At 43.4% G+C, this 105175-nt stretch overlaps 14 protein-coding genes and 1 long non-coding RNA gene across 25 annotated transcripts; 7 read left to right on the forward strand and 8 right to left on the reverse strand.

The window, feature by feature from the left end:
* The first annotated feature begins 2287 nt into the window (after positions 1-2287).
* On the forward strand, positions 2288-5392 carry LOC148322394 (perforin-1-like). The gene is made up of 4 exons (XM_088316681.1): positions 2288-3012; positions 3096-3234; positions 3483-3694; positions 4469-5392. Exons 1-4 carry the CDS (start codon positions 2486-2488, stop codon positions 5358-5360), a joined length of 1770 nt encoding a protein of 589 aa, XP_088172807.1. The 5' UTR covers positions 2288-2485; the 3' UTR covers positions 5361-5392.
* LOC148322393 (uncharacterized) lies at positions 2288-14919 on the reverse strand. 6 transcript variants are annotated; one of them, XM_088316678.1, is made up of 24 exons: positions 14516-14919; positions 11897-12124; positions 11274-11321; positions 11118-11141; positions 10972-11031; positions 10849-10884; positions 10528-10599; positions 10367-10444; positions 10247-10270; positions 10127-10171; positions 9105-9812; positions 8589-8651; positions 8476-8520; positions 8336-8392; positions 8215-8250; positions 8107-8142; positions 7705-7749; positions 7568-7609; positions 7418-7486; positions 7269-7343; positions 6928-6954; positions 6791-6832; positions 6269-6325; positions 2288-2872 (listed from the first exon to the last, which is right to left on the reverse strand). In XM_088316678.1, exons 2-24 carry the CDS (start codon positions 12000-12002, stop codon positions 2838-2840), a joined length of 1830 nt encoding a protein of 609 aa, XP_088172804.1. In that variant the 5' UTR covers positions 12003-12124; positions 14516-14919; the 3' UTR covers positions 2288-2837. The 6 variants fall into 6 exon arrangements, with proteins under 6 accessions (XP_088172804.1, XP_088172800.1, XP_088172801.1 ...); XM_088316674.1 differs by having other exon boundaries at positions 8215-8268; positions 14516-14915; XM_088316675.1 differs by having other exon boundaries at positions 8215-8268; positions 11897-12140; positions 14516-14915.
* cox6a2 (cytochrome c oxidase subunit 6A2) lies at positions 14580-15742 on the forward strand. Of its 2 annotated transcripts, none has more exons than XM_088316683.1 (4): positions 14580-14791; positions 14921-15013; positions 15355-15497; positions 15596-15742. In XM_088316683.1, the coding sequence occupies exons 2-4, from the start codon at positions 14950-14952 to the stop codon at positions 15683-15685; spliced, it is 297 nt and encodes a 98-aa protein (XP_088172809.1). In that variant the 5' UTR covers positions 14580-14791; positions 14921-14949; the 3' UTR covers positions 15686-15742. The 2 variants fall into 2 exon arrangements, with proteins under 2 accessions (XP_088172809.1, XP_088172808.1); XM_088316682.1 differs by having other exon boundaries at positions 14588-14791; positions 14950-15013.
* Positions 15743-16705: 963 nt separating this feature from the next.
* On the reverse strand, positions 16706-23586 carry armc5 (armadillo repeat containing 5). Of its 2 annotated transcripts, XM_088317960.1 has the most exons (8): positions 23269-23586; positions 22733-23069; positions 22291-22321; positions 22089-22199; positions 20918-21800; positions 19901-20604; positions 19573-19705; positions 16706-18876 (listed from the first exon to the last, which is right to left on the reverse strand). In XM_088317960.1, exons 1-8 carry the CDS (start codon positions 23286-23288, stop codon positions 17586-17588), a joined length of 3510 nt encoding a protein of 1169 aa, XP_088174086.1. In that variant the 5' UTR covers positions 23289-23586; the 3' UTR covers positions 16706-17585. The 2 variants fall into 2 exon arrangements, with proteins under 2 accessions (XP_088174086.1, XP_088174085.1); XM_088317959.1 differs by having other exon boundaries at positions 22733-23586.
* A 267-nt stretch (positions 23587-23853) lies between these two features.
* Positions 23854-25730, forward strand: LOC148322397 (uncharacterized). 2 transcript variants are annotated; one of them, XM_088317977.1, is made up of 3 exons: positions 23854-24046; positions 24616-24915; positions 25008-25730. In XM_088317977.1, exons 1-3 carry the CDS (start codon positions 23953-23955, stop codon positions 25130-25132), a joined length of 519 nt encoding a protein of 172 aa, XP_088174103.1. In that variant the 5' UTR covers positions 23854-23952; the 3' UTR covers positions 25133-25730. The 2 variants fall into 2 exon arrangements, with proteins under 2 accessions (XP_088174103.1, XP_088174101.1); XM_088317975.1 differs by having other exon boundaries at positions 24616-25730.
* Positions 25731-27225: 1495 nt separating this feature from the next.
* Positions 27226-33626, reverse strand: LOC148322398 (jupiter microtubule associated homolog 1-like). The gene is made up of 5 exons (XM_088317978.1): positions 33403-33626; positions 31352-31494; positions 28729-28883; positions 28245-28275; positions 27226-27779 (listed from the first exon to the last, which is right to left on the reverse strand). The coding sequence occupies exons 1-5, from the start codon at positions 33456-33458 to the stop codon at positions 27643-27645; spliced, it is 522 nt and encodes a 173-aa protein (XP_088174104.1). The 5' UTR covers positions 33459-33626; the 3' UTR covers positions 27226-27642.
* A 976-nt stretch (positions 33627-34602) lies between these two features.
* Positions 34603-38284, reverse strand: LOC148322399 (small ubiquitin-related modifier 2). Its single transcript, XM_088317979.1, has 4 exons — positions 38133-38284; positions 36809-36940; positions 36522-36593; positions 34603-35337 (listed from the first exon to the last, which is right to left on the reverse strand). Exons 1-4 carry the CDS (start codon positions 38151-38153, stop codon positions 35275-35277), a joined length of 288 nt encoding a protein of 95 aa, XP_088174105.1. The 5' UTR covers positions 38154-38284; the 3' UTR covers positions 34603-35274.
* Positions 38285-38322: 38 nt separating this feature from the next.
* Positions 38323-43091, forward strand: nup85 (nucleoporin 85). The gene is made up of 19 exons (XM_088317974.1): positions 38323-38900; positions 39088-39178; positions 39359-39515; positions 39585-39655; positions 39741-39784; positions 39885-39948; positions 40035-40156; positions 40222-40356; positions 40486-40608; positions 40722-40853; positions 40937-41043; positions 41175-41258; positions 41342-41407; positions 41492-41643; positions 41793-41910; positions 42004-42104; positions 42201-42352; positions 42531-42635; positions 42918-43091. Exons 1-19 carry the CDS (start codon positions 38868-38870, stop codon positions 43014-43016), a joined length of 1956 nt encoding a protein of 651 aa, XP_088174100.1. The 5' UTR covers positions 38323-38867; the 3' UTR covers positions 43017-43091.
* On the reverse strand, positions 42675-49227 carry gga3b (golgi associated, gamma adaptin ear containing, ARF binding protein 3b). The gene is made up of 17 exons (XM_088317973.1): positions 49152-49227; positions 48773-48857; positions 48596-48671; positions 48415-48513; positions 47982-48105; positions 47809-47912; positions 47631-47711; positions 47353-47490; positions 47200-47281; positions 46949-47065; positions 46584-46850; positions 46435-46520; positions 45901-46034; positions 45201-45490; positions 44838-45007; positions 44564-44674; positions 42675-44434 (listed from the first exon to the last, which is right to left on the reverse strand). The coding sequence occupies exons 1-17, from the start codon at positions 49189-49191 to the stop codon at positions 44324-44326; spliced, it is 2115 nt and encodes a 704-aa protein (XP_088174099.1). The 5' UTR covers positions 49192-49227; the 3' UTR covers positions 42675-44323.
* A 174-nt stretch (positions 49228-49401) lies between these two features.
* On the forward strand, positions 49402-51360 carry mrps7 (mitochondrial ribosomal protein S7). Its single transcript, XM_088317675.1, has 5 exons — positions 49402-49500; positions 49643-49834; positions 50053-50116; positions 50235-50402; positions 50558-51360. The coding sequence occupies exons 1-5, from the start codon at positions 49457-49459 to the stop codon at positions 50777-50779; spliced, it is 690 nt and encodes a 229-aa protein (XP_088173801.1). The 5' UTR covers positions 49402-49456; the 3' UTR covers positions 50780-51360.
* Positions 51076-53565, reverse strand: mif4gdb (MIF4G domain containing b). Its single transcript, XM_088317676.1, has 6 exons — positions 53377-53565; positions 52767-52847; positions 52590-52699; positions 52254-52409; positions 52044-52136; positions 51076-51864 (listed from the first exon to the last, which is right to left on the reverse strand). The coding sequence occupies exons 2-6, from the start codon at positions 52843-52845 to the stop codon at positions 51637-51639; spliced, it is 666 nt and encodes a 221-aa protein (XP_088173802.1). The 5' UTR covers positions 52846-52847; positions 53377-53565; the 3' UTR covers positions 51076-51636.
* Positions 53095-56415, forward strand: slc25a19 (solute carrier family 25 member 19). Of its 3 annotated transcripts, none has more exons than XM_088317671.1 (7): positions 53095-53157; positions 54110-54254; positions 54413-54568; positions 54875-55045; positions 55267-55447; positions 55552-55682; positions 56048-56415. In XM_088317671.1, exons 1-7 carry the CDS (start codon positions 53150-53152, stop codon positions 56264-56266), a joined length of 1011 nt encoding a protein of 336 aa, XP_088173797.1. In that variant the 5' UTR covers positions 53095-53149; the 3' UTR covers positions 56267-56415. The 3 variants fall into 3 exon arrangements, with proteins under 3 accessions (XP_088173797.1, XP_088173798.1, XP_088173799.1); XM_088317672.1 differs by lacking the exon at positions 53095-53157 and adding an exon at positions 53745-53907 and having other exon boundaries at positions 54107-54254; XM_088317673.1 differs by lacking the exon at positions 53095-53157 and adding an exon at positions 53767-53907.
* Positions 56416-56803: 388 nt separating this feature from the next.
* On the reverse strand, positions 56804-85860 carry pitpnc1a (phosphatidylinositol transfer protein cytoplasmic 1a). The gene is made up of 9 exons (XM_088317303.1): positions 85477-85860; positions 68198-68346; positions 65310-65398; positions 65036-65043; positions 63726-63797; positions 61429-61524; positions 59724-59879; positions 59430-59493; positions 56804-58666 (listed from the first exon to the last, which is right to left on the reverse strand). The coding sequence occupies exons 1-9, from the start codon at positions 85522-85524 to the stop codon at positions 58353-58355; spliced, it is 996 nt and encodes a 331-aa protein (XP_088173429.1). The 5' UTR covers positions 85525-85860; the 3' UTR covers positions 56804-58352.
* Positions 62362-93607, forward strand: LOC148322406 (uncharacterized). The gene is made up of 3 exons (XR_015846664.1): positions 62362-62602; positions 65960-66076; positions 92742-93607. It is a non-coding gene; the product is annotated as an uncharacterized LOC148322406 (long non-coding RNA).
* A 1460-nt stretch (positions 93608-95067) lies between these two features.
* On the reverse strand, positions 95068-101482 carry cacng1b (calcium voltage-gated channel auxiliary subunit gamma 1b). Its single transcript, XM_088317451.1, has 4 exons — positions 101105-101482; positions 98124-98198; positions 97165-97302; positions 95068-96861 (listed from the first exon to the last, which is right to left on the reverse strand). The coding sequence occupies exons 1-4, from the start codon at positions 101343-101345 to the stop codon at positions 96629-96631; spliced, it is 687 nt and encodes a 228-aa protein (XP_088173577.1). The 5' UTR covers positions 101346-101482; the 3' UTR covers positions 95068-96628.
* Positions 101483-105175: the final 3693 nt, after the last annotated feature.

Consider the following 105175-nt stretch of genomic DNA (forward strand, 5'->3'; position numbering starts at 1 on the left):
TCGCCTTCTACTTGACATAGCTTCAATGAAAAGAGCCATTGTCGTTTCGTTGCCCTTTTGTCACAGCGGGAAGTCTTGCAAGTGCAGCGCGGGTGCGTGTGAATGACAAGAACCAAAAAAAAAAAATCAACAAATGCACGCAGGCACACAAAAATACATGTCAAGTTTGAGAATGCGCAAGAAATCAGCCTTGAAGTAACCTTGGTGAAAAACCATAGCCCATTACAAGATAATAACCAAATACGTTGTAGGGCATAGAGTAAATTCCACAAATTCAAGTTTCTTCCAGTCCAATCATAGTATGATTACAGCAATTAATAAGGTAAGGGAAGCCATGATGCATTATATTTAATATATCTTGAAGGGCAAGCTTGAGGGAAATATTGCTATACTTGCAACGGGTTAATTGAGTGAGGTTGTGTATCAATCACACTTTTAAACTTCCCAGCCCACTTTGCTGCCTTCTCGAGACACTAAACCGACCTGAGAAGGATAAACGAAGTTTGTTGACGTGAGAAGGGAGAGGTGTCATCTGTGTTACCCACATTTGGGCCCCATGGCTGCGGTTGGAAAAACAACACTTTGAAATTGAAACGACACCCACACCAGGAAAAAAAGATAACCGACAATAGTTTTAGTCAGCAATAATAATTTAGAGTTTTTAACTTAAAAAAAATTCTAAATCCTTATTTCAGCACCTCAAAAAGAAATGTTGCATTTCTGTAGCCCTTCGTTTGGAAAACAATCACAATTTTCCCCATTTTCTGACATGATACAGATGGAACCAGAAAGTGAATTATATATAAAACCAATTTCGAGAAAAAAAATTAGTAAATTGTTTACTTGGTGTTGTTTAGCCACTAACCTACATAATTTTTTTTTTACGGTATTAAGAGAAAGAAAAAAAGAAAGAAGAATCCAAAAATATTTTTTCCGATTATTTGATGTTATAATAAACAGTCTCATCAATTCTAAAAATATTTGACAGCTCTAATAAGCAAGCACAGTGACCATGATGATGGCGTTGGAAGAAATGAGGACCGAGGAAACAACCAAGTAGTACACTCAATTTAGGGCCGCAGACGGAACCATGGGGGGCACTTTTAACAAGTTTATGTGTAGTCGGTCACGAGAAAAAAAAGCACATCAACCCGAAGGATGATGTGGGATTCTAATGGGGGTCAAGCATGGACCACAGGTGGGCATAGGACAGAACCCTGGGGGACACCTTTACAGTCTCTATGTGCTTGCACATCAGTCTTAAGAATGACGTTGAGGGTAATGAGGACCAAACATAAACCCCAGGGCAAAGCTTCTTATGGGAAACCGGTGACTAGAACTTCAGAAGAAACTGAACCACAAACTGGTTAAAGGAGAACTATCACCCGCCCCCTCGCCACAAAACTTTGACATAAAAACAAGTGAGGTCAGACGCTGTTGCACAGTTTGACACATCCAACCATCCATCTTCTGAAACTTTTAGCGGCACAAAAAGCAACAAACAAAGGTGAGTCTTATATTGATATTTCATGTGATTTTATTTTTTATGTTTCGTGTCATTAAGTTGCTTAGCATGTGATGAACACCAAGTCTCAATTTTGTAATTATAGTTTCAGAAGGATGACTGAATTTAGAGGAGAATCCTTAATTTTTCATCTTCTCAAAAAAAAACAACACACGCACACAATATTTTTACGTGGAAGACGCAAGCTCACCAATACGTTAGTCTTTATCGGATGCAGGCATGAACTTGCACTCGAAGCTGAAACCGAAACTCACCCTGAAACCTCGGTGATTCAACAAACTCACAGATTATTCGGAAGAAGCCTTCATTTAAAGAGCTGATTCTTTCCGAGGTGTCTCATTTGAAAAAAAAAAACAATTTCCATGCATAACCGAATTGCCCAAATAACTGTGCAGAGATGGCCGGTGTAAAAAATATTCTTACGTTTCACCAAACATTACATGCAACAATAACGAAAAGATCTTTCAACATGTTAAGACAAGTGAGACAAGATAATTGACCAAATAATCTGACCTAAAAAAAAAAAATAATTCAATCGCTTCACCCTTCCAGTCACGTTGAAGCAAGTTTGCTCATTGTCATCAAACGCTAGATGAAGTCACATGCGTGCAAGTCATGATGCTCAATTTTGAAAAAAAAAAAAAAGAAATGACTGTGGGAGTGAAAAATACATAAAAATCAATTCAAGTTGCCACTAAACTTCGAGCAAGTCGAGTCATGTCATTTCTCGGGTCAAGTGATAAAATCTTGCTCAGTCGCAAAAGCAAGACGACTCAACACGCCGCTTTTACAAAAAATTCCTGGAATGCTATGAATAGTCGTTCAGATATTAACTCATTCACTGCCATTGACGGCTAAAGACGTCAAAGTGGACCCTAGTTAAGGTGAACCCAAACAGATGTCCTAATTTGTCTGTTTTCCCGATCAAACGATCCGTGTGCCTTCCAAGACGACCTCGACATGATTCTGTTGAATATTTGCGCCGTGCTTGCGCTGTCCCTGCCTCAGCGCTCACACCAATCCTGCGCAGTGGGCGCCCCCAAGGAGTGTCTCCAGGCAGACATGGCTCCAGGTACCAACCTGGCCGGGGAAGGCTTCGACATCACCGAGATGAAGCGCAAAGGAGCGTTTGTTCTCGACATGAATGGGTGGAAGCGAAAGGACAAAACGTGCATGCTGTGCAGCAATCCCTTCCTGGAGAAGGTGAAGCAGAAGCTTCCCCTTTCTGTGGTGGACTGGAGGCCAATGCAGTCGTGCAGCTTCAAGGTGGCCAGCACCATTCACAGGTCCAGTGAGGCTCTTGTCAACTCCATCACGTCTTCAGTGGAGAACAACTGGAAGTCCAGTCTGGAATTACACGTTAAGAACAACGGGGCAAAAGTCATGCTGGCTGGCACCGCGTCCAAAATGGCCACGTACTCAATGGAGAAATCAAAGAATGACAAGTACAGCTTCACCGGCCAAAAAGTCTCCTGCGAGTACTACAGGTAACAAGGTTCAATCTTATTAAAAATGTCCTCCCAAAGCAAAACTTTGAGACGATTCGTTGTTTGGGTTTTGGTGGATGAAGCTACAGAGTGTCCGGCAAGCCTAAACTGCACGGTGAATTTCGAAAGGCAGTGAAGGAGCTTCCAGAGATCTACAGCCCTCAATACAAGCAACGTTTTTACAGACTGATTGACAACTTTGGCACCCATTACATCAGAAAGGTAGCAAATCCGTAGAAGACGGGTCCTCAATCCTGTTCCTCAAACGCCCGCGTCTTTTCGGTTTCACATCGCTCCCTGCTTCAACACACCCGATTCATACAATCAGATGACGATCCCGATCACTTGAATCAGGTGGAGATGTTAAACAAGCAGGACAGCGGCCCCTCGAGGAACAGGATCGAAGACCACGGCCGTAGAAGACGATCGACAAAACCGAAAGCGAAAGAAAGAATTTTCTTTGAATGTAGGTGAAGCTGGGAGGCTCCGTCCATTCCGTGACAAGCATCAAGCAGTGCCAGGCGAGCCTGCAGGGCCTCAGCGTGGATGAGGTGAATATGTGCCTAGAGGCCGAGGCGTCTGCCACCATTGGAGCAACATTGGACTCTCAGTCCAAACACTGCAAGAACAATGTGGAGAAGACGGAGAGCAAGGCGGCCTTCTCCAGCGTTTTTAACGACAGGTAAGAGGTTTGTGACAAAGGTCGCCTTCCTATGGCCTTCCTTTAAGCATCGATTATGACCTGAGATTGATGCAGTAGATCATTTAATTGCATTTGTACTAATGGTGGGAATGGAAACTGAGCCTGGAGTTCATAAGCTCGAAATTTCAGAACCATCATAAACCGAAAACCACCTGTCATGAAGTGTCCACATGACGACTGTTGTTTAATTTGGAGGATTGATCTTCGCATGCCACACAGCTAGGGGGCAGTGTTACTTGTTCTTGTTATTGGGGTTGCTAAATTGAGTTCAGCCACCCGACAAAACAGCCATGGGCAAACTACGGCCCGGGGGCCACATGCGGCCCGTTCAACGTTTTAATCCGGCCCGCCGAATTTTAAAAAAAATAAATGAATAAACCCTGTTAATGTTTTATTTTCTAAATACTGTGGTTTTACAAAATACAAATATTGTTGTAATGCTTTTGTTCACTTTCGTTTAAAATTAAACAGATTTTTTTTTCTCCGATGAGGTGCGGTTACCAAAACACTCCATCCATCTCCTCCTGGTCCGGCCCCTCTGTCAAATTTTAGAGCCCATTGTGGCCCGCGAATCAAAAAGTTTGCCCACCCCTGCTCCAAAAGAAACTCATTTCAGGTGCTTGCAGGTTGCTATCCAACGCTTGTGACCACTAAGTAGCCTATCAGATAACCTCTTTGATTTGCCTAAACAAATCACATTTGCATATATTTGCACCCATCAGAAAAACCCAAGCTGACTCGTCTTCCCAACAGGATGACAGATATAAACGGCGGTCACACCACAGAGATGGACCTTCTGTTCTCTGCCAACAAAGATCCATCCGCCTACAAGGAATGGCTCAACACGCTGCCTCGCTATCCAGACATCATATCGTATTCCCTGGAGTCCCTGCACGAGCTGCTGCCGACGAACAATCCTGCTCGCAAGAACCTGCGCTCGGCCATAAGCCACTACATCCTGGAGCGCGCTCTGATTAGGAACTGCAGCGATGGCTGTCGTGTCGGCGTCAACAGCGATTCCAAGGACCCGTGCGTCTGCCAGTGCCACAACCAACATGCCGTCACCACCGACTGCTGCCCGACCCGAAGGGGCATGGCCCGGGTCATCATCACCGTCCAACGGGCTTCGGGTCTTTGGGGTGATCGTCACACAGCCACCGACGGCTACGTTAAGGTGATTTTCAACAAGCGGGAACAGCGTTCGCCCGTCATTAACGACAACAACAACCCCCATTGGAACACGGTCATAGACCTCGGCACACAAGACTTGTCAGCGGCGCCTAGAGTCAGGTTTGAGGTTTGGGATAATGACAGCGGTTGGGACGACGACCAGCTGGGACAATGCGAGCAAGTACTGACGGCAGGCGTGAAGACGGACGTGTGCGCCCTGCACAACGGAAAGTTTTTCTACAAGTGGGATGTGGAATGTGCGCCCAGTCTGGGCGGCAGGTCGTGCAGCGACTACAAGGCGTCACCCATGAGCAAAAGCTTGATGAGCTCGTACGTCTCCCGCCATGCTCACCCGGTCCCACGAGCCACCCTGCAAAAGATGGGCGTCTTTGTGAGCAGTTGCAGCACAAAGACAAAGCAGAGTTTCACTGATGCGCTTTCAGCAAGCAACAACAAACCAAGAGCGTCTGAATGAAAGCGACTGTCATTAAAACGGATTTGATTGTGTCACTGGTTCGCTTATTGACTTCAAATCAGTCGAGTAGACATCTAAAAGCTAAATTTCTTTCATCATGAAACAGGAAGTGGTGATATTTCCTGTGAACGAATGAGGCGTCAATGAGCGGTGCGTGCAAGAAAACGCGGCGTGAATTGTTTTTAAGTTTCAAGGCCTTCTTGAAATGGGAGGACGGAATCAATACAAAGTCAATGTGGTCTTTTTTTTTTTCATATTTATTTGAAAATTCATCCACTCTTGGCAACCTTTTTCACGTTCACCAGTCCGTTACGGATAAAGACTACAAAAATATAACACACACACACACACGGACTTAACAAAAAAAAAATACAAATGAGTGAATGGGAAACAATCCTCTTGAAAGCCAGCAGGCCTTTTGAATCAACCTGACAAAGACACAGAAAAACACGGCAAGTATACCATCAAGACTATTTTGAAGGAGACAAACAAAACCTTCCAATGTGTAAATAGGAAACCTGGACACTAAAATTTAGGGGGGTTTATTATGAGGGCAGGGATGGGCAACTGAGCGGCCGTGGGCTGCAATATGGCCGGCATCCACACTCTGGGTGGCCCATTGATTGATTTAAAAAATAAATAAATAAAAAATAAAAAAAAAACACTTTGACATGGTCACAGCAGCGGATTGCACGAGCAACCTCTGGGTTGGGAGAAAAACCACTATAAAATGCAGCTGGATAAATTTTCTGGGTATGCAAATAAATAAAATTGCCAATGCGATTCCCTTATACTTGGATTTTCGCCAGTTGAGAGAGCACAGGAGCGATGATTAAAAATTCTGCGTCTCCTTCATCGTTTACGTTGCCCATCCTTGGATTAGGATTTTGAAAAAGCGTCCTTCTTACCTTTGTATCCACCTCCAAGTGGCCCGGGTCCCGCGCCGTACTTGGCCGCTTTTGCTCCTGCGAAAAGGCCGTGTGAAAGAATGTGAGGAATGTGTAAAAATATATATTGGGAACATCTGAGAAGAAATGATTAAGACCATTCCATTGTTCTTATTTTTTCTATTTCAACTCCAGACTTTGCTTCTTATCAGTTTCTTTTTGATCGTGTAATCACGCTTGATTCTGCTGCGGAAATGATCACTCGATGGTATTGCGATTTAAACAAAACCACCGTGAGATTCTGTCACTCATATTTTGCTTTGCTTCTACATTCAGGTATAGCAAACATTTTTATTACAAACAAAATTGACGAAAAATCAAACTTCCTTTGAGGACTAGAAAAGCAAAGAATCTTGATTTGCATCTATGCTGCTCTCCTCCATTTTTCAACACTATGGCCCATCGGGGTGCTCATGGTGGTATTTTGCAACAATGCCAGGAAGTTGCTTGCGAAGGAGGAAGTCGGGCTGGTGTCTCGCTTACCCAACGCATCTTGATTTGGGCCGAGCTGCTGTGGAAGGTAGCCTTGGTGAACACACACGAAACGCTGAGTGAACTTGATGTTACGATACATGACAACATGCAAGAGACTTTAAGTTCCTCGCTGTGAGAAAAGTCACCTGCTTGTGGAGCTCCAAATGCGGAACCTGAAAACACACAAAACATCATTCTGGTCAAGAAAATCCATTTTTTGGTGACTTTAAATGAATGGGAAAATGTACTCTTTTTTTTTTTTTTACACAATTTATAACAATTCCCAGGTGTTTGTGATGATGTGATTGCAGTGAAATCAGCTGGTTTGCAATAATCGGATGGTGATATTCAGAAAATTTTTTTGAGATGATACTTGCAAAACATTTGAGAACCACGGAGAGGGAGCGCAAATTAGCGGCAGTTGTTGTCGACCGACTGAGTGAAAGTGGATCACGTTTTCCACAATGACAGCATCACTCACTCTCACCGTGTTTGCTGGCGCTTTTGCTGCCATCGCCGCTGAGGCCGATGGGCTGGGCGGCGTACGGGTAGCCGCCATCCCCTAAATGAGTAGACGTGTGCACCGTTATAGGAGGAGTAAAGGAACAAGTTAATTCAAACGTAAGAAGAAATGACCTTCAAGTCTGCCGGGAGCAACCGGAGCGCCGTAAGAGCCCTGAGATGCTGCAACAGGTGGTGCGCCCCCTACAGGACGAAAACAGTCTCATGGTCGTATTTGCACGAGTAGATACAATTCTATGATTGTAACAAGTCCAGTATTCTCACCATACTTCCCAGCAGATGGGTCCAGTCCAGCACCAAGTCCTCCTGGAAAAACAGATAAGGTCCACAACCTAAAAAACTTTATACACATAGAAACTTATATTGCAGGACTGAGATTATTGGACTGCTTAATGTCTTACCATATGGCAACTGAGGTTGACCAGCATAGCTTCCAGTACCCAGAGCTACAACATTGAGGGGAGAGCGAGAAAAAAATAAAAATCACTTTTATCCATGTATATATATATATAATTTTTTTTTTATCTCATAAAAAGTGATGCTTGTGAAGGTACGGGAATTCCACTCAATGGCAGGGGAAATAGCTTACGCTAAATTAATTTGAGGGAAAAACTTCAATGAACTCAAAAAACATAAAAAAAAAAAAAAGAAAAAAAAAATCAAACGTACTATTTTACAACAGCTACACCCAGTGGACAAAAGCACATACTGCACCTTTACCGTTCCAGCAGCATGTGACTTTTTTTACTGATTTAGTTTATTTATATTTACTCCATCAGATCTCTAAGGTGTTTTGAACTCACCAGCTCCATACGGATTGGCGTAACCGTTTCCATAACCTGCCAAATAAATGTGTCAAGTAATAATTTTCATACATTTATGTGTCGATCTTTGGTTTGATGGTTTCTTACCCAAGCCATTGCCTGCCAGAGGACCCCCGTATCCTCCTGCACCGTTACCATAACCTACGATTCAACACAATCTCACGACATTGGCTTTGTAGAAGGAATTTGCATCGAAACAAATCCTGACCTGTTGATCCACCCGCGGGACCTTTGGTGTATCCTCCCTGACCGAGCGCAGCTGGAGCTGACGTTTGACATTAAATAGTAGTTAATTGCAAAATGAAACACAGAAGCGACAAATTAAGCATTATTTGATGATGAGTTTACCTCCAAGTTTCCCAGCTGCTCCCAGATATTCTCCCTGTCCTAAAGCTGTGGACAGTGCATAAACATTCATCATCATCCAAATCCTGATACCGTTGAAAGTTACTTTTAATTACCTGGTCCGTAAACCCCCGAGGGCAGGTTTCCTCCGTGATGGTTCCCTGTGCCAGCAATATAACCTGTGCAAGAAAAGAACACAAGTGGTTCAACACAAGACCACGCCGCGAAATATCGACCAATCTGACGCACGGATGGAGACAAGACAAGAAGCATGAAACTAAATGGAAGCTGGCAGACATTTTGATTGAAATGAAGGATTCCCATCAAATAAATATGATGGAAAGAAGTCGACGATATGATTGTGTTGAAGTGAGGTGACAAGCTTCATGTGGCGCTTTGCCACAATCTTGTGACATCACAAGGCAGCTACAGAATGAGCAGATTTTGCCCCCCCCCCCCTCGCTCTGGAAATAAGTCTGGCGTTTCCCAAAATAAAATATAGCCGTGTTGACTGTTTCAGATCTTCGAAAAGGAGGAGTATAAGAATTAAGTCCTTCATTTGAGGGCCTGGGGAGCGCGATCATTTTCAATGATCTGCTGACACTTCAACTTACTGAAAATTATTTTTTTACCTTCTCGCTCTCCCGACGGGCTAAGACTTAAATCTGTCTCTGGAGACAAGGGTGCATATCTTTGCCGTTCCTGAACTTGAAGTTTTGACACATGGGGTCCATTTGAGCCATCTGGGTTCCTCTGTTCGGGAGCTAAAACATTTCTGGATGCAGGCGCTTGTAAGCGAGCGTCTTGGGATGATAAAAGTTGATACTGATCAGGTTTTGGATCTTGAGCAGGAGGATTAGGCGCTAATCTCTGCACCATCCCAGACCCGGATGGTTCGCGGTGATTGTTTGGCGAAAACGGCGATCCACAGTTTTTGTTTTTCCGGCGTGGCGGACGAGCAGAAGCGTGGTTTCTGTGGTTCTGTGCTGGAGAAGCCACAGCAGCCAGTTTTTGGAGCTTGTCTTTACCGACAGACTGTGCCTGTCTTGCTCCATGATTGAGGACTGAAGGCTCAACAGCCTGACCAAGACTTGAATCCGCTGTGGTGGGTCCGAGACTCGACACCTTTGGTTGTGGGTCAAGGATTTTGAGTCGACTCCCAGTTGACACAACTCCAGGTTCAAAACTGTTGCCACTTCGTGTCCCCATGGTGGACCTTCCGGATTCTTCTGGTCCTCCAAACAAGACACCAAGCTCTCCAAGCTTTCCTGCCTTCGGGTCCTGAACGGCCTGGCCACGGGCGGCCGCGTCCAAGCCTCCCAATTCCGCTGCAGAAAAACCTGACGGGGGACATACCATCAAGGAAAACGTTTTCACCCCACGGCGTCAAAACAACGCCGGTCATCACATCCGCGTTGCCAGAGAGGCTTTTGGGTCGTCTTAAACCCAAAGCGGCCCCTGATGTGAAATAAACGGCATAAAAAGGGATCTATAAACTACCTATATGTTCCATGTTGTTGTGTTAAATGAGCGCAGAACCAAGCAGTTTTGTTTGAAAAAAAAAAAAAAATTCCACAGGAAAAGTATTGCTTTGGACCCAACCCCAAGAAATGTTACACAAAGCCCCAAAAATCAGATTAACTGGTTCTAGTACCTGGTCGGACGGCAGGGTAGACCATTCCGGCATAAGGAGCATATCCTGCAAATAAAATATACTTGTAAATATTAACAGTCGGGCATGACTAAACATGTGTCAAAACCGAACTGAGCTTACCTGGAACGGGGCCGACACCATAAACTGCAAAATGACAAAAACATTTTTGTTACATCAAATGAATTCACATCATTTCCTCAAAGATGAGCCTTGCAAGACCTCCACCGAGGCTCGTCTTACCGCGTTTGCCTCCGTGGCCCAAACCTAGCCCATTTGGAGGTGCCAGACCCAGTGGCAAGCCCGTGCCAAGATTGCCACCTGCGATCCGTATTTGCAGTCATGTCACAAGAACACAATCAGCAGCAGAGTTGAATAGCGCTGAGAATGATTTGCGTAAATACCGTAGGCTCCCGCGTTTCCATAGGCGGGATATCGTCCTGGTACAAGACCTCGTCCAAGAGGTTGGTAGCTGCCTGTGAAAACAAAAATTGGCTTGATGGACTTTCTATTTGTTTCCTTACAATAACAGATAAATATTTTATGTGGTAATTGGTGTAAAAAGTTCTAAGAAAATAACCCCAAAAATGTTTTATTTGTAATCAGAAAAAACTTGAAGTTCAGTTCACCATGCAAATGTTATTTTTACACATCTTGTAAAATCTGAGATCATTTGGGGGCAATTTTTGGTTTATTCCGTTTCACATATGATGAAGATAACTTACCGACACCAAGTGGACTGGGAACAGGATAATGGCCAACTGAACAGAGGAAAAGCTTTTTTTTTTTTTTTTGCAATCACAAAATGCACATTCATCAATCACAAAGAAAATGAAAATGAAACCTACTTCCAGCCTTTAATGGTTTGTTGACATATCTGCCCACCAGTGCTCCGTGGGCACCATTCACTGTGACAAAACATCCGAATATGACAAACATTGCTCATAATTTTCATTGTGTACAGACGAATATGCTAAAAAAAGAAAGCACTGACCTCCTTTGGTTCCCATGCCGACACCTGTCGAGCAGAAGAAAGCGTTTTCATCACTTTTACCCAAATGTCGCTTCACCCGTACAAGAGAAGTAGACGTCTCAATTTTCCCATCAGGAAAAAAGACAAAGAAAGAGAAGATTTCAAGATTTACTGTACCTCGAGCTGGCATGATCCTCCTCCAAGACATGCCCTGAGCTTTAACCCCTGAAATGTGCAAATAATTCATAACAACCACATTAGACACTCGAGACTTAACCACATCCAAAGATGCATCCACTGAAAATAACTATCACCGTAAATAAATGAGGCGACTGTGTGGAGCTGGCAACTTTTTCTAACATGCGGCTGCTAAATTTTACCCCTCCGGTGCCACTCAATCCTTTGATCAAAGCGATATTAAACGATTCAAAGTGCGGTAGAGTGGAGAGATTTTTAACAGGCGGGTGAGAGGCAGCCAATGAAGGCAGCGATTCATGACAGCTTTGGAAGATGCACAAAGAGATATGGCGGATTTGCTGCTGTGGTGACGATTTCATTCAACATTAATATTAATTAAAGCTGATATTTATAAAGCAACTTGGAAGCATGGAAATTGTTTTTTCTAAACTATTGTTAAACGTTATTCATTTAGGAAACTCACTCAGATAAAAAAAAATAAAATAAAAACACTGTTAATAACTAATTATTCAAGGGCCATGAACATTTATGAAAAAAAATAGCAAATATAGAAACCATAAACATTTGTCAAATTTCTTTTTAGTTGAGATTTTTTTGCTTACCGGCTTGCAGAGTTTGCCTGGCGAGGCAGAGGAGCAGCGAGGTGTGAAGAAGAGACGGACACCACATGACGAAGGAGGCCAACCAAAAGATGGATGAATGTGGCATCCTCCGAACGTCTTTTATATCCACGTTCCAGCTCCTCCCACCGAGGGGTACCCGCCCTCTGCGCCGGCGGCGTCGGGTCACGCCGAGGATGGGCGAGCGCCATTTCCATGGCGACGCTTACGCTGAAATACAAAGCGTCTGGATTCCACAATAAAGAATCTGCATGTACACAAAATGTTCGGTAGATTGTATATGTTGCGCAATAGCAGACGTGACATGCTACTAGTAAAGCTACTAGGACTGCTCGTGACACATTAGATGTTTTGCACGAAAAATGTCAGTAGTAGTCTTTGTAGCATTAGTCACTCTACTAGTGCGCAGACGAGCACATGGAATTTAGTGGACTAGTAGAAAATTTACATTATTACGTATATGCTTGTGTGGATTATTTGAAAGTTTGTTGCTTAAAGGGCAATACCTAAAATGACATCAACGCCAGTTTTGTGAAATCACCAAATGGCCTTTTGCAATGTGTTAGCATTAAGAATATTCTTAAAATATCGTTATGTGGTTTGCTTAAATACAAAAAGTAGCAAATGATGTCATCTTCACCAAGAGTACACCAGTAAGCGCAGCATGGATCCTATATTAAAGGTTTGGGTGGTGGGCTCACATCGGTGTGCAAGATGGGAGCGGGACCATGCCAAGACAAATATGTTCAAAAATGATATAGTAAAAGAGTTTCCATAGCAAAAAGAGGTTGCGGCGATCAAGTGTTGAGACTACGAACAAGAAAGCGTAGGCCCGTGATGACTTTTATTTCATTCTTTATGTAACGTTTACGTCGTCTGAGCACATCAGCACATAGGACGGTAATGCCTTAAAAGAGTTCATTGCGTATTCTTTTTTTTTGTGTGTCCAGCTGGCTTTGGACCACCGCATCGTCTTCCTTGGAGGTAGCGAGCACAAGACCAAAACATCACCCCCGTCTGACTCACCAGGCATCGGTTCACCGCTAAACATTTGTCTGGGTGTGCACGTTTGCTTGGCAAAAAAAAAAAAAAAAAAAGCCGAATTGTCCTCCATAAGGGTCGGCTGTCTTCTTCCTGATGCGCGAGAGGGCTCATAGGGACAATGGTGGATTGCGTCGGCTCATTTAGTCACTGAGGAGAAAAATGATAAAATTATGAATGGGCCTGTATGCAAATAGCCCTCAAAGAGCTCAAAGGGCTTCCCAAAATAAAATAAAAAAATCAAACAGAAGAACAAAAAGATTCGAACCTTAGGATCCAAGCTTCACTCTCAAATGGATGAAGTTTAACAAACTAAAGTGCTGATTGTTTTTGAGAAACGTGATCATGTGAAAGCCGTCCAAAAAGTTACAGACCAGAGTCTGGGGGACAGGACTCCAGTTAGAAAAAAAGAAAAAATTCTTTCACATTTTGTTTGTTTCAACAGTCACAGCGGTCTATTTAGGCAGCAAACGAGTTGGGCCTGACACTGAAACGTGAAAAGAAAATCCCCAGCAGGTTGCTTTTTCTTCACCTCAAGGAATTTACAGGCAGTTTTACGCTCTTGTTTATCAGTGTTGACCGCCTGCTGCGCACGATCAATATTAGCGTTGCGCTTATTGTAGCGTAGTCTCACTCGTGGAAATACATCAAGACGTGACATTGCTTCAGGGAGATTTATGACCAGATAAAACCTTGTGGTGAACTCGTTGGTCAGCGAGTTCATAATAAGGACGATGACTCACGAAAATCCATATTTCCTCGAAGGGTTGCATTCAGCAAAAGGGAAAAAAAAAAAAAACACGTGCGAACGACACCCGCAACACATGGAAAGGTGGGCCCGTGCCGAGATGGCAGCTCAGTTGCTTCCCACAATAACACTGTGGAGGAGGTCAGACTGACTGTTTGCATGACATCACTTCTGGCGGACTCGGACGGTCTGAGAGTGGCCAGGTGCAGGCAACAAAAGCAGCGCAATGTTGAGAGCAAACCATGATTAAACACTGAAAACACCCACCATCTGTCTTTTTACTCAACTGGACTGGCACATGTCACGAAGGAAGCGGTTTAAAATGGAATGTGTGGTCTTGTGTGCACGGGAGGCCCTTTTTAATTGTTGGATGAACTGCTTCAATTAAGCCACAGTGATCCACAGGCAAAAGGTTGCCCTGCTTTCTGGGTTTGGTAACGTGATGTCCACAATACAAGACCGAGGCTACTTTGACATCCATTTTAGTCGACAGCAGAGGGCAGTATAAGTACAAAACGGCAACTTCCTGACATGGATGAAAACAAAAAATAAATTCTTATACCCCAGACACTGTATTAATCAGAATACGGTGTGTCGACTAGTGGAGGCACATAGAAGATATTATTGCAGAGTTTGAGTGAGCTTGTGGGTCGTTTCATGTCTTAAAAAGGACATGGAAATGATTAAAAAAAAAAAAAGCGACACAAATGGTACTGAACATTTTTCTACCTAGTTACTTTCTCGCCTACACGTCTGACTTTGCGTCTCTTCAAGGATTTACAGTCACGTGAGAGTTAAAGAAATGGAAATACCGTCGATCTTTTTATGAAGTGTCGCAAGGCAGAGACACGCCTCCTCCATTGCTTCTCGGTCACATATCAGCAGGCCTGTTGCACTCGGTTTAATATAAACTCAACGTCCCCTGGCACGGCGACAGATTGAGAGTAGGGAGGAGCCAGCTGCAGTGAGTTGAGCTCGGGACAGACTGAAGGACAAAACAAGCAGGAAGAAGACGAAAGGTAACGCCAGCAACAGGCGCACTTGAAGGGAAAATAGAGAATATTAATATATCGCCTGCCTGAACAACAGTAAGTTCTGCAAATGACGCATTCCAAACCTCTCTCGACTAATATGCATGTTTAAAACGAGAAAGAAGTGATTGTTCCTCCGAGTCTGCATGACAGAATAGTAAACAAGACCGTGTTATTATGTCTTAGACCGCAAACTGTGGTCTGTCTGTCCACAGATGTCAATGTCGGCCGCTCGGAGGGTGCTCGCCGCAGCGTCGCATTCAAGCCATGACGGAGGAGGTCAAAACGTCTTTACAGTCACAAAATCAAAGTCCCCTGATGGCATAAAAAGCATAAATTGAAGACAACAACGGATTCTTTGACTTAGGCTTTCTGTATTCCAAAATAAAACGCAGCCTCAACAAGGGCCTCTATGGAAATAAAAATAATTTGTTTGTGGCACATGTGCGTTGCGAATCACCAGCCGTTAGCGATAATTGACATTAGTATGATTTCTCAGTATAAAAATGGTCACATTTAGGTTCAAAGGCACCCAGCATGCGATTTATTGCTCCTTGGCACTCATTCATATGGACTCCATCACGAAAACATTTCATTTATTCTGCCATTTTTTTCCACAGCAAGGACCTGGAAGATCCTGACATTTGTGCTGGCCTTGCCAGGCGTGGCCGTGTGCATGGCGAATGTCTACATGAAGATGCAGGCGCACTCACACGAGCAGCCGGAATTTGTGCCCTACGAACATCTCCGCATCCGCACCAAGGTGAGCGGCCCCTTGACACTCCCTCGGCACTATTTGTACTACATCTCTCTGAGATTTATGGCAATACTCAGACATCACTCACCACTGTCTCCCGACAGAAATTCCCATGGAGCGATGGTAACCACTCCCTGTTCCACAATCCTCACACCAACGCACTGCCCGATGGTTATGAGAGCTCCCACCACTGAGGCGCCTTCCAGTAGCATACTGATGTCTTGCACTGGAATAAAGATATCGTGCACAAATTCATGTGTCAACTCATTTTTTTAAATTCAAAAAAATCATAGCGGGAATACCAGGAGAGGGCAGTAAAAGTGACTGAAAAAGAAGCATCTACTTCAAGCAGTTGGGCTGAGGAAATCCAAAGTCGAGATTTTAGAAATGTTTAATGCTTCAAATATGTGCATTAGGATGGATTTGGAACGTTTTCTTACGTAGATTACTTATAATTAGTTGGTTTTAAACACTGTACACACATCACACCAACTATATTGTGCCTCAAAAATAAATACATATATATGACGAACACAGGGTAACACAGGGTATTTTTAATATAAATATTTAAGTAATGTACGCTCTGAATACTATGCCAACATCAGCTACTCAGCTAAAGCTAGTGAGCGCCTGAAATTTGCCTCGGGCGTCATGAAGACACCATTGTCATTGTACTATTCACAAGAAAATATAACATTTGTGCCACCGGAGCAATAAGAACTACCTATACTGAGCTAACAGGACCCTAAATAAGTACTTTATGGGCGAATGTCTTACCTTGGGAGAGGCCGGTCACTTCCTCGGGACAGGTGAAAAAGATGGCGGCCAAGATGACGCGGAAGACCTCCACCAAGATGGCGACAATTTGCGTGCGCTTTTAGAATCACGTTTTAGAACGTCGCCAGTGTGCGGACTTAATAAGCTTAAGAATACTCCACATAGATAGAATTCCTATTAGTTAAATGTGAAACTCTATCAAATGTGTTATTTCATTAATTTTGTCATTGACAAGCACCCCACAAAAAATTTTAAAAAGAGGGCATTTTTATAAATGTTTATGTATTATTAACATCATACGTATGGTTAAGTACCACGTTGTGAGACATAATCTAATAAAAAAAATGTAATTTGTAATAGAGCAGGTTTTCTAATTGAAATGAGCAATTGTGAAGTTTTAGACTAGCCTATGTAAAGAAAACAATGAAAACTGCATAGCATGTGTCATAAGTCTTTATATTTCAGTGGTGTGGAGTTGATATCGTGCAGGTGAACTCTACACCTGCATCTCAATTTCATCTCTATGTACAAAATAAACAAGGCATGACCCTGATTGTCCCAGTACTTCCAGCAATACTACTTGAAAAAAAGGCAACAGAGATTTATGATTTAAAAAAAAAACAAAAACAAAAGAAAAACCCAAAACAAAAGGAAGTACTGTATATCATAGCCAATTATGATATGAGACGGGCTTGAATAAATCAACACGGTGCCCCCATAAAATGTACTGCCACTTGACTGCCTCATATCTTTAGGTGTAAGTAATCCTATTTGAATACAAGATTACAATACAAGATTAACTTCTAATGAAAAAAAAAAGTTTCCTAAAGTGCGGTTAAAATTACAAATGTCTGACAAAATGAAGTTAATTGATTGAGCTAAGAGGTAGTAGCGTTGAATGCACCGCACATTTCCAAAACTTAACCCCAGCGACAGTTGATGAGGTGACAGAAGAAATTAGAAAACAATGTCTCACAATCTGAAATAAAATCATGTCGAAACCACTGGTTATCAACTATTAGCCGCCACCTTGTGGCCTTTATAGGCAATTACAACCCTTTTTAGGATGCTTGCAGAGTTTCGCGATTTGAAGCAGGACTCGGCTCCTAGCTCCATTTTTTCAGTTGTGATGTCTTCTTTCATGTCATTCAATTATCTGAAATGTTTTTAGTTTTTTTTTTGTCAATAAACACCTAACCCAAACCAAAGGCCAGTCCAAGAGCAGGTACATTTTTTGGGCACGGCCTAAACACATGAAAAAAAGAATGCAGTCTCCCAAATTAAATCAAAACATGCATACAAGGCTTGCAACATCACTCAGCTTAGCGCATCCGCAGCCAGACTGAGAAGATCCTTTTTGAGCGTATCAACGCAGTCGGCCTGCCCGGCAGCCTCCTGCAGGCAGTCGGCCGCCTCGCGGGCCGAGAAGCAAGGCCGCCGCCCCGCATCCCGACAGCCCAGCAACAGCATTAGGCAGGCCCGACGCAGCACCGGGTAGTCGTAATGCTGTGTGAAGCAATACACCTGCGGCAGGAGGGCAGTCAGGACCCCTGTCGTACCACCTTCTGGCTCTTCCGCCAGGGGCTTGAGGGAGTCCGGAGGTTCTGCTTTGAGGAGCTGAGCCGAGCTTTTCAACTCTGACTTCTCCTTTTCTGCGCAGGATTTCAACCTTTTAATTTGACAAATACCATCAACTTTCTTTGCTGGGATATTTGCGCTCTCTTTTTTGTTCGAGAAAGTTGTTGTTTGCACGCTCTTCTCAAACAGAGTCTCGATTTGGAGTTGAACGCACGTCAGGTCCAGCTCGGATGTCCTGCTGGCCAGCTGCTCCTCAGTGGTGTCCTGGTCTCCTCCTGAGGTGGGTGCTGCTGCATGATCATCAACAGGCGTCGCCAGAGTCATTTCAGATAGAAGAGAAGCCACGCAGAGCACCTCCAGTTCTCTCTGTAGCTCGGTGGCCAGGAATCGGCACGCTCCGACCATGGTCTCGCCTAACGGAGATTTCAGGAAAGACGGCTCGTCCGACTGGCAGCATGCCAGACCCTCAAGTATCAACGAGTCCAAAAACTGGCACCCCTCCGCGTGGTTTGATGCTGCCAGCCGGCATCCATGCAGGTGGTGCAGCACCGGTACCAACATGCCTTCAGTCATGTCTTTAATGCGGACAGCTTGAGATTTGGCTTCCCCGAAGCCACCTTTTAACAAAGCCCTGAAGTACTCCGAGCCCGACCCGGAAACGGCCTCCCTGTTGGCCGGGACCTCGGCACCGTCATCCAGAAGCAGCAGAAGGTCAAAGTCAGATGTGGCGTACGGGCAGATGTGAGCGTGGCGAGGTTTCTTAGAGGGAGGTGGCGCCGATGAGTCAGTTTGATGAAGTTTAATCCGGCATCCGGCATCAGTCGGCGATTTGATGCTAGACACCAGAGGAGACAAGCAGCCAATCAGGAGGGAGAAGTAGAGCGAGTGGAGCGAGGCGTCCGGCCAGGTGGAAAGCAGACGCCTACAATCGGCGGTGTGGGCGTCCAAGTCGTCGCGGCAACTGAGAGGCTGCAGAGCCAAGAGGAGACCGCCTGAGTCCAGGAGGAGTTTCCGCAACAGAGACTTGTTGCTATGAGAACAAGGAAATGATGATTATTTTAAGAACTAAAACAAGTAAATAAAACCCAGTCCACCATGTTGTTGTAAATATTGGCGTGTTCGCGTGCTTGACCACCCGAGAACTGGGACAAGTGCGTGATTGTCTCAGGATGGCTGTGCATAGGATTGGAATGGCGTGAGTGCTCCCTCGCGTGGACATAGGTTGTAACGACATCATTCTGCGGAACACTTTAACTGCATTTACCATTTCCAGAAATTACGAATATATTGATGGTTCATCAGCAAAATGAAGGCTTGCTATGATTATTTTGAAAATGGTCTTAAAATTGGCAGATGAATTGGTGAGCTCTGTTATTATGGTCGCTTATTTTATTTGGGAAATTCTGTATCCAAAATGTTAGCTTAAAAAAAAAACAACCTTTCCCTACAAATTATTTGCCCAGTCAATGTATCTTCGACCCTTTTACTTACTCTCCTGTATAGGTTCCAGTTCTGATGTATAGTTTGACATAATAATTAAATTGTTTGTTAGTTTAAGTAGTTTATTTAATACATTTTATGCTTCTCAACATGTGCGACAAAAATGGTTAATTTCACATATTGACAAGTTGACATGATATTGGTTGTGTCGGTCTCCATGGCGTATGTCCTGCCAGCGTCCATTTTCGGTCTGTTATGATAACATAACAGTTCCAAGAGGACTCACCTGCTGATTAAAGGTAGCGACAGCGCGCAGTTAACTCGGTCCGACTCGGATCCCGACAGCATGACGTGTGCGAGGACCCCCGCGCCGAACGGCGACTCGCATTGGACGTGCAGATTGTTGAGGAGAGTCACACCTGCACAAAAAAGGGTAAAAACTAATTTTGGCAACTTTCACCTTTGGTAAACACATTTAGACAACCACATATATGTTGTTAAAATAATTAGAACAGAGGGAGAGCAAAGAAAAACAAATTAATGAATTTGTTTGACTTGCATGTCTCCGAACAAAAATTTTTAAAACCTTGAAAATCAAGCTGACAACATCTTACCGAGCTGCTTGACCTTGGCTCTGACCCGGTCTGGCTGCCGCCTGGCGCTGCCATCCCTCTGGCACAAATGGTGGTGGATGAGCGCCACGGCCCCGGTGCGGAGAAGCGCCCGTAGGCAGCTAGGGTTGCAGGTGAGGCGGCACAGCAGGCGGAAACAGCGGCTGCTGGGGTCCTGGTGCTGGCTGAGGTAACGCAGCAGACCCCGCACGGTGCCGGAGGTGACCAGGGCGGGGCTGGGGTCGGCGGCGTGGGAGAAGCGCGACAGCAGCAGCAGGACGGGCGACTCGGGGGTCCAGGGTTCGGGGTGATACGGGTGCTGGTATGCGAAGCGCCGCGGTGCAGACGGGGGTGCGTCGACGGTGAGCTTCGCTGCGGAGAAAAGCGCCGAGTATGCCCGCTGCCGCCTTCTGTGGGGCGATGAGAACTTGGATGGGGAGCCTGGCTGGGTGGCTTTCAAAGACGGGGACATGGCGGGGGAGCTGAAGGGCGGCGGATCGGCAGCTTTCCACGGAGACGCCGAGCAGTTTGGCGCGTCTTTCTTTGAGGTAGCGGCGTTGAAAGGGGAGGAGCTTTTAAGTGGGGTCAGGCAGTCGGGGTTTGAGGAACTTTGAGGGGGCGACGTCGCCCAGTCCCCGTCGGTGCTGCTCGACGAATCCAGCAAGTCTTCTTCGGAGGAGATCATACCCTCGGAGAGCAGCCACGACCTGGACAGCAAGAAGAAGAATTATTTTAATTGTAACTGACATAATCAAATAAGAATGTTTTAAAAAATGTGTTTATTTTGTATAATAATCCAATTAATTTTCATTATTATTCTTTATTATTCATTATTTTTAAAAAAAATAGAAACATGTCATTTGCAATAAATCAATAAAAAATCCAAACATGAGAAAATTCATATTGACCAATTTTAGTTTTAAAATAAAATAAATTATTAAGAATAACGTCTAAAATAAACCAACAAATATCACAGGACTCTTGTAAATGTAAAAGCTTGCTTGGTCGGCTTTGTCGTACCTGAGACTCAAAAAGCTTGACGAGCCTTGTTCCCTGCCGCCCTCCTCCTTCTTGCAGCCCTCGAACGGCGCAAAGTCGAAGGACTCCAAGCACGACGGCGACAGAAGCTCGCCGTGAGACGAACCTGACGAGGCGCCACCGCAGGCCGCATCCGTCTTCTCGCCCGCGGTGAGTGCCACCAGCCGCTCCACCAGCAGGGGGACCAACCCCAACTCCTGCAGCTGCTCCACGGCCAACTCATCGAAGACAAAATCCACGCAGGCCAGGATGGCGAGCCGTGCCAGGGGGTGGCTCGGGTGCGCCGCCAGAACGCCCACCAGCACCTCCAGCCCACCGCTCTCCTTCACCTTAGCACGGTTGACCGCCTCCTTACAGCACAGGCACAGTGCCTTGAGGAAGATCACCGACTTGAGGGGGTCCTTCTTCGCCTCGGCTGTGAACTTGGGGATGACGCCCAGGGAGCCCACCAAGGGCCGCAGGCATCCCTGCGAGCACAGGTTGGCCAGCGTCTTCAGCGCCAGCTCCTCAAACGGCTTCCCGACATCTCCGGACGCCATCGCGCCCAGCTGGGCCGAGACCCCCGAGCGGGACACCTCCCTGGCGCATTCGGGGCCACAGCCTCGGGTGAGCTCGTGAATGGTCCTGAGGGCCGCCCGCCGCAGGCCTTGGGGGTACTCCGGGGCGATGAGAGGGGCCACGGCCGACAGGGCGCCCAGGGTGAGAAGAGAAAGGCGGTTGGCGGGCGTGTCCGAGAGGTAGAGGAGCGCCCGCGAGGCCGACTGGGCGCACTCCAGCTTAGGGCAGCCGTCTTTGGTCGACGTGGCGGTAGGTGAGGACTGGGCGGAGGACACAGACAAGCACAAGAGGAGGAGAGGAACGCCACCTGAGCGGGAAAAAGGACAAGGTGGCGATTCAAACCATTTCTAACTCAAGTGGATTGACGACTGCATTGTGGAAAATTTTAAATACCTTGGCACATTTTTCATCTCACATGAGCTAATTTATGAAAACGGTGTTACCTCAATGCTAACACACAATGCAAAACACCATAGACGGGCTATAAAAACTAGCATCAATGTGGTAGTTGTATTGCGATATATAACACGTTTGATATATTCTTAACAAGAAATAAATTTCCAATTTGCTAAGACAAGTGCACACAGGGACTCACCGGCCGAGTGGATGAGCGCCGAGCTCTCTGAGTCCATAGCCAGATTCCCCAAAGCCCGCGCAGCTCGGTTCTGGATGGTCTCCTGGGCCACGTTTCTCTTCATCACAGCCACTGAGGCAACGAGGGAATTTGTCAAGATGCCGTCAAGCGTGTAGAGTATTGATTTAGGTCACAAAAACATTTCTTCAAAATGGGAACTCACCAACAATATTTATTCCGTCAAGCTTGCAAACCTATATTGGAAATTCATAAAAATTTAATGTTTGAAAAAAAGACAGTTTAAAGAAAAAGAATGCGAACCCTAAGGTATTATGAAACCTTTCAAGTCTCACCCCAAAAAAACAAAACCGCTGATGTTTTAATAAGGAAAACGGCACTGAAAATTTTGGTTCTTCATTTATAAGGAATATGCCTGTGTATCGTTCTATTATCTGTCTACTTGTGTTGTTCCACTGTTTGTGCGGCTTTTCGCGACATGAGCTAAATTCACACCCGCCATACAGCACTCGGTTGGGTAACTTGTATCATAACTCACCAATGTACTGAAAACATAATTTTGATGGTGGATTATTTTATGACCAATTTATTCATAAATTTATGTAACGATAATCACAATTGCAGTGTGGGTGTTTCCTTTCTCTCACCTCCATGCGGGTCTCAGGCTCAGTGCAGCAGTTGGCCAAGATGCTGAGGGCCAGGTCCAAAGTCTTCCTGGAGCACTCGGGGCGGCCGAGCAGGTCGAGCAAGGGCTGTAGACCCCCCTGGGTCCGGAAGCGGGTAATGCCGGCCTTGTCGCCCTTTATGTGCTGTGTTCGGATGGCGACCAGCGCTCGCCACTGGGAAAATTTGGACCTCTTATCCAGTTCGCCCCCCGAGTCACGTGGGGACTTGCTCAAGTGGGTCAGGCACCAGGTCAAGGAGGACTCTGGCGCCGATGGAGATCCTTCCCTGCTGGAAGGTCCCCGAGATGTCTTTCGGCCACTTTGGGTAATGGGTAAAGCAGTCATGGTTCCCTTTACCAGGTAGCCTACCTGGTCACAAGTCTTTAACTTTTGTTTGATGCTTTATTTATAAGCACATTATTCCACTGCATAGAGGCTTTTAATAGCATTTCATTGACTTTTGAAATTCATTGATGTCCTGACTAAGTTCATTCATATAATATTAAAAAAACGTTCACACGGTTTGAATAATACACATTCCGGTAGAGAAAAAAATGCGTGTACCACCTGATGCCGCGGTTGCTCATGGGAAAGTGAGTTCCGGTCGCTTCGGTCCACTCCCCGCAAAACAGGCCTATGTCGTGTCGAAGGCCAGCCAATCGTTTTTCCGGCTCCCTGACGCGTGTTTGTCCAATGTAACATATTTTCACACACCGAGTGACGAGGCAAAGCTATGATTACTCGCTGCTGTGCCGCAACCGTCCAAATAGTTTGTGTGACACAAAAAGCAATCGCCTGTGTTAGCCGCTAACGCCATCTTTAGCCGACAAGAAAACAGGGGCGCTCTGGGATAGAAGCAGGGAGCGCGGGGGAGGACTCGGTTTAATAACTGGTGGGAGTTGTAGTCCAAACTTCACACGCAGTCGCTTTCTGTTGTACATTTCCCGCTCGAGAAAACTACAATCCAAGTACCAATTGGAACATAATACGTTACGTGGCCTTTCGGGATTGTAGTTTTATTGAGGAGCATAGCAGTATTACATTACACTGTGCGTGAGATGAAATAGACGACATTTCCCAGAATCACCGAGTGTTTCATCGTAAACGCGAGTCGTCCAATGCGTGAAGTTCGTTTTAAGGCGTTGTTAATGTCCACGATGGAGACATCGCATTTACCGAAATGCTTATGATTTGATAAGAATATGGAGATTAGCGAAACAGTTGTCATAAAAAGGACGGAAATGGAGGAGAAGGAAACGGCGGTGTCCGGGGTGGACGCCGAAGAAACAAAAGCGGGTTAGTATTTATTGTTGTTTAGAATTCACCAAGACATCGATGAAGGGCAGGGGAACCGCACGATGAGTGAACGAATAGTCAGGCGAGAAAAAAAATATGGATATGAATTATTATTGAAATGATAAAATTTTAGGGCTTACTTTTATCGACTCAACCACCCTCCCCAGCTAATAGAAAAAGAAAATTATTTTTGTTGCTGCCATTAGAGTCAGCTTGACAGTCAGACATTAACTTTTATTATATAATGAATGTAAAGATTATGTGTTTGTCAGAATTTTGTTAAAGTATTAATAACAACTTTATTTAAATCAAGTTTTGTTCAGGATCCCAACCCCCAATCTGGAATTTGGTTTGTTTCTCCTGATACGAAACAAGCTTTTCAACATTTTCCCCCAATGAGAGTGCTTGGCCATCTGTTTAGAATGCCTTCCTGTTGAGCTGTTCCAGTCATGTCTGACAGGGTAAGCATAAAACCCAGGACATGCTGAAGGGCTGAGAACTGAAAGACTGAGACAAAGTGTCTGGGAAAAGTGAAGTCAAACTAATTTTAAACTTTCTGCCCCTTTTAGATTTCATATGGACCCTCCAAGCCACGTGGCACCTGGTCAACACCCGTCTGGAAATGGACCAGGCTTTTGAGCATCCCGTATGCAAGAAGAAGAAACTTTGGGAGACGGTGGCCGAGAGAGTCAACGCTCGCTTGAGGGAGGAGGCACGGGAAGCATCCGACTTGAGCGTCAAGGCCCACGAGTGCGACCTGAAGTGGAGAAACATGCTGACCACCTACAGGAAGAATGCCGATCGAGCGAAGAGGCTGGGGGACGCCGCCGTCCATTGGGAGTTTTTTGGGGCCATGCACTGCGTCTTAGGTAAACAGGCGCAGGCCGGGCGGGGCGCCAAGATGGGCGGGACCAAACCCAACAGTCAGAGGTTCACACCTATTTTGCCGTCGCCTCCTCAGACGGTGTCCTCAACATCGTGTGGCCCAAAGCCACCGCAGGATGTCCTGCAGCTGTACATGGAGCTGCAGGAGAGGAAGTTGAAGATGTGGGCCCAGCAAAAGGCACTAGAGGAGCGGAAGATTGAGGCCATCAACAACCTTGCCCACGCCATCGCCAGTCTGGCGCAGAAGGACAAAGAAAGCCCCTAAACAGACAGATGGACTCATGGGGATATGTTACTGCAGATAACAATGATGTTATAAGTTATATTTGTTTCATACTGAATATATTATGTATATTAATGTTGCATTGGGGGGGGGGGGGTTTCTACATGATGAGCAGAGTTGCAGGTGACTCCACCTTTTCCTTTAAAGACTAGCACATTGCTTTTTCCAATCTAGTAATTAGACTACAATAAATTGCTGTCGACAGTGTTCTCTAGCTTCAATAACACTTAATCAAAAAACCAACATGCATTGCAGCGCAGTATGTATTCAAGCTTTGGTATCTGCTGAATGTAAATATTAATGTAACTTTGTTACTTTTAAAATCAAGTAATCAGTCAAGGAACTCAATTTGAATGTTGACAAACAAATCACACCGCCTTGAAGGCACCATGTACCAAATGCAAAGCCTGCCACTCCCCGTTCAAATTACAAATCCTTTCGAGACCAATTAAAGCGACATTACTTCCTGCTTCCTGTGGGAGTGTACTGGTACCCTTCCCCCGCCCTCCCTGAAAATCATCGACTGCTCTCCAACATCCTGGCATGTTTCCAGGACAGGAAGTGCTTTTCCTGATCTTGAATGACCCCCGCATGCCTCTCAGGCTGGAAACAGCCAACTCGGGTTCCAACTGTATAGTAATTGTAATTCCAGGTCGGGAGGGAAGATCCATCAAAAGTGCTTTTCTGCCAGCCAGGGTTGATCTTTTTGCCGCAAAAGGTACAATGCTAATCACCATCGTGATTAGTAGGGAATGCCCGATTGCTTCCCGACGCAGCCCAAGACTGCAAGATAACTGCGACAAAAGATTAGCATGTTGTCTTCAAAGATATCATCCCACTGTGATGATCTGCTTCCTTCATTTTATCCCTAAAAGGAGATTATCCAGCATCAAATTAACAATCCAGTAAATCGCCATCTAAAGGCGAAGGATTAGAGTAGATCACGCCAGCGACATGCAATCAGACCTTTTACCTGAGCGAGGGGTCGATTTGGAACGGGACGCAAAAAAAAAAAAAAGATAAGGACATTGTAGAACACCGTCAACAAGCTCTGCAACAACTAATGTAGTCCTTTTGTTTCCTGGGGACTACAAAAATGTCTGAGCTGAGTGAAGTTGCAGAAGGCCTGCAAAGTGCATTGGACTCCAGGGCGATTACTTTGAAGAGAACTATTCTCACACCAGTTCTGGAACCTTTCTTTTCACACCTCATAAATCTCAAATGTAAAGTCAATTTTCAGAAAAATATATAGAATGCAACAAAAAAAAACAAAGCAAACAAAAAGGATGCCACTTTTCCACAAACGGTGCAAAAGAATCCAAAGGATTGAGGCCAAGGCGAGCACTTCCAAACCAAGCAAAGTCTGGAAGAGGTTTGTATATTTATTGCATGTCGCACAAAACACATCAGCGCCGCAATAAAAAAACAAACTCGCAGCACATAAATCAGGTCAAGGATATCTACAAGTCTGTCCCTCACATACATACACCCTATTATATGTTATTATTTGCATTAAAAATAAGATTTCTCGATAAAAACACAACATTCCAGAAAAATTACAACTTAAATAGAATTTTATGAGAACAACAACCACAACTTTTTATGTAGTAAAATTGTATCTAGAGAAAATAGCCCAGTATGACATTTGCCCCCGCCCCCCCAAAAAATCTAAATTTATTAAGAAAAAACTGTTTAAAAAAAATTATTATAAATACTAACCTAAACACGATTATCTTGAAAATTTATAGCATTCATTATTTATTGTACCGGCAATTTCAGATTGAAAGTCATTTTTCAATTTGAAAAGTAATATTGATTTAATCGAACAAATTATCCCATTTAATATTTTCTTTGATATAACAGCAATTTAAAGTTCAGGTCATCATTATGTCGATACTATTTAGATAATTTAGTGCATGAAATTGTTAAATTCTGATAAATGGAGTCTATTTGACAAAAAATGTGGAAATAAATATGAATGATGAAATGAACATAAAAGAGCCTCAGCAAATTCATATCAATATTTATTGTATTTAGAAATCCACGCAACAATTCAGTTTTCTTTTCTTTTTTTTTTTTCGCATTTACAACATGGACGAACAGGATTGAGGGGAGCTAAATGTTTTGCCTTCCCCGGCAGGCGAGATGCACTACACAGGATGGGCGCCAACGGGCAGGGAGGAGGGCGCAGAGATACGTAAAGTGCGTTTATCGACAGTTCTTTAATAGAAAAAAAGGATGAAAAGGACATATAGGTGTTAGCGAGGAGGCGGACGTGACCGTGTGGAGGACACGCGTCACAGAGGTGAAAGCTGGACGAAGAGGAAGACAGTAACATGGGGGCATTTATCTTTGGAAAAAAAAAAAAAAAAGTGTTCAAATGGAAGAGGGGGTGGGGAGGATAAAACAAAAAGAGGAGAAGGGTCTCTCAACCCAGGATGAGGCTGGACTTGCCACCGGGTGGGTTTCTTCGGCCGCCCGCGGAGGAGTTGGCACTTCCCGACGGGGCGGAGGGCTGTGGTGCCTCCTGTTCATCTAGCTCCGCCTCCCCGTTGTCGGGACACTCTGGTCAAGAGAAGACAATGCGGTCACAACCAAGCACCCATCGCAGGAAGGAAGTATTAAGAGTTACTTTCCACTTGTGTTTCTAACCAATGCCACCCGTTATCGATCACATCAAAAACAGATTCAAGTGGTGCGACCAACCAGAAGCGTTTGCATCAAATAAAATACCAAGCATCATTCCTCTTGCCTTCTGGCTGCCCTTCTCATTGAGCAACATTCTTACAAGGGCCACCCCTTTAAAAAAAAACAAAAAAAAACATTGAGAGTCTTTTAATTTGAGGGGATGCTTGCCCTTTAATACAGTGATGCTAAACCACTGGACCACGGTCCGGTACTGGTCCGTTGTCCAGCATACAAAAAAAAAAAAAAAAAAAATTCACACAAAAAGGGAAGTACACAAGCGCTCTTCAAAGACAACAGTTGACATCCCAGGAAATATATTTTCACAAATGTCAAGATACTCACCATTGTTTGCTTGTTCTTGGCCATTCTCCCCCTGTCATGAAAACATGAGAAAACATGAGGAAAAAACACAAACGTGAACCAAAGTGACCCGTTTAAGTGCGGCCTGTTCATCCAGACTTGGGACAACACCCTGTCATCATGTGACATAATTAGCAGGACAGCTGAAGCTCTGGCCTTTCAACTCGGGAAAGGGGAAGATAAAAAAAAAACAGAGGAAGAGAGACTGATTGAACCAAGGCAAAGGTCAGCAACATGTACAAACACGTCACCTTCGACAGGCACTATTTGAGGTTTACGCCAAAATATATGTGTCAGAACTGTCGCATTCCCAGCAGTGTGACATTAAACGCCAACACTGGATTGGATGAGATCCGATCCAAAGAACAAAGTCCTCCTTGACTCTCTGAAGCTTTCCCTGAGCTGTCACATCTCATCTGTGGCCAGGCTGATTCGCAGAGACAACGGCGGCCACGGGTGACGTTACCTCTTGCCTTTGGTTCCACACCAAAGCGGCTCCGGAGTTGTGGATGGTGGTGAGCTCCGGCTGAGGGTTCTTGGGGAACAGAATCGGCTGCTGGCACCGTCTCAGTGGGGCCGAAGGCTCACCGCACAAGGTGCCCACGGCGGCATCGCTGGCACCTGGGAATGTGAAACAGAAAGGCTTCAGATAAAACGCCGCCCCACTCTGATGGTTTGCTCAAAATGAGCTTCCAAGAGATGGAATTGGAAGTGTTAGTGGAAGCCAAGCAAATATTAAAGAGATACAGCAATCAAGACTGTGGCCATTTTGGCACGCACAAATGATCGGTAAATCTGACCCGAAGCGTCTCGTTCTCAATCCAAATGTATGTTTTAGGCTATCGGATGACAGAAGGATTAGACAGGAAACCGCTGAGCCAGATGACCCGCCGTGATTCAAGCTTTTGAGCAGATGTCCTCCAATATGCAGCCTAATGCAATTAGTCACACAGTCACCCCCAGACCCGGGCGCTGTAAACCATGAGTGAGCCGAGCTATTTACACTAAAGTTGGTGCGCGGGTGCACCGAGTTCTTTATGATTCACCTTTTTTAAAAGCCCCGAAGGCCCGTTGAATAGCCACCACGGTGTAAAGACTCTCCCGACAACACAAAGATTACGGAAACATCCATACATGCACAAGTGACTCCTGACAGGAAAGGATCGTGACTCAGCAAATATTACGGAATCGCTCCGGGCAGTCGACCTGAAAGCCGGCACAGAGCGTCTTTGTCACGCGGGGCGGGGGGGGGGGGACAATGGACGCTAAAGAATCAGAGGAGTGGCCACTCTGGTTAATGGAGCGAAGAGCTTCCGCGTCGGCCCCTCGACAACAACGCTTCCTTCATTACCGGCGCCGCGTTTATGAGCCTGCAGCATCCTCTGGACGACTCAACGCAAACATCAAATGGAAAGATGAAGAAATTAATCGCAAATAACTCATCATAATGACGCCAATTGCTTTTCCACTTTGACTTATAGATCCCTTGGGTGCGTTAGGTCAAGTGTGCATCATCCGCAAGCTTGGAGACGTGTCGATATCGTAAGACCAACGCTCATGACGCGACAGTTTTCCCAAGAAGTCCCAAGCTAACCTTATAAATCACTACCAATCGTTGCATCCTTCTCAATATCCGGAACTTTTTGTGTGTCGTGTGAAGCGCACGCCTCCTCGGCACGGAGAATATGCATTCCCGCGAACATTTGCCTCAGCGGAGCAGCTGCCCCCAACAGCTGGTCTAAAGTTAGCAACCGTCAACGCGCTCTGCACTCGCAGTGTTTATGAATGCAAGCGCCGACGTGCATCAGCGCCGACGTTCAAGTGCTTCCTTCGTAGCTGGCGGCGCCACGGTGCGTTTGTTTGTTTGGAACATGTAAGCAGTTGACTACAAATGCTTGCCGGACTTTGGCGAAAATGCCACTTCAGCTCTAGAACAAAATGAAATATGTGTGAACCAAGTATGCAGAGTGAAGCCGTTTGACGCGAAAAGTGGTCGCCAGCATCTGGCGCGTTACAGCGATTTACACGCGGAGGAAAGCCAACACGAGCGCTTTCAAACAAATAAACATTTCCCGCTTGTTCTTCTCGATAGGAAGTAGTACAGGAAGGCCGGCCTGAACTTGGCCTTCACCTCGTCTAACAATGGCAGCAGGAAGGCGGACCATTCCATTAGAAGGAAGGGGATGCTTTTGGGAAGCGTATCGGGAAGGTATGGTCAATTTAAGGTTTTTCATGAATACATACTATTGGTCAGTCCCTAAGTCGGCTGATTTTTTATTTTATTTTTTTTAAAGCCAACCAACGTAGAGTTCCGAACACAATTTGAGCATCAATCTTTAAAGTCTCTTCAATGGTTATAAACGCAAAAAACAGCCTCTCATTGCGAAACTCACGTGGTATATTGTCACTGAAAAAAAATGGATGCTTTGTAGACGAGTGAGCATAGGCAAGAGACGTTTGACTAAGCCTGGGACAAACAGTCAAAAACACGAATAAACAGATGCCAGAACAAATTAAAACGCGACGTCAAGCTAACGCTATATCAAAGAAACCGACGCGGCGTGCAGACAGATGCTTTCCTGCAAAATAGGCTGGAGTGAAAACGTGTGATGCGGTGAATTCTCGTGAATGTGCTTTCGGAACATGAAGTGCTTTGGCAGACTGACACAAACGCCGGCAAACTGGAAAAACCACAGCGTTCCACTTGAAAGATCCTGCTAAACAAACAAGAAAGCCCGTCGGGACAAAGCCGTACCTGGATTCTTGGAAGCAAATGGGCGGGCGCCGACTCTCATGGGAGCTCACAACACCTTTGTCGTTGAAGTCTCGCTCATGTCTATACAAGGCCCAAACTTGAACGCAGCGATTTCTTTCCATTGAGGGCTGCTCTAATCTCCCCCCTCAACCTCCTCTCCTCAAAAACGAAGCCCCAGGTCAAATTACGCGTATCCCAGCACTCTTCTGGTATAATAGACCAGTGGAATGTTCTGACGACTTCAACGGAAAACTCTAAAAGTGATACTCGTCGTTTGTAACTTTTCCAACACGGAGTCAAGCGTTTAAAAGTGGAATGTGGAGAGGGAACTGACTGGGTGGGTTGTTCCTCCGATGAGCGTGCGGGTCGTCGGGTTCTGCAAAGATGCTGGAGGCCATCTTGTTCTTGCGCTGCGGCGTGGTGTTTTCGTCGGTGCCGAAGGAGAAGCTGGAGGCGCCGCCTGGCGGTCGTAGCACCCTGAGGAAGAGCAAGTCAGCCATGTTTTATTGCTTCACAACGCAGTTGTTGAATGTTTGATTACATTCCAAACATTCTAACCGTGTGTCGCTTTCAACTCGAAAAGCTTTCTGCCCAACTTCACACTAACTTTCTCTTTGTTTCAAAGCAATCAGCGATGATATGCTTTCTCTATATCGCTGATTTTCACATGTGGGTCTTGAACGTACCCCGCCTCTCACGATAACTGTGGGCTCACTTCACATTAAAATGACGTCTTGGTTCTCTTAAGCTGGCAGTCATTCTGTCTCGGAACGTCTGCTGACTCCAGCTAGCTGCAAGCGTCGGATTCTTTTGCAGTGACAGACACGCGAGGGCAGTTATCGTCATTATTGAATGGCTACATTCAATCCAATGTTCTCTTTCGGGGTTAATATTACTCAACCCAGGTCAAATGTTGACATTATGTATGTCACAGGATGAACAGACTTGGTAAGCAAAGTACATTCACACCACAAGTTGAACAAAAGGAAGAAGGCTTTTTTCTTGTTGAACTAAAGGACAAAAAGGCCGACTGGACCCCTCCCATTTTTTTTTTTCCCTTCTCCCTCCTCGGGAGTCAATGAAGCCACCAGCTGACACACTGAGCAGCTGTCCGAGGCTCTGCTGGTCAATATGGAACGACAGCAAATGTGTGCATCCGTGTCTGTCCTGCTTGGCTTGTGTGGGAAAAGCTAAAGCAGAGCTCACCTACCCGGCCAGAGGATGAGCTCATGCTTTCCACGCAGACACGGAGAGAGCGAGGGGGGAGGCTTTAAGCGGCCTGGCAGTCGACCCCACCCTAGAATCACACTGCAAATGACATCGATGTGAAACGGCTTTTGTTTGCCGGGGCCAAAGACGGAAAGTCAGATAAGACAGCTGCTGCATTTCGGTGGCCTGGTGAGCTCTGAGCCATATTGGGGTCACGCGATTGCGTCTGGAAGGAGCCCTTTCAGACCAACCGGCCGCAAAGATGAGCACTAAATTAGACTTGAAAGGAGCGAGAGCAAAGATGTGAAGGAGAGATTTGGGAGGGCTTAGCGAATGCAAAGCCCCCGCCTGGGCGCCCCCCGCCCTTCTACACATGCCAGATCAAAACGCTTGATGACTGACAGATTTGCTCAGCAAAAAAAACATCAGGTCACCTCTTGCAAAATCTGATTTATATTCCCTGATTCATACCCCCCCCTGTCCTCTCCTCATCCATGCACTGAAACAGCACATTTTCTTTGCATTGTTTTGTGGGCCAAGTGGGAGGTGAGAAGGCGAGGTTCAGGACTTCCAGGCATGATATGACTGCATACCTTTTGGATGAGTAGCCCTGCAGTGAGGGGGACTTACAATTTGGAAGTTTAAAACACATGCTGTTGTCTTTTATTTAAAGTGACCCGGATTAACAATTAAGTAATCTTGCTTTTAAAGGACATTTGACAGTTTTTTTTTTTAAATCACAGCTTTCAAAACACAGCCTAATTCTTAATAAGGTATAGCTGCAACGAAAGAAGGAAGGGAAGAGTAACTCCAACTGTAGAAGAGGAGGAGAGTGACTATTAAGTTATCAGGCCTATTTACTTAAGCACCAAAAAAAAAACTGAATATGATTTTTTTTTTGTTGTCAAGTTATTCCCTCCTTAAGCTCAGCCACGTAAAAAAGCCCAGACAGAATGACCCCATGCGGTGCAGCTAAAGTCTAAACGGCGCATCAGATTAACTTAATTAGCAAGATTGTGTGACAGGAATCCCCCCCCCCCCGACCAGCAGCTCCGGCAAGCTAACGACAGCTAGCGGGTTAGCTGCTCGTGAAGAAAAAGAGGCGTTTTTCTTAGCCGCATCCACTCCTTTTGTTCACCACCGCCGCCGCCGAAAAGACACAAAGCTGCCATTTACCTGGAACTGCTTTTGGCACCGGGTTCCACTCCTTGGAAGGTGGTGGTGGTCGTCATCTTCGACAGCTATTTCGGTGAATTCGAAGCGACGGTTGGGATAAGGAAGAAAAGTCAACAACCAAGGGGGAATCAACAGCGGTAGTCTCCACCCGACGATGTGGAAAGCCTGAAGCCGTCCGTTCACTGAGAAGAGCTGCTTCAGTAACGGAAAAGCCTGACTCCGCCCACTGTTATTTGTCTAGATCTAATTGGACAGAACCTCGTGGAAATCGTCTGTCATTGGATGAAAAACACGGAACTCACCTCTGTTGTTGGTAGAGGCTTCTAAAGCAAGAAAAAAATCAAATAAAAAATCCTGAGGGATATTTCCTCTTAAACATTTTTAAAACAGCAGTATTGAAAAAGGTTCGGCGGCACGGTGGAAGACTGGTTAATTAGCACGTCCGTCTTACAGTACAGAGGTACTCGGTTCCATTCCGGGTTGGGCCTTCCTTTGTAGTTCCATATTCTCCTCGTGCCCGTGTGGGTTTTTTTCGGGTGCTTCGGTTTCCTCCCACATTCCAAGAATGTGATATGCATAGTAGGTTGATTGAATTTGTCTTTGGGTGCCCTGCAAGCAGTCCAAAGGTGTACCCCACCTACTGCGATGGGCTCCAGCACGCCCGCGACCTTTGCAGCTCAGATAATAGATGGATGAATGTTATACAGTATGCTCTTACAGCTTCCAGAGATTGGTGTATTAATACTTGAGTTGTCTGCTTCACAGTTCTGAGGTTGTGGGTTCGAATCAAGCTGCAGCCTTCCTGTGTGGTTTCTGCATGTTCTGCCAATGCTGAAAGAAGTAAATAAACATCTGCTGCTGCAAAAAAATCCTTTCTGGTTTAAATGTACCCCAGGTACTAAATATATTTAATGTATAAACACCTCTATATGGTCAGCCTTTATCCAGAGGTGTTTTATGTCCACATTTATAAATCGACGTATGTTGCGCTTGATGTCTCTCATGATGTAATCCTGAACAGTAGTTCAGCTTAGTCGGCATATATTTTTCATTTTAATAACCCACAAAGCACTTGGTGCCTTTTCATGAGCTGTACGCATATTATAGGGGTTTATTTAACGTAAAATGTTCCATGGACAGGGCATCTGAAACACACAAATGTGATAAACAATCACACCGGAGAGCATCACAAAATAGAAGTACTGGAAAAACAACAATAGCTTTATTTCAACAGGTATTTTTAACAGACAATACAGATTGTTTGCATGACGGCAAAACCTCCTCCTCCCCCTTCCCCAAAAAAAAAAAAAAAAAAAAAAAAGACATTTGGTCTGGTTCACTAATTAATCAATGCAATTGTCCACACATTCGCCACCATCCAAAGGTGAAAAAAAACCCTTTTATTTTCATATAGGCCCATTTCAACAGCTTGACAAAGCCCAGACATTTATTGATGTGCTCCGAGTGGCCAGCTCTCAAGTGGACAACACGCACAGTGACATGATCTCACAAATCAATTTTGCGGGTGGTTAGTTTGGCCCCTTGTGACCACATTCTCTAAGTAGTGTGAACATCACAAACAGTTTCAACATAGCTCACCTTTTGAACCAATTTACTAGCAAAACTCTGGACCTAGCCTGGCGACTGGAAAAGTAGTAAAATAATTCTCATTTGAGAACCAGTACAATTTGACGGCCTAAATCCTAAACATCGATCTGGATTGCTTTATGTACAGAAAGTACACAAGTAACAGGGCCAGGGTTGAAAATACTGTACATCAGAGTCATTTAAACCTCAATAGGACAAGATGTGAATGATTTATATACCAGGCTGCGGTTCGGTTAAATGAGGAATGATATGGGGGGCGGTCGATTAAATCACTCCTCCTGTCTGTTGTTGGAATACGTCAATCGTGTCTTCATCTTCCATTTCCAACTGTGAACAAGAACAATTATAAAAACTATTAAAAAAAGAGCTTTAAATTGTCAAAAACTTATAAAACAAAAAACATTGCAGTTTTTTTTTTGTTGTTGGTCTGCTTTCCAGCCTTGCTGTGCTGCGGACATTCCTTGCTTTTGGTAATTTCACGCACACCTGTCAGGTCACTTGCGAAACAACATGGCATATGTAAAGCATGCGTTTTCATTTACGTTTGAAATCCGTGAAAATAAATGCTATAGAAAGACGATATAAAAAAAAGTATAAATCAGAGGTATTTTGTGTTACTTCAGTTGGTTTACAAGCAGCATTCCATTCAATGAAATTCTGCTATTTAATGCTAACATGTGATTTAAAACGCCACAGACGGCCGAGCAGATGTTGTCATCATTCCAAATCTTTATACAACTGCTACTTTAAAACACAGCGAGCACATAAATATTACTGCAGGATTGTGGGACTTTCTCTGCCTCGTCTTCTTGCATCTCATTCTAAGTAGAGCTCAGTGCTGCCTGGCAGCGTTGTTGTGGCCTAATGTGGTACTACACTGAAGGCCTGCAACTCAAAATTCTGACTTGTCTGTATACTGTTTAAAAAAATCTACTAAAGAACTAGTTCTTAAAAATCTGTCAAACAGAATGGCGCCACAATCATCCATCACTTCACTAAATAACATTATAGAAATAAAAATGCAGCAATAATGACCGCCTGTAATAGGTGGTTTACTCCAAATAAAGCCAAGGTAAATGCTGCAATTTTGTATCGGTAAGCAATTGTTATCTGAGGAGTTTAGCAAGCATGCTGTTTGGGGGGAACAAAAAAAAATCTAAATAATGTCTTGATCTGAACTATAATTACACGACTTATTCTTGTCTCATGCCCTACTACTCAACAGAACCGCTTTTGTCCATTTAAGAATATCTGCAATTCTGCATGTCTGCAAATCATGAGTCTTGGAGAGACACTGGAGACATTTTCTACCAGAGCAAAAAATATCAAATCATGAATGACCCGTCCCTGTGAGGGAACATTGCAAAGAATGCATGAAATTGTGGACAACCCTCCAGCAAGACTTGACGCGAAAGCAGCGAATGCATGCTCAGTAAATCACGTGAAGATGATTCCAAAAGTACAAGAATGATGTTTGCTGGTTTTTTTTTTTTTTTATATCTTAAACTTACTTGCGATGGTGTGTCTGTCTCATTTATTGGCTGTCCATCAAATCTAAACCGGATTTGCCTCATGGACAGTCCCTAGAAAAAAACACACACACACACACATTGTCAGTCCTCATCTTCACTTCAAATATTTTAAGGGACGGTGGTTGACTAAAATGTTGCCGGTGATGTCACGGACTGTTGTCTTTGGATGTTTCTTCACAGCTCTCACAATGTTTCTGTCAACTGCTGTTGAAACCCGTGGCCGACCTGTTGGATGTGTGTCGCTCAGTATTGCGCCGAGCGCTCACCTGTCTGTCGCAGTAGGCCTTCATGAGTTTGCTGAGCGCCGTGTGTCTTTTGATCTTGAACTGCACGACGGATCCATCCTGGCCTGCCACCTTCAGGTTGATGTGTTCACTACCTTCAGTCTTCACTCCTTCCTAAGGGGACACAAGCAGGGGAAAAAAAAAAAACATACATTGTTATATTGCGGCGGTGTGAATTTCAGAGGTACAATGATGCAGCCGAATTTCTGGTTGCATGAAACGTCAACTACATCAACAACGGGACTGTTTCTTTAACCAATCCGAGATCAAATTTGAAGTAACGAGGGCAAGAGAGCTGACGTGTTTCGTATACGTTAGAATTTTCACACCACTGCCTTTGGAAAAGTTGCGGACTGAGCAATAGAAAATGTTGAAGCGGATGGCGAAACTCGCAGCCCGTACTCTTGAGTACCCCCTAGATTAAAAAAAAAAAAATCCATAAAACTAATTTTGGAGATTTATCAGCATGTTTTAATGAATTTGGGGCAGGGGTGGAAAAAAAAGCATAGTAAAGCCACCCCCCCAAGAAAAGATTGGAACATTTAACAATTCTGCAAGTTTGACAATAGTAATGTAATGTCAAGTAACAAGCTCATAATGACAACGTAAGAAATGATGAAGCCCTCTCTAATGATATTGAAACATCTTCTAAGACAACCAGAACAGCTCAGTTGTCATGGACTCAATGACCTGAGAAAGAAATGAGAATCCCCACAAAAATGAGTAGGTAGAGATCGCTCCATTTTCAAATAGAGGAACTAAAAATAAAAGTCAACCTAAAAAGACTCAAGTACAGCCAGCAAAAAAGAGTACAAGTAGCTGAAAAATAAAGAGCAAGAATAAAGTATTCATCACTCGTTACTACAGTAGAAACCTGAAGTGAAAACTATACTTACGTACTGTAATACTTGTACTTCGTTACTTAAGTCCTGAGTCGTTACTAATCTAAGAGTAATGCGGTATTTGTTCTACGTTACAGGGCCTCGTGCAAATATTTGTCCAATTCCAAGTGATCTGATCATTAAAAGGATGGAAACGTTGTCGAACAGAGACACGAAGTGAGGGTGACACCAGCTGGTTGGCTGCGCGGTGTGCTCATGCACAAAATGCTGGCCGCGCGCCCCTCAATGCGCGTGCACAGGCCTTCCGGTGTATCCAAGTCGGTACAACGACTTCAGTTGTCGCTTGCAAACTTAGACACGATAAGACGCAGCACGTGGGAATTCACGCTACATACGAGGCCCTGCGCATCCCACGTTGTGGATTCAAGTCGCATTTGAAGGCGGCGTGGTGTAGTGGCACTCACCTTCGGTTTCTCATCAGCCATGGTCACTCTTGGCGGTTTCTCTTTGCTGCCACACAAAGAACACGGGTGCGCGCACGTGCTCGTTCCCGCTAAAAGTTTCCAAACCCTACGTGCGCGGCCCCGAGACGGTGCGCGCACGGCACGGTGGGCTCCAATTGGCCGTCGCCGGTCACGTGGGTGGACGCCAAGCCGGGCGTGGGCGGGAGAGCCAAGATGCGCGTTACAGAGACTCTCGGCCCCGCGTGAGCGCGCATGTCGTTGTTTTTTCCTTTGTTGGCTTTTAGATTGCGGTAAATGCACCGAATCAAAGAAACAAATGAACACAAAACCGACTGTCTTCGCACGAGTGTCCCGTGTAACGCTCCCTTTGTGCACCGCCTACGTACAAACGGCCATCGTATATTCGTCATTTTTCTATTTCAAGATCCTTTACTTTGGTGTAAAAATAGAATACCACACGATTTCCGATGTGGTCATTGTCGAATAGTTTAATTTCGTAGAGTAATTTCAGTCCTTTATCGGTATAACTGTGGATTACCAACGAAGCGAGGGCAGAACGGAAAATCAGGCACAAGAACCGACAGCCATGCCATGACGTCATCAGACGGCACCACGGGGGCTTTTCACTGTATGGCTGGCGCGCGCTAAACCATCACATTTGTAGTTCATTTATCCGTTTTTATCGCAATATATTTGATTTTTCATATTTCACTGTAGTGTTGATATTATTTAGTGATGGAGGAGGTCGACGTCGACCCGGCAATTACAGTAAGAGACTTCAGTCGCTGCTTCTCACAATTTTCTCGCTAAAAAGTCGGACGTAAAACTCCAACCAAACCTTTCAAACATTCAGCGCAAATTGTATTTTTTTTTTTGGACTGCAGGTTCATGTTGAGTGATGCAAAGTGTCTGTTACTCTGGTGTTCATGTCATGCTTGTGTTTTTTTTCATTCAGAATATTCCAACATCCAGTCATGGGAAGCATTTGGGTTTTGCTTGGGGTCCAGGAGATATCCTCGTTTATGAGACCCTTTACAAACCATCTGGTGTGTATTCAGTGGATATAAAAAGTCTTCACGCCACAATCACATTCAAATTCATGTTAAATAGCAGTTAGCACAGACCGATGAAATTAATTCAACACATGGTCTGTGGCTCTTGGAAGAGATGCTCAGCGTTGGCCTTCATGTAACCATTGCCTACTTGTTTGTGCCCTCCATTCGCAGGTGCTACAGGTTCACGCAGCTCCTTTGTCCACGAGGTCAGAAAGGACGAGGACATTTACTCCCCCATTTTACGCAAACTCTTCAACGAGTCACACCACATCTTTGTTGGCCTGCAGACAATCCAAGAGGAAATTCCCAGCAAAAACAAGAAGTCCCAGTAAGGCCAACTCAAAATTATCCAGTTCACATTTAATCATTATGTCAAACATGTTTTGTTCCTCCTTAGATTCGTCAGCATTAGTAAAAATTATAGATCTGTTATACGGGCCTGTATAGAAGAGCTTCAACAAGTTGCAGGTTTGTCTTTACTTACTGTGGTTATGGATTATTATCATCTTTTCTGTGATAATCTATGCTTTGTTTTATTCTCCTTTTTTATTAGTCAATAGCAAAGATTCAGCGGTGTGCACACAATATGGAAATCAGGTGTGTACTTTTTTTTCTGTTTGACATCATTCAGACCATTTGTTAAATAATGAAATAACAGATGCATCTATCTCACCCTACTTGTGTTCTATTTAATCAGGTGTCAATCCTGTTGGCCATTGAACTGATTTGGAATCTTTGTGAAGTGCTCTTCATTGATGCTGGTAAGTCTCACTGTGCACTGCTTTAATTTCTCCCTTTTTTGGTGTTCACAACCAAGCCTTTCTCTATTTTCTGCATGTGTCCATAGCGGGTGCCCTGTTGCTCCACCTGCTTGAATGGGTGAGGTTACACAAGGGCGACGTGGACGAGAAGGCGGCGCACATGCTGCAAAGCGAGAGTCCCGCCGAACACCGCGATTACTGGGACGTGGTAGGTGATGTGCACACTCTGCTTGTGATTTTTGCGTCCATTCGTGATGGCATTTTGTTGCGCAGGTGGTGGGCTATGTGCTGCAGGGCCGCTTGGAAGAAGTCAGACAGTTGCTGATGAAGCAGGCCACCCTCCAGCCTGCTGCCAGGAACGTGTTCAAGCTGATGGACAACCTGCTTAGCAAGATGCCCTTCTATAACGTAAGAACTTGTTTGGTGTCCTGTTATGCATGCATGCCATGGGGCTGAATTTTTAAAAAGTGCAGTATTGATAAGCTCAGCAACAAGCTCCATTGAAGTAAAGCCCACCATTGTTCAATCTTCCTTCAGCCCGGCAGTACCCAGACACCGACAGAGTTTGACATCAAGTGGAGACACTGGCACGAGGAAGTGGACCGCTGCCTCCAGGACAACTCTTTCGCCAGCAACCCACATCTGGAACTCATATGCAAGGTCAGACCACCATCAGCACATTGCGCTTCATCAACTGTCGTATTCGTGTTTTGCCATTTAAGCCATCAAAAAAAAAAAAATCAAATCTCAAGTTGTATTTCCTATCATTTTAGATCTTAGTGGGTGATGAAGACACTTTGCTGGAACATAAAGAACTTGTGGGCACCTGGTACCACTTCCTGGTCACAAGGCTGCTCTATTGCCATCCCACAGTCAAATCCACGGAGCTGCATTTCTACGCCCATGTACAGACGCGACGGCACCGACGTTTGCTGTCCATGCCACTTCCTAATTTCGGATGTTTAATTTGTTTGTGTGCTCTTTGCAGTCATGCATGAACATGTTTCTGGATCCCAGGAGTGTGCCAGAAGCCCTGGACAGCATCTTGTTAGCCGCTTTTGAGTTTGACATCCATCAGGTCATCAAGGACTGCAGGTAGTGGCGCTTCATGGAATTCTCTGAGCACCGGGAATCAATTTTTATTCACGATATAGTATATCAAGTAGTAATCTGCACACAGCCACGGTATTTTTTTTTGCTAAATCCTCCCTTGCGTGTCCCCTCAGCATTGCACTCAACAATTGGTGGTTTGTGGCCCATCTGACAGACCTTCTTGATCACTGCCAGCTCCTCCAGTCTCACAATCTGCAGTAAGGAGCAAACCCATCACGATATTTGCCACATTGAGTAGCGTTTGACTCAAAGATACGTCGTTCTTTTTTTGTCTTTTTAGCTTTGGCTCCAACTTGAGAGAGTTTCTGCTGTTGGAATATGCTTCTGGTCTCTTCACGCACCACAGGTAGATGCTTTTTGAGTTGACCCTTTTAAGACCAGTTTTCTCCGACAAACCTCGAGTCTTACCCAAGTGCCTTCTTGTGTTCAGCCTGTGGCAGTTGGCCGTCGACTACTTTGACCACTGCCCAGAGTTTGGCCGCGTCTACCTGGAGCTGCAGATGGAGCGCATCCCTTTAGACACGGAGCGCAAAGCCCTCAAGGTGCTCAGGATCTGTGAGCAAAGGCAGATGGCAGAACAAGGTAGCGCCTTTTTCAAGCTCATTCTCACTCTTCCACGGCGCTGTTGTCGTTTTTTTTTTTTTCATGCGCGAATGCAGTGATTCGCAGTGGCTTTATCTATTGGTGCGTGGACATATCACTGACATTTTTTTTTTCCTGTTCTTACCCAGTGCGTAGTATTTGTAAAATCATGGCCATGCGCGCTTTGAGGAACAACAGATTGGGATCTGCTCTCTCCTGGAGCATCAGAGCCAAAGACGCTGCCTTCGCCACCTTAATCTCCGAAAGGTTTGTTTTTGGCTCAAGACGACTCGTGGAGAAAAAAAATGCTGAGATTGCAATCAAGCTGTCGAATCAACCGCTATATGTTTTTGTGTCCAGATTTTTACAGGATTACTGCGCCAGAGGGTCCTTTTCCGATCTGGACCTGATAGACAATTTAGGTCCGGCCATGCTGCTCAGTGACAGGCTCACGTTCCTCGGTATGCAACAAGAACACACACATTTAGGTGTTGTTTCTTATAGGCTGAAGCGGTTTCCGATAATGGACGGATGGTGTTTTCTTTCTTTTGTCTTAGGGAAGTACCGCGAGTTCCACAAGTTGTACGGAGACAAGCACTTCAGGGAGGCGGCCAAGCTTCTTCTCTCGTTGATGACGGCCAAGATCGCCCCCAGAAGCTTCTGGATGACGCTTCTGACCGACGCCTTGCCGTTGCTTGAGCAAAAAGAGGTCAGTAAGGCAAAACATGCCAGCTTGTTTTTTTTTTCCTCCATAAGAGCCTGCATTCCATTTAGAAAATTCTGATTGAAACTCCACCGAGTATTCCGCCTCTTACTTAAGCTTTGCAAATGGTGAACGGTGAACCAAGTCAATTGATATAATGCTCATCAGTGTCGTTGCTTTTCAGGTCATTTTCACGTCGGAGCAAACCTACGAGCTCATCTTCTGTTTGGAGGAACTTACCTCTTCCTCCAACAACCCCATCACTTCCACGACCGACATCCCCATGCAGGTACATGACTCCTTAATGTGTCAAAGCATAACAACAATCCACGTTGAATAATTTTATTGACACAAAAAAAGCATCCCGACGTTCAATCTTAAGGGGACATAATGCAGCACGGCTCCCTCCCATGTTGTGAAGAAGAGCTTTCTCATTTGTTTGATAATGCTTAATTACATTATTACAACCAACATGGAGACAGACCAATTGTATCAAATTGTGAAAAAGCGTGAAGTGACGATATTTGGACCTATTAGTTTCTCTTCATTTGTTGTGTGTTTGCTATTGAAGGAGGAAGACCTGGAGGTGACCAAAGTGGAGCTGCTGAGACTCGCCCTGGCCAGGAACTTAGCCATGGCCATCGTCAACGAAGGCACAGTAGAAGTGTGACCGCTTAAAATACACAGCAACTCTTTTTCTACCGTTTCTATTCATTCCCAACTAAAATCCCGTGTTGATAGCAAACCTGGTGGTGCCTCTTGAATGACACATCAGCTTCCACTCATACACAAATCTTTATTTCATGCAGCAAACAAACTGAATGTACAAATGTAAAATTTGAAACGTCACATTCACGAACGGCAATACAGTAGATTTGATTTCTGTACATGTAACACGCGCTTCTGTACATCTCCTATGCAAATGAGGCTGATCATTGCACTGCTGAATATTTCATTTAAATCATGTCCATATATTTTATTTCACATTGTCAAGGTTCAGTGTAACTGACAAGAAAACCGCAAGTATAGAGAACCCCTGCTAAAAGTGAAGGTTTACAATTTCTTAGAGATGCCACAACATGGTGACAAAAAGCACAATTTATGTCGAAACGAAGCTCATCAATCATCGTTCCTTGGCACCGAGGTGCCAAGAGACAGAAAAGCAAAATGGCAAACTGTCAATGTGCGGTGGGTTCACTGTATTCCCCGATACTTGGAATAGTTAAGAGGAAAATAGAAAAATTATAATCCAAACGATAACCATTCAAAAGCTGCGTTACACTCAAGTCATTTGCTCGGTCCCAATTATAACGATCCTACAGTGACAATGTCAACAATATTTTAAAAGCAAAAATATTTGCTAAGATGGTGACATCTGTGTAAACGGCAAATAAATACAAATTGTAAAATACTGAGAATACGACGTTTTCAAATTCATTCACGAGTTACACATCTGAAAATGTACGCAGAATTTTTCCATTATGATGAAATGCAGTGAGGATTAGTCATTAACGGGGGCGGGAGCATCAACTCTGATATTTATGTTAAAGGGGACAGATTACACTTTTTTTTTTTTTAAATAAGTTTTGTCACAACACCACACAAATCAAGACCCGACTTTTCAGCCACTATTTGAAGTCTTGCTGAAATCGGCCAGTTTGGTTTCCAATGTAGAAAAAAATATTGCTATATCCTCAGAGTATTCCCATATTTTTTTATGAGCAAAATGACCAAACAATAGCAGAAAACTGAAGTTAGAACCTTCAGAAGTCAAGATACACTGTATTTCATCAGCGCTTATCTTTAGTCCCCCTCCACAAAAAAAGCAATATAAGCACTATATAAATAAAACTCAAGTATCGCTAAACCAACTAAAAATCGGAGTTGTTCCAACTGTATTAATGCAGTGATGATGGGGCTCCTTCAGAAGACTGGAGTTTTCCTCAGTGGGGTGTGTGTGGATCAGTGTTTGTGTGTTTATAGGTGCCCCCACGCCTCAGGCGGGGGGAACTGGTCCACCTCCCCAACCTCGTTGCACAATACATCCCCAAGCGTGAACGCCAGCTTGTAGCGCAGGCGAACCTTCTCCTGAAAATACGTTAACAACAAAGTCATTCAGTAAAAAGGGAGTTTGTGTCACCTGGTGTGTTTGTGTGTGTTGGGGAGTAACGTGGCATGGCGTGTGTGTGTGTGTGTGTGGGGGGGGGGGTGACTCGCCTTTGTTGGATTGGCCAGCAACATGATCTGCGTGATGGAGGCCGGGGGGAGAATAGGGTTAAACGCGGCCAATTCTGTTCCCGAAGGAGGCTGCAGCTTCACCTTCATCGACTGAAGCAGGAGGGTAAAAAAAATTACTTTGTTTAAAAAAGCAAAACAACACTTTTTACATTTACATGTTATACAAAAACTCACTATAATACCCCTTATGTACAATACGTAAAAAAATAAAAAAGGAATAAAAAAATATCTGTAGTTCACACTCATGTATCACCTTTGGTACAGCAGCTTGCAGTAGCACCCCGTGAACAGGGAGTGGCGCTGTGTTCAACATGGACACCACCATGACCAAAACATCGGGCCTGCCAGGGGGAGAGTCGGAAGCAAAGTTGAGCAGAACCCGAACACCATCCTTGTCGTAGGCGGTGACCGGCAGCACTTGACCTACAAAAGGAAGGACACGTTAGCCAATCGCAAGCCAGAATACATCACAAACAGCCCATTAAGGGTTGCAAAAATCTTTTTGGAAACATTCCATGGGAATTTGCGAAAATGAATGTTGGCTCTCAATAGAGAATCGAGAACTTGAGTATAGTTTGGGAAATATATTTGAGCGTAATCCTTTAGTTTGTCTCACTGGGTCTGATGGCGTCCAGAGGAACGTGGATGTTGCTGAGGGACATCTGTGCAGCCCTGGCGGGGCTTCCCTGGATGACAGGCTGGGCCGGGGACAGGGACCGGAACAGCGGGCTGCCCGGGATGGAGGCCAGGTTCACGGAGGCCAAGTTCTGGGCCGTGGCGTGGCTCAGGCCAGGAGAGCCGGGCAGAACGCCCTGCAGGAGCGATGCTGGAGAGGGTGAGCTTGACATGGCCGCAGGGGGAGGAGCCAGTGCGGGTGCCCCGAAACTGCTTCCCATCGCCGTGTGACTAAAAAGTTTGCAAAATTACACTGTATATTCAACATAACTGTTTAATATAATATACAAAGTGTTACTCATTAAGTAAAAAAAAAGTGCTCTATCAATAAAGTTATAACATTGTAACTAGGTCGAACTTCAAAAAGAAAAATACATAACAAAACTTAATCGACTGGTAAAAAAAGTGACATTTTTTAAATCAGTGTACTATTTTAAAAGGAAATATTACCCAAAGTACTTTACTGCTTTCTGAAAAAGAAAAAGCATTATTTTACGAGAATAAAGTTGTCATCATATAAGCATCAGAAGTTAATTTCCAGAAATAAAGTTAGAATAGTGCGATTAGTTTTCTTATTATTCGCAATTTTCGGACATTTACAAACGAACACGAAAAACAAAACAAACTTATTGGTGTGGCACCTCTTCTGGTCGGGGAAGCCCATGAGAGCCAGGTCTTGAAGGTTCTGGAGCGAGCTGAAGTCCGGTTCTGCTGGCGGCAAGAGTGGAGCCGGACATGCTGCACTCCCAAACAAATGCGTACTCGATGCAGGCGCCTGAAGATACGGAAAAGCCTCTTGAGCATTTGTTCGATATCACTACTAACACAATTAAGAGCACTAGTACAATAACCGTGTCCAACACGTTCGGGTAAAGTCTTTTCCACCACACCACGACATTTCTGCACACTAGCTGCTAGTGAGGTAAAACTACTAGTGGACATTTAGCTAGCTACTTCTAGGTGCATGAAACAAGCCTAGTTGTGCTGCTATTGCAGCACATTAGTTTACTAGTAAATTCTGCACTAGAAGGGCCAAAGTGGTAGAGGGGAAAAATGAATCTGGGTTGTTCTACTAGTGCACTGAATAGTGAGGACAAAGAGTATACTAGTGCAAGACCACCATCAACACCGAAAGTTACCCAATCAGTACTTGTTAGTCGTCAAGATAATGTTACCTGCAAGGAAGTCCACTGATTGGATGCTTCGTTCAGCTTTGGTTTGAATTGGTTGCTCAGTAAAGCGGGGTGGTCATCATTTAGTCCTGCGTGATGTACAAAAATATTAATTTTTTTGTACTTGTCTACTCAAGCAGTTGAGTGCATACCTAACGACAGCAGCTCATGATCGAGAAGCGCGAGCGCGTCGGATGCCGCGGAGGGCGGAGGGTGACCCGGCGCGCCGCTCTGACCGGCCAGCAAACCCGGCGGCTGGTTGGGAGGCGGCGGCAGGGCGGGGAAGGACGAGTCTCCCAAGATGTCCGACAGGTGGCCTGAGAGCGGGATGGGGGCCGCCGCCGCCGCCGCCGCCCGCGGAGGGCTCGGCAGGTCCGTGCCGCCTAGGTCGATGAGCGTGTCTGTCGTCTCTGGCGAATCTGGGGGACAAATGTGTTGATCATGTGTGTTTGAGTTTCATTTGTGTGTTTGTCGTGCGTTTGCTTTGCATCTTTGTGTGTGCGCTTAGTTATCTAACCGCTGCGTGCGTGTCCACGAGCCTCCTGGCTGTCTCCATTGACAGGCAACCCCTCCACTATTTTTTTGTAGGAGTTGATGACTCGGGAGAGGTCGTCACTCGCCTGCAGGATGTCACCTGAGCATAATAATCAATTCATTACTCCTTAAGAATTAAATCGATTGTGCGCGGGTGATTATTTGCAAATCATGAGGGAGAAACTGAAGCAAAATGGATTGCAACACTAGGCTGAAAAATAAAATTCTCCAAACCTAAACTGGCGTCGTTGTCCTCAGCCTCAGTGGCCATTTTGAAAGCGGCCCGCCTCAGCTGATCACAGCGCTCGTATAGTTCCTAAGGCAGTGAAAAACAAGTTTGGCGAGTAACGGTTCAACATAACCGGGACATTTTCTTGGAACACAAACCTTCATGATCTCCTTGTCGGATTCTGACGAGGCGTCTTTGTCGTAGTGGGAGAGCATCTCGGACAAGAGCTTGACGTTGATGCTCACCTCCTCCAGCGTGTTGTTGCGCTTTGAGGCTTTCTGCACACGCACTTCGTCCTGGGGGGGAAGAAATAAGATCCTCACCGAGATGTTTCAATGTAAATGTGCAAAATTTAACAAAACAAACAAGATAATTGCATGAAATATTTGAAAATACATTTTTTTTTGCACCATTCCGTGACTTTCAAGCGTCTTACCTCTTTCACCATATTTTTGATTAACCTGTTGGCCTCTTGAAGGTCTTCCGGGTTTTTGCTACGGAGAAGCTCAGTGAGTAGCTGTGGACACGCGCACACAAACGCACTTGTTTGTAAATACATTAGGCACGTTTAGACTCGTGCAAAGACGGTGATAACGTTCTGAAAACTTGTCGACCTTCCCCATGTCCTCGTTGTCGAAAACCGGGTGTTTGGGCCTTGTGGGCGGAGAGGGAATCAAAGTCCGGTCCAGCGGCAACTCTGGATCTCGGGTCACCAGCCCTGCGGGGAAAAATGTTGGAATAAACAGAGGAAGGGAGAAGGAAAAAAAAATGCTGATGCAAAGCAAACCTTGTCTTCTCAGTGTTTGGTAGGCTTCGTTTATCTTGGGCTCACTGGGGAACGCGACGGTCCAGCTGTACAGCATTTCTACGATCTTTGTCTTCACCTTCTCGGGTGCTGTGTCGCCCATGTACTGGAAAACGATACATCCAGCCACTGTTTTTTTTTTTTGTAGCAATTTTTTTACAGTCGTGATTTAGAGTTGCAGCATCATTAGGAAAAGGCAGTGAAGGTGCCCACCTTAGCTCCATTGATAGTCACGCTCTGTTTGTATGTGTTGCTGCTCAATGCAGGCTGAAGTAGCATTTGTTTGACGGTTTACAATGACCGTAAAATCTGAGCTCATTTTTGTTGGCCCATCTTTGGCCAACACATAAATACCTATTGTTGTTGGGACCGGAGTGGATAAACAAGGGCTCACTGTGCACTTAAGACAACTCACCTTTGGAGACACAACTTTAATCAGCTCGTTTAAAAATCTGTATTTCCCGACTTCATTATGAAACCTTCTCCCGCAGTTCTTCATGCATGCCTCTAACACCTGCGCACATAATCATTACATTCAGACCAAACAACTTTGCACAAACTGCACTAAAAATTATTCCCCCCCCCCTTCTTCTTACTGTAAGAGCCTGAAGGGCTTCCCATTCTTGTGGTGAATGGATTTTATGGACCAGTAGTGGTATTGCAATTTGGGGGCTGCAAGAGGGAAGACCATTCATATACACATACCAGACAGTATATTGTAAAGGAAGGAGGATAATAATAATGACAAAACGTGTTGTAAATATAAATCAAACCCTTCTAGTTCTTTGTTGACTTGGTCACAGAAGCCAATGATGTATTCCCAGTCCTCTTGTCTGTTTGTTGGATGGGTGGCTTTATCTGATACATACATTTTCACATCATTACATATTGATCATAGGTCTAATCATACAATTGAAATCGTGTGTCAATTTCAAGAGACTTAATACATTGAAAGGACAACATTCAAAGACCTCCACCCTGGTAACTGAAATGATGCACACACAGACCAGACACGAGCACAACAGCGCCGAAAGTGCCGGAAAGCAGTGCTGACAACTACCGTATTGAATAATTGACTGCCTCGTAACGCTGGCATGGAATTTGCACAACTACTGGTGTCTTTTAATTTATAAAATTGCAATAATCACTCACTGAGCCAGGATTCAAGCGACTCCCCTTCCTGGTACGCCATAGCAATCAAAGCATCGCGAGATGTCACCAGCGTGTGAACGAGAGTGGCATATCATGACGTTCCTGTCCAAATTCAATACAAATTAAAAACAGCAAATTACATACAGTAAAACGCCAATTTAAAATACAGTAGTGTTTAATTATGATTGTTATAAATATTTTGAAAACTTTTATTTTTAGTAGTAGTATTAGTATTATTTTCAGAAGGCATCTGCACGGGCTACTAAACCGTGTCCAGGTCCTGATAGACGACTGACATTTTCAACATGGCGACTTCCATTTCTGCACTTTTAAAACCTTGGACGCCCAGGTAATGTCACATTTTAAAACGATAACTACAACGACATAAGTGATTACTGTCACATTAAATTATTTTTTAAGGAAAGCTTAAATAGACACACAAATTCCGTTGCATCGTAAACTCCTGATGACCAGATGTTTTGTGTTTTCAGGGTGTTGGCGATACGATGGAGCAGATACAATCCGTACTACCTGGAGCCAGAGGTGAGGAAGGAGGCTTATAACAAACCAGAGACGGAACTAAGCGAAGAGGAGAAGGAAGAACAGGCGCTGAAGGCTCTCAGGCCCATCAAGGCAGCTACAAACAGCGTCACCAGCTCAGTTTTCCATGATCCTGTCATCAGGTACCCGGCCAAGAATGCTTTAATAACCTGAGATGGCAAAACTACTTGCACTCTGTACTTAAGTAGAAATACAAATATTTTGGCTTTTATTGGTTGACTTGGTGAAGGGTAATGTGAAGTCTACCGGAGTACAGTAAGTTTTTAGATGTGGCTACTTCACACCACTGTCAGTCACTTACACTGTGGAGTTGCTGACTGTTTTGTTTTGGGTTTTGCAGTAAGTTCATCAACATGATGATGAAGCATGGAAACAAAGCTTTAGCAAGGGAGATCATGACAGAGGTGCGAACACACTTGCATGTACACAAAACTTCAGAGACTTTATTAGATGGCAGACTGTTAAGAAATAGCTGCGGTATCTTTTTCAAGTCAGTTGAAAATGTGTTTGCTCCTTTCCCAGACATTGGAGTTCATTAAAAGGAAACAGGTGGAGAAGTACCACAAAGCTCCAGAGGGGAAGAGAGAGGAGATTGAATGCAACCCTTACGCCATCTTCCATCAAGCTATTGACAACTGTAAGCCTGTCGTTGGCCTCACCAGCATCCAGAAAGGTGGAAAGTTCTACCAGGTCAGGTTTGATTACAAAAAACTTATGTTTCTAAGTCGCTAATAGAATCTCAAATATTTTTGTCCTCAAATATTAGACCCCATCCCCTTGCTAAAAGAAGAAACAAATAACACTGTCATAACTGAAAAAAAAATCAAAACCCTCTCATCACTCAGGTGCCAGTGCCACTTACAGACAACAGGCGACGCTTCCTCGCCATGCGATGGATGATCACAGAGTGCAGGGATAACAAGCACCGGCGCACACACATGTATGAAAAACTCTCCCAGGAGCTGCTGGCGGCCTCCGTGGAGGAAGGAAATGTCTTCAAAAAAAAGATCGAGCTGCACAAGATGGCCGAAGCCAACAGAGCGTACGCCCATTACCGCTGGTGGTAGAAGTGCATGGGACTGGTGGGGAAAAAAAAAAAAAAACAGAACTGTGTTCTTGACATGGTCCGTCTTTTGTAAATAATGGACTTCATGAAACTGGAGGGCTAAAGAGTTATGAAAAGCTCATTTCAGTAGTTCAATTAAAAAAAAAAAACGATTCAATCAACAAAATCATTTCTACCTAACGTCTATGTTGTGAAAAATTTTCAATCTGGCTGTCTTGGCAACTTTTCCCTCCTTCTCTCCGTGAGGTGTGCACTCGGGGCCGACAACGAGGCGTTCTAAAGCAACAGCACCATCCCTTCTCTTCAAACATGTACACATCTGAATTTATTTCACTTTTTTTTTTTTTTTTTACTTTCTAATTCATTGAGATGCATCTGAATAAAAAGGAACATAAATCATGTTGAAAAATAATATCAGAAATCTTTTAATCTAAGCTACATTGGAACAACTATAACAGTATACACACAGCAATGTCCCTGAACAAAACTATAACAGAGAATCCGTATTACCAGCTGGTTAAAAAAAAAAAAACATGCATATCTGCAACGCAAATCTTGAAATAATAAAACGATTTCTCAAAACTCCCAACAGAAATTTCCTGAACTATTTGCCACACATCGGAAAAAAGGTCAAACCAGCTTGTGTCTGATGGAGAACATCCCAACTTGAACCTTGAAATGGTTTCTCATAAAAAGGAATTCCTCCATGAAATGAAACTACAATAACTGAATAAAATAATGACTGGAGCTGTGTGACTGCACCTCAGGAACTGAACTCTGAGGCTCTATTGCACATTCTTGACGTCCATCATGAAAATTGCTTGATGTCTTCAATCTCCATGCCTCTTTTTGCCGCCTTCAGTCTGCAATTTCGCTGTAGTAGTATCTGTGCGCCGTGCCGCTGAGCACCCAACCCCCCGCCCTATATTCCAAGATCTCCAGCAGCAGCAGACGGGCCATGGAGGTGAGCCCCTCCTGGAGCAGGAAGCCGTCGCGCAGCAGGTAGAAAAGCTCGTCCATGCGCTGACTGCTCGACTTCTCCAGTTGTTCTCCGATGCGATGGAGCTGCAGCACCAGGCAGTCCACCTGAGGGAGGACCGACCCAACCCGGAGGTGAGTTACGCATCAACGCCACGCATAGAACATGTTCGCAATCATGAACCAATGTGACTTACATAACTGGCTTCAGTAGTTAAATTATTCAACAGACACAAAACATTGATACCTATCAAGTCCACTAGCTTCTACAATGCGGTTTTGCTCACCTCCTCTTCATTCATCAGAGCGTCGGGTTGCGCCAGCCTCGTCAGACAGTCGTACACGGGGTGGACCAGCGCCAAAATGGGCATGTTGTTCACCTGAGTGGCATGACAAAACAGGATACATACTTTCTGACTTCATTTTCATTGCGTTACATTTGTTTTTTTTCCATTTAAAAAGGAGAATTTAGATAGTGCTGGCGTTTGCACGCTCACTTTGAGATAGTCGTAGATGTTACAGATGAATGTGACGAAGCAGACCCACTCCTGCAGTGAACGAGCTCGGGTCTCCTCGCGTTCCTTGAACTCCTGTTGGAGCCTGTTCAGTAAATTACTCCTGAACACGTTGCCGTTGTTCTGCTTGGCCTCCGCCTGTGCAACAAATGATGTTTTCACTGGAGGATGCAAATCAAAATGCTTTACCTCTTATAGATGATTGCTCCCACTGAATTTGAAGAAAGCCTTTCAAAACATTTTTACTAATAATGGTCTATCTGCAACTACATAAACACACCACTGGCCACATTTGGCATCTCTTGACATTGCAAGCACCTGCACGATAGTGTAGCAGATGCGTCCTGCCTCCTTGCTGAACACTTGGTCCTTCAGCGACTGATCGACGATGATGTTGGACACCTTCTCCAGATTCACTGACCCGGGATCTGGAACATGATGAATTGTTCGAGTCCATTGATACACTTTTTGGGATGCTTTGTATGTTAAACTCACCTTTCAAGGCTGTTTTGAGCAACATTTGTGTTTCCAGGTCAAACGACTGGATCCTGTAGTCCTCGGGAGAGTTTTCCATAGCTGCAGAGAACACCACCAAATGCAATCAAACACAATCCCGCTGACCTATATTGTATTGGGAATTTTTTGCTTTACATAATTCCACTACATATAAATAACTAGCTAGTGATTTTAACTGTGCCTTTTAGTGAAATGAGCAGTCCACATAAAACACTCTAAATTCTAACTCCTACGAAAACTATTTAGCAGGCAGAGTCAACAATAGCTCCAAAATCCTGTGGCGTCATCAAGTGGCTGCAGACTAATGAGCGCAAGGATTAACATGAGCAAACTCGGGTCACATTCACGTCGCAGTATGTTAAATGAACAGGTTATTTACACACACACACACACACACACAAAAGACACTTTTAGCAAATTAAGAAATCCGTTACTAGCAGTGGTGTAAAAAAAAGCTTTTACATTTAAATAGAATGTGATGCTAGCAAGCCAATTTGTTTACTCGTAGTCAACAAGTTGGCGTTGAATTTACGCAAGAAGAGTTTAATGTCACGTTATGAAAACATCTGGTTTATATTTCTTTACTTACATTTGAAAATACTACGCGAATCCTAAAGTTAATTGAAGATTCTTTGCGTCTTCGCTCGCATAGGTATGGCGTACTGGAGGCATTCAAAGATGAAATATCGTCACAAGATAGTTCACGTATAAGCTGTTATCGCTAAATGTGGTTTTCAAAGATACAATATTAGCTCAAGACAGTTCATTATCACTAGGTCGTAGTAATGTGACAAACCCTTGGTTGCCACCTTGTGGTGACACGCCACCAATTAATGGCGTTATTCTGTCATTATTATTTTTTTATTGAAAAACTATTAAATTTCACAAGTAAAAAAAACGTCAATATAAGAACAAATGAGAGCAAACAAAAAATATACACTCAAATGTCTATTATTTTTCGACCGCATTTCAACACGATTACGTCACGATCCGGAAGTGGTTCTCACAGTCAATGGCGGCAGCCGTATTTATTTGACTTGTTCATGTCAGGTTTTCTACGTCCGCGTTGAGGGTTTGAGGTTCCTTTTTTTTTTTCAAAAAGTCCGACAAATTTAGCGAAGTAAGTTACTGACTTCATTGTTTATTATCGTTGCATTGCTCCTTGCAAAATTTTCTCTTTGATAGCTCAGCTTTTAGCCAAGTCCTACAACGTGCTCTCTACTGTCAGCTTTGTTTACATAATTCTCACTTCCACATTTCAGAACCTTGGCAATGTCTGTTCAGTATTTTCACCTTTTTTGTACTGTCCACGTATCCAGCAGTGGTCTTGGCGACATGGTGGGCTATGACCACAGGGCACAGGCGTTACCGCTTAGTGCCCGGGAGGCAGCCTTGGCGGGGTCGGCAGCCGGCATGGTCACCCGAGCCATCATCAGCCCTTTGGACGTCATTAAAATTCGATTCCAGGTAACGTGAGGTGGAGTGGTTACATCATCCATCTGTCATCATTATGGTTGTGGGTGAACTGACTGGTTGCCAGCCAATGCCATGGCACACATGGACAATTTACAGCTGTCATGCCATAAAAATTGTGTTTATGAAACCGATATTACTTTCTCTTGCAGCTCCAGATTGAGAGTCTGTCCTCTACAACACCAGGAGGGAAATATCGGGGATTATTTCAGGCGGCACGTTGCATTCGTGCAGAGGAGGGCCTCGCTGCTTTTTGGAAGGGGCACGTGCCCGCACAGCTGCTCTCCATCTGCTATGGAGCAGTACAGGTACAATCAAGTACAAAAGTACCAAAACAACAAACCATACATTGTCTAATAAAAGCACACTATCTAAATGCTTACATTCAATATGAAACATCAGAGAGAGGCTAATGGAAATTAGCATGATGTTTTGCACACGATAAACCTTAAAACAAACAACTGCTATGTGTACACTCACGGTGCAGCAACACATAGAGAGGTTTCAAAAAATACTCTTAGGCATATCATTAGCCTATTAGCACGAATGCCTCAGTCCTTGTTTTTTTTAAATTATTTTGTATGTGTAAAACCTTTTATTATTTACTTCTGCAGTTTACCACTTTTGAGTTTCTGACCAAGGCGGTACACGACACCACACCTCTGGACAGCCAGACGTCTGGAGTGCACTTCCTGTGCGGAGGCCTGGCCGCCTGCTCAGCCACGGTGACGTGTCAGCCTCTGGACACGCTCAGGACGCGCTTTGCCGCCCAGGGAGAGCCCAAGGTGAGAAGCAGCCCCAGTGCTCAAACGCAGCCAACCTTTCTGATGAGAGTTGCAAGGTGAACTTGAAGAATTAATTTGGAATGTGATGAGAAAAAAATTGGTCATTTTACAAGAATAAAGTTGCAGTCCAGCAGACCTCTGCTATTTTCTTCAATTTAGCACATGTATATCAATATAGATGTGTGATAAACTGAGGTTGAATTTTGTGTGTGTGTTTGCAGTTGTACAAGAACCTGACAGACGGCGTGCGTACGATGTGGCGCTCGGAGGGCGTGCTGACCTTTTACCGCGGACTCTCGCCTATGCTTATTGCCGTGTTTCCTTACGCTGGCCTGCAGTTCTTCTTCTACAATGTCTTCAAAAGGCAGCTGGCGCCGCATGCTTCCGCTGGAAAATCGGGAGGTCAGTGCACATCAGTATTTTTATTTATTTCTTTTTTGAGGCGGCGGTGGTGCCATTCAGACCATTCACACTTTTGTGTATGTCGCTTTTTTTTGGTGATTAAGAAAGCCTGAGGAGTTTGTTGTGTGGCAGTGGCGCCGGAATGATTAGCAAAACGGTCACATATCCTTTGGACCTGTTCAAGAAGAGACTGCAAGTTGGAGGCTTTGAGGAGGCCCGAGTCCACTTTGGACAGGTCAGCAGCTGATTTGTTTCCTTTTCTTAACTTTAAAGTCTCTTTTTATTCGATTTTAAAGTCTATCCCCAAATTTGCTTAATTTGAGGGCCAGGGGTTATTGTATGCATTTACTGTTACGGTGTCATGTAGTTTATTATTTTTGGGGTTCAAAGAAGTACAACAACAATGCTAAAATATGTCGTAGCTAGCATAATTGGCGTAATTTCCATTCAGTTCATTGGGGAAAGTTGATTTGAGATAAAAAAAAAATGTTTTAAGTTACCAAGTGGTTGTGGAATTAGTTAAACCTGTAATACAAGGCACCCAAGTAAATTTTTTATTATTTATTTATTTATTTTTTTACTCCAAAATGCATCCAATAGGTTCGACGTTACAGAGGCTTAGCAGACTGTATGGCGCAGATTGCCAAAGAGGAGGGCGTGCGAGGCTTCTTCAAAGGCCTCTCTCCGAGTCTACTCAAGGCGGCCCTGTCCACCGGCCTCACGTTCTTCTGCTACGAATTGTTCCTCACCGTGCTCCGAGACCTCAAAGACGTGAAGAGAAATAACAGCGACCTCAAAGGACGTGCGGCGGCAAGATAGCCAAGGCGGGAAGTAATCACGGCCACTTCTTGTTGAGTTTACAAAATTAAGTTTGCTTTTGTACATTGAAAACATTTATTTATTCTGTCATGTCTTTGAAGGAATACTATTATGGTGTTATTTTGATATTAAATTAACTTTGCACACCTTAATAATAGACTCTTGTTTTGCAATCTGTGTTTATTCAATGGCGTCAAAACAGTGGTCCCTTGATCTACAATTAGTTTTTGTTGCGTTTACTTACTCGAGTTTAATACATTTGGCCACCAGGTGGCAGCAGTGAACTTCACAACATATGGCCACCATCTGTTCCGGTGGCCATTTTGCAGTGAATGTAAATACTGACTGAGAATATTTGCGATTAAGGCGAGAATAATTCAAAGATGTAGATCTCTCCTTTTCTCAAAATTTGTGTTCACTTATTTCCAGCATTGATTCCATTTCTTTTGGTCGCTTTTCTCGTGGCTGTGCTTTATAATCATCAGACCATGGATATATATTTTTTTGTCAAATTAACGCAACAATAAGACATTCATATTAATGCAAGTAGATTTTATTCCATTGATTTTACAGAATAGGGACCCCATGAACAGAATGAGGTGAAAGTGATCCAAGCTGCTCAAATGATTAAAGTAGTAAAAGTACACAAGAAAGTCGCTATCACATTGAAGAATATGCGGAAAACACGTCACATTCGATTTGTCCAAATTCAAAATTCATGCAAGTTAAGTTCACTGCATCTTACACAAGTACTGCGATGAACACGCACACAAAATAGGCGGATTGTGCGTCCATTGAAATACACAACAGTCATTTAGCAGTTAGCATGACAGCACCAGAGTTTATTGAATGTCAAGAGAACAGAAAAACTCAACAAAGCTGTTGTCAACCACTGCTCACGCCCAGACACTCATGCATACTCGCTGATGTCAAGTGTATCCTCTACAGGTCCCGCCTCTTAAAGGCACATGCATGGACACAGACACCGCAATATGTACAGTTTTTTATGCATTTTAGGCCAGTAGTTTACTTGTTGTGTGTACAAATATATTTACAACGTGTTTAAAAAGTGTGTTCTGTGTTCAAGTGTGTGGGAGGAGTGATTTTATTTTGTCTCTCTCACAGAATTTGTGTGGTGGGTCTGGATCATATCACGGCAATACATGTAGTGCTTTGCAGGCATCTGGAGGAACTTTGTTGATGTGAGTCGAGGAGCTTCATTTGGACAAAAGTAGTGCTTGGTTCAAACATGTTGAAGTGAGTTGAGCAGCTTTATTTAGACATAAATGTAGTGATTTGGCGCCATCATTCGACATCTTACGTGTCAAGGAACTATGTTGAAGAGAATTGAGGGGGTTTAATTTGGACAAAACTAGTGTTTTAATGCCACCTTTTGTCCTCTTGGTACCAGGGGACTATTTTGAAATGAGTTGAGCAGCTCCCTTTAGAAAAAGTTGCACTTTGTTGAGTGAGAAGTTTGACAAAATTAGTGCTTTGCCACATGTTGGTGCCAAGGAACAATGTTGAAATGAGTTAAGAAGCCCAAAAAAGTTTTTCGATACCATCTTGTGGCCTCTCGGTGCCTAGGAACGACGCTGCATTTAGTGAAAGAGCTTCAAATGGACAAAAGTAATGATTTAGCGCCCTCTGGTGGCGACTATAAGCCATTTTAGGAAGCGTTGCACATTTCGGCCAGGTCCCTATTTCCTTGTGAATATTGGCGTTCGTGGTATTTAGTTTTCTTTCCCCAAAGACATGCGAGTCACGTGACACATATACACGTGTCAAGGACAACGCCAGCTCAAGAAGCAAAACAAGTGTCCACCATGTGTGCATCGAATGACTCCATCACAACATACGTGAGCGCCCCCACCCCTTTTCTGAAATTTATTATTTATTTTTTGTAAGGAATGTATGCTACACTTAACCTAGAGGCCAAGAGTGCTGAGCGGTGCTTCGGACTTGTGAATCTCCATCTTGGCAACGTCCAGGATGTCACGTCAGGCTCTGCAGCGGGTGGGTGAGCCAAAACCGCCATCAGCCGGCTGAGGGGCCGTCTCAGGGTGCGCCGGGTGTCCTCGAATCTTCATTCGGGCTGCGGGCCCGAGTTCCAGGAGAAGAAGCTGGGAAGTTTGAAAAGGGAATCCCGCCGGCCCTGCGGGTCAGGCAGGGTCAGGGTCTCCGGGGCCGACTTCTTGCGGGGACGGTCCTTGGGGACGGTGAGGAACTCGGGGGCCTCGGTGGACAGCGGCGTGGACGGGGCGCTGTTGGGCCCGCTGCGGGCGTTGGACGGCAGCGGCGTCTCGCTGATGGCGATGGCCGGCGGGAAGGTGCCGATCTTTAAGTTGGTGGCTTCCTGCGTGGCGCGCTCGTACTCTCGCACCTCTTCCATGCTCATGTCTGCCATCCGGGGCACAGAGGGGAGTGTTTTGAACGTGACGTTGTTAAAAAGCTCGTTTTTGTCACATTGTTTAGTCAGGAAAATAAATTAACCCCAAAATTGAAATAAAAAAAAAAATACATAAAAATATTGAAATCAAAATTAAGCCAATAGGCGAAACCGAAGTTGATCTGAACCAAGCCAAGCCAATGTAATTTGTTACGGTGGTCCAAAAAAAAAACAAATTTTTTCTTTGTTTTCCGGTAAGGAAACAGCACTATAGATTATTGTATTTTAATTATTATTAATATTTTTATTTTTATATATAAAAAATACAAATAGAAAAAGAAATTGGGTCTGATTGGATTTTTGTTCGTGCCTTTCATGTTCTATTCTTGAATAAAGGGATGGAAATAAAATGCTATTTTTAATCGGATTCATCGATTAATCGAAGCAATAATCGAACTGATTTTCTTTTGTTGTTATTAAAATAATCACTACTTTTAGCCCAATTTTATTTGTTTACTTGATTTGCAACCTGCTGGGATACCTTTACATGTTTCACGCAAATGTGGGCGGAGTTTATTTTTTTCTCCAGTACATCGTCAGCCTCTCTTCATCATCATCGAAGCTGGAACGTTTCCCTTCGCATGAAAGTGTGGCTAACTTAACTCATTCACTACCAGCAGAGTAAAAAAAAAAGGGTTTTGACGTCTTTATCCGTCAATGGCAGTGAATGTGTTAAACATTCAATTTGTGAGTCAGTTCTTGTCTTCCACTCACCAATCCACTCATCCACCCAGGCAAAAGCTTGCTTGTGTCCCAAAAGCAGAACATCTCGTATTACCTGAGCACAGTTATCACAAAAGTAGAAAACAGTCAAGAGGCGCTTCAAGGCTGCGAGGTACGAATCGCATTCAGTGCTCTCGTTGGACTCTTTACGGTTTCAAAGTACTTAATGTCCCGAATAATTTTCAATTCGCCACCGAGAAGGACGATGATTCATGAGTCCAATATCGGCAAACTTTTTGTGAGTCGTGAATGAACTCTTTTTTTCGGAAATGTTCTCATGCTGACCTTGTGTACGAATTGCTCCACGCGCGTCTGCAGGCCCCACACTTCAAATTTGACGCTGACGAGCTTGTAGGAGCACATGATGGGATCCTGCGTGTCCATCCAGCCTTCCTGCAGGAGGCCACGCTCGGTCTTCTTGGACTTGAAATAGCGCAAATCCTACGTGAGACCGAGACAATTCAAATCACTGAATGTGAACTTTTAGAAATGCCACAGGATGGCGCCAAAGCCCTGAGTCATATAAAAGTAGTGCTTTTGCACCATCTTGCTTCCAAGGAACTATGTTGAAGTTAAGGTGTTGACTTTCTATTTGACAGATCATCGCCCTGGCTGGTATAAAAGTAGTGCTTGCATTCTACTTTGATTTGTTTGGCAATGGTCGTGAATTGTTTTTTTTATTTTTTAAGGAGCACTCCTGTGCCACATACGGGTTGGACAACCAATATTGATCTGAAAACCCGAGGAACACCCCTTTAAGTCTGGCCGACCAATCAGAGTACAGGAAAACAGTGACATCATCAAGAGCCAGCTCATTGGCCCTGTGAGGATAAATTTGAAATCTGATTGTTGATGCTACTTCGGTTAGCACTTCTGATTGTGAAGGTCCTGGGCAGATTTGATTGACATGGCAACACAAAGAGGCTGAAATCTGATTGGCCCTCACAAAATAAAAAAAAATAAAAAAAATCTAACCCACCTACAGCACCAGTGCAGCCAAGAGAAATGTTACCATCTGACTCGACTAGATCGATAGGATTAAATTAATCCAGTTGATGTAACAAATATGAATAATTTAGGTTCTAAATGTAGGTCAGTGCTTCTGAAAGTGTTCAGACGTAGCTGCATGTTCTTTCAGCATTAAATTTGAAATCCGGACTTGTAGCACACAGACGCACATGCATGCACTTGGATCACCGGAAAGCAGGACCACCTGCGCGTATGAAAGGCCACATGCTCGACAGGCGGACCCTCATTACCAAGTTTACGTGCGTTAATCAGTGGCCCCCCCGGACTCATTTGTGTCGAGCTGCTGCTAATGTTGCGTCCCTGCAGGGAGAGCCAGCCGGTGGAGCTCCGGGCCCGCCTGCCGCGTATGCCGAGTGACGCTTTACCAAGCGAGATTAGTGGTGTTGGTTAAAGCGGCCCCGTGCGCTGAAAAAAACAAAACATGCAGCATTTTTTCCAATTTGCTGATTTTAGGAAGTATTGAATGTCGTGCCCGCAGAGGAAGTGTAATGAAGACTGCAAGAATGCTGAGTAAGGTCAAGAAAATTCCTCAAGTGTCAGCTAAAGACTAACAGAAATCTCGGGTGACTAATCTGACGCAAATAATGTGATTGCTTTTGAGAAGGCCTGTCTAATCCGAGATTTGTGATTTGGCGCCATCTTGTGGAATCTTTGGGTGTTTCGGAACAAGCAACAGCAAATTGGTGAGTTTTCCAGCGAATAACACAGCAGCTTCTATTAGGACTAGACAAAACCTTGGCTAATATAAAAGTAGTGATTTGGCGCATTATAATGGTATTCTGGTGCCAAGGAAACTGAAATAAGGATAGGAGCTTCTATCAGACACTCATTTCTTTCAACCATCCTCCTGACTCTCTGAAAAACTTCTCAACTTTTCTTTATTTTTTTTAAAAATTATTATTATTATTATTTAATTTTTTTTTACAGAATGCCGCAAGTGATTGAAAGGCAGCACAGTCACCTCTGAATCCTTGTAGTGGCGTTCCGGAACCTCATCGTAGGCGATGTCCACAAAACACACCTCCGTTTCCTCATCTCGGGGCTCGCTGCAAAATATCTGCATAGGAGGGCACAACTCAAACAAGTGACGACAGCTTGATCAATAACACACTTTGGGCCTTTGACAAAGTGTGCGCTGACGTGCTGTGATTTCCCCAGCCACATGCTCCGTGTGTGTGTGTGTGCGTGTGTGTGCGTGGGCGTGTGCGTGTGTGGGCGGTCGTTGCGAGTCAAAATGTATCATAGGATTGAGATATGCAGGAGGCAGAATGTTCAAATTGTGTTCATAAATTGAAAAATGCTTCAGACCCGAACTCTAAGAAATAAATAGGGACGGACGAGTACAGATATTAAGACGATATCAGCCTTATTTCATGGTATCGGGCAATCGTGAGAGATACATATACCAGCCGCTGCTGATATTGACATGTCTTTCTTGCCAGTAGTTTGTGCTTCGCTGCCACCGTTTGACACATTGTGAATCATCATGTGTGTCACAATAACAGAAAGGTCTTTGTTCACAATTATCGGTCATTGTGTTAAATGAAATTTTATTCAATATTACGTTCTAGTGGTATCCATACTTGGTATCTGTATTGGTATATTCTCAAGACCTAGTACTGGTATCGGTTTGAAAAAAAAAAGGTGGGATAGAACTTTCCACGAAATAAAGAGACAAAAACATTCATGTTGAGATGTGCCACATTTTTTTAGTCCATATTTATTTGTCAGAAAATGAATATGTTAGCATGATACGTCTTTTTGTTTTTGCGTTAAAACTGTATGTACAGACATTTTATTATTATCAAACATTTCAAATTGAATTAAAATGCGATCATTTCTGAACGTCTTATGACGTAATTGAAACTAACCAATCAGAGACGGCAGACAGTGGAGGCGGGACTGAGGTACCTGTCAATCATATGCTGAGCCGGATCGCAGCTCAAACGCAACCCTTCCCTAAAAAGGACACTTTTCTACTTTCTTGGCTGCTTATTTCATTCTGGTTAGTGTCAACACAAGTTCAAAAGAAGGAATTGGAAAATTCTCAACGTGTATATGTTGTTGTTTGAAGAGTGGACGGCTAATTGTGAACAGGTGCGACCACACTGCAACTGTTAGCATCCGTTTGCCGGGTAAGTTTGAGCTAGCGTCTCTTTTCATTGATTGTACTTAACCCCCCGCCCCCCAAAAAAAAAAAAAAATTTATAAATAAAATAAATACAACAAACAGCTGGTAACATTTCGTTTTAGGCAATACTCCTTCGGGGACGTCATGCTAGCGATGTAGCAGCAGCCTTTTTAGCATGGCGCCGTTGTCAGTATTACTGATACTGATAATCTTAAGGTACATACGTCATCAAATTGGCAATTATCAATCATTTTACATGACCTTTTATAATGTTTTTTTCTTTCTTTTTTCGTTTGCATTTTTATTATTAAATTATTCGCGCTTCACTTTCACGTAATGACGCAAAAATAAGAACTATTCCATACTTTGCTGTGTTGAAAGCAAGATAAAATTGTGAATTAAGTAGACATGGGGAAAAAAAAGCGGCAGTTGGTACAGATTTTTGGTGGTTTATGTGTCGTGCAGATTTGAGAATTTTGCTAGAGGAGGTCAGACTAGGACACAAGCTCACTTTCCTATGAAAAAACGTGGCCCGTCTGTGAGACTGCAATGCCCCTCATCGGCCATCTGGTGGTGCTGTTGCCTCTTTTATCACAACTGTGGTTCAGCATTGCGTAATGTGGCTTTTATAATGACACAAGTGAAATAAAAAGCAACGTATACTTATAGCACTGTATATGAGTAAAAAGTATCAAGTACATTAAAGTTTCAATTAAATCTTCTTTTTGCTCTTATTTATTTTTTATTTTTTTGCTGTGCGTGTAATTGATTTAAAGAAGAAGCAATCGTGTCCACGTCGCATACAGAAGGAAATGAAAGGTGGCACATGCAAGTGCTGCCCGCCACTCATCTCCCTCACTTTTCAAATCCCCATTTATGATTAAATTAGTACTCCCATCCTCCGTTTCATGTCATCGCCCATTTCACATCCACCTTCAGACACTTCACCAGCTCAAGTTGGCACTCCAATTTGAAGCCGCTTGTTCTGCCAAGCCCTTACCTGCCATATTCCCGCACGGAATTAGTAAACACCTCTCTAAGCGTCTTTTACAAAGAAAGATGGAGAATATCAGGAGAAAGGGAAATCAATCAAAGATCACGCAAGAGTTGTGCAGCTTTTTACTCACATTGTCGTTGCTCCCTTTGTTGTCCTCGTATTTGCTCTCTATGTGGATGGAGAACTTGGGCAGGAAAGAGCACTAGTGAGACACACACACTTCAGTTTTTAACACCAGCGAGAAATAACCTGAAAAAGTAAGTGGCTCTCCAAGTCGCACCATCATGACTTGCATGAAATTGCACGCGGCCCTAGAGCTCATCAAAAACATGACATCATTCAAGTACAATTCTTGTAAAATATATTTAATGGCTTTGCAACATTATGCATTTGAAAATTCGCTCAAGTACAGGGGTGCAAGTTTTAATAGATACTTGGATAATGATCCAATTAATCGTGGATTAAATGCAAATAAAAATGTACCCAGATTTTGATGTCAAAAGCCATAATGTTGGACTCCAAAGTTAAACTGAACTGATTTTTTTCAACGTATCGCCGCCGCCTGAGCAAAATACGTGTGTAATTCTGTGTTTCCTGCTTGAAAGCTTTTAAATAAACCGTCCAATAGAAAACGGTAATTGCACTACAACATATATTTGATAATAAAGACCATTCATTGCATCAGCACAACCATCTAAAAGCCACTCAAGTGCTAATGAGCAGCTGAAAAACACTTGACCAAACCATCACAAGCCCGGTGTGGAGAGCGCCAGACCTCTGCCACAGTCAACTTTAATTACTACATTTTTATTTATTCTTTTTTTGCATTGGGTATGCAGCAAACTGTAAACAGCGAGCATATATGTTCATTCTCGCTCTTCACGAGTCTCCTGGTCATCATTCCAATGGATTTTTGTGTAAAACAAACAGCCTGAAGTGAGAAGATGAACCTGCTGATTCCCTATTGATGTTTTCTGGCCGCCTTAAATGGATAGGTCTGCTCCATCTTAAGCCGAAGAGCAAATCATTACCGCTTCATCTCAGCTCAAATCAATTAACAAGTTACGATATAGCTGAGAGGGGCTGTTAGGTGGAACGTCTTCACTGAGAAATGTTGTCCTTCATTTGTTCCCATCGACTCACTGATCTTAGATTTGGGACCAAAAACGGAAATGCCTTTGGACGATGATTTAAATTTGTGAACAGTAAACAAAAAAGCAAATTAGCAGGCGCCAACTGTAGTTTTGTTGTAATATCAACAATCGTCACTAGATGGCCTTAGTTGCGTTTCACTGGGTTTTATACAGTTGTATACTCCACGTGCGGGCCTAATATTTTACCGCCAAACAAATGGAAGCATCAATCTAGTCATTCATACCAAAATTGACCTCACATTTGCACTTGTATCGCTTCACGAGCGCCGGCATGGAAACTACTCACCGTGTACTCTGATTACATTCCCGCCGGTGGTCGTCAGTGGTTTCGTGGACAGAATAGGAAGAGGAGAAGAAAAAAAGTCATTAAAAGTGTTCGTATGGAGAGGAAAACGGAAAAAACAACACCCACCTCCGTTTATTGAGACATTTTAAAGATATTTGATGAACACTTGTACATGTGTTCTAAACCAATATATAAGTCCTCCCAATTTTCTATGATCCATTTTTTTTTTTTTTTACAACCTTTTGTTAGTTTGCAAAAAATTGCGCCAGCGTACCGGTGATGGTGTACGGGTAGTAGTTCCAAGCCTTCTCTGTCACGTAGAAAATCTTGGGCACTACGGCTCTGGCCCAGCTTGGCAGCTTGCTGTAATCCACAAAACAAAACATGAAGGCACTGATGACCGGGAGAAAATGAAAACATTTCAATATTGGTGTTTTTTAATTTTTCTGTTGTCAAAATGAAACTTTCCGATGCATTTTGTTGGGTTGGAAAGCCTTCTCCCCTTTTTTTGTTGTTGTTACCGATGCCCCATTTGTGAAGAACATTGCTTTGGTGGGATGGGCGCACAGCAACTGTGGACGCATGTAAAATGCGCCAAATGCTCACTGCCGATGCCAAACAATTCATTGCTGCTTTTGCTGCAGACTCTCTGAGTGTGTGTGTTTTTTTTTTTTTTTGGCGCTCCTTTGCTGGCCGAAACACTCAAAAGCACTCACTTACTAAATTTATTCAATGAAATTGCATTTGTTTATTCTTCGCCAGGTTATTATCTTCATTTGAAAGTGTTTCTCTTGATATACGTGGTTGTTCGATTTATTTCAGTTTTATTTTTATTTTTTTCGTCCAATCAAACTTCAACTACATTAGCACAATCAAACTATTTCATTAACTAATCAGATTTAAAATTTGTCTTCACATGGCCAGAGCTCTGGCCCTTGACGACGTCAGCACTTTCCCGTCCTCTGATTGGCTGGCACAACAGTTTGTGAGGAAACCACGTCCGTAGCGATCTGCACACATGAATACAGTTCGGCATCTCTGGTGAGTTGGATGAATTTTATTGATGTGTTGATGTCTTGTGTTATATTATTGGGAAAATGAATTTTGAACAACTCCAGATGTATGTGGCACAGTTGCGTGCTGTTCGTTATGTTGCATTTTTGCATGATTGTTTCAGTTGCAAATGCACAACAACCAAATATTCTGCGCTAACTTTCCATTTTCCACGCGCAAACTCATGATTCCTCGACAAACATTCGGCCGCATTTTTTGTATTCCTATGCTGATGCTGGAAACAAAATAGCCAGTGGCAAAAAAAGCCATTTGGCAATGGAAGTGAACGTTTGGCACATTTCCCTTTTTTTTTTTCATGGATGTTCATAATTTACCCAAAACACTTTTCCCTACTTTTGCCGTCTCGTTAAAAGTTCAGTGGCGCGTTCATAGGAAAAAGACGAAATCCACCAATAATTTACGCTCCCCTAAACGTGATTAGAATTGCTTGCGCTAATTGTTTCATCGAAATAAACCACAGACTGTGATCACCAAACACACGGGAAGAGCTTCATAGCGTTCGAAAAATGCACGGGCACTGCAAAGCATCCAGCAGTGTAAAGTCTTACCAGAGGTCATTCATCCATGACGGCCTCCGTTAATGTTGATTACAACCAGCGCCCTGCAGTGGTCTTGCTCATAAAACTACGGGATGGACTTTTAAAATACTGATATGTTACAGCCACCTCATTGGGGCACCCCAGTAAAATTGAAAGAAATCATGTGAGAAGGTGTAAGGACGCGGCGGGACTTTGGTGTTGTAATGAGAACTGTTCAAGTCACAGCTTTAAAAACAAAAACAAAGAAAAAACACAGAAATTAGGGAGATGCTTGTTGAACGGGATTGTTGGACAGCTCCATCAAAAACGCTACAAGCGACTGAAAATAAGACAATCAGGGGAGGCGGCGAGCAGCCGAGTTACACGCCAGGCTGTCATTAGAAGTGCTCCGTATTTTGGTTTCTCTCTTCAATCAACAGTGGCGTGCGATAACACATTTTTCTGAAGAATGCTAATAGCTTGATGGAAATGAACGAGAGAGAAACGGAGACCGGGCCGCTGAAGCGCTTCTCTCCTCGAGAAGAACATTTCCAGACATAGTCGACTAGTTCCGCGTTATTATGCGGCTTTATGTGCGGCCGAGACACCTCACACACACGCACGCACACACGCACACACGTGCACTTGATTGCATCATTAAACAGCCCAATTGTCCAGAGAGGCTCGCATCAAGCAGCGTTTAACCCTTTGTTGAACACGGAACCACATCTATAAAAGACAAATGGCCCTTGAAAGTGGACCGGACCACCCAGCCAATAAGAGACGAGAATGAAATATAATGATAAAGCGTTCCAATGCAACAAAATTGTAATTAGCGTTGAAAAGGTGCAGCGACACTGGCATGTAGGCTGTCATGGGCGAGGTTGGGGGGGGTTTGGCCGTATTTGGAGCCAGACTGACAGAAGGGCTCCGAGGACACGCGGTCATGTGTGACAGTTTCTTGATCCCGCAGAGGGCAACTCCTCAGGAAGAAAACGTGGCAGATGGTTGCCGCAACTCTGAGACGGCTACGTTGTCAGCGACACGATGCCGTTTGGTGCGCCGGCTTTACCGCAACTACTTTGACGCTGTCCGGGATATTTTTTTTTTCCCTATGAGTAAAAGTGTTATCTTTCCCTGATCAAAAATAACGATAAATATGTGTTTCATTAATCCTGAGGGAAATCTCGCACATTCAATTGCAATAGCTTATTTCTGGGGGTCTGCTTATGGATGTTGAAGTGTCACATCGTCATATTTTAAAATCCCTCCTGCCATTTTTTTTTGTGTTTTTTTTTTTGGTGAGTGTTAATCGTATGTTGTCGTGATTAAATGTACTTTCAAATCAACATTGATATTAATTGTATGAACGCTCCGATCGAAGCGCTCTGAACAGAACTGGACTGCTTGGTGATGCCATGAAAAAAATTCAGATTTGATATTATGTAAGTGTTAGCAAAAGCAAATCGTAACAGTTGGTTTAATTTGAAGACAGAAATACTGCTCAGGAACAAGCATTTTCGAAGATCTCACCCAAATGAATCCCGGCTTGAAAGCGGATGACACTCACTTGTTGAGGTAGATGCGTTTCTCGGTGAACTGGCCCGATCCGTGCTCGGGGTCCTCGTAGGGCTCATTCTGCACCACCTCCACCCCCTCGCCACGTTCGCTCTGTTCGTTGCTGTGCTTGCTGATCATGTACAGCTGGCCAATGCGGTACTGCAAGACAGCAGGCAGACAAAGAATTCCGGGTAATTGTTGAATTTATCATTTCCGTCCAGCTCGCTTGGTCAAGGTCATCTTGACTGAGTGGCGTTGTGATAAGCGCAAAGCTCCTTGGATTTAATGGAAGCAAAACGTTGGTGCCCAAAGATTGACGCGATATATTGTTACCTTTATTATGCTGTGTGGTTTGAAACCTAATCGGCTTAAACCTTTTTTTTTAAGGAAATCAGATGCCACTGATGCTCGCGCTTTTATTCCTTATACACACTAATTTTAACAGTCCGTCCCTTTAAGGGGTGTGGCCTAATGAGTGACATGAGAAGCTTGAGTCGTGTTGGTTAGTTCAGTGTGAGCGACTCGGCGTGAGTTGTGGCCTACTGCAGCTCGTTGAGAGTGTTCTCATTTTGGATTTGCGTTTGTCGGTCATGTTCATTGAACTTCGGGAAGAATTTGGGCCAGCAACATGAAGGCCAAAATGAAAAAAAAAAATTGGGGGTAGTCATAAGTCAAGGTACCACTGTAATTTTAGAACGGTCGTAAAGACTAAACACAGGCAAAGTGAAGGAACTATTTTACGTTCATGCCACGAGGGCGACCACGGGAGATTAGTCTACAGTGCAATGACAAAGCGCCCAATCGTGGATTAAGACCCCACGACACAATAGTAACCTTCATTTGGATGGGTCCGCTCCCCTTTTCATTCATCACTTCTCTGACCCACTTGGCCCCGTGACAAACTCGTATTAGACCTCATGACAGGCCGGAATGCCGAGTCAGGCGGCAACTATTTTCCATACATTTGAAGCAAGTGAGATGGAGAATTCGGACTGCTCGTATGCCTATTTGCGGGTCTGAGAAATGGATCCGGCACGCATGATGACTTATGCCACTCAGCAGGAATGTTGAGGGCTGATAAAGACACACATGCACACACATTTAGAGTGTCACCGGGGGATCGCTTTGTTAAGATCATGGAAAAAAAAAAGTACAGTTAAACGGCCCCCTCCTCACAGGTTCCTGTTTCATAGTAGTTTTTTTTCCTATAATTAATTAACTGCATTTTGGTCAAACTCTCATTTATATTGGGTGTAATTCCACTGTTGACCACTACATGGCGGCACACTCATTTAGTTTGAGGTGGTATTTCAGCACGGCCTAGCTTTCGCTGAAAATTACACTCGTCAACAGCAAATTAAAGTCCGAGATGGCTTTAAGTTATTTTTTATGCTAATTAGGAAAAAAGTCCAGTACATAAGGTTTTTGATATATTTTCATCACTTGTTTTTATGTTTGACTGATAATACGGATTTGACCATGCGTTGTCATTTTATGGCTATCACGTTTCAAGACAAAGATTCCTCCTGTTGGGGAACCTATGTTGATTCATAAATATGACTCGAATAAAATGGAGGCCAGCTTTGGAATCAATGAAAAACTAAAATCATATCACCAAGTTGACTCAGATTTCTGCTTCCAAACGTAAAAAATCGGCGTTATTGAATGTCTTCTGTTGTCATCCTGCTTTTTACGCCGACAAAAAGTGACAGTTTTAGGTTGATTTTATAATATACATCTTTGGGCGGTATTATTTCTGTATAATGTGCGATTTTTTTTTTTTTTAATTTAAAATTTTTTTTAAAAAATTTGTTAGTTTGGAAAATGAGATTTGTTTACTGTAAACATATCGGGATTGGTACACTGTTGCACTGTTTGAACATAGCTCTTATTCTCTCTCTCTCTCTCTCTCTCTCAGTGTTTAAATGGGTTATTTTAAAAGTGTTTTTAAAGACATGCATAGAGAGTATTTAAATAGGGTACTTAATATCTGGGGGTCTGGCACGTAAACCCCGCCAGGGGGGCGGATTACTCTACAGCATGGGGATGTTAGCTTGCGACTTCACAACAACTACAACAAGCCAGGAATGCAGAGAGTGGAAATGTGATCGCGTGGTGGAAAATCAATCCGGCCAAGAAGCCCCAGGGTGCAAGTTCATATATCACAATGCCATCACAATTTTCCATCTGACTGTCAGGTGAGGAAAGCAAAGCTGGAATTTGAAAGGCGCTGCGTTTCTCACTGAGCAGCTGTTGGACCGCGGCATCGTTTTTCACTCGGGATGACAAAGTCACTCGCGAGGAAGGCGTGATTAAAGAAGGAGCTCGTGTTTGTTGTCACTTAAGTACATGTTCACATTAGCATAGCCGGAATGGCGAGAGGAGCTGCTAGAATGAATGATGTTGCCTGCAAAAGACGTAGAAGCCAATACAGAAAATTAGAAAAATTGCGCGCCATTGCGTCTCAAATTGCAGTCCAGTTCAGTTGTATTTAACTTTTAAGTTGAATACAGTTGATCTTTCTCTACATTTTCATTGAATCATGTAATTCAGGCGTGGGCAAACTACGGCCCGGGGGCCACATGCGGCCCATTAAGCGCTTTAATACGGCCCGCCGAACTTGGAAAAAAAATTAAATGAATAAACCCTGTTAATGTTTTATTTTCAACGACATATAAATTGTTGTAATGCTTTAAATGTATTTTTTTTTCTCCGATGAGGTGAGGCCTAGGCACACATTTTGGTGCATGAACCCTCATGTTGTCCTCTATTTAGTATTTGAATGTCATGTCATGACGACGGTGTTTGGAGAGCTCACAATGTTTTTAGGTGGTTGTTGGTGTAAAAAGTATGAAAAGCGTTGAGGTCGGCGAAGAATGTGCGGATGACATCGTGAGAATTTTCCTGTGTGTGGACAAAGTACAAAACAAAGATGCAAGACTGTTACCATGGCTCTCATTAAATCTCCCTGGAAGGTGAAAATGATGGCGGCCCAGAAATCCTCAAGAGCGCCACTCGGAGGACGGCTGCCGGTGGTGTATTCAAGCATGAAAAAAAATGTTTGAAAATATTTTCCTTTGCTTACATTTGTTGTGCGGAGATAATGTGCATACATTTGCACATTTGCCACCCAGACTCCTTTCTCTGCGTAAAAGTGTTTTTTTTTTCCATAATTGGGTGCACAAGTAGCTGTTTTCGCAGTCTCGATTTGTTTTCAACGTCGCTCTCACCTTCTCTGAGGTGATGCAAGAGGCACTCGGCGGGCTCCCGGATACAAACAATATTGCCCTGGCACACTGAAACAAAATGCACTCGGCTCTCCATTTCTAGATATACATAAAAAATATTTTCAAAATTGATTTCTACAATTCATGGCGATTGTTCCACGCTGTTGTCATATTTCCGAAAGAAATGCCGAGAGATCAACTACCCGTGTTCGTGGAGCTCACCATCTGTCTACCCGCACCAAAATCGACACCTGCGCCATAATTTAGACCTGCTTTTAGGTGGTCTCTTTTCTGGTCTACTTTCTGTCAGAGTTGTGAATTAAAAAAAAAAACGACACAAATTCCCAAACCGGTAAAGTAGAAACAGACTAGAAAAACTCCGAATAAAACTAAAAAAAATAAATACCAATTTTTACGTGAGTACATATGCGCCAGTCTAACAAAATAGGCGTGCCATAATTGTGCCGATATGCTACGTCTTACTTCTAAAGCTGAGCGGCGCCACGCCAAACAGCTGTAAAGTGACAACCGCCTAACGCGTCAGCGCACACGATGACACGCGGCGAGTCTTCAGTCTCACAAGAGCGACTGGACGCGCTGAGATCTATAGGCCTAACCTCCTGGAAGCGGCGAGTGAAAATGCAGATGAGGGCTGTAAACAAACGCTGTGACAATGTGATAATTAAAATGATTGGACAGTGCGATGGTAGCCATGGTGACGGTCAAATGTAGCACTCTGCGAGAACACTCATGTTTTTCAATTAAAGCGCTGCACGAGCCACCGCGGGAACATCAAACGTAACCGCTGCCATGTCACACTGATTCCACCTTGGCAAAAACGTGCGTGAAGAAGAACGCATCAAGACAAAGACACGGACGGAGACTATTATGTGATCAAAGCGTCGTCTTTTCTGCCGCTCTGTTTTCTCACAACAGCAGGCGGGGGGGTTGAGAGAGTGGGGGGGGGGGACGAAGTGCTGGCTGGTCATTGTGCTGCAGCCAAGGAGTGTTTTTTGTGTCAGCATGCACACACACTTACTGTACCGAAGACAGTAGTGGGCACACTGCTAACGTGATTAAAATTCAGACACAGACAATGTAATAATTACTGCTTTGCGCACGCTGTACTCTAAGTGAGGCGACTGTACCAAAGAGATAAATAGCTTGTGCCTAGTGCAATGTTGGGTACAAATACTTGGCTTACTCCGCTTTGGTACATTTTTGGAGGAGTTCAATTATTTCTTTGAGGACCGTCAAAGTCAATTGCCGTCAACTAACTTTTTTTTGAGAAAAGTCAGATGGCAGTATTGAGTCTCTTTTGGATGAGATCACCGTGAACGTGGCAGACCTCGACTCTACAGATTTGCTTGTGATTGACCAAAATGTTAAATTTACTACAGAGGGTGTCACAAAAGACAAAAAAAAACTATGGAGATTATTTAAATTTAAGCGATGATGAACACACACCCACACACACACACCACTAAATACTACTACTACTATTGCTAAATAGTGTGCAAAGTGTGTATAACGTTGATCAAATATGAAAATTATATTCTATGGCTGATTACAAAAAAACATAAAACACAATATACTGCAAGCCTCGAAAGATCAGTCAGAAATCCGTCGCCAGCCTGATTAACAATAGCGTCTCAAAAGATCAATCGTCACTGACAAATTGAGGACAAGGGATGGCAAATTAAAAATGCTACTCGACTAGAAGTTAGGTTAAAGGCGAATAAAATGGGCTGAAATTGGTTTCCTGTGTTATAATTTGACCGTCCGCAAGTGAACAAACCACCTTAATTAACAACACAAAAGAAAACGATCCTTTCCTCCCACAGGCGTCGTCTTTCTGTGTTTTGCAGAAACGATGCAGCCGCACGCCTCGTGAAAGTGGAACGAACCATTTTGCCAAAAATCCTCTCATAAAAGGCAAACCGAGATTAAGGAGCTTCCAAGTTATCAAAATGCATTGGATAATCTCACGGGGTAGCAAGTGATTGTCTCCTCTAAGAATTTTCAACTATGAACATTCCTGGAAAAAAACCAAAAAAACATTAATTCGAATAGGGGAGGATTAAAAATGTCACGAATGCTTCTGTCAGTGGCTCTGCCCGTGGATTATTGCTTGACCGAGCTCCATCTCACCGCCGAATGAAAACAGAACATGGAACACATGATGTCCTTTTTTTTTTCTTTTTTTTTTCGTAATGAAAGCAACCAACATAACAAAGAAGTACAAACGTAAAAAAAAAATAAAAAATCCAACTCCATGAATAATGTTAACTATCAGCCATCATGCAAAGAGGCGAGTAAGGTTCACTTTGTAATAAACGACATTGTGCTCCAGGCAGCTTGAGAGATTCGCAGTTCCAACAGAGCACCGCTGCCATAAATAAACGTGTAAACAGGAGCAAGCAACCGAGTTGTGGGGGAAAGAAAAAAAAAAAAATCCATTAGGACGGTGTGAGCTGGGCTCATAACAGGAAGTCAAGACTGCAACCGAGTGAGGGGACCCAAAAAGATATACTGGGCTTCAGTGAGAAAATCTTTGGAGAAAATCTTTGAAATGATAAGTTGTCCAAGATTGTTGCGGAATTTTCATTTTCCGTCAAAGCAGTGTAATGATTTGTATTTATTGACTAGATTAGTATTTTAAGTGCTTGAGATGAGATATCTGCAGGCAAGGCAGTGCTGGGCTCCAGACTAACCTTTTTATAGGAGCACGGTGTCCCGAAATGTAATGGCCGCAAATAAAACAAATTTAGGGACACACACTGTAAATTGTCTGGCTAAGTAAATATTCCTCCCACTCATTTTCACTTCATTATTGATTAAATGGGCTCAAGTGTGGAGCAAAAGTTTGTCAGCAACAGAAATGAAGTAGACCGGGTCAACGCTGAGATTGACGCGACAAGCCAATCAAAAGACAGGGTATACAATGCTGAGCTCTGATTGGTTGCCTCCCAATAGTGGCTATATATATATTGTCTATTGTATATTTATACAGCAAAATTAATTTGCTATGTCGTCCTTTTGAGATGCTTTTAGCAAATCAATTACAAGTTGGACTCGCTTCATTCCATGTCAGACTTCGTCCTCCCGAGCCGCCCCTTCTCTCCCCAAGGACTCCGGCCGAATGGCGTCAGTATGTCCTTTGCTGGTTCAGCACAAGCCTAAGTGTCGCTGCTATTGAGAGCGGGCGCACGGCTGACTGAATTTGTTCCATTCAGCAAAAAAAAAAAAAAAAAAAAAAAAAAAGCCAAGCTCCCTGTGATAGTTTGATCCAATGAGATTGGGCCGCATGCGCACAAGAGGGAATGGCAGGGCTCTACACAAGAAGACAAGCAGCCCTTTTTTTTCTTTCTAATTTTACCGCCTCACTCAAGCACTCGATTACAAGATAAATCCAAGAGTAATAAAGCTGTCAACACAAATTCAATGCCGTTTTATTCAGGAGGAAACGGGAAGCTCTGACTCGCCGAAGCCCTTTTTGTGCGCGTTTTAATTACATCTGCTTCTTCCTTTAAACAAGATGGAATTAAAAAGATGCCCAAAAACATTTAAACAAAGTAACACCGTCAGCATAACAGAGGACGATTGTTTTACGCTTATTTGTCAAATTTAGGTACAAACAAACAAACCACTGTAATGACAGGCAGATCCCTGTAGATGGCAGCGTTGAACGGCTTTGGATTCAAGAACAGCACCGTTTTTGCGCAGAAGATAAAGATTAGAGGGTGAATCTCAGCTTGTCATGTCGATTTCGATGGTAGACAGACAATGTAAGAGTACTCAGTCATATATTCTTTATCCTCTTAAGTCAGTGCTGACCTGAGAGGAAAACAATATACGTCTGTCAGCGTGCCAAAATATTTCAACTTGAACTATCTTGAATTCTTTTTTTTTTTTTTCGCCCCTCAAGACACCGCTGTAAATATATACTGCAGATTCACGCCAATACTCCCAGGTAGACACTCGTCCTCCTTCCTCGTCTCGTTTCGTGTTTTCACCCTGCATCTCTGCAGTGTCTGAGGTCACTCAACCATTCATTGCGTAACGTCAAGATCACTCACTACGGATCCTCACATTTTTTTTATTGTATTTTTTTTTTAACTCCCTGCCTCGCGGCACACTGTGTGGGCCCCGCTCAAAAGACGGGGAGAAGATGGCAAAGGCGGGATGGGAGGGGGTTGAGCTGAGCTAGAAAAGATCAGAAGGACTGCGAGCGTAGCGAAAGGTAAAGCGCTGCAGAGGGAGCAGGCGGATTGGGGAGCCGTTACATAAGAGGATTTGACTATTTGTCTTCCTCCTCCTCCTCTAGGGTGACAAACGACACTTCTCCAGCATCCTTTACCCGGATGGTGATCATTTCTTTCAAAGAACACAAGTTTTCAGCTCAAAATGTTTTTTTTTTTTTTTTCTTGCCCTCCAATACCACACTCAGAAACGCAGCTCATAATGCCAAAGAGGTGTGGCGTGAGACTGGTTTTATATTCGCCGACTGTAACAAAAGGTGACACTCCACATTTGTGCTCGGTGGAATTCCTCATTTGCACTTTGCGACTCCATCTTCGCAAGGCTCATTGAGCGTCTTGATAAACAAGACTCTTCTCGAGTTACGTAAGCCCGCACGTCTACCCCGGGTTGCGCTCTCTGGGGGGTTTTTGGTACAAGTTGAATTTCAGCTTGCTTGGGGGAGTCCATCTGATTTATTATGCATGTGGAGCACACGGCATATGTCTTGCGTCACCTGCTCAGACGGAGACAGATGGTAAGGAATGAGTCGGAGAAAGCAGAGAAATGCAGAAGAATGCAAGGGGAGCAGACGCAACTTTAAGCGTTCAGACTTTTTGTTAGTCGGAGGCATGGAAGGTGTACAAAAAGTCCCAAGACAAATGCAAAGTGCTCCAAAAGTCACCACATACTTTTTCTATTTCGTTTCAGCTATCATTCGGATAGGACTGAGGCCATCAGAATCTAACAGTTATGGTAAGCAAATCATTCCCTTGCATGGGGGGGGGGGGGGGGGGGGGGCGTTTTAAATTTTCTGCCTGGCGAGAGGTTTTTCTTTCTCCAATTGCAGTTCGGCGCCAGTTTGAGAAGTCTAACGGCGGCCAAACTGCTGCATCGCATCATACAATTTACTCAAGTTCAAGAACACGTCCTTGTTTTGCCAAACTCGCAGTGGATAGTGTTCATTTTACAACACAATGAAACCCCGACTAGCCAGGGGCCCAAAGTTGTTTATTATATATCACGTAACAGAAATCGAAAGCAAACTGAATCAAAGATCCAGGCCTGTTCTTTCACCGCTATAGATCAGACGTACGGGAAATGCTTTTCTACACATTTACAAGTATGAATGAAGTTTACTGAGTCAAGGTTGTACGCGTTAGACCCTGAGCAAGTGGCACACGGGATGTACTGGTCGAATGAATTATTTTTTTTAACAGTCTTCATTTAAATGTCGAAGGCGGGGTAACTAATAGGAGAGACACTCGTTCCGGGGGTCATTGACCTTCCATTTTGCACGCACAGGTGCACACTAAACGCTCACACAAGGACACTTCATCTTCAAGATCTCTCCATCAGTTGTGGGTTGTTCCCATAGCAACCAAGGACACTGCAGTAGACATGGAAGCACACTGTACATTCACACCGTATCCTTATGCGCTCACGATCATTCATTGTAATAATTTCAACTGTAACAAGCAGAGGGATGTGGGCCCTAGAAAATTGTATTTTCAATTTATACCATCAAAGCGTGGGGCCCAAAATAGTTTTTTTTTTTTTTTTGCACTTTTGCATGTGATTATGTGAATTTGTAAAACAGCCTCATTTCAATTTCACTGGCAACCTTTTCACAAGCGCATGTAGCTCGTTGACTTAGCAAGTCAAATCTCGTACTTTGCTTTTCAAACAGAGACACTTTCATCGGCGATATACACGGTCGACCTGCAACAACTTTAAACTCCAAAGCATCTACAGGATTTAGTAAGAGTCAGAAATGGTTATATCCATGTCAGATATTCCTAAACTGGAGGTTATTTTTAATTCAACACTATTTTCGCCAGAGGAAGATTTAAAAAAAAAAAAAAAAAAGACAGACTCCCACTTGCACTTGGGACACGTTCAAAATCAAGTCTCATTACTGGTGGTACAATTAAATTGCTTTTTCCACTTGGATGCAACATTGGTTTGCACATCAAACAAAACTGGCAAAATAACTTTAATTGTGATTTAAGTGGGATGCCCATTGTTGGTGTTTCGTGTTTTATCATTAAAACCATTTGTTTTCCATGTTGCCAGCCATTTTAGACCATTCCAGACCCACATAATATTCTCTGCAACGCTGACGAAATGTATTGACGAAAATATTCGTCTATGGCAATAGATGGTTGCTCTGCACGTATGATTTTTAAAACATTTTTTTAATTTTTTAAAATTGCATTTCTGCTTTTTGTCATGTTATGCGATAAATATTGATTGTGATGTGTGCTGTTATATTGCGTTTTGGTTTATTATTGATATTTTCTATAATTGTGAAGTATTAAAAGATAGTATCAAATGCACAGCCTACAACAGTGTCTATCCAATATCTCTCTTAAAAAAATAAAAAAGCCCATTTACACCGTCGTTGATTTGTATTCACACCAGTGACATAAAAGTCAATTATCGCAGCTGTGGGCGCCCTGGAACAAAAATAAACCTTCAATGACACATCCAAAGAGATGAGTGGTGATGAACGCCACTTCGGAGCACATTTACACGTGTGCTCACTTCTGCGTCCTGATACATTGTGATCGGCGCAGGCTGTGACATGGCCAGCTGCTAACCCCGCACCATCCGTCTCTCACGCCGCATCTCTGCCACCACCTGTCCCATACCTCCCCCGTCTGTTTGCCTCGCTTCTATTGTCAGCGGCCGCTATCGCGTCTTGTTTAGCCAGCGTGTTGACGACAGATTAAGAGTTTCCTGTCTTGTGATGCCGGTTTGACTTCCTGTTGCTGACTGTCCTGTGCCATCTTTAGCCACCTGTGTCTCCTCTATCATGTCGAGTCTTGCTAGACTTCAGGCTCTAGTTCTTTGCCTTCCTCCTTCGGAGACTTTTTGATTGTTGATTTATGATTCTTATTATTTATAATATTTGCTGAAATGAATGAAAATGTATTATTTTATTCCAATCAGCTGTTCTATTCTATTTTGACACTTGAAGAGCTCTTTTCTAAAATCACAACTGGAGTAAATGTTCCGATCTCTTTGCTCTGGTCAGAACCTGAGCTGAAGCGTTCATGAATGAGCTGCAGCTGTTTGATGATCTTTTGAGGGAGTCCAGTCAGACGATTGTTACAACAATCAAGTCTACATTTTAGGATGGGCGAAGTCACATGATGGAGGGAATTAAAGCATGAGAAAATGGTAGAGGTCCACCCCCCCCACCCCCTTGAGCAATGTGTCAAAATTCCCTTAAATTGGTTGTTTCCTCATGCGTGCATCTGACAGGCAAAAGCTTTTGACGTCCTCAACACATCCGACGAGATGATGGAGGTGAGGTTTAGCTTGAGCGGAACATGATGTAGCACACCCTCCAAATGAACCTCATGTTTATTCCTCGCTTTCACACTGCTCAGACAGAAGTGTAACTAGAACAAGATAAGAGATAATGAACATTTCAAGATCTCATAAATTGATGGCAAATGTCACAGGAAGCCTCGTTAAGGGAAGTGTGTTTCGTAGCGGGGTTGGGGGGGAGGGATTCATATGGCAGATTTCAAATAAATCCTGAGATCTCCGAGATCACAGCGGGGATGATTTATTCATGATTGGCCTGTGTGGGATTTATTTGCAGTGTGTCAGCCCTTGCAGGTGTGTGCGTGCGTTTGTGTGAAGGATGAATGCAGTGTTGTCTTCACAGCTGCATGGGCACACTGAGTGAGTGAGAGGGCGCCAATTTATATCCCCCCCCCCCCCCCCCCCCCCCATTGAGCGTGCCTGCACAGCAAAGGTGCAAATATCTTCTGTGAACATTTGGAAGGTAATAAAGGCCAGGGCAGAGCAGGTCAAAGCAATAGCAAGTGCCATATGACTTCAATGTTAATTGAAAGGACACTTTAGGGGCCTAGAAGCGAAGGACACTCGGTTTTATTCGTCATTAGCACCCTGCAGCGTTATATTGATTCATGTTTTTAATTTAAGAGGGACAAACGTCGCGGCCGAAGAGATTGTCACAACTCGATTTGCGCTTATTAGACTCATTTGTCCGAATCAACTGCAGGGAATGTTCCGGGGGTGAGGGAAATGGTGGAATTTCTCCACCAATATGAGCACGGATTCCGTGACTTCTAAAGAAAGATTAGTTATCGGCATCATGCCTTATCATTATGCAATGTGCGTGTGGTCTTCAGGCAAAAGTAAAAGTACTTGGATACTTGTGTAAAAAAAAAAAAAAGTACTGATTTGATTCCACTGATTAAGTACAAGTAAAAAAATATACGGACTAAAAACTAAGTACAAAGGTTATAGACAAAAAAACGATAACTTTTTTAAATTATTTTTTGAGGGGTAATTTGGAGGCTCAATCACAAAAAGTTCCTCCATCCGAGAAGCACATGATATAAAAAATATGTGAACACAGAAGGTACTGTCAAGGAAGGTTGCAATTTTGATTTACCGTGGTCCATTATCAATTTTTTTTTTTCCCTTTCCTTCAGTCCTCATTTGACATTTCTTCCTTGAACCACCAGCGACAAACTGAGCAGATTTTTGCTCCACATTTTTCATCATCAAACTTAATCCGCACGGTCGCCGTGTTGTGGCATTCGAGTGTCTCTTCAAGTGCACTTGTTAAAATGCTTTGCATGCGTCACGGTGACCCGGACACTTTTGATTCAGTCACCTGACCAAATGTCCCGGCTTTAAATTTAGTCGTCAGTTCTCTGCTATTAATAGAAGACGCTTTGCCGCTTCGTGTTTGACATTCGCGTTGCTATTGTCGCGCCGCTATGGAACTTCCACAGACGGCTAAAGCACTCGCACTCTGACTTGACATTGAAATGATGTGACAAAGTTTTTCAATTTTCAATATTCCAGTCGCGGATATATATATTTTTGGAATTTTACTGCGCTGTACGGTGGCAATGAACTCAACTCGGCTAACTTGACAACAAGCAACAGTTTGGCAGATAGTGAGCAATTAATCAACAATTAGGCTTCGGGCTGCTTATTGCAGCTCTGAGTGGAAGTTTGCTGTCCAATTAAATTGAACACAAATTACAGTATTTTCTGGACTATAAGACACACCTATACGCCGCAGCAACCCTTATAAAAAAAAAAAAAAAAAAGTTATACAAGCTGCACCAGACTAAAAGCCGCAGTTTTCTGTTGGAAAAAAAATTGTTGTTTACAGCGTGTACAGAGCGATTTTGTACTGTGAGTGCACATAAAGGTACATAAACAGATTGTTAAAACACGGCAACAACTTTGCTAATTAAAACAGAACAGACCCAAGGAAAAAAAAAAAAAAATCGAGATTTATTGAGCGTATTTTCTGAACTATAGAGCGCCCCCTACTGGTGAAAGAAAAATCAGCAGAACAGCCGCACCACTGTATTAGCCGCATGGTTCAAAATCTAGAAAAAAGGTAGCGGCTTATAGTCCGGAAAATACGGTACCCATTGTGTATTTAAAAACACGACACATGTTAACCCTAATAAAATCAGTTGAACTTAATGCTAGCAAAGAAACTGAAACTATAACATTCAAAGACATCGACTTGCCTACGCTCGCATGCAAGAAAACATTTAACAGTTATGAAATTTATCAAAACAGAGCACGAGAAACTGCACAGCGCTTGCACGTATCCACCGGTGCATAAGTAATAACGCCGCGGTGTGAGAGCTTCTCTGCTCGCAACAGATCGCCGCGCATCAAAAAAGGGAAGCATCAGATAACATAAAAACATTCAAATCAATCGCAATTACTTGTTGTTTCTCTGAAAAAGACGCGACCTGCCGCCCACCGTCTCGCCGGGGAGGATGAAAGGGATGCCAAATAAACGATTAAGAGTGAGCAAATCAATGCGAGAGGACAAATGGAAAAGTGTTTGAGCAGCCAGACTGCGCGAGCGCTAGGAAGCAAAACAAGAATTTTGATCAAAGGCCACGAAATGTGGACGCACTTCAAATAATGTCATGCTGAGAAACTGTTTGCTTGCTTTGCCATTGGCAGCGGGCGCTGGTGGGCTCCAACGCTGCGGCTCTGATGACAATATGATGCGTAACACTCCGGCTGATTATGATATTTTGCACGATTCAATTCTAATTAACCGATTCATATTTTTGGGTCTTTTAATGCTTAACTTTACAAAAGAGAAAAATCGGCAAAAATTGGGCGATTGTTTATGGCCAATGTGTTTCATGGTGATGCCGACGTCACCATATTCCGCTGTAGAGTTTTCTTTTCATCATGAGCAGAGTCAAGGGAAAATGAGAAAAAGTTCAAACGATTTATCTCGATCCCTTTTTTTCCCTCCGCAAAAAAACTTGACATTTGAATAGATCGCCTTTTTTATAATTGCTGCGTGTCCCCAAAATGATTGTGTGAATGATGTTGCTGTAGCAGTAATGACTGTATTAATCGATTTGTAGACTAAACTGCAATTTTTTTTTTTTTTTTTTTGCAGTCTTAAGTAAAAATTGAATTGAGAGAGATCTGCTTTTGCTCTTAACTCACAGCTCATTTATTCGTCTATTCACCCGAGAAGGGAGATGATCATGCCGGTGGTGGAAATCAAATCAAAGCTCTCAACCATCTCAAAAGGCTCTTTGACTCGCATCGGTTTAATTACAGAGGAAGCTGCGCGGCGTTTGAAAACGCTCTTGTGCCAAAAACACAAGCAAATTCTGCTGACTTGAGTCACCTCGAGTCATCCAGCACCTTATTGACACGCACCTGTCGTCTCCCAAATGCCTCATCCTATGACATCTGGCTGATCAACACTGTATCCGGCTGGTGTTTGTGTGTGTCTGATTTGCGTGAGGTGGGGGTGTGTGTGTGTGTGTGTGTGTGTGTGGTCACGAGCTTCGCAACCTCCTGCGGAAAACAATAAGGGGAGCAGAACTCTCATTAGTTAGGCCGCTGAGCCAAAACACAACGGGAGACAGTAATGCAACCTTTTGGGTCGCGGCCCAGACATGGAGCATGGAGCATCTACATATGTACACACACACACACACACACGCACACTCACAGGATAAATCAAAACAAAACTGACCTTACACGACAAGATGTCACTTGCTGTTACACAACATTGCAAAATGAATGAATATCATCACGTACGCAACAATAAGCAGAAAGTGCAATGTACCGTAATACTAAATAACACGGTTCAAAATAGCCGTCAGTGCCAAGAACAGCTGAACTTTATTTGGGGGCTTAAGATGTACGGGTTATAGGTTATCATAATATTGGAAAAGTTTTGAAATGATTTATCATTGCACTTTTATTTTTTAACTCCCAATTGGCATTTGAACAGGGGGTGTGTAGACTTTTTATTTCCACTGTACATTTACAACCTAAATTTGAGATTTGTTGTAGGAAATTATATTTATTTGTTCTCAGTTACACTGCTTAGGGTATTTTTTTTTTTTAACTCATTCACTACCAGCCGAGTAAAAAAAAAAAAAAAGATGGATCTTTGACGTCTTTTTCCGCCAATGGCAGTCAATGAGTTAATCTAATTCTATTCCAGTCTGTGTTGCCATTTCAATCCAATCTGCTCACTCATGCAACATGAGTGATAACATAATCATCACGACCACAATGAAAAAAAAAAAAAAAAAAAAAAAAAACTACATTGCATGGCGATGCTGAAAAGCCGCAGCGCGGCGATGAGGACTTAAAGCAGAATTGTGTCTCGTAATGACCCTAATTTGTTTGCGCCTGTTGACAATCCCCCGATGCTTCCATTTCAAAAAGTGTATGAGGGAAACGGCCTGTTTGGAGACGAATCGTGATCGAGGCGCGTTCAGCTGCTTTTTCCTGAGCACACCACTTCACATTTAGAAGATTGAGCTGTTCAACAAGGCTCGGATTCGTGATGACTCAGCATGCGCCCCATGACATGAAAAACGTATTGACTGTTTTTTCTTTTGAAAGTATTTTCCCTTCGTCAGCCATTTTTAAAAATGATTTACTCATTGAAATGCTTAGAAACAAAGGGTTATAAAATTTGACAGAGGGGCCGGACCAGGAGTGTTTTGGTAACCTCAATTTATCGGAGAAAAAAAAATAAAATAAATGAAAGTGAACAAAAGCATTACGATATGTTTTTTAAAAACCACAGTATTAAGAAAATAAGACAGTAAGAAGTTTTTTTTCCATTTAATTTTTTTCAAGTTCAGCGGGCCGGATTCAAACGTTTAACGGGCCGCATGTGGCCCCCAGGCCGTAGTTTGCCCACGCCTGAACTAAGCTAAAATAAACACATCCTGTTTTTTGATTACCAATTCAAGTTCACATTTCAGGACAGCATATGCACACTTTTTGGGCGAAGCAATGAAATGTCAACTTTAATTTTGCTTGCCTTCAGTTGGTCTCCCGCTTTGGCTTGCGCGAAACTTAAGAGGCCTTAAAGTCGAAATGTGATAAAGTAGCCCGCCGTTAATTACAAACATAGAACTCGGAGAAACCACTTAAGGCTTTAAAACGTCCCCATCAAGCAAGATTAGGATCAATAGACTTCGGGGAGAGGGCCCAAAGTATGGATGAGTTCAATTTCCAACTGCAGCCAATGTAAAGACAATAAAACAAAGTAAATGGGCCTCGCAAACAGCACGCCAACGACGCCATTTCAGGCTAACGACTCCGCGAGCCACTATGGCAACACGCTCGTTTATAGACGCCATGATTCCATAAAGTGGAAGGTTACCTCACGCCATAAACCAATCAAACCTTCCGGCCAATTTTGTGCTCAATAAAACATTTGTGGACACGGGCTGACATTAACCCTTTCTTGGGTGGCGGCTTGATGAGTCAAGTTGTGGTGGCCGTGCCAGAACTGGCACTAGCCCATATTTCGAAGCAATAAATAACCAAATTCCGAATTATTTATGTTGCGCGCTGATGTCATCGTATTCAATTATAAAATTTGTACGGGTGGCTTGGACAGGTTAGCATGGTGGCCATCGGGCCGCTGTTAATGTTGGACCTTGGGAGAGGTAACGGGTGTATATAGTTGACTGCAATAAAAAAAAATAATTCTTTTCACCATTTAATTTCATCATCTAAAAAAAACAAACAAATCGACTACTAACCATCATACAGGAACAGTGTGAATTGTGGTTACGAGGCTTGAGCTCAAAACCAGCACGTGTTCCATAAGCATCGTTTTACTTCCGCATTCCAGTCGTTAACTCAGCTGAGGACAACTCACATAACCACTTTGCAGTCAGTCCAAATGATGAGATGCACCGAAAGCCTTGATTGGACAAAATTAATACCAAAAACTGATGATGTTGAACACAAGCCCCCTCTAATGCCGTACATCCAAAAGCCACAAGAGAGGTGCTAAAGAGGAGAGTAGCTCCCCCTGGTGCCAGCTCCCTCACAATCACCAAATCCACACAAGTGTCAAATGTGTTAAACCCAAGGTTGGGGGGCCAAATCGGGCCAGACATGCAATTCAGATGGCCCGCTAAAGCAAAAGCAAATCGAGTGTGCCTATTTCAGATCTCTCCATAACATTTTCTATAATGTTAAAGATAAGACAAACATAAATTATGTTGAGATATAAAAACTGTTGAGTTCTTTAAATTCAATTCAACTATGTCATTAGGATGTTTTATTAAGCAACACAAAGTATAGAGTGCAGTTTTTCTTATTTAAAAAAAGAAAGCACATTACTATTTTTTTGTTGCAATGCTGGAACGGATATAGTGAGGAAAAAATTATTTGAGATATGAGTGTTTTTAATAAATATAAATCCAATATAGGAAAAAAAAAGTCAAGGTGAAGTAAAGCTTTAGTGGCTAATTAATTTCAAATGTGCAAATCTTACCTCCTCCACAGTGAGGGGCATGCAGATGCGGTACTCCTTCATCAACATAGTCTTGACCCCAAAATGTTCTTGTTCTCGTTTAAAGGCACACTTGCGTCTGACGCGCCAAGCTTCAACTGAGTCTTTCCGTGGCAATCATTCATTGAGAGGAATGACAGCCATTTGTTTGTCCTCGGCCCGTCTGCTCCCAAAGATGCTGTAAAGTTCACAGATGCCACCTTGATGATAGGCTCACTTTTATTTCGTCCTCCTCTCGCTTGAGATCTGCTGAGTGGCAAGTTTCAAAGTGAGGCACCCCCAAAAATAAAGACAATTGTAGTAGCAGAAGCAATCACCGCGTTTCAAGAAGTCCGCTCCGCGCTGCTCCGCGCAGCCAAAGGAGAACACGGCGGTCTGAACTGAAGCGACGCAGTCAAGTGGGAGTTAGTGGAGGAGGCGGAACAGGAAGTACGGAAAGTGGGGCTTTCACAATAAATTAATTGATGGTGATTTGAAACGCTAGCCGAGGCAACTTGACTCGTTTTAGAGTAGCAACTTTCCTTGTGTTAACGACTAACCCGAATGCATCTTTAAACGTGCGTTTATGTCTTATTGGTCCGTGTATGAAAAAGTCAGCTTGGTTTTATTTTGGAATCCGAGACAGGAAATTTTCATTGTGTTTGTTTTTTGGGAAAAAAACAGTGCTGACAACGCTTTATGACCTCAGCGAATTAATAAAAGTCACAAACGGCATTTTAACTGAGTTGAAAAGAGAACAAATTAAACAAATTTAATAGACTTTGAGGTGGTTTAAATCATATCACACAAAACCTCAACCTTTAATACAATAATAAGAATAAAAACATAGAACAACAATATTTACATAACTACATATTTCGTGTACTATGCTTCGAAACAAATATGCTGTGCTGATAAAAATTAAAGCACATTATGACAATTATTCTGATTCTCAACTATGACATTGTCTGTGTGAAATGTATCGAATGGGAGCTGACCTTGGTCCTGAAATGTAGACGTAATTTGTTTTATAGTTAAAAAAAAACGTCTCGCTGACGGAATGCATTTTAAAATGGATTGCTAGTATGTACTACACGTCACCTTTTAATGTAAGAACTCATTACAGAAATTACAGACTGCAATAACCTTCAGGGTTTCACATCCATCTAAATATGAATCAAATTCCAGATATTCCCTAGCTATTTGTACTAAACGGCAAGTTACATCCAAGGTTTATTTTTCCCATAATACAGCAACACAGCAGTGGTAAATAAATGGAGCGGAAAAAAAGGCAATGTATGTACCCTGTATTTGCTCGCCGTAGTTTTGCTACTGTATATGCTTGACAGTTATGAAAAAAAAATCCAATACTGACATCTTCTAAATGTATGGTAGTGGAAAATAATTTTAATTTACAGCAGCCCTATATGCAGTTCCCCCTTTTCAAAGGCAGATGTCACTAGAGAGCTGGTTAAGGGAGTGTTGTAGGCTATTTTTTATGTTGTATGAATCTCATTAGCTTAATATTAGCATAATTCACTTTTAACGCAATATGTCATAGTGTGAATGAAAAAAAAAATAGTAATGTGCTGGCTAAAAAAAACATTTGCTCCTTTTTCCGTCTGTGTAGATTGGCTGTCATTCAGGTCATGGTAATATGTAAAGTATCAATCGATGCAAAAGGTTCCCGAGTGGCTTAGCCAATTATGCTATTCAGCTAATGATATTCTAAATACACTTCTACCGCTTTTGGTTCCGTTTGGTAATGTTGAGCCGTTCCAACTTTGGACATTGTGTTCTGCTTTGTTGGCCTTTGGACACAATCCAAGCTGCTTCTTGTCCACAACAATTCGTTGCTAAGTTACCTGTGCAGCCAACACAATGCTTCAGTCGGTTGCCTTGTGAATACGAATCCAAGAGACAAATGACGGGCCAAATTTGCACAATCACTATAAAAAAAACAACTTTAAGTTAATCAAACTGCTTTCAAATGTGACGATAAATGGAAGGAATAATATAATGCGCAAAATAAGAGGACGTTTCTGACAGTTGTAATTGACATTTTGAACACACGAGGGCGCCATGCTCTTGCAAATGTGAGTCTGTAAGATGATGGATCCTTCGTTGTGCAAATATCAAGTCTCAAACGCCTCATTATCATCAATAGAAAAATGATTTTTCTAAAAAGACTTAAAATAAAAGCTCTAATGAGCAATTAATTGTGAAACTCATTATATTGTCTGGCCACATTGTAGTCGTGTTTTCCCCCTGGGGGCCGTAACGACTGTGAAACTTGTGCCGTGTTGCCTTGAGGTACAAGTTTAATTTGTTCCTTTTCTACGCTCATCTCTCCCCTTTGAATTATTTATCAAAACATATATTAATAACGTAATTAGATAACAAAAAACTAAAAGTATTTCACTCAACTACTGTCAGTATTTTTGGCTGAGGATAAAGAATGTCTCTGAGTGTCGGTGTATTATCTGTGGTGATGTGTTGCTGCACTGTTTGTGTGCAAATGTCTCTCGTGTGAAGGGTTAAAACGATGTGACTATCGACATGATCGGTTCATTGCTTATTTACACTCATGTAGATACGATGTCGGGGATTTTAGCGGAAATAAAATATTATACACACTTGCAGAAGGAGAAAAAAAACACATTTGTCGATTGCGATTGCTGTGCAGCTGTGTGAGCATGTGTTTCGAAAAACACAATTAAGCTTATCGCACATTACCGCCTCAGTAGATTTAATTGATACTTTTGATCATCTGACTCCCACACAGACGGCAAATTAAAGTGCGACAAATAGAAATGTTGCTCAACTTCCTTAGTTACCGCAAGGCAACGTTTCTAATTGGATTGAGAACAGAAAACCAAAAAGCACCTTTTTTTTTTTTTTTTTTTTTTTTTTGCTCTCTCGCTCTCCCCGATGTTACCTGCCACAATTTGGCCGGCGCGTTTGAATCTGCTGTCACACAGCCGCACGCTGAAAACAAACAGCGTGTGCTGGTGGCGGCGAGGAGAAGCTGTTGCTAAGAGACCTGCCTTCCTCGCCTCTCCACATCATTAGCTGGCCTTTAACGTCCGTCACTTCCTCGCAGCCGCTCTGTTACCGCGCAGAAAGCGCCTCGTTTCTCAGCAAGTTCCATAGCAGCGGGGACAAAATTAATAAGCAGCATCAGTCAAAAGGGGGAGGGGGAAAAAAACATTGGTGATTGGTGGGTGTGGCCTAGCGGCTTAATGATGGCATGGCATCCAGGTGATGGTGTGTGTGTGTGAGGTGGGCAACTTTTTTTCTATTTCACTTGATTTAATAGGATGATTGCTGAACACAAGACAGCCAACTACTGAAAGTCGTGGCAACAAAGTGGCATTTGACGCGCTGCCATCCGCGCCATTACCATGGCGACGCTCTCCGCCTCTTTGATTTGCTTCGACTCAAACATGCAGGACGTGAAGTTGAACAGATGAGTTGGGAAGCGGCTCGTTTTACCGTTTCGCACTCTAGCGAGGTATCGAACCTCGGAAGATTTTCTCCTGCATAATGGATTAGCAAATCTCAATTTTCTGCCAGTGGGGAGTGATTGCTTTTTTTTTTTTTTTTTGGGCTATCCCATCTTGAGGCTCAGCTTGCATTTCCACTTGCAGATGAAATGACAACTGCTCAGTAATGCTTGTGTGATGGTGTGATGTTTGTCACACGAACAAGAGGGAAATATGTGTGTGTGGGTGTGTGGGGGTGTGTGTGTGTGTAGCGTCTAACACAGCGCATCACAGTGGTCATAACACATTTTGGATGTGCTTATCATCCCTTCACTGCCCATCAGCCGAGTTCCACGCCCCTCTAAGCTGCTGCTTCCACGTCACTATGGCGACAGCGGTTGCTATACATCACTTAGTTCACAACAAGCAACGCTTTGGTGCATAGAATTTGTGAACACTTGGTCGAAAAAAAATGTGCCCTTGTTTTTTTTTCCCCCTGACAAATCATGTTTTCATAATCATAATAGTAATAAGAACATAATAACAATTATACAGCGTTTTAATTGTTTAAATTCAGCAACGGGTGGGATTTGTTTAATTTTTTTTTTTTTTACATCATCGCTGTAAATGACAACGCAGAAGAAAGAAAAAAAAAATCTCAAACTTGATGTCAGAAATGTTTTTTTTTTTTCAAATCGGCATCCGAAATACTCACACACAGACACAATACGGTATATTTGAAATTTGCATGCTGATGTGTGACTCCATCCTTTTATGTAACCTGCACTGGAAATTAAACTGTTGACTTAAGACAGTCAGACTTGATCAGAAAGGGTAGCAAAAAATGCATTAGGAGCAAAACAAGTGCTGAGGATGTGCAAACGTTAATTTAAAGAATCCTTCACCGTGTGCCATGAAAAGGAAATTTCCTTCCCCTAATATTAGTCGAACCGACTGCAAACGCAGAGTGCGCTGCAGGATTAGAAAAAGTGGTAAAAAAGAAAAAAAAAAAGTTCCAATTGCTTGTTACCGGGTAGTCGTGACCTTTAAAGTTGAGCGTGCACTTTTGACTTGGACAGTTAGTCAGCGAGTTCAATAATTAGGGCGCATTTCAGAGGGGGCAAAAAGTAATCTGACTCTGTACTTGAGTACAGATAGAAGCGTTAATTCAAAACTGGCATATCAGCGCATGATTCCCAAATCATGACATGGGGCATACGTGACGTCACTCTCCCAGACGCTCTGCTTGAAAAGTCGACAAAAAGTAAAAAAAAAAAAAATGTGCTCCTCTGTTGTGAAATCTGGATATGTTACAGTAACACATTACTTCCCCGGCATCGCTGATAGGCGAGTTTTATAAATGTCTCACTAAGTCTTGTTTTCTGATAAAAACTTCTTGGAAAAAAAAATGTACAGAAGCACATCACACACTTTGCAAATACATCTTGACGCTCTCTCAAATACGTACCGGATATGTAACGACACACGTTGCTGACTTTCCGCTTTGCAATTCAAATTGACTCTGAAATTACATTTGCATGTGCCGAGTTGTCATGCAGAGTGTCGGCAGGTGGGTGGTGGTGGTGGTGATGATGATGATGATGATGATGATGGTGCGTGCGCGCGGTGGGGGCGATCGCATCCATCTCCACATTCCAACCACTTTGTTTGTCTTTGTAGCCAGGCAAACTTGTTCACCTGCGTCAGCTGAGTGATAACTTTATTTTCGCGCAACATCAAAAAGTCCTTCGAGTCACATTTTCACCACTTCCAATCCCCTTTTTCCGCGTTTTCACTAATAATGAGATGTCCTGTTTTTTGGGTGGTCCTTGAATGCACCTTGTGCGCTGTCAAAACACACAAAACTTGAGTCCATGTTGGCAATGTCGATTGGAGACTAGCCGGCTCGTCAGGGAGTCGTGATAAATTCAAACATAAATATTCTTTGAGAACGTCACATTTCTATTGAATCTTTTTGTGAAGTCTTCCAATATGGAGTCTCGTGAAGTGGCATCTCCCGGATTAAATGAATAAATCATAGCGGAAATACATTAGGAGGAAGACTATTTCGCTCACGCCCGTGACTCAGGGACAAAGTATATTTAAATAAGAGAACGGAATAGCAATTCCGAGTTAATTTAATTTGTCTCATTTTGATTAGATGTCTGACTCGACGTGGACTCTGACATCAATTGTCCGGCTTGAACCACCCAGAGGGAACTGGACCGGATTCATGCTTGCTCTGGTTGCCAGTGAGTCTTCAGTGAGCTCAACATTCATTTAATTCATTTTGCCCAAATTTCACAAACACAATGCTAGAAACGCAAAAAGACGATATAGCGGTACTCGAAGTACCGCACACTTTGAGGAGTCTTGAATCGTTTAATTTGGCACCACACTGGCTACTAAATCCTCTACATCCAGAATATCTTGAGCGTGCAAACCCACAAGTGGGTCCTCTGTGGAGAAACGTACGCCAGAAGTCACCCAGCCAGCGTGACCTTTTCAGCTCTCCGTCTTTCGCTACTGTCGGGTCTCGCTCCCGCGCCGTCACCATGGCGACTGCAAAAAAAAAAAAAAATCCCTTTCCAAAGAGGAAGCCGTGTATCGAGATGTTTTCAAATGAAGATTGCAAAAACTTTGCCTTTTACTTACAGTATGTTCTTCCCTCCCACGTTTTGCCCGTGAATGAGTCACAAAAGGCCCGCTTGAGTGCTTTTAGTCAGCCAGCGAGTGAGAAAATATTCCACAAGCGTCATTCAAAAAGTGCAATTAGCATCAGCTTTTTTTTTTTTTATTTGCTAGTCCAACCTGAATGCAAAACACTTCTGCCGCTTTTTTGACTTGTTTGATCTCATTCTTTTCTCCATGGTGATGCCCACAAAGAAATGAAAACGCAAAAGCACAAACAAAGCGGTACCTTTGACGAGTTTCATTCGTTCCGTAACTCAATTCACGTGAGTTCGAATTAACTGAGCCGCTGATCAGCAAATCGTTTTCAATTTGTCTTGGTAACCACAAATCAGATCACATAATCTTTCCATGTGGCGTTCCCCAGGGATCTATTCTTGACCCACTCCTGTTTAACTCAACTGATTCTATAACGCAACAGCAAAACACATCATCCCATTGCTTACGCTGATGACACACAATTCTACGTATCCGTTTTCTGCTGCCCACTTGAGGATCTCCTCCAGTGCATTAGTCCAACACTGGATGACCGAGAATTGTCTCCGACATAATGACGGCAAAACACAAATTTTGCAGGCAGGCTTGAATGCATCATGTTTCGTCACCGTTGACTCTTTATAAAACTAAAAAAAAAAATAAAAAAAAAACACAGATCATGACATCTGAAGTCTTATTACTTCCCATTCCTACGTAAGACAACGCACACTTCATTTTTAAGTTAAGTGGAAACAATGAAGCAAACAATTGACAAGAGCAGCTTTTCCCTGCTATGCCGCAGCCTCTGTGATGATGCAGTGTGACCTCTAATCATATTTGCTTTCCTGTCTTCTGTGCTTGGCCGTTATGTAATAAATATGTACAAACATTATGGTGCAGCTAAAATCTATTTTCCACATGAGTTGAGCAAAGTAACGCCTGCGCGCTTGTCATTCTTCACAATAGTTTCTTTTCGCGTTTGTGTGTCTTGTGTGTTTCGTCGCAATGATTCCCTGACCTTTGCCGCCGCCTCCCGTTGATTGCGAAAACAAACTCATTTACAACAAAAGCTTTGAACTTTTGCACATGTTTTTTTTTTCCCCTTCTCCCTTTCAGGCAGCTCACACTCTCTCAGGGGGATGCCGATGGATGGAAAATGAATGTCGACTTGGCCTGTGCGTGGGGCGGAGGAACACGTCTGGCAGCATTCAAACCGAGGTCAGGAAATGACTGCTGACAGCTTCCAGTCACACTGGCGACTCCGGAAATTGCTCCTCCGTCAATACTGGACATCAAGGTGACACAAAAAGGGACAATTGTCCTCCTAAAATGATCCCCAGCCATAAATAATACTATTTTCACCCCATCAGAGGCCAAATAATTGAAATGATGAAGGCAATCATCATCAAAAATAATAAAAATGAACGTTTCCCCAAACAATTTGTCACAACCGGTCACGGCAAAAAAAAAAAAAAAGGATTGCATAATTAAACGGAGACGTAAATTGTTACAAAAGGTCCCAGCCAATCAACAGGAAAAATGAGTACGATATCCAAAAAGGATAAATTCATAATTAAAACAACTTGTTAACGAAAACAATTAAATGCTAAATAAATATATAACATTCGGAATTGGCCCAAGCAGTTGGTGGCAGAAATCATTTCATGAATTTAGATGGTACATAAACCGATAATAAGTTTGTCTTTGTGCACGTGTGTGTGCACGTGTGTGTGTGTGTGTGTTTGTAACCCTTCATTACCATGACAACCCGTTGGGAAATATTCCAGCCACAGAAGGTTTTGAGCAAATACCTTTTTCTCGTGTTTGTGTTGACATAAGAAATCTGCTGGATGAGGTAGCATCCATTTGTCAGCGTAAAGTCGTCATATTCGATTGACAGCATCGCGACGTGTGATTTGAGTGCATTCGGAGGACACGCCCACAATGTGGCGAACAATCTCACAAAGCTGACTTTGCATGATTTTGTTATCTTATTTTCTATGCCTGTTGTGACTGTTATGCCGTGCCTTTTGGGAATAAATGAAAACAATTTCATCGAAGAAATGTTCAAATTTAAAACTGCCGCTCGATGAATTAGTGTGCAGGCGTCGTTTCCTCCACAATTACGCTCCCAGTGCAATCTGACCAGTTGACCTTTCTCACGGGCTGGCAGAATAGCCAACAACGGTGTCGCATGCTTGCGATAATAACGATTGTTTGCACAGCTGCACGGGCGTCAGCGGAACCTTTTTTAAGTGACACAGTAACACATTTGTTATCATTACGTAGAAAGCTTCTCATGCATGTGAAGTAAATGTTGCCAGCTCTTTTTTTTTTTTTTTATCCGAAGCGGTAGGAGTACCCCCCACACACACACACCCAACTTGAATCATGGAATGAAACATGACAGTGAGTAAATACAAGACGGGCTGCATCTATCACTCCTCAGGTAAAGGTCTCATGAAAGATTAAAGCGGCTCCTTGCATACATTTCCTCGCGAGCTGCGACCACCAAAGTGGGATGTCTCTGGAGAGCTTTGTCTGCCTTCATAAAAAAACATTTTCTTTGCTGACGTGGAGAGTTTGACATTGAGGAATCTATAGGAGGGTAAAAAAAAATTAATCAAATCTGTTTTTATTCGCGGAAGTGACTGTATGGGGGAATATGATAAATATGAAAATGTCAGGCCAAAACCTCCAAATGATCCAGTTGGTATTATACTTTGCTGTATATTGCTGGCATATGCAGTGATGCAACAATATTGAAAACACAGCGCCGCAAAATCATGATCCGTTAGAAGTTTAATACACACACACACACACACAAATGAACATTTATTACACTGACATTGATTAAAATGGAAGAATCGGCAACAAGAAATTTGCTTTTTACATCATCTGCCCGAAATCGTATTCATTGCTCTTAGAGCCATGCGTACTGCAATAAATAAAACGATGAAGCAGTCGACTAGGTGGAAATGAAACGTCCCTTTGTACCACGAAGCATTACAGAGATTTATTTTTTACTAAACAGCCATCCTCAAATGTATTTCACCAAACTAATTTTACTATCTTAAAAAAAAAAAAAAAAAAAAAAACTTCCGGACTGTGAATCTTGAGGCAACATAATGCAATCGGATATAAAAAGTCTACACACCCCTGTTCAATCGCCATATTTTTGTGATCATTTCAAGTCATTTTCAAAACCTTTCCACCATTCATGTGACCCGTACAACTTATTTATAATGAAATAATATATATTAATATATGAGAAATATTTTAGAAGAGCGGAATTCAAAATCAACAACTGAGCGAATGTGGTTGCATATGTGTGCACACCCTCTCGTACGTGGGTAGATGGCTGTGTTCAGAATGAACCAATCACATTCAAACTTAAAGAGGAGGCAGCACACACCTGCCACCGTTTAAAGTGCCTCTGATTAGCCCCAGATAAAGTTCAGCAGTTCTATCAGCTTTTACTCATCTAAAATATGTAATTTTGCTCAATTGAGTTGGACAAGTTGTAAGTTAGCTTTTTTTTAATATATATATATATATATATATATATATATCACAACAACCTGACATTTGACCAGGGGTGTGTAGACTTTTCATCTCAACTCTCCGCTGATTTCACTTGCGGTGTGCCTTTGACGAGCACACGAGGTTCAAGCCGCAGGATGAGTGACTGATCCGGCCGATGTTTTGGATGGCACCATGGGGATTCAAGTCAGCGGAGGGGGGTTTTGAACGGCCGAGCGGAATCGATGCCGATTGCCACGGAGGACGAGTGCTGCCTCTTTTGTTCAGCCGCCACAATCAGCTCAGCGTTGGCGCTTTCTGCGCCCGCCGTCAATGAGTCTCATTGATCGGAGGAAGTCTTTCCACGAGAGAAAAGACCGCGGTGGAGGTGGGCCATGACAACCATTCATTGCTTCTCTCACGGGAATGCAACAGTCTTATTTATGAACTATTTTTAATCCCAGTCACAAAGACTTTTTTGTTGTTCATGAAAGAGAGATTTTTGAGCGACATGGACTGAAAGTATCGTTCAATATGTTCTCCTTTATCAAGCGAACAACTAAAATCGAATGAATAAACGCGCTTTAAACACTTTACCGCCTATTAAAACATTTCAAACTTATTAGAAGACACTTTTAAAACACATTGTCCATTTAAATTGAACATAAAAAAAGAATAAAAGAAAAATAGAAAATACTGTGTACATATTGGCGTGTCAGCGTTAGATACATGCATGTGCCTTTAAGAGGCGGAGTTTGGTGACGGCTGAGTGTCTGCATATGAGCAATATTCTCCCAATATTAGGATTTTATCCTCTTTTTCTAATATTTTTCCATTCTTGCTTTCTTGACTCGAATCTCAAAATAATGTCATTTATTTTGTATTCAGATCGCCACTTTAGTGAGATTTTTTTTTCTTTTTTTTTTCTGTGAATTATGTTTTCCAACTTTTTTTATAAAATGATTTAGGTCCCTAACCTAACAACTAGTTTCTCAACATATTTTTTCCCCATATACCAAGTAAATTCTCTTATTTCTACTATAGCGCACGTATGGTAATCGCACATTATCAAATTCGGTTTATATGCAGCACTTGATCATTTTTATTGAATAAAACCATAACAAAACATTTTTGTACTTTTGGGAATGAGGTGGAACCTATATTTGCCGTAGTTTGTGACGTCAAACTGAAGCGTTCTTGGGTTCCGAAGCGGGACAAATGTCCAAAACTCACCAGCAAGTTGTCCAAAAAAAAAAAAAAGATAAATGAAAGGCTATTTTTATGTTTACTTGGGTTGGCTTTGCTGATATTTACCCTTGTTTGATGTCAAAAATTAAAGAGGGGAACTGCATCGTAGTCCACAGAACTGACTAACTTAGTGCCAAAACAGTTCAATTCTGATTTCCTAGTAATTTCTAATAATTTTGGAATAGTTTCTCCGCGTAAAATCTCTCCGCAAGTGCACGCGGGCAGGTGTGAAGCTAATCTAAGGTGTCGGGCTCGGCATCCATGCAGGTCTCCCAAGGGTTTCTGGGCATGTGGGGCATAGAGATGAGGAGGAGGGCCACGCCGCTGAGGATGAGGAGTGTGAAGGAGGCGCAGGCGCACGTGAACGACCACGAGTAGTAGTATTCGATCCAGATGGTCTCGTCACTGTGGATCATCCTCTTGACCGACTGACGCATGACTTCTACCGAGATGATGATGCACAGGCCTGCGGGCAAGATAACCGAGGATTCATCATCGGACTCAAGTCGACTTTTCAGCAGTACTTTACTCAAGTAACTTTCTGGTGACTTGACACTGATTTGGAAGAAATTCATGATAGGTCGTGATGTCATCTGTAGAGGTTGAGAACGGTAACAAACCTATTTTGACAAAGTACGGAGTAAAAAAAAAAAACAAAAAAAAACTAAATCTAAAAAAAAAAAAAAAATCAAACTTGCACTGGGTCACTTTCTCCGACTGCAAACAATTCGAAAAAAAAAAAAAAAACGCGAACTGAAGCGAGGTGCACCTGCAAAGGCGAAGAACATTCCAGCAGGCCTCAGCAAGTAGTCGCGGCCCTTCCCGAAGGAGAAGATAACGCACAAGGTGCCCAGGATCATGAAGAAGAGGCTGAAAATGGCAATGGCCGCCGCTGAGATGTTGTACTCTGGCAACAAAACAAAACAAAAAAAAATCAGTGTGGCAACTCAGCCAACTAATTGTGGCTCGCATAATTGACTTACGCCACACTTAATTAGCCTGCCGCTTAAAACAAGCGCCGCTTATGCAAAGAGGCCATAATTCAATTTGCATGAGACATTTGCAACAATAACATGGTCGTATTAAAAAAAAAAAAAAAAACAAGCACTCAATGGGCCCTCTTCCTCTGTGCGAGAAAACAATCCTTGGAGCACTCTTTGATTTAGCGCTATGAGTCACGCGCCATATAATGTACACTAAACATCAATCAGACAACCGTTGTTTTTATGACGGGGCCAAAACCTCTCACACATATGACAGAATTTGTTTTCCTCTCACGCCAAAGAGTGAAATGCTCACATACAGTCAAGCGAAAAATGCGTTAGCGCTGCAAACCATAAATGATAAACAAGATTATAAAATATTAAAAATATCCACAATGTGTATCATCTTTTTAACTCATTTACTGCCATTGACGGCCAAAGACGTCAAAGATCCATTTTTTTTTTTTTTTTTACTCGGCTGGTTTAAACGTCGACTTGGTTGCTTCCTCTTTCTATTGGATCGCGGCGTGCAGGTGTACCTAATGTTGTGGCCCCTGCAGTAAATTAAGGCGGGAATAAAAGACGAGCTGGAGGCGTCGAGTATATTACTACAGGGATGCACGGCATCCCGTTTTATTGTTTCTCATCATGAGCACAAAGTGCATCCTCGTATTTGCTTCGAGATCCTGCCAATGTATACATGTGCTGCTCGGTGGTGTTGTGCAGGAGGTGATGCAACTTTTACCTTTCTGGGTCTTGACTTCAAAAACTTCGGCTTCTTCTCCTGATGTGAAGTGCTTGAAGTAGGAGCAGTTCTTGGCTGCGGCGGAAACACACGGGAAAGACAAATAGCAGGTGACATACCGCAGAAAAGGATAATGGACCACGTGAGAAAAAAAAAAAAAAAGTATTTTAATAAAAGCAGTGAGATTAAGACACATTTCATGATAGCACAGCAGAAGTCTTGCACCGTGATGTCACTTTTACATCGCTGCTCTTTGGCAAAACTCATTTCCACCACAACCCCAAGGAGTTAATAAAAAAAAAAAAAAAAAAAGAATCCCTCCCATCTATCTCGTGTGTCTTCTCTCTCAGGACAGGGCAAATAGTCACACTTAACCATTTCGTTTCCATCAGATTAAAACCCGAACTCATACACTTGCTCGCTTGCTATCCACACCGATGGACAAAATGAGTGTGCGTGCGTTTGTGAGTGCGTGCGTGTGTGTGTGTGTGTGTGTGTACACTCGGCAACAGAGGAGCCGTTTGTTACTCCAGATGAGAAAGAATCACTAAAGAGGTTACCTAGCAACAGGCTGCTGCCGGTCCTGGCTGGTCCAATTCATCCACATGTTAATGCATAGCAAGGGGACTGTGGGCATGTGTGTGTGCGCGCGTGTGTGCGAGCATTTTATACAAACCAAATCAGCTATTAGAGAGTGCAAGAGCTGTTGGGAAAGTCTGGCTACACGTGTATGATATTGTTCAGTTTTATCTGAGCTGCAGTGCTTCCAGTCCATGTATGGGGATGTTAGATTTATTTATGTTTTGTTCGATCAGATTCTATTTTCATGTCCAGTGTGAGTATGGCAAGAGGCGTGGCATAAAAATGCGCTGGGATAGGCTCGACTTTGTTTTAGTATTTTTGCAGACATAGTTTGAAACAGGTGTTTGGCACCGTTGTGGGTGTGAACACAGCTGACTTGATTCGCTGCCAATAAAAGTGGCCCCTCCTTTTCCCTTTGAAATTGGTGCAATGTGATGATTTAAAATATTCACATCCAACCGTAGCTCAGAATCTGACTGTTGGCACCTCAAAAAAATTCACTCAAATTGCGTGACGGGTTACAAGTGAAGTTTAGCCTACTTTCATCCACCAAATCATCAGGCGCGTCTAAAAACGTCGTTGGTATGCTACGATGCTACGATAGTCTTTTGTCGTGCCGGCCCAGACAACATCAACTATATTCGCAAAGGGTCTGTTTCTTTAACCAATCACGTTTTAGAGTCTTCACATGGCCGGCGGTTTATTTTCTGTGACTTGTGAGAACAAACTATTTGGGAAACGCTCCATGATGAGTGCGCTCGCCGACTTGCCAATAATGCAATAAAGATTGCAAGATTGCATCACTACGTTATCTTCACGCCAGCACACCCGGCGCTCGTCGTTGAGTGCGTCCCTCGTGAAATGCGGCGTTCATTAAACGTACGCCGCAGTCGTCTAATGAACCAAGGTGGAACCAATTGGAGGACATTCGCTCGCATCGTTGACCTTGCTGTCCGACTAATCGAAATGTTTTAGCTGCGGGGGGTGTGATTAGAACCGTAAAAGGTGTCGCGTTTCCCCACCTGTCATTCAAAGGGATTTTTTTTTCTTTGCAGTTTATCGGTCTCACAGTTGTCAGCGTTGTTTTTTAACGTGGTGTGACCGCTTAATTTTGGGTCAGGGTGAACGAACGAACGAGCGCATGAGGAGCTCGGATAAAGTGGGACACAACCGCGCCTTCGGAGACTTTATTCATATCCTACGGGGGCCTGTGGTCTGCCCGGTCCGGACAGCAAATCCCGCGGCCGTTATTATCCAATAAGATAATGCGGAGACTTTCAAAATGAACCACTAAAAGCACCCTTTGGACATTTGAACATTCTTCAACTTCCTTCCTCATCCTCAGCACACAAATCCATGCCTCTGTCTACGCACAAAAGAACCTCACGCCCCCGTCTGCCCTCTCCAACCCCCACCGCCCCCCCCCAACGCGGGCTCCCAGGTGTGTTTTTAACCGGTGAGATGGAGCGCCGAGGCACACTTTATTAAGGCTCGTCCTGATGTGGAGCAGCAGGAATCGCCAGGCTAAAAGTCAATGAAAGAAATCTCAACACTGAAGCGGCCAGGCACGCACACGCAGTCAGAGGCTAAAAAAAGACAAAGCTCCCCCCCTCCGCCCCCCACACTCGCACCCCCATAAGGCTGGTTACATTCAAAGAGCCAGAAGTGGTAAAAGAAGTAGAAGTGGTGATCGTGACATACTCATTCAACTTCTTCAAAGTAAAAAAGTGTTTAGATGTTATTTAATATCGCTTGGAAAACGATTTAGTGATGACAGTTTTTTTTACGGTCTACCGTCCGACCGATGGACTGATCAACTTATCTGACTGTTCACCCAACAGACTGGACACCACGTTGACCGGCCGGACCGACTTATGCGGAGCTCGCACAGCACAAATTCTTGTCTTTCACGACGATCGCGATGTCAGATTACCAAATAATTTTTTTTTTTTTTTGCCTTGCCTCACTCCGCCCGATCGTCGCATGCTGCCGCCGAGAGCACGGTCCGACAACTCAGGTTGTCTGGTAGGCAACAAGGAAACCGTTTGTGCGGGTCCGTGCAGGAGCTTGTGGCTCTGCAGGAACAATAATCGCAATGCTCGGAGCACTCCAGTTACTCTGGTACGACAGTGACGGGCATTTTAGGAGCACATCGTCGGCCATGTAGGACAGGTCAAGACTTTGTGTCGTGGTCGTGAGGCGCCCAAGACGGCCAGATCAACAGTCTTTGATTCTGTCACACCACACGGGTTGCGATGCTTCGAGACAACTTCGAATCGCTTGTCTGCGACGTGTCCGTCTAGTCGAAATCAGTTTAGTCTGAGGTTGGCATTATCTTCCTACGGATCAACTGACTAACCGACCGATTGCCGGACCGACAGTCTTTGTGGTAATCCTACCTCCAGGTAAGCCGATGGGGCCGCAACCTTTGCCCTGAGGGTCCTCCTCCACCATGAAGATATTTTTCTTGCACAGCCTCCAAAGGCCGAAGTGAGCCGCTTGGCAGGTGACGTTGAGCTTGTCCACGCGGGGGCTGAGGACGGCCCAGTGGTCGGTCACCACGGCGGCCAACATGGCCGACATCCCCACCACGATCACCACCGACGTGACCTTCACCTTGGTGGCCTGGTCCTCGAACATGCTGCGCGACGGAAGCCTCGAGTACCTAAGTCGCTGTCGTCTCTCGGACGCTTGGACTCCGGCGGTTCTTCTCGCTTGTCGTCCTCCCCGTCCCGTCCACGACTCGTTCTTTCTCGTCTTTCTCGCCCTCTGCCTCGTGCCTGCTGCTTCGTAGAAAGGAGAAAAAAAAAGGGGGGGACCAGAAAACAGCGCCCTACTTTCTACCTCTCCACTCTTGCTCTCCCTCACCACTTTCTATTCGGTGAGTGGCAGCCGTGCGCTAAATGACAAAGACGTAGTTTTGACACAGGAACAATCTAAAACCAACATAAGGTCACTCGTTGTTTTTCTCTTCCCCCTCCCCAATCCCATTTTGACACATGTAGGGCCTCAGAAACAATATTGTCATTTATGTGGAGCACTCTCATATTCTTAGTCGCTTCAAAACTCATTTGCGTGTCAGGGGACCCCCGGGGGGGATATTTCCTTTATTAGTTGTCAGATGAGCTGATCCACTTACTCAGCCAATCAGGAGTCACCGTTTCAGAAAAGGGTCGGTCCCACCTGATGCCAGTAGATAATCCACATTTCGAGCCGTGTAAAACAAAACAAAAAAATCAATGTGTTTATATAATGCTGTGTATCACAAAAGAAAGAAGGAAATCGATTTTCTTTTTCAAAAAATATTCAATAGGCAAGTCGTCGCAGCCTCGTGGGAAGTACGTAAGATTTTGTTTTTATGTGACTAAAAAAAATTGATTCACGAGTTTGGTTTAATAAGGTATGATTTGGACTGCAAACATGTCCCGGAAAGCCACATTTTAAAAGTGCAACAAAACCTAGAGAGCATCAGAAATTGGTCGGACATCATTTCACATAAACCCGTCATTGAAACGTCTGATTGCTACTCGTCTTGTCAAATGTCACTGACACGTTCTGTAAGTTTCTCGTCATTGTTAATTGCTGTACAGTCATGAATTGCGATTTTGAAAAGTAACTGTAGTCAGATTACTTCACTGAGTCATCTGTAGGTTTAGTCATCATTGCAAAAAAATTAATAATAAAGTAGCAGGTTACTTTCTAACGCATTACTGACTCATCGTTTTAGAAAATAGGTGAAAAAAAAGAAAGAAATGAGAGCTGCTTTTCATTGGACGGTTCCAATGAAAGAAACCTAGCAACAAAATGTAATATTTGAATCTAAAAATAAAAATAAAGCGAAGCTCATTGAAATAAATAACTAATCTCACGGGCACAATCATCCTTTTCATCACCATGAAAGACTCGAGTGAATGGACATTTTTTTTTTTTTTTTAAATTAACAGTACAGCGCCCATCTTTTGACACAACTGCGGTTTTACACCCAAAGAGAACCAAGTGCCGAAGGTTGCTTGTCAGTGTGACAGGCGAAACTTTCTGGAAAGTAGAATATACAATGGTGCCTTGAGATACAAGTTGAATTTGTTCCATGGTCAGAACATAAAACACGCTTGTATCTCAAATCATCTATGCTGTTGGGATGAAGTCGAAAATCGACAACATCCTTCAAGCGCGGTCCCCAATGTTTTGTTCGAAAGTCTTCCCAGAGGAGTGTCCGCCTTGAGACCAGCAAGTCTGTTTTCTTCCATTTACACTTTGCAGGTGTAACATGCAGCCAGCCAGCGCTGGGGTGTGCCATCTGCGCCGTTTCATTCGGACACGTCACACTATTTTCAAAAGCGAGCGTGCTTGTGAAAGTGCTCTCTGTAAACACCATCACGAGCGGAGCCAAGCGGGAAATTGATCATCAGAGATAAATCAGCTGGCTTTTAAGGAGGAGGAAGCCGGCGGCAGAGAGGCGCTTTGTTTCATAATCGCGTTCCACCTGGATGCGTTTGCGGCCCGAACCGCTTTTGCTCCCTGGAACATCGCGGTGTGTAATAACCGTGTCTTTCTGGCCCCGTGACCTCGTGAACTCTTTCATTTTGAGCGTGATTCAACGTGCGACCGCTGCGCCACATCAAACTTGGTAGTGGTAGTGGGGGCGGGGCTTTCTAATTGAAGTGATGCTGTATTAGAATTTTGGTTTGCAAATGTAGACGAGTGCTCGCGATCATTTTTCGGCCAGCAGCTGCCCGTCGTTGACCACCCACCATAGCGTTTTGTCCTCGTGACCCTTTTGAACGCTTTCATTCGGCGCACGACTTGGAGGCAAAGTCGACATCAACGTGGTCTCCAGGCAACAAGGCCGCCATGGCGACACATCACCGCCAATCATGCGCAAAAAGCGACCTTGATTTTTATACAGGAGTTGAAAATCACTTTTAATTGGTGGCTAATTTTACCCGTAGTGGAATAGATTGCTCAGCCTTCAGAGGCGAATGATTTGCTAATGATAGGCAACGTTTTTTTTTTGTTTTTTTCCCCAGCTAAATTAGATTAGCTGCGGCCCTTGGACCACTTTTCCGTTAGATGGATCCTCGTCCCCGCAACACAAAGCACGCCGCTTGTTTGTTTTGCCAGCGTCCTCGCCCCTTTGACCTGTTTTGCTCCATCAATCTCCTTTGGAGTGCCGAGCGCCGTGTGTGTTAATGAGCCCGCATTCAGTCAACATGAAACTAAGTGGGAAGGTGGCAGCAAGGCGGAGAAACCACCGCGCTGCTCTGCTACTCAATAGCTCAATGTATAAAATGCTTCTTTTTTAAAAGGGAAATTTGATCGCGTACATTAGCAGCGGCGTGCGATGGATTGTTGCTGTCGCCGATTGTCGCTGGGAGAACGGTTGTTGTCCATATCCCTTTGTCATCTGGCTCTTGCCGTTTTTGATTGTTGATACACACGACGGGTATGATTTCCTCAAGGGGAAGTCAAACCTAATATTTTCTAAATATTTTCTATGCGCTCCTGCTGGTCTGTACAGAGTATTGTGATTAATATTTTGTTTGTGGAATTGAGAGAGGTGAAACCGCCGGCGGCCATCTTACGTTGCTGCTCGTCAAGTGCAACTAACTTGTGTTATATAATATATTGATTTTTGGACGGCATTATTTTCTACGACAAATGTGCCGCGATGTGTGGCGTACGGTTGCACCAATAAGTCCGCATCTCGCGGTAAATTGAATTATCAACAAAATGAAGGAAAAGACCATCTGCAAAAAAACAGTATGCGACATTTTTTTCCCCAACAAATGATGCTCACAATCCCGTCCAAATCTTTTTTTTGTTCTCCACATTTATTTCTGTAACTTCCATTGCAATTGTAAGCCATAACTTCACCCCCCCCCTCTCCCCACATGTAATAATAATCAAGACTATACACATGGCTTTCTCTGACTCGAGATCAGCTGAATAGACAAAATTGAATCTATCTGACACAATAATTACAATCAAATATAAAAAAAAAAAATGCTAACGAGGAAATCAAGCGGTGCCCTGTTCGTATTTTTTAAAGTTTTTGTAGGGCGCTAAAATACGTACAAAGTCCAACTCAAAAACACAAATTTGCTTTTATGTTATTTGTGTAATGCTCGTATTTAATATTTTTTGTAATAATGTCACTTATTCTATGGCTTCCTAGTGAGGTGTCCGTTTTTTGTACTGTTGGACTGAGTACAAGAATTAAGGGTAAGGCGCTTATTTGAAGGGAGGCCTTTATTTGTCGGAATGCACTTTTATGATATGAAATAATATTACACATTTCCACCAATGACTCAATAATATAGATTTCAATGTCATTTAGAATTCATTTTTAATTTCGGGGGCGGGAGGCCAAAAAGGAGCTTTCTATTTGTGGTGTGGTGTTTATTTTAATTTTTTTTCAAGTGAGCAACACACTGCAAGAAGAAGGTGATTTTAATCTCACCGGCCTGCTA

The sequence above is a fragment of the Idiotropiscis lumnitzeri genome, chromosome 15, assembly GCF_059441095.1.
Source record: "Idiotropiscis lumnitzeri isolate Australia: NSW breed Sydney's pygmy pipehorse chromosome 15, RoL_Ilum_1.0, whole genome shotgun sequence".
NCBI classification, from domain to species: domain Eukaryota; kingdom Metazoa; phylum Chordata; class Actinopteri; order Syngnathiformes; family Syngnathidae; genus Idiotropiscis; species Idiotropiscis lumnitzeri.

Bases quoted from the DNA above. Each gene is read 5' to 3' on its own strand.
- LOC148322394 (XM_088316681.1), top strand. From the start codon at position 2,486: ATGATTCTGTTGAATATTTGCGCCGTGCTTGCGCTGTCCCTGCCTCAG. The intron at 3,013-3,095 runs GTAACAAGGTTC...TGGTGGATGAAG, and splicing joins GTCTCCTGCGAGTACTACAG to CTACAGAGTGTCCGGCAAGC. The intron at 3,695-4,468 runs GTAAGAGGTTTG...TCTTCCCAACAG, and splicing joins TCCAGCGTTTTTAACGACAG to GATGACAGATATAAACGGCG.
- LOC148322393 (XM_088316674.1), bottom strand. From the start codon at position 12,002: ATGCCACATTCATCCATCTTTTGGTTGGCCTCCTTCGTCATGTGGTGT. The intron at 10,885-10,971 runs GTAGGTTTCATT...TCCTCTGTTCAG, and splicing joins CAAACCATTAAAGGCTGGAA to TTGGCCATTATCCTGTTCCC. The intron at 10,172-10,246 runs GTAAGCTCAGTT...TTTTATTTGCAG, and splicing joins TGGTGTCGGCCCCGTTCCAG to GATATGCTCCTTATGCCGGA.
- cox6a2 (XM_088316683.1), top strand. From the start codon at position 14,950: ATGTCAATGTCGGCCGCTCGGAGGGTGCTCGCCGCAGCGTCGCATTCA. The intron at 15,014-15,354 runs GTCAAAACGTCT...TTTTTTCCACAG, and splicing joins TTCAAGCCATGACGGAGGAG to CAAGGACCTGGAAGATCCTG. The intron at 15,498-15,595 runs GTGAGCGGCCCC...GTCTCCCGACAG, and splicing joins ATCTCCGCATCCGCACCAAG to AAATTCCCATGGAGCGATGG.
- armc5 (XM_088317959.1), bottom strand. From the start codon at position 23,095: ATGACTGCTTTACCCATTACCCAAAGTGGCCGAAAGACATCTCGGGGA. The intron at 22,322-22,732 runs GTGAGAGAAAGG...TTTCCAATATAG, and splicing joins AGCCTGAGACCCGCATGGAG to GTTTGCAAGCTTGACGGAAT. The intron at 21,801-22,088 runs GTGAGTCCCTGT...TTTCCCGCTCAG, and splicing joins GGCGCTCATCCACTCGGCCG to GTGGCGTTCCTCTCCTCCTC.
- LOC148322397 (XM_088317975.1), top strand. From the start codon at position 23,953: ATGGAGATTAGCGAAACAGTTGTCATAAAAAGGACGGAAATGGAGGAG. The intron at 24,047-24,615 runs GTTAGTATTTAT...TGCCCCTTTTAG, and splicing joins CGCCGAAGAAACAAAAGCGG to ATTTCATATGGACCCTCCAA.
- LOC148322398 (XM_088317978.1), bottom strand. From the start codon at position 33,458: ATGACGACCACCACCACCTTCCAAGGAGTGGAACCCGGTGCCAAAAGC. The intron at 28,884-31,351 runs GTCAGTTCCCTC...TCACATTCCCAG, and splicing joins TCGGAGGAACAACCCACCCA to GTGCCAGCGATGCCGCCGTG. The intron at 27,780-28,244 runs GTGAGTATCTTG...TCTCTTGACCAG, and splicing joins CCAAGAACAAGCAAACAATG to AGTGTCCCGACAACGGGGAG.
- LOC148322399 (XM_088317979.1), bottom strand. From the start codon at position 38,153: ATGGCTGATGAGAAACCGAAG. The intron at 36,941-38,132 runs GTGAGTGCCACT...GTGTCCCCTTAG, and splicing joins TGGCTGATGAGAAACCGAAG to GAAGGAGTGAAGACTGAAGG. The intron at 36,594-36,808 runs GTGAGCGCTCGG...GTTTTTTTCTAG, and splicing joins AGGCCTACTGCGACAGACAG to GGACTGTCCATGAGGCAAAT.
- nup85 (XM_088317974.1), top strand. From the start codon at position 38,868: ATGGAGGAGGTCGACGTCGACCCGGCAATTACA. The intron at 40,357-40,485 runs GTAAGAACTTGT...ATCTTCCTTCAG, and splicing joins GCAAGATGCCCTTCTATAAC to CCCGGCAGTACCCAGACACC. The intron at 41,259-41,341 runs GTAAGGAGCAAA...TTGTCTTTTTAG, and splicing joins CTCCAGTCTCACAATCTGCA to CTTTGGCTCCAACTTGAGAG.
- gga3b (XM_088317973.1), bottom strand. From the start codon at position 49,191: ATGGCGTACCAGGAAGGGGAGTCGCTTGAATCCTGGCTCA. The intron at 47,913-47,981 runs GTTTGCTTTGCA...TTTTCCCCGCAG, and splicing joins CCAAACACTGAGAAGACAAG to GGCTGGTGACCCGAGATCCA. The intron at 46,521-46,583 runs GTATGCACTCAA...TACATCACGCAG, and splicing joins TCATGAGCTGCTGTCGTTAG to GACTAAATGATGACCACCCC.
- mrps7 (XM_088317675.1), top strand. From the start codon at position 49,457: ATGGCGACTTCCATTTCTGCACTTTTAAAACCTTGGACGCCCAG. The intron at 49,835-50,052 runs GTACCCGGCCAA...TGGGTTTTGCAG, and splicing joins TTCCATGATCCTGTCATCAG to TAAGTTCATCAACATGATGA. The intron at 50,117-50,234 runs GTGCGAACACAC...CTCCTTTCCCAG, and splicing joins CAAGGGAGATCATGACAGAG to ACATTGGAGTTCATTAAAAG.
- mif4gdb (XM_088317676.1), bottom strand. From the start codon at position 52,845: ATGGAAAACTCTCCCGAGGACTACAGGATCCAGTCGTTTGACCTGGAA. The intron at 52,410-52,589 runs GTGCTTGCAATG...TTTGTTGCACAG, and splicing joins TCTGCTACACTATCGTGCAG to GCGGAGGCCAAGCAGAACAA. The intron at 51,865-52,043 runs GTGAGCAAAACC...GTCCTCCCTCAG, and splicing joins CTCTGATGAATGAAGAGGAG to GTGGACTGCCTGGTGCTGCA.
- slc25a19 (XM_088317671.1), top strand. The intron at 55,046-55,266 runs GTGAGAAGCAGC...GTGTGTTTGCAG, and splicing joins CCGCCCAGGGAGAGCCCAAG to TTGTACAAGAACCTGACAGA. The intron at 55,448-55,551 runs GTCAGTGCACAT...TTGGTGATTAAG, and splicing joins TTCCGCTGGAAAATCGGGAG to AAAGCCTGAGGAGTTTGTTG.
- pitpnc1a (XM_088317303.1), bottom strand. From the start codon at position 85,524: ATGTTGATGAAGGAGTACCGCATCTGCATGCCCCTCACTGTGGAGGAG. The intron at 65,399-68,197 runs GTGAGTGTCATC...TGTGGATTACAG, and splicing joins AAACGCATCTACCTCAACAA to CAAGCTGCCAAGCTGGGCCA. The intron at 61,525-63,725 runs GTGAGTAAAAAG...CCTCCTATGCAG, and splicing joins ACAAAGGGAGCAACGACAAT to ATATTTTGCAGCGAGCCCCG.
- cacng1b (XM_088317451.1), bottom strand. From the start codon at position 101,345: ATGTTCGAGGACCAGGCCACCAAGGTGAAGGTCACGTCGGTGGTGATC. The intron at 98,199-101,104 runs GTAGGATTACCA...TTTCCGCCGCAG, and splicing joins CCCCATCGGCTTACCTGGAG to CCAAGAACTGCTCCTACTTC. The intron at 96,862-97,164 runs GTGCACCTCGCT...TCTTGCCCGCAG, and splicing joins AATGTTCTTCGCCTTTGCAG to GCCTGTGCATCATCATCTCG.